At 43.1% G+C, this 127554-nt stretch overlaps 4 protein-coding genes across 11 annotated transcripts; 3 read left to right on the top strand and 1 right to left on the bottom strand.

The window, feature by feature from the left end:
• The first annotated feature begins 483 nt into the window (after positions 1-483).
• On the top strand, positions 484-25827 carry FBXO32 (F-box protein 32). 3 transcript variants are annotated; one of them, XM_050892543.1, is made up of 9 exons: positions 484-655; positions 3932-4044; positions 5756-5805; positions 6476-6568; positions 13567-13660; positions 14548-14732; positions 18413-18595; positions 19764-19907; positions 20611-25827. In XM_050892543.1, exons 1-9 carry the CDS (start codon positions 540-542, stop codon positions 20698-20700), a joined length of 1068 nt encoding a protein of 355 aa, XP_050748500.1. In that variant the 5' UTR covers positions 484-539; the 3' UTR covers positions 20701-25827. The 3 variants fall into 3 exon arrangements, with proteins under 3 accessions (XP_050748500.1, XP_050748501.1, XP_050748502.1); XM_050892544.1 differs by having other exon boundaries at positions 484-638; positions 3945-4044; XM_050892545.1 differs by lacking the exons at positions 13567-13660; positions 14548-14732.
• Positions 15122-50921, bottom strand: NTAQ1 (N-terminal glutamine amidase 1). 3 transcript variants are annotated; one of them, XM_050892548.1, is made up of 7 exons: positions 50848-50921; positions 50418-50517; positions 49795-49845; positions 47594-47742; positions 47132-47256; positions 38925-39093; positions 37339-37403 (listed from the first exon to the last, which is right to left on the bottom strand). In XM_050892548.1, exons 1-6 carry the CDS (start codon positions 50919-50921, stop codon positions 38960-38962), a joined length of 633 nt encoding a protein of 210 aa, XP_050748505.1. In that variant the 3' UTR covers positions 37339-37403; positions 38925-38959. The 3 variants fall into 3 exon arrangements, with proteins under 3 accessions (XP_050748503.1, XP_050748505.1, XP_050748504.1); XM_050892546.1 differs by lacking the exons at positions 37339-37403; positions 38925-39093 and adding an exon at positions 15122-15302; XM_050892547.1 differs by lacking the exon at positions 37339-37403 and having other exon boundaries at positions 38792-39093.
• A 774-nt stretch (positions 50922-51695) lies between these two features.
• On the top strand, positions 51696-89804 carry ATAD2 (ATPase family AAA domain containing 2). Of its 2 annotated transcripts, none has more exons than XM_050892541.1 (28): positions 51696-51839; positions 57348-57490; positions 58025-58074; positions 59442-59595; positions 61022-61118; positions 62082-62166; positions 65052-65165; positions 65641-65749; positions 66744-66860; positions 67792-67900; positions 68124-68239; positions 69555-69729; positions 70401-70489; positions 70840-70999; positions 72585-72675; positions 73106-73420; positions 74731-74857; positions 76235-76418; positions 77976-78161; positions 79475-79607; positions 79753-79949; positions 81188-81347; positions 81700-81822; positions 81908-82057; positions 83252-83659; positions 84356-84480; positions 86911-87039; positions 88533-89804. In XM_050892541.1, the coding sequence occupies exons 1-28, from the start codon at positions 51705-51707 to the stop codon at positions 88572-88574; spliced, it is 4023 nt and encodes a 1340-aa protein (XP_050748498.1). In that variant the 5' UTR covers positions 51696-51704; the 3' UTR covers positions 88575-89804. The 2 variants fall into 2 exon arrangements, with proteins under 2 accessions (XP_050748498.1, XP_050748499.1); XM_050892542.1 differs by having other exon boundaries at positions 62082-62154.
• Positions 89805-92033: 2229 nt separating this feature from the next.
• ZHX1 (zinc fingers and homeoboxes 1) lies at positions 92034-120111 on the top strand. Of its 3 annotated transcripts, XM_050915847.1 has the most exons (5): positions 92034-92199; positions 92293-92403; positions 109338-112448; positions 112546-112712; positions 118650-120111. In XM_050915847.1, exon 3 carries the CDS (start codon positions 109552-109554, stop codon positions 112174-112176), a length of 2625 nt encoding a protein of 874 aa, XP_050771804.1. In that variant the 5' UTR covers positions 92034-92199; positions 92293-92403; positions 109338-109551; the 3' UTR covers positions 112177-112448; positions 112546-112712; positions 118650-120111. The 3 variants fall into 3 exon arrangements, with proteins under 3 accessions (XP_050771804.1, XP_050771802.1, XP_050771803.1); XM_050915845.1 differs by having other exon boundaries at positions 109338-112712; XM_050915846.1 differs by having other exon boundaries at positions 109338-112712; positions 119247-120111.
• Positions 120112-127554: the final 7443 nt, after the last annotated feature.

Consider the following 127554-nt stretch of genomic DNA (forward strand, 5'->3'; position numbering starts at 1 on the left):
TTATTTGTATCAATAAATCGAATATAGGAGTTATATATGGAATTGATATATGCATAAAACATTTTTTATCTATTTGTATTCTATATTTAACTTTTTATATATACAACGCAAACATATAAAAACGTTTTTATGCATAGCATATATATTCACTACATGTGTGTATAGATATGCAAACAGCGCACGCACAGTCTCTCACTGCCGCTCACCCAAACAGCTCTCTGGCCCCGCCCCCACCAGGCCGGCCCCGCCCCCCGCCCCCCCCGCCACGCCCCGGGCCGTTCGCGGAGGGCTCCGATAAACACCGCCACGTGCGGCGGCCGGGGGCGGGCCAGCCCCGCGCTTCCGGCAACACGCCGCCCCGCCGCCGCATAAATAGCGCGGAGCGGCGCGGCGCCCGCAGCCCCGCCGCCGCGGCACCCATCGCATCGCTGTGCCGCGCTTCGCTCCAGGCCCCGGTCCCGCTGCTGCTGCTGCTGCTGCCGCCGCCGCTGCTGCTCCTGATCTCGGTCCCGATTTTGGTCCCGCTCCGTCCCGCCGCCATGCCGTTCCTGGGGCAGGACTGGCGCTCCCCCGGGCAGAGCTGGGTGAAGACGGCCGACGGCTGGACGCGCTTCCTCGACGAGAAGAGCGGCGGCTATGTCGGCGACATCAGCAGGTACCGGCGGCGGCTCCGTCCCGTTCCCGGTGTCGCTCCCGGCCCCCTCCCCCGGCGGCGCCGCCAGGGGGCGCCGCGGTGCGGTCGCGCAGTGCCGGGGGGTCCGGGGGCGGTGAGCGGCGGTGAGATGGATGGCGGCGCCTCGCCCCGTCCCTTGGCCGGGGGCGGCCTGAGCCGCAGGCGGAGGGGCCGTCGAGCTCCGTGGGCCGGTGTCGGCGGCTGGGGGGGGTGTCGCTCTGCGGGCCTGCCGGTAACTCGGGGCCTTGGCGTCGCTGAGGCGGCCGGGCCTGCTGGCGGAGGGGCTTGGCGGCTTTCCGCCGGGCCTGCTGTAAACCCAAAACGGGTCTGCCTCAGCCCCGGCGGGGTCCCGGGGCGCCTGGGCACGGAGGCGGCTGTCCCTCCCTAGGCGGCCGGCCGGTCCCTACGGCGATGGGATGGGGTGGGAAAGCGAGGAAGAGGTGAAAACAGTCGCTGCCCCACGGCCTGGGCGGTGTGCCCTCGGGGAGCATTGCTGAGCGTCTCCTGGGGGGCCCTGGAGGTGTCCCCCCCTCCTCCTGCTCTCAAAACAATGCTTCCTTGGGCTTACCGGCTCTCGGGCTGGAGAAGGATGATGTGTCTGAAGCCGCAAATCTTCCCCAGACCATGAGTAATGTACCTTACGTGCTGCTTGACTAATCTGGCAGCAAAACATCAACAAAACCCCCAAGATGGTGGAGCACTGTAGAGTTGCGTTGTGCGGGCAGGAAGCCTTTGCAGCAGTGTGGGTGTAATGGTCTCTGGCCAGATCACTCCTGTCAAAACCAAACTTTTCTTGCAGAGCTGCATCTTGTTTTCAGCTCTGTGCAGTCAGGTTTGGGTTTGCTGCAACTGGGCTGAGGGATGGGTCAGGATTGTCCGTTACAAAGGGACTTGGAGCAAACAGGGATTTGTTGTGAACCACTGCTGAGATGTTATTGTGCAAGGAGGTTTATGTAGCAGGTTTCTATCTCTTGCCCTCTTTTATGCAAGCTGTAAATAAAAATCAAGTTTAGAATCCAAAGCATCTAACTTGTAAATAGGTAGAAAAATGGCTGGCTGGTGGTAGTGTGATTGTGTTGGGAGTACTGAGTTTGGAATGGGTTTATACATCCTTTTTCCTATTAAAAAGTGAAGGAGGTGACATACTGGCCCCAGGCTGAGGTCCTTGCAGTGCCAGGTCCTGGTGCCCAACTGTTCAACCTGTCGAGATGCCTTGGAGAAGTGTGTGGAAACCTGGCAGTACATAAACAGGGGAATAATCTGCCTCCCATACTGGAATTTATTCATTGCTGTTGTTATGAAGGTTTCAGATTACAGAGTCATTCAGTAGGAAGTCAACAGTCAAGGGTGTGCTGTTGACATGTAAGATTTAAAGCAGATCTGTCTTGTGCTCTTGGGCTTGGATTCTGCCACTGCATGGGGCACATTAACCTGGCCTGTTAATTGATTTTGTGCAACCCTGATAAAATACGAACTTGAACATCTCAAAACTGCTTCTTCCTTACTGCCATACTCTGTTCTCAGGGTTTGGTCCCCCCAGCAGAAAGCAGTATGGATGGGGGAAATGTGCAGCTGAGATGTTCTGTTATCAGGTTTAGATTCTTCTGAGCCACCTGCAGCTGGTGGAAGTGTCTGGTTCCCTGAGCTGCTGTTGCTGTGAATGTTGTCCACCTGCATTGCTGCTGCTGTTCCTGCTCTGCAGTGTTGTGGTGGAGCCTGCAGGAGTGGTGCCTTCCCCGCAGCTGTGATGCCCTGTGGGGGGGGGGGGGTGTGGAGCAAGAAGGGGGAGCCGAGGCTCATGGTGTTCTGAAGCTGGGGGAGGTTTCTTCCAGCTCTGCGGCCATGTACAGGTGCCAAACTGAAACACTTGTCTGGACCCTGCTGGAGGAGGTCTGGGTCCCTCATGGGGCTGAAACTCTGACTTGGTCACTTCTGTGTATGCTGGTGGTGTGGCCACGCTGACAGACAGCAAACAGGAAACAAGGAGCCTTGTCCTGCAGGTTTCATTCCTTTGCAGGAGCCTGTGCTGAATAGCTGTTGCAGGTGTGAGTTGGCATGGTGCTTGTGTTATTTTTGTGGAGGCTAAACAGTGTGAACACGAGGTCTGTAGAGGAAGCAGCCTGGCTGTGTAAAGGTCCTCGTGGCTGTTGCAGAGGCAGCTTGCCCAGTGCTGCAAGCAGCAGCATGTTGCAGCACCTGCCAGAGCTCCAGGGGTGTCCCAGCCACAGCAGCTTGAGAGGTGCAGTGAGGTGCCTGGGGACCCTTCTTTGAGTTTAGATCTGCAGGCAGCCATCTCCCATCCCTTGCGAGCTGCTAGAGCAGCTCGGGGGCGGCTCTCTTGTTTTGTTCTCCTGGATGCATTGCTGTCTTCTCCCCAGCACCTGCGAGGCATCCCTGCAGCTCTGGGCAGCATGCTGTGTGCAGGGGGGCCTCTGCCGAGACCTCTCCTGGTGGGTGCTGCCTTCCCCTGCCACCCCCAGGGATCTGTGCCACAGCACTGTGGCTGCCCAGGGGCTTCTCGGTTTCATGTTGCAGCTTGGATCTGCTGATTTGCAGGTCTGCAGAACGTAGAGATGTTGATGTACAGCTTCTTTATAGATAGTCTTTCATTGCCCTTGAAGAAAATAAGGGGTTATAGCTCCCTTCACTAATAATATAGTTATAGCAGAGCTCCAGCAAAAGCAGAAGATGGGCAGTCTTGGACAAGAGATCCTAGCTGTTAACTTGTGTAGTCACTACTATGTGGGGTTTGGAAAACCACCAGTGAAGTCTGAAACTCAGCTGAGCTTTTCCTGTAAGTTTGAAAGAATGTTTTGTAGGGACTCTTTTGTTAATAAATATTTTCAGTGCATATATATGTCCTCAAAGATGTCTAAATATGTCCTTCTGTAGAAGTCTGACTGGCTCAGAGGAATCTACCACCTACAGCAGGAGGATATGGTGTTACTTAAAGATAGAAACAAGTTAGAGGGAGGAAAAGAATACTGCCCAGCAGTGTCCCAGCACTAACTCTGCAATCTGTATTACCTGCACCTCTCTGTTATGGGTATCTTAGCTAGCACAGAAATGAGGCACCAGAGACTCTTTAAAAATACCATTACTGGATGCAAAAACTGCATGCAGACTTCTAGAGAGCAGCCTGCAGGAGGCAACTTTGGAGCTCACAATGAAAACCTGTGTATTCTCTCTCCTTGCAGGAAACATAGTGTTCAGCAGACTGCAGAAATAAACAGAATCCTTGCTTTGTGTCATTCACAGCTTTTGTAAAAAGGACGATCACAACAAAGAGAATCTCTTCAACAGCCTGAACTATGATGTTGCTGCCAAGAAGAGAAAAAAAGACCTGCTGAATAATAAAGCCAAGATTCAATGTAAGAGGTCTATTTGGGCTTTTTTTTAAATAAAAGTTGCTGCAGGAGAATGGAAAATGCTTCATATCTATGGTTTTTGCGCAGTGCGTGAAGAGTCTTCCAGAGTGTCTTGAAGGGCTTTGCGCCCATGTTTGACCTAAGTAGAGAACTTGGATACAGCTTAATGTGAAGATTTATGCCCCTGTTAGTAATCCCTGCTCTGAGGAGTTGTGCTTGTTGTGTTCAAATTTGTCATTTGTGTTTGTCAGGAGGGTAATTTTTTCCTATGGTACATTCAAATGAACTAGTTCCAATTTTTTTCCCCCTGTAGACTTCCTTGTGCACAACAGGCTAAATTTATTCTTCCTTCCATATGTATGTTGAGCACTAATCTACATTACTGGAGGCTACAAGCCTGAATGTGAGCTTTGATCCTATCTCTGTGTGCGGAGTGCATGAAAAATGAAATAAGATTTTGACTCACTCAAAACAATGGAAAGTTTGAAATCTTTCTGTATGCACAGCGAGTAGCCGGGGTCTCAGATGGTGCACTGTGGGAGGACTCAGGGGAGCCTGCAGGGACAGCAAGGTCTGCGTTGGTCTGATTGCAAGATAGGTACTGGAGTTAGATGTGAAGGCTACAAATGTAAACATACACAGAGGAAATGAGTTACAATTCCCACACTACTATTAGCTCATTGTGCATCCCCCAGGATTTCGGAAACTGATGCCAAAAGTTGGCCCCTCAGTGCATTCGGTTCTCCGAACAAACAAATGTTACCATGACAGTTTTTGGCTGGATTCTGCTGTGACCTACTATTTAAAAGGGCCTGATGCAGGGTCTGCGTGCCTGTAACTGAGACTGGGTTTTTCCTTGGGCTCAGTACCAGGCAGGAGTACATCACTGCATCCTTAGGTGGAAAAAGACTCCAGGAGCACAGTATTTTCTTTAAGCAAAGGAGTCTAGCAGGACAGGGAGAAGACTTTTTCTTACACTAGCTGTTGAATTGCCAGTGTGTGATGGAAGTAGGGTCAAAAGCCCATGTGAGAATGGGGTGGGAGAAGGATCGAGCAGCATAACTGCTTACAGTAAGGGCTCTTCTGCAAACTGAGTTAGCATGTGGTGGGTACAGGGAAGCTATTTTGGGGAGTGGATGGGACAACTCCCATTTCTGAGGGAAGGGAGGGGCAATTAGAAATAGGAAAATTTTGGTCCCAAATAGGTTTTTTTTTAGCAAGTTAGCTGCAAGCACAAGCATGCTCCTCTGAGCCTGACCTCACTGCTAAAAGCTCTCCCCCACATGCCTGGTATCTCATGACATTTTTGCTCAACTTCAAATTTGACATTCAATCCCAAGCCTGTAACCAAGGTAATGAATAGTTAATAAAATCAATAACAACAAAACCTGGCTGTCAGCCACACTTACTGTCTGGGACCAAAGAAGAGGAGGTGCTATGGTGTATCTGTGGCTGGCAGATTAAACATTTACAGTCTTGAGCTGTGTCACTGAAACAGAAGCCCCTTCTAAAGCTCAGGGCCGCAGTCTCAAATGAAGCAGTATGGAAACAAAGCAGCTCAGCAAGTTGCTAGTTTTGGTTTCAAGTGCGGTGGTGTAAACACAAAATAACTTCATTTGCCCTAAAAGGGCAGTAAGTGTTATGAGCAGAATAGAGATCCAGCCCTCTGTGAGGTGGAAGATTAACTGAGCAAAATATGTCTTTGTCCAAACAGATTTCCACCAGGAGAAGTGGATCTATGTTCACAAGGGGAGCACAAAAGAGGTGAGTGCCTCTGTACGTTCTTTGTTCCCTTTTCTACTGTTTTTTCCAAGTGGTGGAAGATCTTGTGCTGATATAAATCAGCAGAAGCTCTTAAGAGATAAGTGGAAGATCTGGCTTGTGGTTGGAATTTCAGTAATGATTTTAAAGCCCCAATCAGGGAGCCAGGGCTTGCTGTACAAGGCTCTGTACATGTGTTTAAAATATGACTTGTTTGCTTCCCTCAGTTAAAAAAAACAGCTATTTGCAGACCAAGCCATAATACTGTTCTTGGCTTTCACCCAGTACAGTCCTAACATGGAAAATCATTGGAATTCATCACAACGGCTTGCTTGCGCTTATGGAGAGAAGCGGCCGTACGAGACCGCTGTGAACTCGCACTGTATATTGAACCCCAGGAATGTGTGGCTCATTCTCACCCGTAAATTCACGGGTCAGGAGCAGAGCTCAGGTCACTTTTGGGAAACTACCATAATCTACATTGGGCCATGTCCACTCTTGACGTCAGTAAGTGCGGCTCTGCGGGAGACAGGCCTGCCTCCTCTGGCCGTGAGCTGGTCCCATGGTTCGTACCCATTAGCTTGCTAAATTGAGTTGCCCTGGGTCACGTCTTCCTGGTGCTGTCTGGGCTCATGTCTGCCAAAACATGACCCAGACTGTTTTTTCTTCTCAGCGCCATGGTTACTGCACCTTGGGAGAAGCCTTCAACCGACTTGACTTCTCCAGTGCTATCCTGGACTCCAGGCGATTCAACTATGTCGTGAGGGTGAGTGAAAGGCCAGGGTTTATTTTGCTGTGATGGTGGTGGAGGCTCTGAACTGAGCACCATTTGGGTGATGGGAAGCACTGGCAAAGAGAGGTCCGAGCGTGCAAGTGGGGGTGTTGGGCTTTGCTGCATGACGTAATTGATGGAAGTTGTGTGGATAGATGCCCAAAACCTCTTCTTCGATAAAATGGAGAGGGAGGGAGGTGGTGGTAATGTAGAAGATGGGCTGTCCTTAGCGTAGCATTCCTGTTTTTCAGTTGTGAAATTCACTTCTGAAACCCAGAAAACTTAGCTTCTAATTCCTGAGTTCTCAGTTCAGCTTCTAAATGTGATTCCTGTAGCCCCAAAAGGAGCACGGGCTCTCTGCAGAGGCCATAGACCAGTGAGGACATCTTTGCACAGGAGGCTCCAGCTCCACGAGTGCTGTGGAGCTTTGTCTCCTTTGAAGTGATACAGGAGAGACTCTGGGGAGCTGAGTGTTTTGGGAATGAGAGGATGGGCTGAACCTCTTGGAGGCACTGATCTTAACTTCTCTGTTAAGGATCATGGTTGCTCTTAATCCTGTGTGACTGGCAGTGGTTTCAGTGGGTGGAGCATTTGGTTAGTTCTGACACCATAAGTTGGTAGGAAGGAGTCATCAGCCCCAGGTTCCCCATGCTCTGGCTTTGCATAACAGATCAGGGCTTCTCTTTTGGCTCTGGGTGGCCGAGGGGGGTGGTAGTGGTTGGGGGAGCTACTGTCCTGAGGGCTGCAGATGCTTATATGTTCATGTGCATGTGATCTGCAAATTGATCTCGAATTTCTGAATGCTTATCAAGGTTTGGAATTCAATAAGCTTAAAAAAAAAATCTGTTATTAACTTGAGGCTGTTTATAAACAGCTCCTTTTCACATCTCATCAGCAGTTGATCACTGGTGAGGCACCAGCTGTTCAGGTTTTAGGTTCTGGAGCAAGCAGCATTGGTATTGCTTTCCCTTTGCCGAGTCAAATGTCATGAAAATTGTCTAAGGAAGAAATGATCTGAGCAGGTTCACCTTGGTTTGTTCGCCTGTTGTCTAGGTGACAAGGAGCCTGTGAAAACCTCTGTCACCCTGGGAAGGGTACAGGCACTGGGGGTGATTACCCACCTGCTGTGCAGGAAGGGCACTGGCAATCACTTGGATGTCCCACTGCAGGGGTGGTGGTAGGGAGTGGGGCTGCTGGGGAAGGCAAAGTGGAATACGAGTCCATGGAAACTCAGGCTGTCCTAGCTCTGCTGGTTCTGGGACAACTTGTTTTCCTGCTTGTGCAGAGAAGGTGATCACCAGCGCTGAGGTACTCGGTGTTTTCTGATAGCGATGTATATACACACAGCCGTGTCATCTTCAGGGGGATTATTGCAGAAGGAACAGTTCATGCCAAGGCTATAACCCTTTAGTCAAATATAAAGGAGAAAATAAAATAAAACTTGTATTTGGTGCTCCAGAGATCCCTTTGGCAGACTTCCCATCTTATGACAACGAAGAAGTCCAAAGACCTCTGCTAAGCATGGCCTCAGGTCGTGCTGTGCCACGTGATGGACTTCTGCTGCTCAGCTCAGTGTGACGGGTGTCTTGCATGGGACTGCAATGATTGAGCAGAAGTCCCATTAAATTTTTCAAAGAGCAGAAGTCCCATTAAATTCTTCGAAGAGCAAACTCAAGTTTCAGTGAAGTTAGTGTGGTCTGGTAGGGAGGCTCAGGCTGACCTTCTTCCCCCTTTTTCCCATGAGGACTTCATATAAGCATCCCAAATCTGCTGTGTATCCAAAATAGCAGTGTTCCATGGAAGTCAGCATGTGTCCTTGTTTCTACAAATTACCTCTCTTCTGAGCTTTTAAGAGTAGTTTTCCCGTAGTAGTTTTAAGGATACAGCACTACTGAGAAGTATGAAGCTGTCTAATTGAGGCTGACTTGTGGTTTGGCAGATTAAAGAAGATATTAAACCTGGTACCATGGATCAAATATAAAACTGACTTCTTAAAATGAAAGGCTTGTATCGGCCAAGTCTCCGGTGGATAGTAGCTCGTTAAATGCCTTATGTGCCAGATTTACTCATGAAAAGCTCTGCCTAGATGTGGATCTTGTTTATGGTCCTTTGCAAATTGCAGGCCTCCTAGAGCACACAGATGAGCAATCTGTCACATGGAAAATGCCTTGAACATTGGCAGGCAAAACATTTTTCCCTTCTCTCCCTCTCCTTGTTCTCTCTAGTTCCACCCCTTGCTTGGGGTATCTGATTAATGTCACACTACTTAGTTCATCAAGCAAATGCTTTCCAAGGAGGGAAGTTTAGAGTTGGAGGCTAGGGGAGAACATGAAGATGTCTGTAGGGGAAGAAAGCAGAGAAACAGCTGCAGGCTTGGGATTCTGCTGGCTACACCCAAACTTGCCCTATAGAAAAATAAGCTACATCACTGCTGATAGCAAAATGGGCTTTCAAGCTGAACATCAACTTGCCTTTCTCAAAGCATTCCTTTCTGAATTTCTCTGAACTTAAGTGCTACAGTGTTTTCGGTGCTGATCTTTTGTTGTGCAGAAGTGTCTGCTTCTTGAGATACACCCAAACTAAGTTCTTGGAGTTCCTAATGGTGCACTGATAAAATGGGCACCTCTTTCAAGTGAGGTGGAGGTGTGAGCTGCAAGAAGTTTGGCAGGTACTTTTCATGGGCAAATACCATCAGCTGTAGCCAGTGAGTTCATGTAACTGAAGCAGAAGAAATTTTCCTCCAACATCAATCTTGTCTTGACAGTCTGCTGATATAGCGCTGGAAGTGCTAAGTATAGGTATTGGTGCCATGACTTGGTCCTTGCTGATCTTTTAAACTATAGCATCTGCCTACATGTTACAGGACAATGTTCCTTTTTAGAGCTAGTAAGGAAGTGTGTCATTGACCCAGAGAACCCAAACTGTTCCTGGTCTTGAAGCAGCCCTGGTTTCTCTGGTCTTAGAGATTTAATGAAAAGACTGGAAGTGTTCAGTAAGCATAAGTAATACGAGCAGAGACAAAAGTGCCTGCAGCCCAGAAGTTGTTGGTTCTCCTTTGGGAACACTGTTCAGATGACAGTGAGGTTTTGCAGGCTGCTTCCTTCAGAAAGATTTGTCATATGACGGTTGTGTAGTAACGTCTCAAGGGAAGGTGCTGTTTCTGATCATAAAAGCTTAGGTCAGGTTAAGCTGCATGGGCACAACTCTTCTGGAATAACATGATCTAGATAGCAGCCTGCTAAAGTAGTCTCTTAAATTTGTTTCTTAAGTTTTTATAGCAGTTAGCTCCAGGAGTCCTGGATTTATGCTATGCTGAAAGAATATTAGCTTGATGCTGTCTCATGGAGATCTGTCAGCACCTGCGCTGTAAATCACTATAACTCGCCTTGCTCTACCTCCCTCCCAGCCGAAAGCCAATGTGACATTTCAGCCACAGAAAGCAAAGGGCTGTGAGAGCAAGGGGAGCTGGAGGAGGAATTTTTCATTGCAGTACGTTTCTCTAAGCAGTCCAGATGCGAGGAGCCACATCCCCAACCAGGAGGAGCTTATGGATCCCCACAGGGTGCAGTCCAGCTTCCCTATAGCTGGTCTGGGGTATTCAAAGGGGGATTTACACTTTAGTAGTTTGAGACTTGTGATTTTAGTCATTACAAAGCATTTCCCTTTTTGAGGCAAGGTTACACCCTCCTGCCCGGTGCAGCAGGCCTGCTGAGGATTTTTTGGCTCTGTGCTGTAAGCCTGTAGCTGTGGGTTATTCGCGGTACGGATTGCCCGCACACCCCAGTGTTGAACTGAGGCAGTGGCAGAAGTGCCATCTGACTGTAGCAGGTCTAAGCAATGCCACACACAGTAGTCATGGGTGCAGAGCAGCGTGTTTTCCTGGCCCTGAAACAGGGGCCCTTATTCCCTGCTACATGGCGCTGCTTTGTTTGCTGTTTTTTTCCTTGTGCTTATGGGAGGAGGACCTGCTCTGCTCCCGGAGCTAAGTGGCTCATTGCACCAACTTGCTTTAGACCAGCTGCTAGCGGGTTTGAGCAGGAGCCCCATCACCCTTGTGGGGAAGTGAGCAGGTTATTACCCTGCTGTGGAAGATGCTGCCTCTTGCCAGCTTTGCAAAGGCTCTGGAACAGCCCACTGCATCTCTTGCCTTTTCTCTGTGGCTCTGGCAGACCTCTGAGAGCAAACAAAATAGGGGCGAGGTGGTAGGAAGGATTTTCTGGGGAAGCTACTAGGTCACCTTTTTCAAATTCTAAGGAGTTGAAAGTGAATTGGGATGTAATGCCCTGTTTTCCAGAGGTGTTGCAGACTTCCCAGCTCCAGTTAAAATCAGCTGGAATGGAATCACTTAGCATTTTTGAAAAGCAGGCCTTTTAAAATTGCTCTTAACCTTTCCCTGTGCACTCTCTCCTACCATCTGTCCCTCTCAGTTGAGCATGGGTTGGACTTAATGCAACCGCATCATAACACATGCTTGCAGCTCTCCAGCCTTTTTACCCTACTCAGCATTAATCTGAATTCATCAGTCTGCTTTTAGTCTGTATTATGCAAGTGGCAACATTGATTTATTTTTTATAATGCTGTAGACCCCAATTTGGCAGTCGGTTAACTGAGACCATACTCTGCTGGGTCTGTGCCAACACTGAAAGACCCTCAATGCACGGGAGCATGTGGGGCATGGATGAACCATATTGCTTACCTGTTTTGTGTATTATATGAGCACAGAAGAATAAAAAATGTCTTTTGATTTGGAGGGCTCGCCAGTCGCTTCAGCCAGTGGTCCCTGGGGAGCAGAGTAGTCCTAGAAGTATTCACAACATAGTTTTCATATGGAATTTCATCCTGTGTTTATTGCTGCAAGGGAAGGGAGGTGACACGTGATATCTGAGCTGGTTCACTGAACATAAATTGAACCTTGATAAACACAGACAAGGCAAATTTGAATCTGTTCCTTTGGCTAAATTAATTTTGTACCAATTTAGCATTCTTCAAGGAACTGAGATTTTTATCCTTGTTCCTCTTAAAGAATGGCCCCGGCGTCTAGCTCTTACTGTATTGCATTACGTGATGCTTATCACTGGGTGCGTTTTGATGTTTTCAGTAACGGGCACAACATTGCTAACACCCAGCCTGGAGGAAGCTGTCTCTGTGCCAGTTCCAGAGCCGTGCAATCTGGAGACAGCAGTTGTTATGCACAGAAGAGCTGATCTGGGTGCATGTGTGGCTAATGTACAGATGGAGTCTGGCAAATTGATCACTATAATCAAAGGCCTGAAGGCTAAATAGTTTAGTGTAAGCAGAGTATTACAGACTACTTTGGGACAGTGATTTTTTTTCTACTTCCAGTTTTTCAAAAAAGGAAGAAAAGACCTTTTATAAAACTTCTCAGACATCTTGCAAACTGCCTTGCTTTTAAGAGTATCTAGTTATTGTGGTTTCAGTTTAGCTGATACAGCAAGAAGAGCCACTGATGCCTGTGCACCAAATATTATCCAACTCTCCTGCATCTCTTGTTTCCCCCAAATGAGCCAAGAAAACAGGCAGCCTGCCCTTCACAGGAGTTAGCACAGGTCTTTTTTCATCTTGTTTTCTTTCGGTCATGCAAGGTGCAAGATATTAATAGAATGTAAACTCAAATCCATCTGATGGTGGTGTTGGCCTGGAAGTTAAACGGAAGAAGAGATCGGTCACTCTAGGCGACTTCACTGCTCCTAACTGGCAGCCACATGCCAGCCCCCCAGATGAGCAGAGCAGACGAATGACTGCAGTAATACCTCTCCCTGAGCTCCCTGCTTCATGGCAAGCTGCCAGTGACTTTTTGGATACATTCCTGTCATTCTTATAGCGGGGCAAATGGTTCAGCTCATGACTTATCAAGTCTTGTCAAAAGCCGTCTTAGTTACTTGACACAAGTAGTTGCACCTTCTCTGGACTCTCTGCGGTGCCAGCAACGGGATACCGTAGCTGCAGATGATAAAGGATTAATAAGCTAGTCATGCGGTAACGTGTTGATAGATTTGTAGCATAAAAGGTTTTTCCTTTCCTTTCTAAATTAAAACAGAAGGCTATGTACATCCAAAACAAATGGACTGACACGTGGACAGTCTGTGTATTTATATAATGCTGGGGGAAGGGAGGAAGGCTTGGAAGATCACGGGCCACATGTTCTGCAGAGCATGATCCATAGGAAACTTCCACAGCTGTTCTTGTGGTGGTAGAGAGCTGGGGAGGAGAGGGCATCTTCCCCGTGGGAAATGTTTCCTTTAGCAACTGCAGCCCGAATTCAGCATTCTGCTTGTACATGAGTCAGGAGATCAGTGATGGGAAGCAAATTCTCATTGAAAGTAAAAGCGAGATTTCCATTAGGGGAGGTTAACAAGTAAACAGGACAAACAGGGAAGGGTGGTTTGGTGTTGGGGCTGTAAGAGCTGAACAGGAGAGGAAACCTTGCCGGGGGAGGGTTTGTTTTTAATATAGTGATTAACCTTTCTGTCGTGGTGACAGCACTCTGACAAAACCAATGCAACCCAGGAGTTTGACGTAAATTGTGGAGTCTGATTCTCATTAATGCTCCATCAATAATATCCCCATCCAAACAGGCATTTGCTCGTGTTCCCTTATGACACTGCTTGTTTATGCCCCAGTGAAGGATGGTGACGTTGGCCATTTGTTGTTCCCTTGGTGTGAATAGAGGCTGTCGGTCTGAGCACTGCTCTGTGGTTTCTCTGCATCTCTGAACCATAAAATCAATTTTTTTTTCCCCCTGAAGATCATTAGAATGCCTTTTTTTTTCCTACCCCTTTCGATGTGGGTTTAATTAGTTGGCCTCTGCTCTCCTCCCCCTTTGGATTAGTTTGCTCTGTCGTTCTGTCTCCCTTTTATTTTCAAGCAGCAAACAAGTCTCTGGACTGTTTTGCTGTGTCATGTGACCACGAGTCAAGATTAGAAAGGTATCTCTGTGCTCTAAGGCTCGCAACTTCTATTTTTATCCACAGCTGTTGGAGCTGATAGCAAAGTCTCAGCTGACGTCACTGAGTGGCATTGCCCAGAAAAACTACATGAACATTTTGGAAAAAGTGGTGCAGAAAGGTAAGAAACGGAAACAGTGAGGGGGAGGAGGAGGAGTCTGATTTAATCTGGTGTACTCTGTGAACCACATCCTTGAGAATAGTCAGGCAATGCAACACTGGTGAAGAGAGGCACCACTGCTTATTTCTGTAGTGCAGTTCCACTTTCCCTCAGTGAAGGACTATGTGGGGGGGAGTGGGAAGAAATGTCTGTATTCTAGTAGGTATCTGAGAGGTGATTCCTCCTTCTCCAACTTTCCTCGCTACCACCCCTCCTGCATCCTACTGAGTCCTATTTCTGACTGCAGAAGAGATGGCTGCCCCTGCCCCCAGCCTGGTACAGCTGCAGTCTCTGCTGCTGCCTTGTCACCAGTTTGCTGTATCAAGTGCTCCCACTGCTCCAGAGGAAAGGAAGGCTCGAGGGCTGTCTTCACCGGCTGGGGGGGCTGAATTGTGGTTGAGATGTGGCACTTTCCTCCCTGATGCTTTAGCTCTGGCTGAAGCCTGGGAATTGAGAGCACCCTGTTAGTGCATGTATACATAATGAGGAAGGAGATCCTGAACTGTCTCCCTGCACATCATCTGGGGTAGATGGGGAAGAGGTGCACAGAGATAACCTCTTGCACATATCGGAGGGGAAAATTGGCTGGTTACCAGTGGCTGGAAATGGGAAGTGCTGCAGAAAGGGCAGATATCTCATCTGCTTATCCTGGGAGGATCTCTTTCCATCTGCTGTCTAACCTGCTGTGCCTGGCTAATGTTTAAGTGCTTTCCTCTAAAAAGAAAAGCACAGGCTGGCTCTCTTGGCCTGTGAGGTTATAGCAGGTAACTTGATTTGCCTGAGAAACTCACAGATTCAGAAAAGGATTTGGGCAGTTCCCATTTTTAACTTTTCCTGTTCTTCCAAAGTCCTTGAAGATCAGCAGAACATCAGGCTAATACGGGAATTGCTGCAGACCCTCTACACATCCCTCTGCACATTAGTTCAACGGGTCGGCAAGTCTGTCCTGGTTGGAAACATCAACATGTGGGTGCACAGGATGGAGAGTATTCTCCACTGGCAGCAGCAACTGAACAACATTCAGATCACCAGGGTAAGCGCAAATCCTGAAAGCTAAAAATAACGTGGCTCCTTCGTGAAACCTTCTTATGTAGCAGCAGCTCTCATTTGGGTGACTGTGTCCCACTGTGCTCCCAGTGCAAGCACAGAGTGCTGGGGAAGGACCTGGAGTTGCCAAAATAACTGGATGCATTCCTAGCATTACTTGCATCCCTTAATTCAAACTCATTGTACACAACCCAGGATCATGCTCACTGTTACTGGTCACAGACCGTGGCTTGACTCCTTAATGGCCATCAAGTGCTGTGTGAACAGAGCTGGGCAGGAAACCATCTCCCCCTCTTGAGAGTCTTCAGAGACTAGGCCTCAGTATGAAAAGTCAACTCGGTCTTTCTCAAACTGAGAAATTGCCTTCAAAACTCATTTATCAGATAGTTGAGGTTTTTAGATTTGTTTTAATCTGTAAATTAAATGCAAATTTCCAAATAGCTGCATAACTTCGTGCTTCCTGGCTGAAAATACCAATGATTCTTCCAGTAGTCTGGAGCTGCCCGTTCCAGCCGGATGAGTCCTGCTTTCACAACATCTGTTTCTTCAACAGTGTCTGTGGGGATGGGAAAGAGATGTATTAGTTGATAAATTCCTAACCTGGCTTTGCATGGCAATCAAATCTGAACTTGCTCCACTTCACAGAATCACAGAAGGGTTGAGGTTGGAGGGACCTCTGGAGGTCATCTGGTCCAACCCCCCTGCTCAAGCAGGGACAACTACAACCAGTTGCCCAGGACCATGTCTAAACTTTTTTTTTCACCTTGAATGGATACTTACTCCACAGAAATGCTAAAGCTTTCCCTCAGTGCTGATCTCTGCGTTGGTGTGCCCATTGTAGGACACTTCTGCAGTGAACTGGACTATGAAATTCCACTCGGGCAGACCAAGGCATGGCCCAAGGGAATATAAAAAGCACCTTTTTCCCTGGTGGGTCAACCAGAGAGGCATTTACAAAAGATTAAGCAAAGGGCCTGCTTTCATCATTTTACATGGCTGTGTTCTCTGGGAACACCAGGAAACAATTTCCAGTCTTTCAGAGTAACGCAGGCAACAGGACACAGGAGATGATGAACTCTGGGAGGTCCCAGGGAGTTTGAAGAGCTGCAAAAGCAGCAGTGCCTTATCTGATGGTGATCTCTGCCCCACCTCTGCTGTCCCTCCTGGTGTCCAGCTCTTGGGATGGGCTGTAGCTCCCTTTGCCTTGCAGGGGAAGCATTGGCCCAGCTGTGGGGTGGCTCTTGGGGCACAGCAGGTCTGTGAGCTGGGGAGCTGCCCTGTGCCTGGGCACTGCCAGGGTCAGCTCCACCTGGGCATCTGCTGCCCTGAGTGCACCGCAGGTCAGGACCTACCTCCTGCTGCTCAACTCAGTAGTACAATGTGGGTTTTTCCCCTCTACTTTAGGGACTTACAAAACACAGACAAGTATTTCAAAGAACTCTGCCTATCCAGACAAAAGCGCATCAAAATATTGCTTGCGAACGGAACTGCCTTTTATGCATACTTACCTGTAGGTTTACAGACACTTTTCTAAAATAAATAAAATAGATGTTGAGTTTGCCAAAAAAAAAAAAAAAATTTCACACCACTGAGGATGACTGCAGGTCGAGCTAGAACAAAACCAGCTGAGTTTAGAGGAAGGAATAAGAAGGTCAGCTCTGTGCACCCAGTTGCTTACAGTGCACTGACTGCTGCTGGTGTTTCTGGAGGGGGGCAATGTCTTGCAACAGCCAAGACCTAAACCTTTTTAAAAAAAAAGCTTGCAAAATATTGTGTGTGCTAGAGCTGCTTTAAAAAAAACTCTGTCCAGAAAGTGACAGCATACTGATCTGCTCTGATCTAATCTCTGTTCTTTCTCCAAAAAAAGTAATGTTTCAAAAGTCCTGGAAAGGAGTACTGAGGGAAAAGAAGTAGCAGATAAGTCTTTGGCCCTGACTCAGAAAACCTGTAAGGATTCGCTTGAGTCACACTGGTTTCTTCAGAAATAAGACATAAGCATGAGCTTTGGGGTTTTTTTGACCCAAGAGCCTCAGAGCTTAGTCTTGCCTGTTGTGCCCTAGCAAAGCTTATATGTAGAGAGAGTGCAGGAGAATGCAAAAGACAGGCTGGCAAGGGAGATCAACGGGAGGTGATGCAAGGCTCCAGTGCATTCTTCCTACCCCAAAATATGACCTCAGTTTGCACTGATGGGCAGGGATGCAGAGTCTGGACTTGTGGATTGTACCAAGGAAGCATCTACATGTAATCAGGCAGTGTGCTTACAGCTTAACTCTTAGCATGCAGCATTAAAGCTGTCATGGGAAGAAGTGTCTTCTGGAGACGGCAGAGACGGTTCACTCCTTCTGGAGGGGTTGTTTCAGGCCTGTCTTGCTGGTGGAGATGGCCAAAAATGATGCCTTTGTTGAAAAGCTGTGGTCCTTGCAGGTACTAGGCAATGTTGCATGGTCCGGGCAGGCTGGTCACTGGGGCACAGAAGGGAAGGTGGGAGCTGTTTGTGTACAGACATACTTGTTGTGCCTGTGGAGTTTCACATGCAATGGGGATGGAACCATATGATTAAAAGCAGCCTCATGCAGTATTCCCCTGCTGATGGCGGTCCACGTGCTTCTTGTTTGAAACTGTTAATAGCTCTGCCAATTGCGAGACGAGTGCTGTGACTCTGCGACTTAAAATAGCAGCATCTCTGTGCAGGGTAAACGATAAACTTGGCACATCTGTCTAACATTGTTTCTTCATTGGGGCACAATCCTAAAAGCTGCTGTTTGCCTTAATAAGGCTGGGGCTGGTTTTGGAGCAGCTGGAGCCCGGGTTGCGGTCCTTGCTAATTCCTTGCTTCCATGTGTGCCTTGGATTTCCCCCGAGTGCAGGACCTGCAGCTCCATCGTGGTCAATTTGTCCTGGAGCTGTGCCGCCATGCAGACTTGCAAAACAGTCCTGGACCCCATGTAGACCAGGCGAAGGTGGATGGGGGGTGAAGGTGGCTTTTGGCTCTTTAGGCTAGGATGTACTTTGTGGCTGAACAGCCTGGAAAACCATGGCTGCAGCTGATGGGAAAGGGGCAGGTCCTTCAAGTGTTCACAGAGGAAAAGTTAGCCTTGCCAGCAGTGACCTGGGAAGCCATGCAGGGAAAAATCCTGCTGTGGGTACTCATCAGCCACTGCTGTGGTTACAGCAGGATCCTGTGACGACATAAGCTAAAACACATGTCAGAAGAGCATGAGATTCCCAGCAATGTGTGTAACAGGAGGCTGAACTTGAGAAGTAATGCCAGTCTCCCTTGTGGTGGAGAGACCTGGATGGTTAATAGCTGATACCACGATGTAGCCAATGTCCTGCTGTAGTGAAAGCTGGTGGTGGTGCTTCTGGGAGCAGAGTCTCACAAGTATGGACGTGGGATGGACAAAAAGGGGAGAAGGAGGCTTGGACTGCAACTCTGCTTCTAACTACTGTAATACAAATTCATGTCCCCTTCCTTGAGGATATCTCAAACTGTTCTGGGACAGAAGGTCAAATGTCTCTATGTAAAATGTCTCTTTATTCAGAAGAGGGAACTGCTGCTTATTCTCTGTGTGAAGAGCAATGCTTAAAAAGCAGTAACTCTACTGCAAGCTAGAATTGCTTGGGTTTTCAGCTTCCTGTGAGCTCAATTTTGTCTGTCTCTTCCAGCCTGCCTTTAAAGGAACGACTTTCACAGACCTGCCGTTGTGTTTACAACTGAACATCATGCAGCGACTGAGTGATGGGAGAGACCTGGTTAGCCTTGGTCAGGTGGCTCCTGACCTGCAAGTGCTCAGCGAAGACCGGCTGCTGTGGAAGAAACTCTGCCAGTACCACTTCACGGACAGACAGGTACAAGGAGGGATGCAAGCTGCCATCAGTTGCTTGTTGTACCGCACTAGCAAGCGAACACACACGGGTAGGACACTTACTTGACTATCTCTGGGATCTAAGGGCTGTGCCACAGGCTGATAATACAGGCTGGCATGAGAATGGCTGTGAAGATGATTTATGCGGAGGGTTTTGCATGCCGCAGCAATGATTCCTGAAATAGGAGCCTGAGGAATTAGTCATACGGTGAACTTCAACCCTAATCCAGGTGGTAACAACTGCAAGTCATGCAGTTGCTCCTCACCCCACGTGTGCAGGGAAAACGTGCAGGCAAGCTCCAGCAATCACCCTGATGTCCCAGGGACTGACACCCTCGCAGAGAATCTCTGTGGATGTCGTCCAGTGAGTCGTACTCTCTTGCCCTTTAGAGCAAGAAATCCCCTCTGAGCCATTTTGTGAGTGACAGGACGGTATGTGGAAAACAGCCCTGCTGCTACCCACGTTGTACCTGTGTAAACATCTTTGGCCCTTTGCAGGGTGGTAATCATCTGGGGTCTTCTAAACTTAAAAACAAACAAAAATCCCTCTCTCTGTTTATGGGTGAATGTCTGGGGTGTTTATACCAGACCTCTGCACTTCAGGGGCCACATGCCAGATTTCTCTGCTGACTTGGCTTTATTTGCTTACTCTGTAGATCTGACTTTGGAAGTGACTCTGGGAAGTTATTTCTATTAACAAGTAAATTCAAATCTAGTCTCTGCAACTAATGAACCCTAAAAGAAAGATGAGTATCTCCCAAGCTAATGTGACAAATCACTGACTCTTAGAGTCAATGAAGAAGCAAAATACTTTAACTTCTGAAATTGTTAAATGCAACTATACTCACTGTCCTGCCAACCAGCAACAGTGGCTAAAGAGTACAAAATAGCTCCCAGGGTTTCAGGCTTTTATACAGTAATGTTCATGAAATGGGGATAGAACCTGATAATGGTATCAGGTGAGGCTGTTGCCGTCAGGAAGCTGGTTATAGCTGGATATTCAGAGCAGAAGCTTTCTTGGTGTTACAAGGGAACTGTTATGGGACTCGCAAGGATGACAGTTATGTGAGGGAGAGGAGAAGAACATGAGTTGGAAAGAACAAATCATTATTTTTTTGACCTGCTACAATTACGATTATTTTTTCTTTAAGATTCGCAAACGGCTAATCTTATCTGACAAGGGACAGCTGGATTGGAAAAAGATGTACTTCAAGCTCATAAGGTGTTACCCACGGAAGGAGCAGTATGGTGACACACTGCAGCTGTGCAGGCACTGCCACATCCTCTCCTGGAAGGTATGAGCTGCTGGTGGGACAAACCTGATTGGGGCAGGAGCCACGGGGCACCCAGTGCTTCCTCTGATCGCAGCTGGTTTAGGGTGCTGCAGTTCCTTTGCCTGCATAACCTAGTGTTTTCCTACATCTTAATCCTCCTTCAACTATTAAGACCCTTTCTCCTCTGTGCTTCAGAGATCCTATCTTTACGTTGAACAAGAGTAGTGGCCATCAAGGCCAGAGGGGAGGGAGATGGGCATACTGTAGGGCTGCCTGCAATGAATCATCTTAGCACTGCCAGCGACTCCTTCTACCCATTACGCGGAGGTGGAGGTCTTGGCAACAGGATTAGCTGGAGCAAGAGCTGATCGCTACAAAACAGCCCAGGACAAAAATCTGCTGGCCACTGTGGTGATATCCAAGGCACGTCTCTGGAGTTAAACTCCTGTAGCTGATGGTAGGCTCCAGCCTCTCTTTCCTCAAAAGAGGGGAAAAGAATGAATTGGATCTTTGCTTGTTTTATTTCCCATGACTTGCCAGTAGCCCCTAAAATATGAAGCCCAGTTCTGAGCTGTCTGCTTTGGCGAGAGTAGAAATATTATTCTGGGCTCTGCTCTATCTATTTGCAAGCGGGACGTCTGGCAGAGGGGCAGCACTCAGTTGGCTGATGCTCTGGTGCCCTTTCCGCAGTCTCTCTAAATGGAGTTGTTTTCTCCTTTCCCAGGGTACTGATCACCCTTGCACAGCCAACAACCCGGAGACTTGCTCCACCTCTCTTTCGCCGCAAGACTTTATCAACTTGTTCAGGTTCTGAACTTGGGTCACCACAGCTTACGCGATTCTTACAGGACGCTTTATGCCACTGAGCTTGGACACTCCATTTGTAAATAGTGTAAATATTCACGTTTGCTCGAAGCTCCTGAGTCAAGGAACAAGAGGATCTCGGAGATGAAAGGTGAAATTGCTCACTGATGCGCAGCACTTAAGGAATACAGACTTCCATAGGACTGGTGTATAAATGCAGCAGGTTGTACAGAGTCCCTTTTTTATGATCAGAGTACAAGATACAGGGCAAAAAACTTCATTTTTTTGTTTTTAGAAATTAAAAATGAATTTGCCCCGCAACCATTTGAGAACTCTTTTGGTTTGTTTCTAATAGAGAGCAAGCAATATGAGGCTAGGACTGTTGAGCCGTTCCTCCATCTGGTTTTATTTAGCATACGTATTTATAAATATGACGTTTTAAAAATATTTATGAAAAATATCCCTGTGACAAGTTTAATAATACTTTTGTTTTAAAAGACACATTCTGAAATACTTAGGATAGAACTCTAGCCTATTTGCGAGAGAGAATTGCAAGATACCACTTTCTACCTCTAATAGATTGAGTACCTTTCAAACAAAAATCCAGTGTACAATGTGAACTTTTGTATTTTGTACAATGATTTAAAGGGAAATGTTTGTGATAGTAAGCATCTTTTCTTGTATTAATGCTTACCTCTTTACATTAGTTTTCTTGCTCTACTCAGTGCTTGAATGCCTAGACGATAGGCATCATATAAATACCTAAGACTTTACTCCATCCTCTTTTAATTTGTTGGTTTTATGAAAGACTAAGCAAAAGGGAAAAGAGAAGCCACAAGGATGAAGATTACCTAAAAGGGAGGAAGTTCTATTATAGAGAAACAAAGGACTGGATTTAATCTCACAAGGTAAATTCGTATCAACTCCACTAGGTTAAGTGCATTGGTTGAAATCCCAAGTGAGGTTAGAATCTGGTTCTTCAAGCCCATGTTTTCCAACATATACACTGCTCTGTATTCCCACTGCTGTCAAGTGAATTCAGTCATCTTGGAGCTGGTAAAATATAGGGAGAACTAGGCCATTGAATCTAGTGAAATGATGCAGTTTTTATTCACTGGAAGACTGGCAGCATCACGTTTAATTTCAGACTACTGGAGTTTAGGGTGATGAGTGAGACAGCATGAAGAAATCGGTCAGCATTTTCCTAAAAACAGCAGTCAGGCCTGGGGTCAGCAAGGGATTTCCAACATGGCACTTGACATCTTGGGTTATTTCTCCATGCCAGTGGCAAAGACCCAGCCTAGTCCCTTCTGCTTCCAGTGCTGAGCTTCTTTATGGGATCTTCTAACACTAGCTTAGAGCTAAATTTTTAGTCCTATGGAGTAAGTGGCCAAACTAACTTCACTGTGGCCATGATCTGGCTCACCGTCTCCTCTGTTGCATACAATGCTTCACTTTTCCCTACAGTGGAGCTAGAAGAATCCAGCTCGTATATAACAATTTGAAAACCTGCAGTGGAAAGTTTTTGCTGTTTGCCCATAGATTTCCTGTATAGCACTTTCTCTGTGCACGATGTAAGCAGGATACCTCGGAAGGGTAAATATTTAGTGGGTTGTGTGTGACTATGTACAAAGAATTGCGAGGAAGAGGAGTACTCAGGACAATTCAGGAAGAACTACTTGAGTTAATTATTGTTAAATATTCTGTTCCTTTTTTTACATTTTTATAACACACTTTTCTGCAGCTGTTTATATTTTTAAAAAAAATTGACAGTATTTGCATTTTTGCAAACTAAATCACTTTGCATACTCTTGGAAGAGACGCAAAAAGGGAAAAAAGCTGCCTCTAGATGGAGCAGTGGGGAAGGGGGGAGAAAAACCAGGAAAATGCTGACAAGAACTGCTCTTCTCCTGCCTTCCAACAGCAAACCCAAGCTTTTGTTGTTCCAGAGAGCTCTGTGAGCCTGTGCCACCCTTAGCCATGGCCCAGAGCTTGGCACTCTCCAGAGATGAGGAGAAAACACGTCCAGGATAGGGAGCTTTATCTTGGTGTTGATGCCCCATCCATCAGTTTGACTGCTGGTGGAAAGCATAAGCCTGCTGATGGTATTCATGTCAACTGAAAGTGATTTAAAAGCTGTTACCTTGGAAAAATGAACTTGTGCTTGTTTGGGGGGATGTTTGTGAGTGAAGGAGGCCAGTTTCTGTTTTCATTCCCGCATTGATGGCAGCAGGTAGACGAGGCTGAAATCTGGCTCAGTGAAAGAGGACATTAAGGACAGAAACCTGCAAGTGAAGTGAGTGAAGCATTGCCACTGTATTTGGAGATTCTTACAGCTCCTTTTTCTAGCAGTGAGAGGACCCATGCCCCTTGGCATCTTCTGTTTCCAGCTCTGACTTGGGGTTGGTTTGTTTTGTAGTCTTGCCTCTGCCACCTATAGTGAGCCAACCTGTTGTGATGGGGAGGCAACAGTATTTTGGTATGAAATGCTGGGGGGTTCTGCCTAGTCTGAGTCTCTGCTTAGCAGATGACACTTATCCACTGTGAGATTGTGACACTGCGTGAATTTTAAGCTCAGGTTTTAATCTGGCCTAGTGCATTCCCTGCACAGCAAGACAGAAAATCTCAGTGTTTAGCTGTGATTTGGGAATGTCTCAGCTCTAGCCATTGCCTCTATCAGCCCTTCACTGGACTTGAGCAAAGAGTTTATTCTGTGTCCTCTGCCCAGAGAGCATGGGTCATGCTGACAACATACTTAACGTGCAACTGAGGCTCCTATTTATAAAACTTACTTCAATTAGTGGTGGTGGTGGTTTTTTTTTATTTCTTAGCACTGTGTAATCTTAAAGGGTCAAAGTGCTGAAGATGATTTGTTAATACATACGGACACTTGTGTGTTGCTCATGTGAGGTACTGGGATATTGCTGTCAGTGTCCAAAGCAGCAGAAAACCAAGCAACTACTGTACTGGAGAACAAAATGGACTAAACAAAAAGAAACAGAATAAGCCTCATTCAGTTACTGCCTCAGTCATTACCCTCACCCTCCTGCTACAGCAACTGTCGAATAAGACCTTGATCTCTTTGGGAGACTCATTGTTTCTTGAGTGGCTGGTACAGGGAGATATTGTGGTGAATTCAGTACTCTTGTATTTAAAATGAAATGCTGTTGCATCCAAATACCTTAGTCTCACCACTTATAAACAAAGCGATCGTTATTTTAGCAGTGCAAAGGCATCTGCTTGGCTGAGGATGGCAGAGTAACAAAACTGACAGTGATAACAGGGGCTTCCAGGCAGGATGGTTTAAGGCTGCTCTCGTGCAAAAAGGACTTCTTTTATTTTAAGACAATTGTGGCAAAGCTGTTATGAAGGGAAAACAGATTTTTACTTGTATTTTGGAAATAGAACATTCTTTTCAAACGACATTTCACCTTCCAGTTAGTTGATGCATTCCCATTAGACATGCATCAGTTCTTATACTAGGAAAGGAGGTTTTTTTCTGTCTTCGGGTTTTTCTCCTGCCAGCATATCCAGAGAAATCTCATTATCTTCAGAGGATGTGTTAACCAGTGCAACAGTGTAGAACGTGGTGCTGTGAAGAGGAAAAATAGATCCATGCAGGGGAGGAGGCTTAGGAAGGGAGAGATCCCAGAGATCTCTCTTTCAGCTTTCTAGAAGAGGCAGGTATTTGGAGTTCGTTTTAATGTGATAGCTACTTCAAGAGGCACAATTTCAGCTGTACATACCTTAAGCCATTTATACTAACTATGGTATGATAAAGTTTGATCATAAAATGTGTGTACCTCCTCTTATATTGTTTGGGTTTCTTTTTTTAATTGTGGGAGTTTCTAGATCCTTTTATTTTGTAAAGTGATTAGGAAAACTTGTATTGCTCTGAAGACATTGCTTTGTATGTAAACCTTTAATTGCACCCTGCCACTTTCTGTATATGGGAATATCTTTTTTATTACTTTTCTTTGCCCCCAGGTTTTGAACTGTTTGTGTTCCCATTTCTGTTTGACTTCAATTATTCTTGTGAAGCTATCACCTTCTAGAACATGTGCAGGTACTAAATCAGCTTTTCCTGCCCAGAAAATTCCTTGGCCCTTAATAGCTAAAATTTGATTTAGAGCAGGAACATTCAAATTCTGTTATGTAGCTAATAAATCAGATGTGCTGTTTCACGCTTATCTCCTGCTCGGTACAGCAAACCAGTGTTGTCCTCTGCGGTTGTTCTTACAAACCCGTTGCACAGCTTCCCCATAGATCAGCACCTTGCCAAAAAGACATAGCTTTAAACTAAAATGCCACTCTTCCTAGCTGGCCTGTTTGCAAAAACATAGACCCCGTGGAGCTGATGGCTGATGAGGTTGATAAAGACTCCCTGTTACAAGGTTTGGGACTCTGGTGTTCTGCTTGTGCTGCTTTTCTCGGCTCATTGCTTATAATGATGCTTGTTAAAGGCTCTGAAGACATGGCCAGCCATCCGCACAGCTGTCAGCGTGTGGCTGCTGGGCTGTGTGAGTGTCTCTGCCGGCACCCGATTTCTATCCCACGTCTTCCTCCACTGATTTCGTTGGTAGCAAATCGGCTTTGCAGGATCTGGCCCTAGGGAGAACAAATCCATCTTGTCCTTGACACATGCAGTCTCTAGCATATTAATACCTTGAACACCAGAGAGATTCTCCCTCCATTGACCAAGCATTGCTGCTTCTCCTCCTGGGAGGGCAACTGAGGGTGGAACTCGCATTTCTTTAGCCATCGTGTGCTGCACAGAATGCTAACAGGTCTGCTACTGAGAGAACATTTTAATTTGAAATAGCAAATACGCTCATCTTTAGGAACTAACTTACAGTAATTATAAATACCTACTTATATATGGAAGAGAGCGTGTGTTCTGTTTTGTTTTTCCTTAAAGTTGTAACTAGAGATGATATGAAGTGAAAGGCATCCCTTACATAAGACTTTTGTTTAATATTGTGTGGTTAAAATCCTTCCATTATAAATTTGCACACTTTTTTCTTCCCTTGCATGTTCAACTCTGATTTTTACAGCTGTTCTGTGCAGACAGTAATGTATTTTTGTAAAACATTTTTGACACTGAATTGCAATAAATGTTCAAACAATGTGAACCACAGAGCTGGTTGTCTCATTGCTTCCAAGTTGGTGACCTTATCAGCCTTGAGCTGCTGGTGACTGTAAGCAAAGACTCTTCTGCAGGAACGTCCAGAACTCGGGTTGTGGCAGCAGAAGAATATCCCGGATAGAGCTGTTGCTTCATCGTACCTCAAAGGAAAACGAGGTGAATGGAGCCCTCACTTCTAGCAAAAACAGCGCTCACATGGAGCTCATGCTCATGAATCTATACTCCCCCAAAGCACAGGAGTTGAGTGTTGCCCTGAAAGAGATCACCAGTGCTCACATTGGTCTGATAGCTTCAACTCCAACTTGTGGCTTACGGAAATGTTGTTTCTTCTGGACATGTTATCCAAGTGACTTTGATTTTTATCTTTTTTCAGTTACAATTGCATCTGGTTAGAGTCAGGACTGCAACAGTCTGACCCAGGCTCCTGCTCAGGGGGAATGTGAGCAGGAGCCCACTGAAGGGACTCCCAGTAAATTGGGGAAAAGCAGTTGAAAAGGCAAATGAAATGTGTCTCATGTTGGAACAGGAGAAGTTATCATGGTAAAACAGGATTACTTGCCTCATGAAAGCTATGCCAGCTAGGAAAATAAGCAAAAATGCAGATGCTTTATTTTTAATCTCATTTGCACTGTCAAGTAAGGTATGCTTGAGTAGTTTCATAAGTCTTTTTGTAGTTATGCTGTGCCTTGGGTCTATAGTTAGAGGGTTGCACCGCCAGACACAAGTCTCTGGAAACATGGGACAGTCTACAAGATCACCAGAGCCTTTTAAACAAGGGAATGAGAAAGCTGTTGTTAAGACACGTCTTACTCAAACTTTCTTGAAAATATTCAATTCTACTTATTTTAATAGACTAAATCCTTTAAGGGGAATACTTGATCTTTTTAGGAATGCGTTGGGTGGGTCAGTGAGGTCTGTCTATAATTCTTCCCATTTTCACGTTATTGCTGCCAACACCTCTACCCTTTTAAGAGCGCTCAGGGATAGATGGTGAGGCAGCCTGAAGCATGGATGAGGTCCTACCTTGATCAATGGTAACAAGTCACCCTGTATAATTCCTTGAAGTGCCCTCACTGTCTGTCTTAGAGCCTAATAAAGAAGTAGAGTTTGGGTAAAAAGCATCTTGAAAACTCCTTACACAACAAATATTATGACTCAGCTTTGCCCCAGCTTTCCCTGATCTTCAGTTCTGCTTCTCTGCTTTACAAGGGGTGTGGGGTGAACCCCGGTCAATCATGTAGGGGGTCGCTTTATTTTTGACAAAACCTGAGCTGCTCCTGTCATCAAAGTTGCAGAAACGGGAGAGCGTTGTTTTCTAAAAGGCTCTATAAATAACTCGTGTGGGTTCAAAGGCCTTCCCTAAGCTGGAAAGACACCAGTTCACCCCTCGCCATTCTTGATGCATAGTATACTGTGCTTTTTAGTAGAAAACAAACTAATGTCTTTTTAATATGTTTTCCTTGGATCATTCCGGTCCTGGTCAGAACAGGCCCTGAGTGCAGGAGGCAGCACCCACAGGTTTTGCGGCCAAGGTGGCAGGTCCAGCCCGGCCCCCCCCGGGGGTGCTGCTGCTTTCATGTGACTGCTGAAAGCGGGTGGTGGGACGGGAAAGACGCCCACTCCCAGCTTCACAAGATAAATAAACAAACAACCCTGTGGGGTTTGTGTTTATAGACAGAGAAATGCAGTCAGTGCAGGAAATGCGAGTTCCTCCTTTTCACGGCACACCGTGAATTTTGACTTATTTTAGCAGGGCTTTTGAGTGTTAAGCTTATTCTTACAGGCATATATTTTTATTTGTGAAGTACATCAAAAAATGATGCCTCTGTGGGTAATCTTTGATGGGAACGGTGTGTGTGACAAACTGTCAGCAATGGCCTGGAAGCCACCTCACTCCCTGCCTGCGCCCAGTGCCAGGCCAGGGTGGGCTGCAGTTTTGTTTTCTCCTTGCTTTTCCGCCACTTTTGTGAGGAAAAACTCGCACTTTTGTGAGGGGTTTAGCTCATGTTGCAGGCCAGAAATCTTCCTCTCCTTCCTCCCGCTCTGGTGCGGCAGTCCAGCCTGCAGGAAGAGTGTCAGAGGAGGCTACGCACCTGCGGGGCAATTGCCAGGCTTAACCTAGGGCCAACATCCAGCCTAACCATGACCCAGCTTAAGCTGATGAGAGTCCCATTGGGTCTGGTCGTGACTGAACAAGCATTTAAATGCTTTGGTAGGTTGGGACCCAATGCACTGTGGCCTTGCCTTCCCATCACAAGGTGCCTCTTAGTACCACAGCGATCACTTTTCCCCTTGGGGTTTGGGGCACCCTCCTCAGCTGGGCCTGGGGGACATTTTGTCCATGGGTCTCCCACCAGAACCTGACCACGGTTTTCAACATGGGTTATCTCTTAAATGACTTTTTCCCAGTCTTTTTATAGCTCTCCCACTGAAGTGGAATTTATTCTTTCTTTTTTGGATATAGCTGGAGGTGTAAATCCAGACAAATATAACTCCTGAAGGGGGATCAACCTGTCCGTGCCACGGCCCAGCAGCGCCTGTGTTGCTGCTGGTGTATATAAAGCAACCAGGAGCCTTTTTAAACCTCTGAAACTGAAGTAATTTTATTTGGGTTTTTTTCTTGCTTATAGACAATTAAATGGTTCTCTTTTAAAAGAGCTGGTTGCTGGTGCTAGGTAGAAACCTACAATCTTTCTCTTACCACACACTTTTATATTTAAAGCCTCTATTTTTAGCCCAATGGTGGGATTCAGGGTTAATGCTCGTTAGATCTGTGTCTAGACAGTTGTGAAAAACAGGAAATGAATTACATTATAGTAGGAAAGGAGAATTTAACCTTTCCTCTCCTCGCTAACACATGTGACTGGGGAAAATATGTTACAGCAGAGTATTTTGGAAAGTTTAAGGAAGTAGAAAAATGAGAAGGAAAAAAAAAAAGCTGGGTTTCCACAAGGCCTCGTGGGAATTATTTCACAGAAAATAATGAGCCAGACTCTGCCCTCAGCTACACCCAGGCAGTAATTTGTTTCCTCTGGTCCCTGTGGAAAAGTTGCATTTTAGTATTCCCTGCTTATGCTGAACATTCAGAAGAAAAAAGCCAAGTTAGCCAGTTTCACACACATGCACACGCACATGCAGTAGCTGCAAGAGAGAAGCCACCACACACCACCCGTCCTCTGGCACGTGGAGCCAGGCAGAGCAGGTTTGTAACACCCCTGGGTGTAACAGCACCTTACACCCCTTCTCCTCAGGCTGCCTAAGGCCTCAAGGTCTTTTTTTAATATCTACAAAGAAGTTTTTTATTCTTTATTTGAATTAGAGACTGCAAAAATGCAAAATTCCCTCACTTGGCCCTTTCAGAAAGTAGGAGCCCAAACACTTGCTGACCTCGGGCAGCAGCACAGCGATACCGCTCTGTCTGCTAACATACAGTGTAAGACCTGAGTTTTAAAAGACTGTTGCAATGAACCCAGAGCGCGAATTAAGCCTGAACTAGTGTGGACAGCTGGTCTGCTGAGAAACAGCTGGAAAGCGGAGGCCTGAGTGCTCTTTTTCCACTTATTCCCCCCGCCCCCTGCAAAATGGCTGCTGTTTGGATGCAAAACACACCACGATCAAAAGCAGTACTGCAAGCATCTTCCATACTGCTTCTGAGCTCTTTCCTCAGGTCCCTAATGTGTCCCCAATGGTGTATTTTCAAGCCTTTCCCAGCCCCTCCTAGGGCCCTGGGACAAGCCAGCAGCTGGGAGGCACAAGAGGCTGCAGAGGCACTGGGCAAGTGCCCTGCTCCGCTGCAAAACCACCGTCCTCCCACCGATGGCTGCACCTCCCTCTGCCCATGCCCGGTTCTCCCCGAGGGTGCTGCGGTCCTTCGCGCCCAAGCCCGCTCGCATCCGCCAGAGACAGCCCTTGCCCAGCTGGGCACTATTGCAAGGACCCTGTTTATTTCGTCTGCAACTCTTTGCTGGAGCCAAATGTTTACGCTTGCCGCACATGCTGTCAGCTGGCCAGAAACATTAATATCCCCATGGCAGAGCAACAAAGCCTTCCCAAGGATCCTCCGCGCCACTCAGCCCGGCCTCTGCCACTCCTGCCCTCCTGGGACCCCCGCTGGCTTCGCTGGCTGCTGGGAGCATGGAGGAAAGGGATTAGGTCCTCCTCAGGACTGTTTATTTGCTTCATTTTATCATGGTTGTTTTTAATTTTGAAGGTGCATGAATATGAAGTGTACAAATCACTGGAATAATACTGTAGCTAATTTTACAGCATCTTTAGCACCATCCAAAAAGAAAAAAAAAAAACAGCAACCAACCAGCTCCCCCCGCAATGGAGCAATCTAAATAAAGTTTTTTAAGCAATACAATATTTGCCTGTATAGTTGTCAATGTTTCCACTGCCAGTTTGTCTTCCTAAAGGAACGAAGATTTGGCACAGCTTATATCACAAAAAAATAACATCTTTAAATGTTTCCAAGGGGGTATGGGATGGGGGGGATGATGGGAGTTAAAATCACTAGGAGTGCGGTAAAATGTTGGCCTAAGAGCCTCAGAAAGGAAGGGGCCTCGATTTATCCAGACTTACTTGCCCGTGCTCATGCCAGCGAGGGAGGGAGCGGAGCAGGAGCCCTCGCAGCCCTTACACCCAGCCAGGCAGCAGCAGCTAAGGTGTGGGTCCTCCTCAGGAAGAGCCAGCTGCTAATGGGAGTGGTGAGGATATAATTTAATGCTGCTCATTGCTAATGCCAAGGTGAGCTTAGCAAGCATGGGAGCCGATACCCACCGCAAAACATGCTGCTGTGAAAGAAGCCAGCTATATACGTATGCATAGAGAGGCACACAGACACGTGCGTGCAGATGTACAGACACACAATTAATAAAAGCTGTCTTTCAGGAGCCTTGCTCTGTAGTGTAAGGAAGGTCAATAATTTTCTTGTCAGCAGCAGCTTTGCTTGAAGGAGAGGCTTTAGGACATGGCTCATCCTGTGGTGGGGAAGGAATGTTTCTGCATTAATCACGAACCTCTTTTCTTTTTTTCATGAATATATTCTGCCTGATGTAAGTATAGCCTGCTTGGCAGTCTAAAACGCAGCCAGAAATGGTGTTTGATTTACGGAGGAGGTGGAAATCCAAATACAAAAGGATACAGCTATTCCTAGGGTCCTCATTTTGGTCCCTCTCCATGAGCACATGTTACTCCTGAGGTCTCTTGGCATTGGGAACTGATGGAGGAACCCCAAAGCTCCTCTTGCTGGCCAGGATGGGTTGCTGTAGTACCCTCTCAGGTATCTCAGGAAGCCACTTTTACCTCCAGCCCATCCTCAGGTTACCAGATGAACTGCATCAGCTGGGATCTTGCATCCCACTTAATATTTAATCATACTTTGCCCTCATTTTCTTAAGTTGGCAGTGAAACCCTAGCTAGCCTGGGTGCCACAGCACATCATAGGTATTTTATTACAGAAAGCTCAAAACAAAGCTTCCACTTGCTAATCCAGCCATGCTAATGGCCATACCACTGGATCTCCATAGATCATTCTCCAAACGGCATTAAGCAGCAGCGAGTAGTTAAAACATTATTTGGGAGCAGGCTCTACTGCACTATGCAGGCAGGGCAGAGGACCTTACTGCGAGATACAACGATGCCATCTCAGATGAGACCAAGCGACAGTGAAGATGGTAATGCCTCTTTTGGACCCCACATGTGTGCTTTTGTCATGTGTCGGGCCTCAGATGTCCTCAACACTGGACAAGCTCCACGTGTGGGTTTTTGCTGTGGACTCCACCTGCTAAGCCAGGGCATTTGCTCATTGAACGAGCACAAATAATCCCCATTTCTGAGGATTTCTGTAAGCATCCTGAGTGGGGTGGTAATGTTCTGCCACCTCCACTACCTGTATTGCCCCTGCAGGGAGCCAGCAGCGGGGATACCGTGGTCCCCGGCAAGGGCTGGGGACGTGCGCCTGTGCAGCCGGGGCTGGGCTGAGCCATTCCACAGCCATGGATTTCTGCAGCGGTTCAAAGCAGTGAGGCCACAGACAGCATCGGCAGAAAGGTTTCACTCGGGCTCTGCAGCCGTCCAGGAAGGCAACTGCTTCACCCCTGCTCACGCAGCGGCTTGGAAGAGGCTGGGGCTTTGCCTCCTTGCACAGATCCAACCTCCACGCACAGCGTGAGCTTGGAGAGGCTGGCGAGCGGGGGCTGCTGGGACCATGTGTAGGTCGTCTCTGCTGGGAACAAGCCCCTCACTTGGCCTTTCAGATCTCAAAAACACCCAACCTGTTTTTTTTTATTTAATAATTATCAAATAAGCTAAATGAGAACAAGGATTAAGGACACAATCTTCCCAGTAAAACACCTCTGACAAATATGGCAGGTAGGGCACTGCAAATCCCCTCCAAGTCCCTTCTTCCCAACCTGCTGCTGGGAACAAGGCAGGGCGAGCACTGTGCCGGTGCCCCCCAGCCAGGAGAGAGGCTGGACCCCTGCAGCCGTTCCCAGCACTGGTTATTTCGCACCTCAGGACCAAGCTGGTTGGGCTCATTTACTTTGTAGCAACTCCAGATGCATTTGAAAACAACTCCTGGCCAGACACATACCTTAGCATATTAAAAGGTATTTTTAGTACCTCTGGCAGAGCAGATCAAACTCTGCTTTCAGCTGTACTAAGACAAGTCTATGGACTTTGCTGGCAGCGCTGCATATTCATACGAAGGTAGCAGCTGGTAGAAGCTACTTGACTAAATAGTCGCATTTACTTCACGCAAGACAAAAACACAAGTGCACGAAATAATACTCTGAACGTTGCCTCCTCGATTTGTGATGACTTTTTGTTTTTACACTGGTATAAATATAACTGTGACCATTTCATACAGCAAAGTGCTCTGTGATGAGTACAGTATAAATAGCCAAACTGATTACACTGGCTATAAACAAGGACTGGAAACCCTTGCTTCAGCTCAGCAGTTAGAAACGGTGGAAGCAGAGGGAGCTTTACAGCTAAATGGTTAAAAGCCGCAGCAGAACATTTTCTCGGGATGGCTCCAAGCGTGGAGCTGGTGCGCTGCCATTTCAGCAGCCAAGCTGAGACGGTGGGAAGCACGCCGCCACAATTGCATACTAAAAAGAAGGGAAGGCTGAGATAACTACCATCTTCTTACTGTGTAGGTTGTTTAAAAAAAAAACATATAATGATTCCTGCCTTATTGCAGTGTTTGGGTTCCAGATATAGCCTTGCATGGGAAGGCCGGTATGACACTGAACCAGGCCAAATGAGCATTTCCTGCTTTTAAGTAATATAATGTCAGGAATCCAGCTCGTCAGAAACACCCTGCTCATCTCCCTCTGCGCCAGCACCGGACACTGGCAATGAGCTTCAGGTGAATAATGCCACTTCACTCGGACTTTGTGAGCGACAGTTCACAGCTCAGGTCCTTTGAATGCTTATTTTTATTGCTATAAAATGAAGCTCGGTATGCCTCATGCCTAGGAAGTGGCTTAGCTCACTCAGAAACTCAGGGACTTGCCAGAGGCCTTAGATGATAACTAAGATTTGTTTTAGCTGCCCTCAGTATCCAAGGTATTTCCTACTGTAAGTATAAGGAAACATTGAGGATACTTAAGCAACCATATTTGTTTACCTTAGGTCAAACTGGAGACATTTTCCAGAACCACTACTGCAGCTGCACTTAACTTGTTGAAAGGCTGCATTTGTATGGAGTGCTTCACTTCTGACTCCAAGATCACAAACGAAAACCTTCACCGAGAGCCGAGCTCCATGGGGAAGGGTACACACAGCTGCTGAGCAAACCTGAGCAGATGTCTCCAGACACTCACTCTCTGGGTATGCTTCATTAACCTTGGCCTCAACTGGGCCAACTCCTGCACGAGGAGGAAGCCAGAAGGGAGAAGAAAATCACCAGCATTCCCTCCCTCAAATTTCTGAGTAGGTAATTACCTGAAGAGAGACAGACATCCAGACAGGTTTCACCTCGAGAGGAGCTGAGATTCTTCAAGCCTGCGAATCTGAAGTGTCGTAGGAGGGCAACCCCACCAAACCTGGAGCCATCTGCTCAGCTGGGTGATGCGTGAAGTGATGCTCTGCAGGTCCTCCCCTCCGGCAGCGTGGCTCGTGCCAGCCGCGGGGGACAGCCACCACCTGGGCCATGGATGGTGTCTTTGTAATGGTTCTGCAAGGCAGCCAGTGAGAGGTAACTGTGACTACTGCAGGGACACGGTGGGATTTTCACACCTCCTTCTTATTCCCTGGTACTTTCTCAGGTCATTCAGTCTACAACCCATATTTGCTGAAAAGGCAGGGGAAAAAACTATGAAAAACGAGAAAATTTGGACCAAAGTAATTCTAACAAAAGCAAAGCGGACACCAGAGATGGCCATTTTACAGTAGATGTTTGGAGAGCAAGAGTGCTTCAGAGCACGCACGAGGCTCTGGCTGGACGATAAGGGAGTGAGGAGAGGAGGCCACGCAGGTCAAAATGTCCCGACTGGGGCTCTCATCCTGGGATCTGATTCATAGAAATGCACCCCGGTGCCTCCTTGCCTCCTTAATAGCACAGATCAGATTGCAGCATCCCAGGTACCTAAATTTAGCCTCTGAAGTCCATAAATTGATAGCGAAGCAATTAGTCTGATATTCTAAGGTGTCACACACCCATTTCAGTAGGGATCGTGAATGCTGAACAGATCCCCAAAAATCGGTAGGTGGTTTGACGATGCTGGCATATAGCCCTTGATGTGCAGGAAGGACTTGCACTGACATTAGAGACTCAGGCAGCCAAGGGCAATATGTAACCCATTAGCCACAACCTTGCAAGATACCAATCACCTCTGCACTGCTGTCAGAATTCTTTTTTTTTGAGCTGTAACAGCTACTGGCAGGGCCGAGCGAGCGTGCAGGAGAGCGCCTCTGCCCAAGCGTCCCAACCCGCACGTCCACCAAATGCTGACTGCTCTCTCTGCTGGCCAACTGAGAAATGGTATTTTCTCAAGACAGACCTAGTAATGTGTAAGTTTGCAAAAATGCGCTGACCAAGCAAATGCGTGCCAGAAAAAACAGTATTTTTTTTCTAAAGTCCCAAACAGGACAGTAAAAGAGGTTAGTTATCAAATAAACTATGTTCTTAACTAAAAAGCAGCAGCAAAGAAGAGAAAAAGGCAGGAGAGACGTGGGTGTCCTGTCTCATGCTGCAGCTTACTGCATCAGTAGCCTGATGGAGGCAAGAGGAATTACCTATGAGATAGGATGTCCCCCCATTATAAGTATAAGACTTTCAGGGTCTTGCCCTACGATGTCTAGAAGTAAAAGTGCTGGAGAATTTCCAGTGACCAACAGAATACAGAAGCTGGGAGACCATGGGATTGTGAGTAACTGACCTGAGAGCAGGAGGGTTTCTCCTCGCTTTGTTCAATGCCTGACTCAAGGGTGACCTAGTCCAAAAAGCCACCACTTACTTAGGGGCTCTCAGCACATAAATACTGTAATAACTGGACAACAGAAAGACTTCACTGTGGGAAAGGACAAGGTAAAGAAGGCTGAAAGGGAATGGAAAGCTAAGCTGCACTAAGAAATCATTGTACTGAAGCATACATAAGCGTACAGCACACTGTACATAACCAGCACATCTTTGTTCCGGACACACCGGGACATCATCTGAACACAGGGAAGATTAAAAGTCTCAAGGGCTATCGACAGCATGGAGTATAGGTGAGCACATGCTGATCCTGCTGTGCCAGTGCACCCCAGCAAATCAGCCCTGCAGTAATGTCAAAGCTTTCATATTATTTCATATCCCGTAGTAGCATGAGCCCAGCTTCCCTGCATCAAGGAGTGAGGCTCTCCCTAGAACACCACTTTGGTTGGGTGGCTGTACCGGCCAGCTTGGAGCTGTACCTGAGGATCACCGAGTTGTGCTCTGCCGTATGGTGTACCCCATACGTATGTATGCCCGTGGTATAAAGTCGCTTGAATCTTAGGTGCTTAAACAAATACATCAGTGATCACAGAGCGGAAAATTAGTGATGTCTGGCAGTGAAGTTGCCTCCCAGCCATCAGCTTTACAGTGGCAGTTCTTTGCTTGTACTTTTGACACGTGCTGCTTCTGCAGGCACTGGGCGAAGTGGCTCTCAACAAACTTTGCTTTTCTGTCTGCAACTTACTGTGGTGCTCAGTGAGTAAACCACGCTGGTGGGGCCACCTCACACATCAATCTGAGGTGACAGCAGAAAGCTTAAACACAGCAAGTTCCACAAAACAGTCAGGATAAGGGTTAATTGGAGAGAGAAAGGAGCAAAGAGGGGAGGGAATTCACTTAGTCCCTCTGATGGGACACCAGGCTAATCACCATTAGAAAAAGGGCTGGTCTCTGCTAATTATGGTGAAGCAAGTAGCTCCTCCTTGTATTTAGGGCCCTAAATGAGCACTTGGTGTATTCCTGAATTCTGTCTTTCTGATAGCATACCTTCTGAAATGGTGATGAAATGCCACCAGGCTTGAAGAGCTACAGAGACAGCACCACAGTATCAACATCCTCAGCACTGAATCAAATCATTCTCTGGCTTTTACCTATCCCTCTGGAATGACAACTTTTTATAAGAGCTACAAAAAGATTGTTAATTATAGAAAAGCTATCATCACACACACCTAGCCTGCTACATGTAAAACTAAGCATCTGTTCAGAATGATTAGAGAGAAAAAGGATGGTCTCTTCACATTGATTTTTTTTTAAACTTGTATATTCTGAATAATGGTTGTGACTGTTCTCCTTCTTAACAGCCTCGATCCTGAAACTAGATTAAACCAGGCAAATTCTTGTGTCTAAGCCTCACTGAAGGTAGTGTCACGGATTTCAGGCACCGGAAACCAGCTGAGGATGGCAGCTCAGTATTTAAATCAAATGACACGCTCAAGTAGGGAGGGATGAGAACCTAATGTTCTGCAACAACTTAAAGGGTCTGTTGAGCAATGCACAGGAACTCTGTGTATTTGAGATTCAATCACTTACTTAAAGGATAAAAAGTGCTTAACATAACGCGTTCATCTAAAACGTGGATCTTTAAATTCTCAGTTCTGCTACTGTCTAACCTGGGCAGTGTGTGCAATGCCCTGGGCACTGGGTTAGCATCTATATAGAGCTGAGCAGGCAAATTTCTGCTGCGGTGCACATTCACAACTGCTCTTGACATCACTCAAAACCAGTAAGTAACAATGTCGTCACTCATTCAAAGCATGCCTGCCACATCAGCGTCATGCAGAAAGAGCTGCCATTTCATCCAAACACTGATAAATCTGACCTTTTACACAGGTGTATCTGGTTAAATCCAGAGCTGCCCCCTCTCGGGAGAGCTCTGAGCACCAGTTTATCAGGAATCCTGAGTTCCATCATCTCAATCTCTTCTGGTGAAGCTGGTTCAGAGAGACACAAACTACAGGTCAACTCTCACACTCCGCAGATGAGTGCCCCGACAACTGGCCTCCTATCCGTAGTCTGTGCTGGCACCCAAGGAATCCGTGTGGTAGCAGCCTATCTGCATAGCCAACCAGCTGTGCTGCATCTGGCAACAGAAAGTGTAAATTTCTACATTCAGCCAGTCTTATGACACAGAAAAAGAGAAGTCTGGATGAAGTGAATCAATCCCATGGTTGTTCAATGGTCTGTCTCTGCTGTTAATATGCTGAGTAAATTCTCTGGAACTGATGGGAGATACAGTAATAGAGTATGTATATAACAATACACCTATATAACAGTAATATACATATAAGTATCTTTGAAGTTTTTCTATTTTTCTGTACTTACAAATAAAATGATCCCTCAATACTTAAAACCGTTACTGTGCTTTTCCTCACCAAGACTGAAGTCCATCACAAATGTTTATTGTAGTCTCAATCCCAGTAGGTTTCCAAGGCCTGCCTGGATAAAGCCCTGAGCAGCCTGCTCTGACCTGATTTGAACAGGAGATTGGATCAGAGACCGCCTGACCCTTCTAACCTGAATTATTCTACCAGTCTGTGATTCTATGATATGCTAATATGTGAAGGAGAACAGGTCCAAAACCAGAGAATTAAATACCCTCTCTTAGCCTATTTCTGTAATCCCACGTTTAGGGCACTCTTCTAAGACGTGGGAGACTTTGCTCCAAACCCCCAGTCAACACGATGGCCTTCCTGGGTTCCCCTGCAAGGATGCAGCTTGATCAGGAAATTCAGCAGCAAGCGACCCTGTATGGGGGAGGCTTTTTCACTCCCTTCCCCCCAACCATATGTTCCTGCTGATTTCCTTATACCAGCAAGAGCAGCTGTCTGACCTCATGGCAAGCCAGTTCAAGGAGCTAAGAGGCAGAAAAAAAAAACTTTACTTCTTTCTGTTGGTTTAGCTTCCTACCCTGGATTACCATGGGGCCAGACAAATGCCAAGTGCAAGCCCATGGGGGCAGGTGAGAATGCACAGCCAGCGTAAGAAGGAAAAGCAACTGCATCTTCCAGCAACTGTCAGCACTAGAACAGTTTAACGGAAATGACAGGCAGTTAATTCTCCCCTCGTACAGCACAGAAACCTAGATACTTACCTGGTTTTACATAGTGCTTGGGAGTTCAAGATTGTACTACTAAATCTATGTTCCCTTTGTGGGTCTGGCCTTTAGGTTTCTGCTAAATAAGCCTAATTGGTAAAGTTAGTGACTAAACTGAGATGCACGGTCTGTTTATGTAAGTGATAGAAATCATAACATAAAGAAAATATACTGTATCTCACTTCTAAAATGTGACAACATTTAACAATTTGAGCTACAGTGTTCAGTATTTTATGCATACATTTTTCCAAAAGCTTTTCTTACAGCATGTAAATGCTCTTTTCAATTTGGGCACAGCAGACGGAATAGTAATATGCTTACAGTGGGATGTCTGCATTTGATTTGACATATTAAAAACCAAGTGCATTCTTACATAATCAAAATAAAAGTTTTTATTCAGTTCATGATATTTCTGGTTGGGTATTCTATTTGCCCAAATACTTATTCCATGTACAGAAATGTAAACCATAAATACAATGTAACAGCAGCAAAACAAAATACACCCACTCAAAACAGAAGCTGGGAGAACTTCTTTGTTCGCTTCACTGTCCTTCCAAGGAATAGCTGTAATCAGTCTGTCTGCCAAATCGATGCACAAAGTCTGGAAGGGGGAACACTGAGCCCCATCCCACTTTGGGATTCATACTGATGAAGTCATCCAAGTTCATCTTGGAGTCTAAAATAGGACCAGAAAAGGGAAATATTTAAGTTCCTGATGCAGCTTCTATAGCACAGGTATACATCTATCAAGAAAATGCCTGAAAAACACGCTTTGATAGTTCAGTTCAAAATAACGAAGAGTTCATAGCACACTTGCTGAGCAGCAGTCCAGCAAGATTCTGCAAATTGTATGGTGCTACGAAAACATCTATTTCCACTCTCTGAAATGTTGCTTTTGCCCCTGATCCCTCTCTCTGCCCATAGTAATAATCACGTTACCGGATCAGTAAGCATCCTTAGTCATTAGAAACCAGTATACATAGGAAATAGTAAGATTTTTCCCTGCAACAACAGCCTAGAAGGGTCGAGTAGCGTCAGAGAACTGGAGCGCGAGTAACAACCAACACAGGGCACTGCAATGCAACAGGTGCTTGTAGTCTTCCTGCATTCACACCAATCTGATTACTCAAAAGCAGGGGAGATATTATTCCCTCATTAAGTTCTGAACCAAAGTCAACTGAGTCAGCTTTTGCACTGACTACAGAGGAACTGGATCAGAGCAGCAGTCAGAACTGGAAGTTGCTCAGTGTCTCTCAGAAGCGATTAGCCCCTTGGCAAATCTACAGTTTGTTACTCCCCAGACTACAGTATTTGCTCTGTATTTGCTTTCCCTCCAGCCCTGAACTTCGTCCTTGCTGTACACTGGCCCACTGCAAGGCCAGAATATGCAGACCGGAGGAAATGTCTGATGTAATCCAGCCTGTAGCCTAGAGGGATGCTCAGGCAAAGAAGGGCACAAACCTAGGCTGGGGGCAAACACTTTTTTTTTTAATCCTGAACCACTGAATGAAGTCAGAGGGGGGAAAAGGTTAACTGCCATAGTTTCAAGAGAAAAGTAAGCATGACTGCTCTTTGCCAGGAGTTTGACCTGCTCTGACCCCTGCAGGAGAGGTAGAAACCATTCTGTCCCATTCGTGGATCCCAGAGAGCTCTGTGCAAAGTGCTGGTATGCAGTTTTGGGTTTAGGTGCCTTATACATCCTTTTTCTGGAGCTGGCCTGGTACAAGCTTTGCTGACTCAGAACCATGCTGATCAGAGGTTTCCGATTCCTCAGCCTATTCAGCTCAGACTATAAACATCCGTGGGCTTGTTGTTTTATGTTCTCACTGACGATCTGCACAAATAATCTTTTTAAATGCCCATTAAAAGAAAACTGGAAGAGAATGAGTTTAAAGAACAGAGTGGGAGAGCCATTGGATTTACTGTTATAGCTTTCCTGCTATATTTAAGTATTTATTTTAACATGGATGATTCATGTGCGCATTTAAGGATTAAGACCCAAACAAGAGTAGGCTCTAATGAATGGATCAGAAAATCCATAGGATGGAATTTGCTTCAGCTGCAAAAAGCTTGTGTAATTAGGCTTACCATTATGGACAGCGTAAGCGAGGAAGGGAAGACAATGTTCGGGAATCCCAGACCCAGGAGTCCCAGCCATAATCCAGCCCCCGAAGCCCTCTATTTGCACCACATCTACACTATGGCAGAGCTTTGTGATTTGCCTACTCCCAGCTCTCACCACTTCCGAGGTCTGGCCCCCAACTCTTTTCTTGTTAACCAGTTCGGGCTCTGCACATTGAAAATCCTTACGTTCAGCCAAGCATCTTCCTACTGCTGAAGTGAGTCTGGCAGAACAGGGCCAACTTCTGCCTGACTATGTGGGGATTTAAAATGGCACAAGCCCAGCAATTTGCTGTTGTAGCTCAAGAACAATTAGTAGCGGATAACAGCTCTTGCTTGCTGGTAGACTTGTAAGCCTGTTTTCCAATTCTCAACTTGTCTCTTTTCCTCCCAGATGCTTTTGTTTTAAAATTAATGTGATTCTTCATATAGCTTAAGATTTGAAAGATAAATAATCCCCTGCTTTATGTGCACTGAGCATAGTAGAATAATAATTTCATAAAACTGTTCCGTGAATGGTAAAGAAGCCCAAAGGGGATTGTTCCCGTACAGTTACAAACACAGCTGCTGTTGTTAGCAACTTGGAAGTTGCTGTCACAATGTCTGTAGGAAGTGCAATATTCTCTTAAATTCAGGAGGATTGTGACAGAGCATAACGCAGTCCATCAGAGAAGTTTAATGAAATGAAAAATGTTTTTAACAGAGCAAACAAGAACATTCCTGTGAAGGGCAGATGGTCTAAGAACCGGTCAGTAGATGGCACTGAAGCAGTATGAGAGCTACCCAGAGGAAAAAACATAGTGAGACCTCTCCCGTTTTATTCAATTCAGGAGATAACAGTCTCTCTATGCCACTCTTCTTACTCATGTGCTGTATCTGAATGCCATGCATGTTATGTTAGACCTTGCAGCTTTAGGAAACAACTCTGCAAAAATGCACGAGAACACCACAAAGTCCTTTTCCTGAAGCAGATGAAGAGTAACAAACAGCAGAATTTACAAAAGAGACATCTGGATGCTACAGTTGACAAACCAAGAGGATTCTCCACAAAAGCAAGGAGGAGCATAACATTTATACAAGGTCAAGAACAGCAGAATTAAAAAAAAAAAATAGATAATTTAAAAAAAAAAATTAAGATTTACATTACACTTGCAGTCCTCCTCAGGTGCTGTGACTATTATACTAGCTTGTATTTGTGCATGCTCAGAGCTAGTCTTCCTCTTTGACCAAGCCCACTTTTTTATGCACACACACAATCCCAGCTGGCACATTCTGGGATTCTTGCATAATTTTATTTTTTTAATCAAGTCTGCCACTTTTGCCCCAAGCAGGGATGAAATAAAAGGCCAAGCACTTTCAGATGGCATTGTTAGCCATGATACTTGTGGCTTCTGCCAATAGTAGTTAGAAAGCAATGTTTCAGCCAAGCCTCAGCTTGGCTCACAGACCTTGGACTAACTCTGCATAATGACAGCTGCCGAAGGGCTGCTGGAGGTGAGCAAGTCTGAAACAAAGCCTCCAAGATCAGCCCTGCTGCTGCCTAACCTTGGAGGCAGTCTAAAATACTTAGAAAGTTGGGCTCTTCAGAGACTTGCATAGGTGTTTACAGTTCTCTTCAGATGCTCCTCCTTTGCCTGAGCAGGGAGAGAAGTGTTTTTGTGGGCAGAGTTGGAAAGACTGTTACCACACTCAGCTGGAGGGTACTGTCCCCACAGCTGAGACATAACTGACTGTGCAAACCATCCTGGTCCATCTCAGTGTAAAACAAAGCTGGTGACCTTAAATTCTCTCTCACAGAAAGCTGTGTAATTTCAATAAGCCACTCACAGAATTTAAATACTTCTGTCCTTAGATGTACTTTTATTGGCTCTATCCTGACTTGATTCTTTACTTCCACAAACGCTCATGAAGTGAGGACCTAACTTGACAGACTGGAGTTTTATTCTCAAACGAGAGGAGCAGAAGGTTCCCATGAAGTGCATATGAGCTACTTATATCCATATCAGTGCTTCTTTTTTGCTTTCACTAGGATCCTACCACCACCTCACAGAGGAGATACAGAAAGAAACTGCAGACATCTGCCTGGCCTCTGTCTAGTATCTCGCCTGTTACATAGATGTGTCATACACAGTGCCTCCAGAATTTCTCAGCTGTCCTACTTACGCTCTTCAAAACAAAAAACCAAACAAGTAAAACCTCATCATTTATGACTACCAGGGATTTTAATAATAATAAAAAGAACAAAAAGCCTTTACAAATCAGTCCTGCCAGGGTGCTACCAAACACCTAGGGAGAACTGAAATTCAAACCAATGCTTTTCAGTGTTAGAGCGGATGCTAACAGTTGTATATAAGCCATAAGACCATCTGTTCTGAGTAATTTTGAAATGCACTGTGCAAGCTGTATTTTACACAGGCTTGCAGTAAGGAGGGCTGATCTCATCAGGACTCATAAACCAAGCAGAATCAGACCTCATTAATTTGTGGAGAGAAGACTTAAAAGAAAACCCCAGCCTGGGCTCACCAGCCCTAGAATGATGAATCTGTGTCCCAAATTGTATCTTCTTAATTTTTGGTATTTGAACAAAATACCAGACTCGCCCGTTTTCTTTCAACAGGAGGCCACTGGCAACCAGGTGGGACCAGGGGAATCTGCTGCAGCTCAGGTATGCTTATTCCAGCAGAGCTGCTTTGAGGATAGGGCTGGGTGAGAAAGCACTGTGCACCCAGTTAGGTTAGCCAGCTTCTCCTGGCATGCCGGGCAGCAGAGCAGAACAGAGGCCAGAGCAATGCCAATAAGAAACATAGAGGCCTAGCTCTGGGAAACGGCTAGAGCAGAGCCAGTTGCAAAAGGCTAATGCTTAGCATGTGAGTTCTGATGAGATATTGAGGAGTTCGAGGTTTTTTTGTTTAGTTGGTTGGTTTGGGATTGTTGGGTTTTTTTAAAAATAATGCTAAACTTCTTAAAAAAAAATCACCTAGTTCCAGATTCCATTTAAGCATGGACTGGAATTTATGACTCAAGATAAGCTTATTTTAGAAGGTTTATTTTGCAACCTCATGAGCAGCACAAATACAGTTTGTGTAATTCACAGAATTACTCCTTTTGAGTTAGTAGTAGGAAAAAAAAATGCTTAATTGGTTACTCATAGAGATTCCTCGATTCAATTCCAAAACGAATTTCATGGTCATTAAACATTTCCTGGTATACTTCATAAAAAAGGATCACTCATCCCAGTATCCTGTCCTAGCTCCACGTTGGGTAATTACATTATCCTACCAATGGTCCTATTTAGCTTACATCTGACTTAGATACTACGGAATTTCCTTTTCCAAAGTGCTATATTCAGGCTTACCAGCTGCTCTGCTCTGGAAGAGGCAATATTTTAGTACCAAGAGCAAACATTCTTGTCTTTAAGTTTACTGAAAGCTTTAAAACCAAGTGGGATAAGAAGAGCGATGTATATAAATGTAACTAATATGCTTTAACACATAGCAAATTGTATCAACACAATAGTACCCGAGTGCTGATTATCAAGAGTTCAGGGGCGTATTTTTAACAGCACAATGCTCATACGTTAAAAAAAAAAAAAGACATACATTTTTATTGTATTTTTTCAGTCTTCAAACATTTGTTTGACATCAAAGACGACATATAGCAAACAGAAGTAATATAAAAACCTTGTATGTTTTTGTAATCATCTTCTCAAGAGCTTACTTTTTTTTGCTACTTTAAATGACAGCAAAATAATAATAATAGTAATAATAATGCTCTGATCTAAATGTGCCTCAAGTAAATTGATACTAAAACAATATGTGGTCAATTCTGTCAGCCATTAAATTGCAGTCACCTCTAACATGAAATATGTAAGCAATTTAATCTTACGCAAACACAAATTAACACGGAAAGCAGAGTACTCTATCTAAGTGAAACGGCAGGGAGAAAACAGTTATCTGCAATGGAATTTGGCATGGATGTGAACATTAATACCCTAGGCTCTTTTATGATAACAAAAGGTCTGCCACCCAGCTTTCCATCAAGTTTAAAATAAGGCGCTTTTATGCTTGATAAAACTGTGCTGAGACATTACTTTACCAGTCTCTAAAGGAAGAGAATTACCAGTTCCACTGGTTGACAGCAATGCTTTCTAAACCTGTACGTTGGCCTGCAGGACACGTGCTCATCTATGGAACTGCATCACCAAAGCATAGGACTTAGATTCAGCTAAAAGTTAAAGCACACGCTTGTTCCACAACAGTTAAAGCCAGACTCCTCACTGACTTACAGCACTGTGCACATTGAAGCACGCATCACTACAAGATCTCTCAAGTGAATACAGGGAAGACAAAAAATAAAGCTGGAGAAACTGGTACTGAATGAAAGACAACTTCAACTAGACGTCCTAGATCTGATACAATCTATTCCTGTTCTGACCCAGACCTTGAAGCTACCTAGTGAATGACCTTCTACCTTCAGTGGGTGCAGGGTAACTAGTTTCTTTCAGCCGACTGACCAGGAGACCAGACCACATCAGCACAGAGCTGGAATACTGTGTCCAGTTTGGAGCTCCTCAGTACAAAAAAAACCCCAAAACATTGACATACTGGAGTGCACCCAGAAGAGGAACATCAAGTTGTTTGGGGTGGGAGAGCATGATATTCAAGGAGAGGCCGAGAGAACTGGGCCTGTTCAGTCTTAAACAGAGAAGATGAAGGGGAGACCTTACTGCTGTCTACATCTACCTGATCAGAGGACACAAAGAAGAAGGAGCCTGAGCCTTCTTGGAGGAGCCTGGCGACAGGACAAGAAGCAAAAAAAGCAAGCTGGAACATGGGAAATTCTGATTACATACTAGGAAATTTTGTGTTGTTCCCCCCCCCCATAACAGTGGTCAAATATTGGAACAGATTGCGCAGAAAGGTGGTGGAATCTCCATCCCTGGAGGTGTTCAAGACTAGGCTGGACAGAGCCCTAAGGAAGCCCTGTTTTGAGCACGTGTTGGACTGGATGACCTACGGATGTTTCTTTCAGCACGGCAAGATACAGAGCAAAGAAATAAAGCATAAGAGGAATGAAGATCTATGTATCTTTCACTGTCTACCAACACCACACAGACAATCTGGAAGTTGGTAGAGACCATGCGGCTGCTGCTGCTCATCAGTGAGGTAAAGACAAGCAAGACAGATAAGGTGAGAGCTACAGGGTTTGCAGCTATGGAGTCATTCACTACAGCTGGAGGTACATGTACACATCTGCAACTGTTTGAGTCATTCTGTAACTTACTATCCACAAGTAATGTCTTCTACTCTTTTGATTTGAGCAGAACTTTTTCACCTTCCTGGTCTGGCCTGATCTATATTCCTCACACTTTCATTAGCTCTCAACTATCACAACAATAAGGTTTCCACAGGCAAAAAGTCCTCAGCACCTAGGAGGCTCCAGCTAACACTGAACTGTGAATTGCAGTTCAGGCGTTCTCCACTCACTACGCTACCTTTGTATAAAACTTTACTGGAGATAGGGACCAAGGCATAGAATTTAAGGTGCTTCATAACCTGGATTGTCTAGGAAACACCTAAAGCTTCACAATGAAGGCTACATCTGTGCTCCTGCCCACATTCGTAATTCATTTGTACTCTAGTGTGAAACACCAAGCTTCCTTAGAAGCCAAAGCAAAGATTGAGAATTAACTTCCCAGCAACTTAAAACCACAATAAACTTGGACCTAAACACAAAACATGTTTCTTTGACCCTGCCTTCTCTAACATACATAGCAATACTGCATTATTAAAAAAGCAACAAAACCAAACATGCAGAGCAATAACATGAAAACTCTTTCAACGCAAAACTTCAACACACTTTTCTCCATCTGGGAAGAAAATGAGAGAACAAACAAACACATGGCAAATGTTAGCCAGCTTGCCAAGCACGTGATTAGAATAAGCTGAAATGCCGTGTGATAAGAATGGTTTAAGCAGCTCTACAGAATAGAAGAGATGGCAAGTCTTTACTTCTCTGCTTGGCCCGGAGGCTATTATCTAGACAATCACTTAAAGAGGCTTAAGGCTTGGGGAAAAATTTGCTGACTTGCCAGTTTGCCTTAAAGTGTCCTCGGGTCCATTCACCTGGTAGAGAAACCTCAAACATCTTGTGCAGGCAAACCCAGCACGCTGAGCAGAGCCTGAAAACCTCCTCCTGTCAAAATAACCTGCTCTGGCAGGATGGGACCTGCCAGCTAAAGTGTGGTATAATCAGTGTGTTAAAAATTTACTAAGCAAATTATTTGGCCTCTTTGCTTCAGTTCCGTGCTGTAACGAGAGAACAGTATTACTTACCTCTCGTTCTCTGCTCAGTTTATGAAGATCAGTAATTAATGTTTGATAATAGTAAATGCCAGGAGGCATGCTAGACTTTACATGTTCAGAAGAGGAAGTGCCAAATGCTTCATAGCCCTATTTTTCTTCCGTATGAAATAATAAGCTAGCTGGATGTGCTTCTGGACACATGTTATGGAAGCATATTTATTTCTTGTGTGCATCTTGGACTATGTCATTCTACACTGTAAGCAGCAAAAAGGAGCTCTGGCAGCTTACCTGCCGTTTCAATGCAAGGGTATGAAGGAGGAGGTTTCTGCCATCTCCCATTTGCATCTTTCATATGAGATCTGTCTGAAGCAAACGTCTTCAAGTACAAATCTGCTCGAATCATTCTGATTTTCCTAAATAATAATGCAAAATTGTATCAAAAGATGCATGTATACAATACTGCATTAGTCACTTAGAACAAGAGCCCCTTCCTCCCATCAAGGAACATTAATTTCATTAAATACATAAATCAGCAATATCGTGCCAAGCAGTTAACTAGTTAACAAGAAACTACAGTAGGAAAGAAAAGGGATTTTTATGACTAAGGTTAAAGAGCCTTAGAAAAATAACGCAGTGCATTTATTTTACTGGAGTATAGCAAAAAACTTCTGTCACTATGCATCCACAAAGAGAACTTCAACTTTGATTTCATTAAATAACACTCATGGTCTTTATCTTTTATGTCATCACCTGTGAAATTCTGGACGAAGGCTGTCATCCAACCTAAAGGCCTCCAGACTGTACACATCAAAAGGACATGGAAACGGCAACACTGTGTCAAGATCATAAATGAAGTTCTGGTCCCCGCTGGAAACATGAAGTAGAATAACATGGTAGTCCTGGGAAGAAGGGTAATTGCCATTAGTTAAACAGCTGTTAACGAGAAACTGGCAAAGGGAGTGAAAAAAAAAAAATGCTTCCTAAAAGCACAAGCTACAGATCCTTTCTTTAAATCCTGCCTTCTGCCCTTCAAGTACTAAGCCTGTAACATTTCTGGCACCAGTAGAGATATTTCCTAACGCCTGTCTCGCCCATCGTGCCTTTCAAGAAACCTTGGTATTCTCCCTATTCCTTTGCAGCCTCCTTTAATTTACGCCTGCACAGCTAAACTGAAGAAACGCTACTCCTAAGAAAATAGCAAATCTCTTTCGTATCCCACACCAAAACGCAAAGTTGAGTGGGATAAGCATTTTTAGCTTACACCCAGTCCTAAATAAAAGCTCACGACAATACATGATGATAGCTTAACATTAAAATTATCTAGTGATCTCTTCTAATAAGAGATGTTGTACCTGTTGCAGTAATATGGCCTGTGCATTTGAGTCTCAAGTGTTTAGCTGCCAGAAGCAGCTGAAAAAGCAGCATGCAACCGAAAAAGCAGCAAACGGCTCAGATCAAGAGGACCGTAAGAGTCAGACAAATTCCTGTAGTTGCTCTTGAAGCTGGGAAAACACGCCTATGGGTACTATATCACACTTTTTCAAGGTAACTATTTTGTCTTGACACTTGGGTTCCGAGGTGCAGTTTTATGCCTTAACTTGTAAGAAACATAGGTGTGGTGGAGGTTTGGAGAAATTGGAGTTACTTATGTTAGGTGTCAGGTACGTATACTGCTGTTTTCCAGAATTAAATTGAAGGTAGCTGTTAACAGCTTACTAAAGCTTACATTAAATCCACTCACAAAAAAAGTTTGAAGCACTGTCTTTTGACACTTTCAATATTAAGCAAAACCACAAAGGGACTGGAATGAAAAAGATCTTGAGCAAGCTATTTTGCCAGACCAGTATACACATACAACTGTATGCAACAATTTTCAGAAGAATCCGTTACAGAGTATAAGAAAAATTAACTACAAGCTTTACATATCCTGCGATCCACTGAAACATCAAACGAAAACCACCTTTCAATCCATGAATTTTTATGAGAAATCCACATTCTGTGGTGGCCTTTCCTGACTCTCCTATTCCTTTTTAGATCAGCTTCATAACACTTGGATCTATTTTTAAACTAAACCTTTTTTGTACTACAAATATACCGATATTCTGGGAGAGAATGAATGATTCAGAAATCACAGAACTTCAGAAGTTTGCAGATTATTTTGCCGAATTTCAGAAACAGAAATTGCCACAAGAAATAGAGTTTTTTCCATGCCAGATAACTGAAAGAATTCTGTAATGATACATATTTGAAAGGAATTCTGTAGTGGCAATTACTGAATTACATTCATTGATGAAATGACACTCCAAAGCCGCCATTTATGGGTCAGTTTAACTGCTGACACCTGAATACACATAATGCTTATATCTTTCTATCCTCTGTCAGGCCTACATGGATATTTTCATCCATCTACTTCTTACAAGTACAGACTCTACTTAAAATTCTACAAAGCTGGTAGCCTCAACAACACCCAGATAATAATTTTCACAAATCTGTTATGTACTCTTACCAACGTTAAGGTCTGTCACCTGTAGATTTTACTGGCTGTCTCGCTGTTAATTTACTATGAATGGTAAAAAGGAGCACCAGATTTAGGCTTTTTATAAATCTGTTGTAAAAGAATAATAAATATTAATATAAAACTATAGAATGGCTGAGGTTGGAAGGGACCTCCGGAGGTCATCTGGACCAACCCCCTGCTCAAGCAGGGACACCTAGAACCAGCTGACGGGGACCATGTCCAGACGGCTTCTAAATATCTCCAAGGATGGAGACTCCACAACCTCTCTGCACAAGCTGCTCCAGTGCTCCGTCACCCTCACAGTAAAAAAGTGTTTCTTTATCTTCAGATGGAACAGTTGGTTACAGGGAAGATGGCTGACACCACCCATGTCTGATCCTGCAGCTATCAACTACAGAAGCACGCACTTGACATTACTGAGAGAACGCCTTACCCAGACAACAGGCTCATCTGCATGTCCCGATTTCTGCTTCCAGAGTGGAATCTGAAAGTTGTAAGTGAATAAATCTGAAGTGAATAAAACCTTTCAGACTAATACAGATTAATTTCAGGTTAACTGGTTAGTTCTTTGCTGACCTATCCACTTCATCAGCTTGTATCTGTGCTGCAGTCAGAAAATTTTCTCTAGTTTCTATCTTTCAGGAGCATGAAGTTGGAGATACTATTCTGGACCACATAATAGAATCATTCTCCTAAGCTGACAGATTACAGGGAAGAATTACCCCCACAGCTCATCGGGACATCGCGCCTCTTCCCGTGGTCCCGAATGCATCAGATAACTAAAAGCTCTCACGTGGTGTGGTTTGCACGCCTCTGAGCCAAAGTGAGCTACAAGAGGGTTTTGGCCCACGTCTCACTTACAGGTTGGGCTGCGGCCTAAAGGCCTGGGCCCACATCTCACCTCTGTTGGGCTGTGGTGAAAATGCCTGGGCCCGCGTGGCACCTATGTCAGGCTGAGGTCTAAAGGCCTGGGACCGCGTCTCACCTACACCGGGCTGCAGTCTGAAGGCCTGAATCTCTCCATAGCTGCATTCAGATCACACCTCATTGACTCACCATCCTCCTATCATTGGATATGAAAACAGCATAAAATTCTTCTAAAGGGTATTGATCCCGACTCCTGATGTAGTCACAAAGTTTCCAAACATTTTCTTCACTGTAAAACACAAGAATTGATTATTTTTTTTCCCCCCACACTTCATTTCTAGTGAACAGAAGCGAGCCGAGAGGCGATGCCTGCGGGTAAGTCGCCCAGTGTGAACTCCATTGGCGGCCAGAGGCTCCCCAGCTCACACACCTCTTTCAGATAAGCCTCCGAGCCGGGGCACAGACTGACACAGCGCACGATTATCGCCTACGACCCTCGCTGCCCTACCGCCTCCCGGGGGGGGGGGGGGACGGGACGACGGGACGGGGCAGCGCCTCGCAAGGCGGGGGGGGCACCCGCCTGCCCCGCGCACCGGCTCCGGCCCCCGGCGGCCCTTACCAGTAGCAGCTGGTGTAGGCGCAGGCGGGGCGGGGCGGCACGGCCGCCTCGTAGGCGGCCGCCGGCCGCGCCATGGCCGGCCGCGGCGGGGGGGGGGGGGGGGGAATGAGGGCGGCGCAGGAAGTGCTGAGCACGGCGGGAGCCACCGGCTACGCCTTCCCCGAGGAAACGCGACCGCGCGGTGGGGCCGCCATCCCGGCTGGCCTCCGGCGCTTGCCCGGACACCGCCGGAGTAGCGGCCAGGGGTGCGGGAAGCGCGGCCCCTCGCACCCGGGGATCCCTCAGACGGGGTGCGGAGGGACGAGGAACCGCGCCGCCGCCGCCGCGCGGGAGAGCGGCGCCTTTAAGCGGCAGCAGCGGCCCCGGCAAGCCCGGCGGCCCCGCCCCCCTGCCGGCGGAAAGCGGCGGAGGGGCGGGCACAGCGCGCGCCGCCGAGCCAATCCCGCGTCGGCAAAACTACCTGCTCCAACTTTTACGCGCCAAAAATATCGAAAGGCCGCAGGGCGCCGCGTGTCCCTCCGCCGCCCGGGCCGGGACTAGCTGCCGGAGGGAAAAGCGGCCGCGGGGAGAGTGGGGCGGAGCGCGCGTCGCCGGCCTCTGCGAGGGCGGGCAACGGGGCGGCGGCGCCGTCGCGGAGGCCCTCGGGGCAGGCGGAAGGAAGGCAGGAAGGAGGCGAGGCGGAGGGATCCGGGAGAGGGCGGCGACGAAGCGGCGCGCGGGCTGTGGCGGCAGAATCGGGCGCGGGGCCGGCGCGCCCTCCCCGCCGCTCCGCCATGGTGGTCCTGCGGAGCAGCGCCGCCCGCCCGCCCGACCCGGCGGCCCGCGACAGCCGCCGCCGCCGCCCCCCCTTCGACCTCATGGACTCCAGCTCCGAGTTCATCTCCTTGGAGCCCCCCTCGCTCAGCAGCCGCCGCATCTGGACGCGCTCCGGGGCCGCCTCGGCCGCTGCCAGGGCCTCGGGATCCAGGGGGACCAGGAGAGCCGACGAAGCCGTGAGTACCGGGCGGGGGAAGCCCCGGCTCCGCGGGGAGACGGGCCTCGGCCCGGCGGGGCAGGCGCTGGACTGTGGGCCCGGGGAGGCGCCCGGTGGCTGCGCGGCGGGGGAGCCGGTGCCGGTGCCGGTGCCGGCCGGGAGCCTTCGGGAGCTGTTGGGAGGAGCTGGGAAAGCCGAGTCCCCGCGTAAAAGCACCGGAGATCGGTGTCACGTGGAGGAAAAAATAGGGAAAAAACCGAGTACTCAGGGTAAGCGCCTACAGCTGGGGTCGGTTGCGTTGCCGCTTGTGAAGTAGTAGTGGGGGTCGCCCTCCGCAGCCGGCTGGGTCGTGTCCCCCCCAGCCCCGCCACCCGTTTCTGGTCACCCTGCAGCTAAAGGGGGGCTCGGCACAACCTCTGGTCCGAGGGACCAGTGACAGCGTGCTGAGAGACAGTCCCTGGGTCGCCTGCAGCCCTGTGAAGATAAACTTTCCGCATCGCGTTGTGGTTTGGTGTGTTATCTGTATTTCCCCTTCCCCGTTTATTTTAAATTCGTTACCTAAAAAGTTATCTTAAAAAGATCGTAGAGACCACTTTGCTTTAATTGTGGTAATGCTTGTAGAGAGAGCGTTCGCTGTTTTGATGACAAAAATGCATCAAAACCAGCGCTCAACACAAAATGTATGTGACCTATAACTGCATTCTAACTGGCCTGAAGTGCCTGTGAAATACTCCTTAGTCAAGCGTATATAGGTACTACTTTGAATGCTTTAAAAACAAAGCTCTGTTTAGAGATCAGGACTAATTTGTACTTAATTAAAGCATTTATGTGTGTAACCTAAAATGGTGAAAATTTTACTTAAGCTTTTGATAGTTTTAATCTACCCTAGTAGCAAAGAGACAACTTACATGATTATAAAGGATGTTAAGTAATCCGTGCTATCTGCATCTTAGTGTCGCTGCTTTAATAACTGAACCATTTCACTTTGAGAAGTTCATTGTTTTTAATGTAGCCTTCAAAAGCTAAAACTCGGCTCTGCTCTTTCCAAGTCAGGCTCTTCTCTGCAGGGTGTCCTGCATTGCCATGACAAATAAAGGCAGAGCAGATCCAACTCAGAAGTGGTCTGCTCTTCAGGGGAGCCCTGCCTTGGAGTGATGCTTGTAGTGGACTCCGTTTCCTTCCAGCAGAACTCTTTCAGGATTTTCAGTTGTATGGATTAATATTTCTTTTTCATTATTTTCAAGACTACTGAACTAAGAAGGAAGAAATCCTTGGGGTGTGGGTTGGTTTTTTTTTTTTTTTTTCTCTTTGCAAACAGTCATGGAATCTGCTTAAAGATCACTGCTTTGCCTTTGCAGTCTACACTAGAAATGGTTGTCGGAGGCTACAGGGAATTCAGCTGCCTGTTGCACCCGAGGGAAGGCTATGCAAAGTTAGGCAGGTAAAGCAGCTGGCACGTGTTTTCAGTGTGGAGAACAGGAATGAGGAAGCTAAATGTAAGCTTTTCACTGAAACCAAAGCAGAATCATCATTATGAAACTGGTTGTAAGGTTCTTTTTTGTTTTGGTTTCTTTATTTCTTTTCTTTTTATTTTCTTTTTCCAGACCTTTCCCATGCTTTGAGGCATGGAGTCATTCTTACCTCATTTGTAGGATGGCCGGGCTCTGCTGGAGTGTTTTAACTGCAGAGACAATGCAGAAGTGCCCTAGATGACAGAGATGATGAAGCTGGTGCTAGCTGACATGTTCAGGTCCTAATGCCTCTTCCCTAACTTGTTGATGTGCAAGGACTTGCTGGTGGCAGCTTTTGCAGTTTTTCTGGTATCAGCAAGTGGTTTGTCTCTAGTTATTCAGCTTGTTTCATCCATAGAGAGTAAGGAGCATACAGCAGAAAGGCTGAGGTAAACCAGCATCTGATGGGTTTATCCTCTTCCAAGTTTCCAGTCCCAAGGAGTTCCATGGCAGATCCAAAGTGGCTACTGTCCCTTTGGAAGCTGTGTATCTGCAGGTCTGTAACCCTGGTGTAATTTCCCAAGCTGACAAGATTGTTGTCCTGTGACCTGTATTTGAGGGCACTGTGCTCCCGAGCTCCCTTTTTGTCTGGGCAAAGTGGAAACTGGCACTTTTCCAGGCTGAGCCTTCATGACTCGTCTGTGGAGAGACCTCAGCATCAGAGCTCGCAGCCTTGGTGCCTAAGCACATTTATCTGTTCTGGTAGTACTTCAACATAGAGTTACTTCCTCAGAGATAACAGATAGCTAAACACAGTTTTTGTGAAAAGACTTTTTAGAAACAATTGCTAATCACTTCCTATAGCATGAGAAAAGTAACAAAATATGAAATGCTTTCAAAATTTGAAATACTTCACAGAATTCTTTCATCCACTTGCCTTCACTTTCCAGTTTAGCCATTTGCTTCTACTGAATTTCACTTCTTGAGTGTGTTTTTTCAGCCTGATAGAGTTGATAAGAGTTAGTTAACTCTTGCTCTCCTGGCAGCTTGCTGGAGTTAACCTAATGGTTCTTGGTGTCTGCCATCTCACCGAACTGGGATGCCTTCCTACGAATGGAGGATGGTCAGAGTTAACAATATACATTGTTACTGCTTTGCCTGTGTCCTAATTTGAGCCAAGGTTAAGGTAAAAAGACAGTACAGAGGATAACAAATATCACAAGTATTGTATTGTGAACATTGCATTAAAAAAAGCAAACAAGTGCGTAAGTATACATAGAAAGATTTCCGAGGTCACTATACTGTTTTTTTCCAACATCTATGCTGACATTCTCTAAGTGTTTGTTCTTCTTTCAGTCTGGGATTTGTGAAGCGTATTATTGCAGTCATCTTTTAACTGATATGGCAAACCTTTAAGATTTCTCCCAAGGAATATTTAATTCTAGATCAATGAAGTAGAAATATCCAAAGCAGCAGTTGTAACTCCTGTGTTTTGGAGTTTAAGCAAGCTAAATCTTCCAGAGTTGCTCCCAACTTTGGAGTCTAATTTCACAAGTGATCATATATTTGGAAATAAAGCCTCTTACTTAAACAGTTGTCCTTATTTGAAAGTGCTGTATGTTTGGAGTAGCTGAATCTGGTAGCTCTATGAATAGTACAAATGGCCTGATCCTTCTTCCCTTTCTGGCTGATCAGGATGAAAACCCGTTAATGGGAAAATACACACACACACACAGAGATGCATATAGGTAGTATGGATCTCTGTATTACTTGATGTTGGGCACCCAGCCTGTCTGTAGCTGCCCCCAGATGCCCGGGTCTCCCCAGGGGCTGGCAGCCGGCTGTGTAAGCCCCAGAGGTGCGCAGCCCCGCTCCAGTTGCTGGTATTTAGACCCCATATGTGCATGCACACACATGTACTATGTATATCCCTCAGTAACTGTCCTTAGACACTCAGTCAAACCAGTAACTGGCCCTGGATGGTCTGGTCTCCCAGTTACCTCATGCACAGACACAGACGGGTCCCTGGCCCAGACCTGTGGCCTCTCCAGTAGCTGCCCCCCAGCCCAGCGCTTGCCTCAGACCCCCTGGTCTCTCCCGTATCTGTCCCAGACTCGTGGCCTTTCCAGTACCTGGTTCCCAAAACTTAAGCTACTTGCCAGCTACGCTGGCTTGGTGTCTGTTGGTGATGGCGCAGGCTGTGAGGAGGAGCAGCCCCTTCTCCCGTCGCTGGCACTCGGACCTCTCTGCCCTGGGACGCAGACAGAAACGCCATTAAATAAATAAGCCAGGACAGACTGTGATGATTGACATCCCACAGTGAGCCCTCTTGTAGGCAGGGACCCTCACTCCATCTGTTAGGTGACCCCCGGGGCCTCTCCCACCCACGCCCCTGGGGGGTCCCTCACCCTAGAGCCAGGCCTTGGGCTGACTGATGGCTTCGCGAGGAGTGGGGCCAGGCTGCTCCCCCAGCGCTGTGTTATCGGGGTGCCTCTGCCCACTGGTGCTTCCCCGCTGCCTTTTGTTTATGCAGATTAGCCTTTAATCATGTAACTTAACGTTATAGGTAGTTCCCAGGCACGCCTATGGATTTTGTAGTATGCTATATAAGCCATAGTCACACCAGCGGTAGGGATACTATGAGTACGTTTGCAGGTGAGAGAGAACATTATTTCTTGGTCTAAGTTTTTTTTTTTTCTAGTTGTCTCAGTGACGAATGCTGAAAGTATTGGTTTAAGTCTTTATATACTCCTGTGTGTGAGCGTGCACAAAAACCTGCCTTCTTCAAATAAACCTAGGGCTCTGTCAAATTAAAAATAAGTTGAAAGGCTTTCTGTTACAATTTCTTTCTTAAACCTTTGAGAGGAAAAATGTTAAAGGTGACTCTGACAGACCAGACTGCCTCTCATTAAGCTTTAGGTCTTCTTACATCCATCTACACTGGATCTGAGAAACAGAAAATGTCTTTAGGGGTTTAATCTCAGATGCCCCAATTCAAAAGGCAGCAATGGGAAGCATCTGGTGAGGCCTCGCTCTGCTAGCCCAGAGAACAGCAGGAAGGGAGGTGCTCTTTAAAACGAGCGGCGAAGGAAAGGTGATTGAAGTCTTCCTTGTCAAAAGGCCTGTCTTATTACGAGAAGTTGTCAGGTGAACATTGGGGATGGCTTGTTCAAGGTTATCTGAAGAGAAGACCATCACACAGTTACAGGATTGCCCAGCTCTGTGGCTCAGGGCCTCCGTGGGTGGCTGCAGCTCTCACTGCGTGGCCCTGCAAGGGCCTTGCACGTGCATCATTGCCCTCCTGTAGCGACCTTCTTCATGCTTCTGTCATCATCTCCATCAACTACTAATGGAAGTACCTCTTGGTAAAGTTAGTGTCAAGAAGTAGAAGGATCTGGTCTGTTTTCTGTCCTTTTCAGTGTGAGATTTAGTTTGGCGTACTCTTAATGAAACTTTGGGTTGTAAACTGAACAAGCCCCTTCTCATGGTCATCACAGCTTTCCTCACATAGTAACAGTGAATAGTATTCATCCTCCTTGCAGAAATACCAATGTGAACAAGATCAACAGCCATAAAAAATGTATCTTCAGTTCCCTTTGGTTTCCCGTGGATAAATGCCATCCTCCTGAAGGAAATCTTTTAATGTCCCTCTGAATGCAGTTATAAATGGAACAGAGATAGGAGAAAAACTCTCCTAACTAGATTTAATCCCAGGACATGCAAGCTCAAGCTTGACTGCTCCCCTGAACCAATTTTGAAATAAAAGGTTTTGGTTTTTTTCATGAAACACTAAGTTTATATGAAAGGCTTTTCCGCAATAATTTTTTCAAAGGATATTAAGCTCAAGTTGTCCAGAAGAAAAGTATGGCAGAGGGGAGCTTTAGCTTTGAAAGCTGTTTTTTTTCCTGAGAGCTACTTCTTGGTGCAGAAGTGGTTCAAGGCTTACCTGCCGTTAGTTGCACCGCTGTTGAGTCAGGAGAGTTACAGAATAAACTTGCCTAAGTGAGGCAGAATTTCCTTCTTAGCTCAACATACATGGTTCAGATAAATATGTCCTTATTTCCTTCTTTTCCTAGGAATTTTCCTCTGGCAAAATTGAATGTTTTAATGGACACTGTTTAAGATCAATGAGAAAAAACATGCCACCCTGTTCAGACTCTAGCTTTGACAAAAGCATGGAAATATTAAGTGAAAATGTCAATCGAAGACACTTTACGAGGTATTGTATTTCTAGGTGTTCAATCTCTGTTCAATTTATACAATGAAAAGAAAAAGTGAAAGCATGCATCATGAGTCACATGATAAATCTACAGCTAAAAATCTGCAGGAGAATACGATTATGTTAATGTCAGTGCCAGTATCTTAGAACTAGAATCACTCTTCTTAGTAAAAGTCTTCTGCTTGTATAAAAAACATGGATCTTTTCCCAACTCCTTTGAGATCTCTCCTCCACTTTGGTTACTGAGATATTATTTGCCCTATTGGACTTCAAGATTAGCAAGTTAGGAAATGTCTGTCCTTAAAGAACTGTGTGCATATGGTATGCAGCAGACTTGGGATCTGAATTCTCCATGTGGTCCACAGGCTTTTCTTTGCATGACGTGGAGCACCAGATTATAAACTTGGTGAAGTTCCCCAGTCTTGAGGGGGAACTATACAATGCAATACGTTATGATATGATATAATGCTTCTATACAATAATTCTAATACAGTAATTCTTTTCTCCTTTCCTCTGTCCTCTTTCTTAATGTAGGCAGTTGGCAAAGCCGAAATCAGACAAAAAAAAGGAAGAATATAAAGAAGGTACGTAGTGGTAATTCCTTAGGATTCCTTTTTAGCCTGGTTTCTGAGAAGGATTGCATTTAGTCACTCTGTCTATTTAACTTGGCCCCAAAAACTGCTGAACTCATCAGCCAAAATCAGCTGAAGTTGTGAGAATAGCATCTCAAAGATAGTGAATTTCCTAGGAGTTTTATGAAAAGAGGTAGGTGCAAATAGGAGGATATGCTATTAATTCCTTTCAGGCTTGGGGAGAACGCAGTGTGAATTCCAGCCTGCTCTTAGGCACTAGGGAATCTGTTCCTTAGCTTGAGTTTCTTTGTGACATGGATTTTCTGGGGTCTGCAGGACACAAATTAATTGAAAATCATTTTTGCAAATAGGAGGGAATATTGCAGTATTATAATATACGTGAGTTAAAAAGTAATTCAGTCATGAGACATACAAACCCACTGGCATGGGGAAGGTGTCACTGAAGTTCAGCGATTTACCTTGGAACCGAATTGCCGTGCTGAGTACACAAGCAGGCTTGGTGCTGTCAGGCTGCTTGCTGGCAGCTGGGAAAATCTGTTAGCTCCAGGCAGCGTCCTGCCAGCCGGGGGCTGAAAGCAGAAAGGGGCCTGAAATGCACTTTGTATGTAGTAATTCAAGTTCTAATTGTGCAATGTAATTGTTATTTACTGAGCTCAAACTTAGTTTTATAGTTGGTGATGATGAGATCAAAGCATAGCTGTATTTATACTAACATGGTGATGTATCTACTACTTTCTCACTGACCTCTTTTAACTGTTTTAATGATAGTGCAAGTAACGAACCAGTGGCAAAGGATGCTGTGTGGTAAATACTGGGCAGATCTTTTTTTAAAACAAGCGTTTGAGTTCTTTCATGTTTGGGAGTTTATCTTGAGGTATTTCTTACCTTTTAGAGCTTTTGTGTCATGATACAGAAAATTAAAGTGATGCATGCTTAAACAGCGTACTAAAACCATGCATCTTAAGAAGAGACTTCCCACATAAAAAAATTAAAAAAAACCCTGTTAGATACAATTTTACATGAATGGAGTAAAAACACCTCAGAGAGGTATTTGTTGTTTTCACTTTTCCAGAAAGAAGTAACTAGAATAAACTTGCCTCCTGCATGGAACAAAAGTTGCATGTTTGTTTTCATCAGATTGGCTTTCCAGTCTATTAAAAAGTTGCTATACAAGTCATGCTTTTAAGTAGGTAGTTTAAACAATTTGAATGCTGTGGTCATGACAATAACTTCTAATTCAATATTTAAAGAAAAAATCAATCCACTGCAGATTTTTTTACATTTACTAGAGCAACAGTGAAGTAAAGGGAATAATGTACTTTCTGTCTCAAAATATTTTATATATTAATGCATTTTAGTCACCAGAACGCTGAAGACCAGAGCTGATGCAAAAGCTGAAGAACAAGTCCATGAAGAAAATGGGGATTTGGAGGTCCGCCGAAGCTGCAGACTTCGACAAAGTCGTTACACCACTACAAATCAATCTGTTTTGTTTGACAAACTTATAACAAAGTAAGTGGGGTTTTTTTCATCATCTTGCAAAGCTACTAAAATGAGCCTTATTAGCAAGCCTTTGTGCTATGGCATAATATTGGCTAGGGACTTTCTCCTTCTTTTGACAACAGAAAAAGGTATTGTTATTCCTGGCAGCAAGAGCTAAGTGTATTCAGTGGTTAGGCTGAGACTTCCCTACGTGCCTCTACGTATACGATACGTCCTTGTGATAACTGCTGGGCTGCAGGTGCCCTCCATAGTAAGAGTCCCACCAGGGTCGCACGGCTTGGAACTTGCAGGATGTTGTTAGCAACCTCTGCTAACATTCCTTTGCCGTTGATCAGGTAGGGTCTCCTCCTCTTCCTCTGCCTGTGCCGGTATGTCCTGTAATTATTGTTAATATATTGATTTATGTGAGATGTGGGCCTTTGTACTTTGCAGCCAAGCTGTTTAGCCTGAGTTTTTTGGAAATAGGTGCTTGTGGCTGTTTAAGACTTCCAGGTCTGAGAGTGTGTGCGGGAGGATATATTTGGAAGGTGCTTCATGTGTAAAGAATTTGGGCACAGCCAGTGTTTAAATTGGCCACTACTGTCTTCATTTTGGGATTGCCAGTTGCGGAGAGATCTTCATACTAGAGCATCTTTTATGTATGGGCTGGGTGGGTTTATGTGTTGTCTTGTCAACCAAAATGAACGCATTAATTGTGACTTTTGGTAGATTTAACTTGCCCTCTAAATCAATTTTCTTAGCATCAGAAGCACCTTCATTTTTAATTAACTTTTCTTCTGTGCTTATGGATATTTTTATAATGCTCAGTTGAGTTAAGATACGGAGGAAAGTTGGTTACAGCCAAGGTGAAGTAGTCCTAGTGTTTCTGCCTGTCTGTCCCTGGCTTAATTCTCTTTGTGAAGCCCAAATTGACATTGTTTTCTGAAATGTTTGCGAAGTGTAACAGCAGTGGGATGTTTTTTCCAGCATATATAGTCATGGAAAATCAACACGAAACTTAAATTACAGTTAAGAGAAGAATAAGCAACCTGTTGTCTGAGGAAGGCTGTGAACTAAAAATTACTTAATGCTATCATGCAGAGCAACTTAAGTGCTATTAAAAACTGCCATAATTTCTTTCTGTTATCTTACTATGATCTTCAGAATTTTTTTTTCCTACAAAAACAAATTTTTTTTACTGTGTTCAGTGAGAGGGCAAAATAAACCTGAAAATAGTGTATGTTTGCAAATCCTCAAACGCTTGTTCTTAAATCTCTCTATAAAAAAGTAAACGTTTGACCTAATTTTTAAGTAGTGTTTAAAAACTTGGCTAAGTGTCAATGACTCTTGCTTTATGCATACTGTATTAAAATGTCATACTGATTATGTGTACTGTTTTAAATGGTTTTTTTGTATTTGCCTGTCTTTGCTCTTACATGTCAACTTTTTATCTTAGTACTGCAGAAGCAGTCTTGCAAAAAATGGATGACATGGAGAAGATGCGTAGACGGCGAATGATGGAAGACCTTGGGGTGTTCCACGATGCAGAAGAAGTAGATACTAACTTATTTTACTATTTTTGTATAAGTAGTGTATTTCACAGAGGGAAATTATTTAGTTGTAATTTTAATTTAGCTGAAATAACTTCTTCCAAAGAATAGTGTACTCTAAAATAACATTTGTTTTTGCTCTCTAATTATAATTTAACATCTTACTGTTATGGTCATGCTACGGATATGCTCTAAGGGTGGAGGAAATATCTTCAGAAGACGTGAAATAGCAGTGATATGCTGAAATACATGCTTTGTGAATTGCCTTATGATTTTTGAATGGACACTGTTTACAAACAGTTTCAGGGCTTGGATTTTCACTTCAAATCTTATGAAAAACTGAATTCATTGATGTCTGCTTTATCTATGTTTGTTCTTGTGCCAGCCTTGCCTGTGAGTTTAAGTAGTCCTCTGTCCCTAGAGGAACTTATGTTAAAATTATATACAGCAATCATATTTCCTCTTAGTTTTACTCTATTAAATTAAGTTCTTCTACTGTCCTTTTGAATGACAGGCACTTCATTTTTTAAACATCTTCATAGCATGCTTTCATAGTTTTTTGTTTAGATCTGAATTTTTTTTTTTTTTAGTGAAACCAGTATTGTCCATAGTACTTTGTATATCATCTCTCAAATACCCGTATGAATTTTTTTTTGTCTGCTAGGAATTGCTTTTTCCTGGGTTCTGCCACACTCTTGGATTATTAACCTGTCATTAATTGATACACTCAGTTTTGTATCTGGATAAGTATTTAACTATCACAGGTACTAAACCCTATTTTAGAGCAGAAATTCCTGTTACTAATCCTGGGTGCCAGAATGATGTTCCTATTCTCTCCTCCTGTACCTTAATTTAATCTTTTGTGTATATGGAGTGCCTTGATAATGTTACTATATAGGCACCAAATATGCCCATGTCAGGTTTTCTGTATATTTGTGACTGATCTTTGTTGTTTCTTTTAATTAGGAAAATCTTGATATGTACTCCCGAGGAAAGAAAGAAATCCAAAGAGGTGACAAAGAAATAGCTGATAATCAAGGTGGCATTGTAGGTTAGTTCTGTTTTAAATTTTCTTTACTATGCTCTAGCCAAAAGCCTTGTCTTAAACAACTGAGACGAGCTGAACTACTGGTTATTTTTCATCTATTAGAAAAATCTATATTGCTATTGACATTACAAGCCATAGTCACGGACTCTAGGGCTGTACTGTAGTAAGCTGAGAACAGGTATTCAGAGAAAAAAAAAAAATCGGTGCCTTTCCAAAGTGCTTACAAGATAAAAGGCAACAGATGGCTGTGGAAAGGTGGGAATACAAAGAAATGGATTGTATTACTCATAATGAGAAACAGTGATCTCGCTACAGCAGGAGCATGACAGTTTTCACGGTTTTGAGCAGCACAGCGAGAATTTTCAGGAAGTAAGGTAGGCTGCCAGATGTGTATGGAAAGCGCCTCCTGAACATGAAGATCAGCAGGGGAGAAGATAGTGTTGTTCATTTTTGTGTTTAGCAGGTCGTCAGTGGAAGCTGCTGTCCAGGCCTCTAATTAGGAGCTGTCATCCCAGTCCTCAGTGGGAAATAACATGAGGAATAAGGTTAAATCATAAAAGGCCATATTAACTTTATGTTTGACATGACGGGGAAAAAGGTTTTAAGGAGAATGATAGTTGTGATTAAGGCAGTCAGTCCAACGATCCTTGTAGGAGCTTTCTGGATGGAACAGGATGGGATGAGACTGTACTTAAGGACAGAAAAGGATGTGATGGTAGCTGAGCTGATCAGTGTTAGACTTTGTGATAGACCTCCTCTGCACACCCACAATGAGCTCAGAGAGACAGTGGCAGGAGGCGGAGCCCAAGTAATAGCCTGCCGGGCTACTCCCAGGGCCATCAGCCCATCAAAGTCCTATCTGCACAAGCCTGGAGGAGCACAATAGCAGGCAGGGACCCAAATCAAGGACCCAAATCAAGGAGGAACAGCCACCTTGTCTGGGCCCCTCCCAGGGCTGTCCCAGCAGAGCCATCAGCCCCAGTGTCCAGGCGTGAAACCCATCTGGATGAGTCATCGCGAGCAGCTCTCCAGATCACCTTGTGGACTAAGGGGTTACTGCCTAGGGGTGGGACATGTTGTGGGATGCAGGGGAAAAGCAGTTCGCACAGGACTTATGGGATCTTTAGGGCAGGAACCAAAGGCGGGACAAGGGAGGGGTTTAGGTGATTTTGGGAGGAACAAGAGTGGGAAAATACAGGGGCAAGGGGATAAAAAGGGCTGGTCACATGTAAATAGTTTGCTGGTCAGTATGCTTGACTGACTATGCCCTGCGCCTGATCGCCTGTCTGACCATCAGAATTTGACTAAGAGATGATTTATGCAGTACCCAGTGAGGGCAGTATCTTGTACATGTTACACAGACTGTGTAAGACTTGACCACTGGCAACAGAGACTTACAAAAAGGTTCAAGCTAGATGTCCAGGTGTTAATGAGCACTGGGGTGATCTTGTTCCTAATCATGAACAGGCCAGAGAACAGTCTGTGGCCTGTTATTAGTTCAGACCTAGCCTGTGGCTCCCAGGTATGCACCTTGGTGATCAGACCTCCTTGCAGAGCAGTAAGAGAACACAGGAGGAGTCCAGCAAGAGGCTGACCTAAAGAAACCAAGGTAGGGCAAGGCATTAACAAAAAGAAACACGATCAAGTGTGCCAAGGGCTGGTAAGGGAGAAGGACAGCTGACTCATTATTTGGAGATCTAGTTAAGAGAATATCAGCTCAAGGCTTTAATAAGAGCAGCTTTTAATACAAGGCATGGGCAATCTAGAGGGAGGAACTATATGGCTTGGTTCAAGTGTGTGGATCTCAGAGTGTTGGGCAGGAGAGACTTGTAGAAAGTAATTATAAATAGTATGTTGAATGGGAAATAAGAGTATGGGGCAAATCATTTGTGATCAAAGTGAAAACTCTGGAATTAAATTAGAAAAAACCTAAAACATACTTTTATAATGAAAAGCATGCCAGGAAGGAGTGGGGAAAGTGTGTCGGTGTAAAGAAGATGAGTGGAGCAAGGGGAAGGGCTAGAGGAGCAGAAAAGCAGAGAAATTCATGCCTTTGTGACAGGAGTGTTGGAGTACCGAGGACTGGGGATGGTAGTGATGCCAAAATAATTTTTCAGTTTTCCATGTGCTGTCTCTTTATCTTGTGTAACTTATCTTGCATTCAGAAAGCAGTGCAACCTTTTGGGTGGAAGAAAAAAAGGTAGTGCTTTCCAAGGAATAAAATTCACTTAATTTTAGTGAGCAGGTAGGTGAACATTCCTCACCTGGTGTCCAGCTATTAATGTGAGAGGGTATTGTTAAGAACCTGCTAGATAATTATACTTTGGTTTTTGCATTTTTACCATCTTCCATGAAAAAACTTCAAGTTACTTTACAGAAGCTAGTGGCATAAACTGTATGCATTTGACATTATTTTCTGATTGGGGAAGTTCAAACCTGTGACTTGCCCATTATTGCTCATGTAATCAGTGGCAGAGCTAGGACTTGGAGCTAGATCACCATGCTTAGTCTTACCACTATAGAGTATTAAGAACATTTCCTTGAAACACTTTCTCAAAATAACAAGAAATTACTTTCTGAAATAGTGATTTTCATAGGAGCTGCATCTTAGCTAAGCAAGATGACAGAATTGTTGTTACTAAGACTGATGAGAAGTCACCCAGCAATTTCAGGAAGGACAGAACAATATCTATATGTATGCTCCTCTGTGTTTTATAATTTCTGGAATGTGTCTTGCATAAATTGGTCTTAAGGTTTTGCAGGTTTTCAGATCTATTGTCATTAACATGAACGTAATAGTAAAACCTATAGGCATCTGTGTAGTGCATTTTGAATTTAATATAATTTGCAACAGTACTTAAACCGTTTAATGTTATGTCAACGTACAGTAGTTTCATCAGAAGAAAGTGAAGAGAAAGAAGATGATGATGGTGAAGACACTCGAAAGCGTTATGACTTTCGACAGAGGAAAACTGTTGAGCGCTATCAGGCTCCATTGGAAAGTAGGTTATATGCACAGTTTCTCTTAAGAGCTAATTTCTTGCATATAAGTGAGATTTTTTTTTGAATGAAAATATATACACACACTGAACTTCTGTTTAAATTTCTTACCTTCATTCTGCAAGTAAATTTTATTAAATGCATGTATCCTGCACACATTATATTTCTTTGCCATTTGGCATACTTATTGTTTTTTTCCAGTAAAAAAATGACCTATGTATCCTTGAAAGAATAGTAATTAAACAGACTTGATAATCTTACTCTTGTGGTTTTCAGTTCACCTTAAAAAGCAGGTGTGTGTTTTTTCACTTCTGCTGTGCACTGATTTAACACCACCCCCACCCCTGCCCCAAATCACTCAAAACTTCCCCTGAAAGTAGAGGTGGGTGAAACATATCACGTTTTCTGCCTCTTTCACTATCCTGCTTTCTCTTAAACTTTTTTGTAACATTATTCTAAATTCTTTGCTTTCAACAGAACCAAGACAACGTAAGATATATTTTTCGGGCCGGTCTTCACCTGTCAGGCAGAGATACTCATTTAGAAGTGCTCAGTCACAAGGCTCTTGCTGCAAAAGAACTAACAGGTTGGTGTATGGTTTGTGATAGTTCTTATTTATCAATAGTGCTGTCAGTCACATTACTGAATAATGCTTTCAAGGGTTTTTGGATTGGTAATTACAGATTAATAGTATGGTTATTGCTGTGGTAGTCTGAGGGTATAAAGAAAAATATTGAGGGGGGAGACTATACATTTTATTAGCCATTAGATTTTTTAAAATGCAGTATTTGTGGTCACTGATAAGGTGATTATGGAGGCTGTGGCTGAGACTGTGTAACTGAAATTCTTTTGTTCTGGAATTGAAGCCAGAATCTCCCTCTGAAAATCTTAGACTATTTAATCTTGAAGGATACAAATTATTTTCTTAAAACTGAAGATAATTTAGTTAGAGGGACAGCCTGTATGGAAGTTTTAATGGATTTTTTTTTTTTTTTTTTTTTTTTAAATCACTCAAATACTGATTCTGGTTTCTCTTTGGAATTAGTTAATGTTTTTGTATGAAACTATCCTTAAACAAGAAAACGCTAAATGAAATTATAAATTGCAATAGTAATGACAAAGGGGTTTTGGATCCTGTAAGCAGTTAGAGCATGGAGAATGCCGTCTCTTGCTAGATATGAGCACTTTGTTTAGCATCCTTGAAAGCGGACAGTTATGGAGGGAAGGGTTTTTGAAGCCAAATTTTTAAATAAGTTGAAAAGGTTTATGTTTCACAGAGTGGATACAGAATGCTAAGTGAAACTCGATTCGTGTGTGTGTGAGAGAGAGAGAGATTGGACAAAATGAGTAATTTGTTTATGAAATTTATTTGCAAAATATTTAAACATTTTACCCTCCTAAGAAAAATTAAACTTTTCTGTCACAAGGAAAATCATGTAATGTACTTTGAAATCAGATTCATAAGGAGTACAATGATCTGGAAACAATAAATCTCAAAGTAAATTCTGAGATAGAATTCACTTATATTTTGATATTACTTAGTGTGTAATTTTTTTACTTGTTTGTTTAAATGTTTGCAGACGGAGACACGCAGTCCACAACAGTGATTCCACATCCTCTTCCTCATCGTCCTCATCTGATGATGAAGAGCATTTCGAGAGGCGTAGGAAGCACAGCCGTAACAGAGATTTAAGAAGGTTAATGAAATTGGAGAATAGGGGAGGGAGGAGTCTACCTGGGAGGAGTTTGCATCTGCCTAATCCTGAAGCGTTATCCTCTTCATCTTGTACACTTTCGAAATTGTGGCAATATTTAATCATACCTGTTGGTACTGACAACTGTAACTGGACACTCTAAAATTGGATTTTTAGAATTGATTTTTAGTAAGCAATTTGATTTCTAGGCGGGAATGGGGGGAGGAACACTTTTATGTAATTTTTAATGTAAAATTCTGCTGCTCCTGAGCTTTACAATAGTTTATTCAGAAAGAAAACCATCATAACAGAAAATGTTATAAATAGAGGAAATGACGGCGGTTTTGTTACTTAACAAATACTCTAGAAAAAAATATTTTAATAACAATCTAACAAATAAGTTTTCAGCCCGATGTCTTTCAGACATGTGTGTCTTCTGGCATGCATATCCCAAAGTCCTCGGGAAGGACCAGCAGTGGTGGGCTGCCTTTATAATGTTAATCCACACTGAAATAAGTATCCCCTTGGGCTGTAACTTTTTGAGTGTAGAAGCAAAAAATCTTTGAAAGATGTCAGTGTGTTTTGGGAGGTTCTTCCATCACACAAATCAAGGTCAGTTCACGGTCTCCACATATGGAATAACTTGTTCTAAGCTTGCATTCATATATGTGCTGTGTTGACTTGCATGGATATTCATAAGTGCTAAGAGTTGTTAAAATAATTTACTCAGTTTAATGTCTGGAGTGACCATTTTCCTTTATTTACTCATGGACATTAAATGTAAAACAATTTGAACGAATATTTAACTATTTAGGAAGTTTATGCTCCTTTATAAGGTCTTCTGCATTCGCTTGCCATCGTTATAAAAGCAAAAATCCTCTAGCTGCATCTTAAGTTAGAAAGCACCTTTCTCTTTCTCCTTAATTCAAATTAGGTGTCTTCCACTAAACTTTCGGAAAGATGAGTTAAAGGGAATTCACAAGGATCGAATGAAAATTGGAGCAAGTCTGGCTGATGTTGATCCAATGCAAATAGATTGTTCAGTAAGTATTTTTAGTTCATTGTGTCAGTGAGATGTTTCCAGTGTTTATAAAAGCTTTCAATAACGTGCTGTCTACAACTACCTTGGTTTACAGTTTTCTCTCAAGCAATTTGAAAATTGCCCAGAGCATTTCCTTTGTGCTGACATATAATTTCTGATGGAACCTTATGGAGGTTGCAGCTTTCTTTAACATATAAAATGTGTTCTGTTGAATTTATCTTTAGGTACGATTTGATGGTGTGGGTGGTCTTTCTGACCACATTTCAGCTTTAAAAGAGATGGTCGTTTTTCCATTGCTTTACCCAGAAGTCTTTGAGAGATTCAAAATTCAACCTCCAAGGTAACAGACATTGTTTAAAACTATAAATTCTAATTCACCTATTTTCAGGAGAATATTCAACTGAGGTATCAATATGTTTCCATTTAAATTTTTTTTTTTCCTTCAAAATTTTCAGCAGTATTGATAGGGTTTTTTAGCAGTAGTAAAAAGTAATTTCTTAAAAATGGATAGAATCCAGAATATATGTAGGTTCAAAGATTTACTGTGTGGTGAGAATATACTTTAAAACTGTCTTGCCTTTAAAGGGTAGGGTTGGGGTGTTTTTGTTTTGAGTTCTATATACAAGTCAACTTGATTAGTTTATAAGCAGGAAGGAATTATCTACTGGCAGTCAACTGTAATTTGTTGCTGGGAAGTCCAGTTGTCTCTCCTACCGCCTCTTCCCCCCCGCCCGCCCCCCCCCCAAGTGCTCAAGTATCAATTTTACAATTGATAGGACTTGCAACTAGAACCTTGCAGTGTTTGTTGTGCTTGGGCTAAAATAAGAATCTGTCTACTTCTTACACAGCTAAATTAGTTCTGTGCTATGAAATGAAATTATTAGAGATTTAATTGTTAGCTTTATATATTTTTGGTCAGCAAAACTCAATCATGGTGTATTGAAATATGACTTTAAATTCTTTGCTTTCAGTAACTTTAAAAGTATTACAAATAATGAAAATAAAATCTTTCAGTGTTTTGCTTCTTTATTCATTGAAATTCTTTTTGAAACAGCAGTGTATTTGCTTTCCTAGTTGAAGGCTATATTTATCTGGAAATGCAGAATACCCTCCCAGCTTTAGACTTCTTCCTCATTTATCATCAGCAATGGATGGTCTGGGAGACCAAATCCAGTAACTTAAAGCTTTTTAAGGGAGAATGAAATGCTTTACTATCAAATCTTGCCTTTTGTGAAAACAAGAATGAATATGCAGTGTATCATTGAAAAATGAACTGGTGATTCATAAGTTAGCCCAGGCTCAGATTCTGTGCTGAAGTTTGTTCTTGTTTGGCTCCACTGTGCTGTAAGCACCCCTTTTAGTTTGTCAGCAGTTTTGGAAGTATCCTTCTGGGACACTACAATCTTTTGTCAAGGTTTTGTACGTCTGCATTATCCTCTTCATTCATTTCGTTTGCTGCCTTGTTGAATCGTGTAGGAACACAAAACGTTCATCTGTTTTGACTCTTCTCACACTTCAGCTGTTACCGCTGTCTTATAGATGAAGTATTTTATTTAGAAGAGAAGAGTTATGTGTTTTAGGGATGGGGTTGTAATAGGTACTTTTCCATGTTTTTTTCTTATGTGACTCTTTTGTTGTTTTTTTTTTAATTGCAGAGGCTGTCTATTCTATGGTCCACCAGGGACTGGAAAGACACTGGTTGCTCGTGCACTTGCTAATGAATGTAGCCAAGGTGACAGGAGAATAGCCTTTTTTATGAGAAAAGGTGCCGACTGCCTGAGTAAATGGGTGGGGGAATCTGAACGACAGCTTCGTTTATTATTTGATCAGGTGAGGTTGAAATGTACCATGTGTTCTGTCTGAGTTCTAACTGTAATTTTCTGTGGTCAGTATTTTTAAGAACTCACTCCTTTTTGTGTTTTGTCAGTTCCTTCCACTGAAATGGGATTGTCTGTTTCCTTTTTCAGTGGGTTTTTTAGGGGCTTGAAATCTTGAGATGTATTGGGAAAGATTAATAACACAAATGAGAGAACCTCGCAAAGATAACTCCCACCTCAAAAAAAACCCAAAACAAAACAAAAAAAAAACCCCAAAAAACCCAAAATAGCCACAAAAAAGGTTTCAAGAGGCAAGAGATGGTGGCTTTAGATCAGAGGGAAACAGATGCAGGCTGAAAGCATCGTCATTTAAATTCATAATGGAAGCTTGCTTCCAGAACCTGTAATTGAGTTAAGTCCCGGCTCTGTTCTTGGTGGTTGCCAAATAGCTGTAAAAATTACTGGTATGATTTGTTTCCTTTCACCCAGTCTCACTGGGTTGACATAGGCTGCTGTCTTCTGTTACTCGTGCCACTTCCTCCATTAGCTCTATTAGTAGAGATCCCTGATGCTAATCTGAAAAATCTAGTTCCAATGACTTTCCAACCATAACGCTTTTCATGCATTTTCTCCTTAAAATAGTGCTGTTTTACTTATGTCAATATTCCTGTGTTTTCATTCTAGGCCTACCAAATGCGACCTTCAATTATTTTCTTTGATGAGATAGATGGTCTTGCTCCTGTGCGGTCCAGTAAACAAGACCAAATTCATAGGTAGTACATTTTTTGTACCTACATAGAAGCTGCTTGATCTTTGTGAAAAGAAGTCCACAACCTATTTAACTTTATGGGACACATTCATTTATCATGAAAACTAGTAATTCAATGCTACTAAATTTCAGATGATTTTTAAACAATAATTGAAAACAATTCACTAAGCTTGATATCAGCACAAGGCTTGTGTCACCTTAAGACATATTTTTTTATGTCTTAAAATGAGTCTTTCACTAATCAGCAGCTCATCAATTAAAAGCTTGTCCTTTTTGAGTGATCATTGGAGAAGGTCATGTAGAACGTAACAAAATTTACTAAACTACTGAATGAAAATTATATTTTTCTGTTAGCTCTATTGTATCAACACTTCTGGCACTTATGGATGGCTTAGACGGCAGAGGAGAGATTGTGGTAATCGGAGCCACCAACAGACTGGATTCCATAGATCCTGCTTTACGAAGACCCGGACGCTTTGATCGAGAGTTCCTCTTCAGCTTGCCAAATAAAGAGGTCAGAACTTAAACTCAGCCTTAATGCTAACGTGGCAAAGTCCACCTTTATAACAAAACGACGTAACAATGCAGTATCATGGAGCAGTTAAAGTCAAAACCAGTATTGTACAACTTGGACAAAAGAGGGATATCTGGAGAGACTGTGTTGTACTGTGGAGGGCAGATCTGGTACTGAATATATATGATTAAGATGATTTCAACAAGTAGTTAGTTCTATAATTAGTTTTGGTTTCACTGTGACCAGCCAAGAAAATGGAATGCTGCTAGTCACTGAAATGTTTAAGAAAGAATGAGTGTATGAATTAGCTATAAATTACTGCTATCTCATCTTGAAAACGAAAGACATGGTGTGCACACAAGAATTTCTTTTTGCTAACAAAAACTTTTATCAAGGCTGGTGCTGGAGTGAATTAAAATTTTCATTCCCAAAGCGGTTCATGTTTGCTTACTTATTTAATCCATTTAGGCACTTCTACCCTGAAGTGCTCTTGCTCTCAGTTCTTGGTTTATGAATGGATAGTGGATGTACCTGTGTTGGATTGTTCCCAGGCTGGGTATCCTGGTAGATACCTCTAAGTGTTTTGAGATCTGACGTTCTTACCGGTACTTACTAACAGGGAGTTGGACAAAGATGTGAAGTACGCTGCACAGGTGCAGGGCTTGGGAAGCTTCTAGTTCAATGGCAATAGCTAAGCAATGAAAGAATAGGTATATAGCAGCCAAAAAATACTGGAGGGGGAAGATACTGTGCAAAACTGGAACCCTGTTTTTGTGGCTTTTCTCTGGCTATCGCTGATAGTTCTTTTTCTTTTATTAGCACTTTTTGGAAAAAGGATAAAATGCTTATTGGATTGAAAGCTAGTAAAAGTGCACTAAACGGTGTATTTAACACAAACATTTGTCTCCAGTTTTTATCTGCTTTCAGGAACAGGAGAGGAGGTGCCATGAAACAGATATAATACATTATTCCCTACTGTGGAAGAATTCTAGAAATCTGCTATAATTAATCTGTGTACCAGGAAATACTTAAGTGAAAGTCTTGCTAAGATCAGAAATGAAGATAGGCATCGTTTAACATTTTCTGGATCAGTGAGAGTAGTTTGATTCATAATTATTGTTCTTCTTTGTAGTAATTGTAGCAATTTGAAACGTAGCGCTAGGGCTGTTAATCTTGAATGAACTGGCAGAAAAGCAAATTTGATGAACTAATGACAATGTCATAATGAAATTTTGCTAAATTTAAGAGAATTTTCTTTGATGAAAAATCTCGGTTTGCAGATAGTTTTTTTTTTTTTTACTCCAATTTTTTCCTCAGGATCATTAGGTCTCATACTTGTGGAAACTTAATTTTTATGGAAGCTATAAATGCCTTTTATTTCACTGCAGGCTCCCAGAAAGAGTTTAATGTAACAAATTGAGAATTATTAAATTTCCTGCTTGAAAAGGCAGAGAGCATATTAACTGAACTTTAAAATACTGACTAGTTTAGCAGATAAGAAAAGTATTTGTATTAATGTGAGGGTTTTGGGGTTTTTTTAAGAGAAAACTTAGTACAAACTAAAATGCAAGCATTTTGTTTCCAGGCTAGAAGAGAGATTTTCAAGATTCACACACGAGACTGGACTCCTAAGCCATTGGACACGTTTCTTGAAGAGCTAGCTGAAAAATGTGTTGGTAAGTTTGAAAACAAAGTGAGTTACTGCATGTGACTGGGTCCTAAGGAATCTGAGCTTGTACCAGGCAGTACCCAAGCTCTTGTGCCTTGCTGCAGAGCGAGGCAGTGAGGCAGCTGGCACACCTTGGGAGCAAACAAAGTTAGATGCTGCTTTTCTTTTAATTTTCTTTTTGTCTCAGAACATTGAATGGGTTTTGGGCATCTTCCTCGGGAGCAGTTTTGATTAGGAGGCTGCTTCATATGCGCAGGATATCAGACTGCAAGCCACGTAACAAAACTTCTCTGCAGTGCAGCAACTCTTTAAATTCTCTCTTGACGTGTTAATTTTTGGCTGCGTACAAAGTCTTTCAGTGTTGCACTTTGGAAACCTTGGCCTTGACTTCTGTGTTGCCTGAGACTGACATAACATTTGATTCTTTTGTTTACTAGGATACTGTGGTGCTGATATTAAATCCTTATGTGCTGAAGCTGCCCTCTGTGCTTTGCGCCGCCGCTATCCTCAGATATACAAAAGTAGCGAGAAACTGCAGTTAGATATCGCTTCTATTAAAATAACAGCAAAGGATTTTGTCATGGCTATGCAGAAGACTGTTCCAGCTTCACAGAGGGCTGTGGCTTCACCTGGGCGAGCGCTATCACCTATTTCAAAACCACTGCTTGAAAACACACTAGCAAGAATTTTACAAGCCTTGCAGAGAGTATTTCCCCATGCAGAGCTTGCACTAAAGAAGGACCAACAGCAAGGTATAACAATAACATCCACTTCTTTAAAATTCTGCCAAAGCAAAAACTTCTGATTTGTGCAATCAACATACACAAACCTCTCAGCCATAATGACAGTAGAATTTTATAAATATGCATGTGCACACCTTTATTTCAGGAATGTCGTGCGTTCTGGATTCTAAACTGAAGTGCTGGATGGGAGCTGTGAATGACTCACAATACACAGTAGAGAACTATGTGTTCTCTACTGGAGCACCCTGTTTCTGACAGTAGCTAACATCATATTTATCATTTGTAGAGATGGATCTAAGGTTTAATGTATGAGGCACCTCTTTCAAAATAAATGTTTAAATGGGGGGAGAAAGGCATTTTTACATGAATGTTTCTAATTCCTGTCTGAAGAATGTCAGGACCACAATACAAGTATAAGTGGTTTAAACTAAATACTGTTTTAGCTATCATGATTTTTAACCATAGTCTCTTAATTTAAATGTTGTGGATCACACTGTACACTTGCACGTGAGATCAGAATGTTTTAGTAGTGTATACTTTGGGGCTTGGCTTGCATAGGATATGTGAGCTCATGCTCCTGACTGCATCAGCCCTGATCAGGTTTAGTCTGTCAGTTGGTGAGAGCAAATAAATTGATAAACTCACTCCACTCCTGATTAATGGGGATCTGTCATTAGTTATTATGCTAGTCCCTTGAGAATATCCTACCAGTATTGCTCCCAGTAGAGCTGGGAGATATATTTGCATTGGTAAAATAGACGCAGAAATCCACCAACAAAATAAAAGCAGAGAGGCTAGGGGATACATAATTGCTTCCCCCCTCTGTTGTCCGTCCTCCATTATCTCCTCCTTCGGTGAACTTTGAGGAGCCTTATTTAGAAGATGTATTGGTCTGTATATTCTGACTCACTAGTCCTAGACAAATGGAAGTCTGTGGCCATCACATTCACTTAATTCCCTCACTTCCAGTGGGGGAACCTGCTCCAGAAAGAAGTGGCCTTGTTGGGTTTTTCAGGTGTCTAGGAACTACAGAAGTTGTTCCTAATCATCTTTATTCTAAAGAGAAAAACGTCCAAGTTTTCACCAATGGAGAGATATACCTTATGCAAATCATGGGACTTAGGACAGCTTTGTAGAGACTTGTGCAATCTCCTTAGGTCTGTGGTAGGATGAACTCTTCAGAAAATAGCATTCAGCATGTGCCCTCAAATGAAGAAATACAATATAAGGGGTTTCCAGCACTGACTTAGAAGCTGTATTAATGGGAGAGTGAGATATGGACTATTCAGGAAAGTTAACAAACCTCTCTTGTCTTTCAGACAGTTTAAGTCATATTTTAAGGAATGATGCAATTGACAGTGATGAGGAGTCACCATCAATCTTCGAAGATAAGCCAACGCATAAAATGGCTGATAGCCAAAAGGAAAAATTCCTCAATTTTAGCAGGTAAATGTTTGTCCCTTTTATGTTTACATTTTTAAGACGGCTGGGTCTGTAAACAGTTTTGGCGTGAGGGGTGGTAAATGAAGGAGTAAAGTGTGTGTGTGGGGTGATCAATATTTGCAAAAAGTATTGAGCTGAGTACTAATGTTCTAATGGAGTACACTGCCATAACCCATCAAACTGAATGGCCCAGCCCTCTTTTCCTAAGTCAAAGTGGTCCACAGACTATTAGAACGTGTCAATTTAATTCATGGTATTCCTTGAAAGACTCAAGACTGAAGAAATGTGCTGTCTGTGCTTTTAGCTAAAGAAACCCTATGGATTTGTGTAGCCATCTTATGCCCTTCTACCTTCTGAGATTGTTAAACCAGTAGTGAATTATGTAGCAGAAACAAAATTGAGAAATGGTGTGTTAAAACACTGTGAGAAAAACTTAAACCATGTCTGCATTTTGTACCTTGTTTAAGTTAAGTTTGTTAATCTTTTGACATGTTAATGTAGAAGTCGTATAAGCCAACAGTTGAAAAAATAGATTGTCGTCATCACTGTTGTGTCAGTTATTTTTCTCAATTTCTATTGCTGTGCTGTCTGGAAAATCTGCTGACCTGCTGAACTTGGTTAGGTCTCTAGGATCTTTGACTTCACCCAGTAAAAGTACAATAGTATTGTGGTGGAAAAAACAAATGCTCTTCACGAATGTGTTTCACGCTAGTAAAGCGTGGAAAATTAATACACAATTCAAAGTGAAACAATTAGAATGACTGAGTAAACTAAATATAAATCTTATGCGTATTCAGTGTACTGCTGTAATTTAACCAATCCAATTGTGTACTTCCTCAGATAACAGCTAATGTGTTTCAGTGCCCATGTTAATTTTTTGTCTAGATATGTTGTTCTGCTCCTTCCTTCCTACCATCTATAGTAACTATGGACAAATTTCAGCTAAACTTGACAGATGTAGAGATCTCACAGTTACTTAAACTCAAGACCTACTGAAAATTGGTGTGTATGGGCGGTGAAGAGATCCAGATTGGTGTGTGCTGAGAGAGTTGTTATTCTCCCCCACACCAGGTTACTGACCAGTTGTTGTGTGTGTATTTAGCTGGACAATCCCCCTGCGGGATTTAAGAACTGTTACTTAACCCAGCCAAACAAATAGCAGACATGCTGGGGATTGGCAGGATGTCTTAGGGGAGGTATGGTACAAGTTTGTAAGAAAATGGCCTTTGATAGTCTTCCTGATCACAGACCAGTTTATGATTTGCTGGAATATGGACAGTATTTGCAAAAAAAAAAAAAGTGTATAGGAAAAAAAACTTTAACAACTGTGTGCCTATTCGTCACTTCATTTTTACACTTGTTTTCTTCTTATTGTTCTAGAAACGCTTATTACCAGCCAACGTCTTGCAGGCCACGGTTCTTACTAGTTGGAGAGCCAGGATATGGGCAAGCTTCTCATTTGGCACCTGCAGTAATACATGCCCTGGAAAAGTTTCCAGTTTATACACTAGACCTATCGGTTTTGTTTGTTAGCATCACATCACCGGAAGAAACATGTGCACAGGTATCTTTTTTCTCTTTAATCTCATAGGATTCATGAACTGTATGTAAACTAGTAAAGTAAGCAAGATTCATTGTTAATGGAGGTGGCCTGGTTTGAATGTGCTGTTATGTTTACTTCCATCTGAAAATCCACTTTTCTTCCAGATCGAATGATACCGAATAAGGATGTTGTACATGCCCATATGTTCCATTCCACATTAAACAGTGAGGATGTTGGTAGCAGCTCAGGAAGCTGGGAATTGCTGTTAATAAACCCCTCTTTATGGCAAGAAGTCTTGCTGGTCTTGGTGGGATCCAGAAAGTTGTTTTCATTGCTTCTTAAGACTCTGTGCTCCCAGTAGGTGGCTCTGCATCAGCCTTACCACGTGTCATGCACTTTTTGTAGCCTTCTTTTTTATTATATTTGTAAGGCAGTCAAGGTTTTGGGGAAAAGAAGCGTTTCTTTTTTTACATACGCAGCTTGTACTGCTGGAGTATATGCAGTAAAAGCATTAAAATTCATGGAACGCTTAAATTTGTACACTGATGTGTTTTTCTTAACTAGGAAAATTAAATATAAGCAGATTTAGTGCTGTTTTCCTTCGTACTTTTAGGCAGGAAATCCATTTCGTTGTTTGGCATCCCTGTATTAAAATATTTTGACCTTTAGTAGCAGCATTTGAGAGCTGTACAAGCAAGGACAGACACATTACATGACTGGATACTCATTTGTCACATAAGAGGAACAATTCCTTTTTTGTTACGTGAGGGTTGCATCTGCGGTCATACAACTACCATGTCTAGTCACTGCCTGGATATACCACCTGCGCTTCCCATCTTGTCACAGGAACTCCCTGAATATTGATAATCTGAAAGGGTGCATGGAGAAATTTTTCATGTGAAAGGACTGTTGCCACTTCCCTCATGCGGCAGATGCATGTCCTCCCCTGTGATTGAGGTACCATCTGTAGGCACTGGCTTGTGGTCTTGCAAAGCATGTAATCTGGTCTGATGGATCCTTTGGTGATGAGAGGCTGTGAGTGATTTAGCTATTCGGCAGGCTAAAGACCGGTCACCTCTTATAAAATGTACTTGAAATTATGAACTGTAACCAGGCTTCTTTTACAGTGTCAGCCCTCATCTTTTCACACAGGTCTTTGTTTGTTCATACTGTGCTCCAGACTGTCTTGGATATGTGCCTGCTCTGAATTGAAAACGGTGTAGTCGCAGTCGTGTAGCGATTTACCCAGACTAATACGTCTTGCTGAAGGGTTAGTCTTGATTTTTCAGGCACACCACCACACCGGCTGAGTTGTGAGGCTCTTTAGGAGTTATCTTACACCTAAGTAGTTTTGAAATCAGGCAGAGATTCAGGTCTGTTTCTGTCTGCGTAGCAATGTCAACATTTGAGTCAAAGTGAAAATTTTACCTTATTGTTAAGGAGTTGTTCTTTTGTTGTTTGTTTTGATGTTTTGGCTTCATGTACTCCTATTCCGTAAGAACGTTTGACTGATACATAGTTATTTATTAGCCTATTCTGCATGGTTTAGTTTTCTTATCCAAGCTTTTATTTTACCAGTTGATGCGAGAAGCTCAAAGAACAGCACCAAGTATAATTTATATCCCACATATCCATTTGTGGTGGGAGGCTGTTGGAGCTACATTGAAAGCTACTTTTACAACACTACTGCAGAACATTCCAACATTTGCTCCAGTTTTGCTGCTTGCAACATCTGATGTGTGTCATGCAGATCTCCCGAAAGAGGTATTTCTGTCGATAGTTTTCTTACTTTTTTATTCGATTTCTTGTTAGTTTATAAATCCTTTAAGCATTGGAGTACTGTGCACTCTTAAGCAAATTCATACTGTTACTACTCAGGCACCCTAACCAGGTCTCTTAAAATTTGGTTAGACAAAACAATGCTGAAAGCAATTGTCTGAAGTGTTTTCTGAGTAAAGACGTTGACTTTGACCGAACTTTTTCTCCCTTCTCACACACTCATGCTTATTAGACATATGTATAAATTTACTGCAGACAATAATTCCAGTGACTTCAAGACGGTGAGGTATATACTTAGTCAAGAATATACGGTGCTTGAAATGTAAATGGGAAAAAGATATTTTTACGGAAAACATTTTTACAGAAAAGTGAAAGGTATTTTTGCTGAAAAAGTACAGTGGTCACACTGTTAATGATGGAATGTAATTTCAAATTTAAATTCTTTAATAAAAATTTCAATTTCTTTCTTCATGTAGGTGAAAGCTTTACAAATCAGAAAGCTAAGTTCCAACTTCTGTTTTAGTAACTTGGAGATAAATTTTTAGTTGTATTCCGTAACAAAATTCAGTAAGAGTACATGCTTAGCTTTCTAGACATTTGAGAGTGTGCACTAAAGGAAGGTGTTCAAAATGTGAATATGCTGCTCTGATTATTTTGTCTCAATTACTGGGGGGGGGGGGGGGGGGGGGGGGGGCGCTTACCTAGATGTGTTTATCATCAAATACTTTGAAAGGGCTTAACTTTCTACAGAAGTTTTTTATACTGTTAATAAATTCCTTCTAAAATAAGTATTGAAATTCCTTTCATACCTTTTGGTAGTAGAGATTGAAAAATGGAGTAAAACTTGGAAGTATGCAACTTCTGACACCTCATTTCAATTAATTAAAGAAAAAAGCAACAACAAAACAACAAACCACCTTACCAAAAAGCCTATACTTGTCTGCTGAACTCTGTCTGTTCTCTCTATAGCTGCCATAAAGATTCAAACTAAAGGACAGCAAAGCAGATAAATACAAAATAAGCAGTCTTGGAGGTGGTAAATGTCACCACTTTATCAGCGTGTCATACAGTCCCTTCGCAGAGCTTTAACTCTAGAGGTGTTCCTTAGAGAAGATAATTTTAATTTGCCATGCTAACCTATGAAAATCTAGCCTTTTAAGGCCAAAAAGATAACTTTTCACAGTTTGTCTTATCCAGATGATTATTCAGTTTAATTTAGAAAGGTACTCATCTTTTTTGAATAGAATATGAATTTGTGTGGCCTTATATCTGAAATGTCTCTTCTCCTCATGCTTTAGATAAAAGAATTGTTTATTAATGATTATGAAGAAGTTTTCAAAATCCAGTTGCCTAATAAGGAAGAAAGAAGAACGTTTTTTGAGGACTTAGTTGTAAATCAAGCTGCTAAACCTCCTGCATCAAAAAACGCAGGTGAGGATATTCTACATGTAAAACTTTGCTAACTGTAAGTTAATAGCTATACAGTATTTCTTTGGTGGTAATTTTCTATCAATAATTTGTCATATGCTTGTACTTGAGTACCATAAATTGATTAAAAGTTTCTGATTAATTTAAGCTTGGCGGCCATTGGAAATACTGCCTGTAGCACCGCCGCCTAAGCCTCGACAGCTGACGGAGGAAGAAATAAGACAGCTGGAGGAGCAGGAGGAGGATACGTTGCGTGAACTTAGGATTTTCTTAAGGGATGTGACTCATAGACTTGCTGTTGACAGACGTTTCAGAGCATTTACAAAGCCTGTTGACCCAGAGGAGGTAAATTAGTGTTGATCTGTAATACCATTTTATCTGTGTATTCATAATTTCTCTGTGTGTGTATTTCTCAGTGTTTGTGTGCTCTTTATAGGAGGGTTTATTTTTTGTTTTAGGACCGTACTATTCTGATTTTTCAAGAAGCAGGAAGTGAATTTTGCTTTTACTTTTGCTGACTCCTTGAGGCTCTCATATGTCTGTTATTTGAGTATTCACTGAAAGCCTTGGGTTCCTTCTAAAACGTCTTTAGAAGTTTAGAATATTTCAGTTGGAAGGGAGCTACAACGATCATCTAGTCCAACTGCCAGTTAGACCAAATGCCAACACAGTTTGCTCATGTAAAGGCTTTGATATGTAGGCATGTTACAGCACTAATTATAAACAGTATCTATAGGACTGTTCTAATAAAGCCTAAAGCTCTTTAATTGACTGTCAATAGTTTCTATGAGAACAGGAGTAGCAGCAGCGGTTTTCAAAATAAATTTTAAGATTCTATTCTCTGTTTCATCTGGGACTCCTCAGTGTAAGATCAACCGTAAGGGCTGTGTGGTTTCTTCTTCCTCCCATACACTTCTTATGTCTCTTTTTCTCATTTAATGTATTGAATAAGTCTAAGCCAGGGGCATATACTTCAAAGTCAGCTGTAGTTTTAATACAGCTTTGCATTTCAGCAAAGTCCTGTTCCCCTAAGTGTCCACTGACTTGTCTTTCCCTTTACGTCTAGTTTGTGAGATGTGAATAATCTAAACAAACGTAGATGTCCTCATCTAAACTAGTCATTAGGCTCCTTTTATGGTCTGAGTAAAGAAATCGGCACCTCTGGGTCCAGTTATCTCATTCTAAAGTAGATGCCTAGCACAGATGCTTCAAAGGTGCAATTCCTGCAGCCTTTTTCTTGCTGCCAACAACGAAGAGAATCTCGGGTGACTTTACCGAGAAAGGTTTCTTTGCTGTGATTTTCTGAAGCAAAGCGAAATGAATCCCACTCTGGGTGTCTGTTCCCTTCTCTGGCCCACGCATGCTTCTGACCCCCCTGCTTCTTTTTTTCCCTCTTCTGGTCTGTCTCTTCAAAGCCAGTTGAAATAGCTCTTCTATTTTCATGAAACTAACTGGTTAATTTCTGCATCGTTTGGATGTGTCATAAATAATTGGGGGTTTTAAGAAGTCCTTTATTTGACTTTATTAAAATAATTAATTTTGATACTGTGTTAAATTTCTGAGCACGTATATTTCATTTGTAGGTACCCGATTATGACGCAGTTATTAAACAGCCCATGGACCTTTCAGCAGTTCTCTCTAAGATTGACTTGCACCAGTACCTAACTGCAGGAGATTTTCTAAAAGACATCGATCTAATCTGTAGCAATGCTTTAGAGTACAACCCAGATAAAGATCCTGGAGGTGAGGATGCATTTTTATCCCTAATTTGGAAGAATTTAAAATGTATAAATTTGATAAATGTCTGTGACAATAGCCTTGGGATTAGATCATTTTAAACATCCACAGAGAGCATTTCTTGCCAGGTTGTAAATGTTGTAGCATTAAACTACTTGGGCATGAAATTGTGATGGACGTGTTGATCACTAACTAGTGCTTTTGCTTTAATAATTGACATTTATGTTGTTATGCTGAAAATATTCACTGAGATAACCTTTCAGAACCTACCTATGAAGAGCAAAATCTTTCTAAGTAATCAAAATAAAGGATTTCATTGGCTGGTAGAAAATACTCAGTTCTGACTGTGAAATTTCAGATCGTCTCATTAGGCACAGAGCTTGTACTTTGAGAGATACTGCGTACGCCATAGTGAGGGAAGAAATGGATGAAGATTTTGAACAACGCTGCGAAGAAATTCAAGAATCTCGTAAGAAAAGAGGTATGTGTTTTCACGCTAAGGATTTTAAGACTTGTCAATGAACAATGCAAGACACAATTCTTTGCTCTCTGTTCTTTATTGCAAGGTTGTAGCTCTTCAAAGTATGCTCCATCTTACTACTGTGTAATGCCAAAGCAGAACTCTGTTCCTGGGTGTAAGAAAACAGACCCGAAGTGTAATGAAAAAACGAAGATGCCAGCAGCGCCTGTAGATTCCAGTACGCCCCGCTCTAACGGCAAGTTGCATTTTATTCAGACTTTCTTGGAGAAGGTGCTAAAGTCACTGATACCTTCTCTGTTCTTGTGACATAACAGGTTTCTGCGATGCCTGGTTCTTCATGCCAGAGGCATTGCATCTTTTAATTTGCTTCAAAATGTGAGATAAATCCAGAGGTCATTCATTCAATATAGTTATGAAGTTCCAGTACAGTGGTTGGTGTACATCGTAAGACACTGGCCTTGATGGCCCAACTGACATTTAATGGCTTCTAAATTGCTACCTCTTGAAGTCAGAAATGTTGTACATGGCAGTTTCTGAATACTCAACTAGTTTTTAGTTACATGAAACTGTATTTTTCCCTTCCCTGCCTTCATATGCTAAAATCTATGCCACCTCTTACTGTGATTTCCAATTGAAAGGGGAAAGGGGAAAAAAATAGGGGAGCAATAATAATACATATGTAAAGGAAAGATCATTATTTCCTCGCTTGTCCTGTGAAAAGGACATGAAAGAACAAAGGGACTTGGGTCTCTTTCAGTTAAAACACATGACATGGTGTGAAGTTTCCTGGTCTCACTGGCATGACTGGGAATTTTGCCATTGACTTCACCCATATGCTTTGTGCAGTATTCCATGAATACAAAGAACGGTGGGTTTTTCTGGAAGGCAAAAATACAGAGTTTGTTTTAACCAAGGTTAACTGAATCAGAAAGCATATGAAGTGTAAGTCTTTACAGACAATTTTTTCTCCAGCAAATATTGCCTTACAATTGTCTCTTTAACTCTGCCCAACGTGTGTTTAGCTTTTGAAGTTTACAGCTTTATAACAGATTTGAAGAAGTGCTTGTCTCCAAACGCTTTTCTGTTGTTCATCTATCTTAGTTCATGTAATAAGACAGTACGCAACTTCACCTAATAACCTTGCTTTGCAGTAATACTTCCTATCTAAAGTAAGAATTTTCTGCTCATAAAATCTTGAAGCTGATGGTTTTGTGAATGAAATTCTGCAGCTGGCTTTTTAAAATCTAATAGCAAATTGACCTCATCAACTTGCAACTCTTTCTCTAGACATACGTAGGGAGACTGACAATGGTACTTGAGCTCTTTTGATCATTTTCCTTGTAAGTCAAGTAAGATGAGGATGCTGGATTTTGAAGGGAAAACTGTTTTGGTAATGTTTTGGATTACTTTTTCTGATATCTCTTTGTAGATGTGTCAAAAAGAAAACGCAGAAAGAACAAAGGGTCTTCAAGTATCGCAACAAAGAGGAGGAATTTTCAGTTCAATAAAGAGAATAAAGTTCCGGAAGACCAAAATGAAGTAGAGAGTGATGAAGAGTCTCCAGAAAAACATGTTTCTAACACGGACCGCACTGAAGTTGAGTCCACACAGGATTCTTCTATGGAAGAAAATGAAAACGTACTTCAAGAACGACAGAAAAATGGGAATGAAAATAAATCTGGGACAGAAAATGAAAGAGAGAGAGTTCTCCTTGTGGCGAAATCTGCTTCTGAAAAGAAGAGTGTCATGCTTCCTGAACATTCAGACCTAAGAAAGGACTTGAGTGAAATGCCAGATTGCCAAATAGCAGAAAGTTCTGAAGACGGAGATTCAAATGGTAAGTGAAAGGTCAAACAGGTCATGTAGTTCCTTTTTCTCCCTAAGGAGGATTACACTATTAGGTTTTAGCATTCTTTAATTCCATTCTGTTATTTCTGTTGTACCTCTCTAAAATCAGCACAGAGTGTTTCTTGTATAATGATGCTGCCCCCCTAGTTATGCTAGCCAAACTCATGTTTTTCTGCAGCTGCTGGTTTTTTGATTCTGAAGTTTGTTTTTTCAAATGGTACCTAATTGAAAAACAATCATTGACTTTCTTTTATTGTATGAGTATCTTCCCAGTAATGAGCAGCATAAGTTAAAAAGCTGTACTTCAAGCAGTGTGGACCCAGAGTCACATGTGGACTAGAAGACTTATGTCCTAATGTTTGCAATGTAAGATGTGTTTCCTAATCTAAATTACTTTGGAGTTTTACCGTGCAGTGCTGTAATGGCAATGCGACTATATTTTTTTTTCCTGTTTTTACCCTGCCTTTTTCGCTAGTGCTTTCTTTGTGTCCAAGTTTCTAATTTTTATGGAGCAGTGACTTTTGCCAGAAAGAAAGTAAAAGTCAAGCATTTCTCAGTGAAAAAATGGTAACAGTTCTGTCTCTGTCATTGCAGAGAGAGACTGTATTCCAGCTACAGGATACTTCACTGATACTGTATTCCAGATAAACAGAAATCCTGACTTAAGAAATTTGTGTCATTCCAGATTCTTGGGTACACCGTATGACTCGTGCGAGACGCTCTCGGGTAGAAGAGCAACAGGTGATATGTGTCGAGAAAGCAATGGAAATTCTCACACAGCCAGTGATTGTGGATTACTATGAGCTCAAAGTAAGTCTAATTTCAATTTTGTTAATACTGAAGTAGGACATTTTCTTGCTACATGTACGGTTGTAAATTAAGTCAGTTGTTAACCAATGCCAACTAAAACAATTTTTGGGAAGGATATATAGCTTGTGAAATAATTCAACCTGTAATGGACTACAACTGTTGTGTTTCCATACCTGGTGTAGACTACTGTTCTTGCTTTTGGTGAACTAAATTTTAGGAGACTGGGTTCTCTTCCTAATTGTTAATTTAAAAGGGCTTGTTGAATTTTAAAATAGCCCACTGACAGCCTGCTAGTACTGTTGGTTATTAATATCGTAATGGTTTTTTATTATAGATTTGGGGGTTTTGTTTTGTTCTGGTTTTTGCATGTTTTCCTTTATTAGGAACCTGAAAAGGACGTTTATTTCTAGCAGTGATGACTTTAAACCTGAAGTTAGCAGGTTGACATAAAGCTCATCATGCATAAATACTAATACGTACTTTTCTGAAGTTCTTTCAAAATCCAATGTTAGAATTTTGCATTCATACAGTTACAGTGTCTTAAGGGTTTTACAGTCCCTCGTAGGAGAGAAGTTGCTGTTCTAGGCTACAGTTGCAGAAAGGGTTAAAAATGGGCCTAGCTGCAGGAGGTAAAAGAGGTTCCTTTGCATGAATTGGAGAGGGTAGAACAAGGACCTGATCTTCAGGGGATATTGCAGTGAGAAAAATTAGGAAAATTGCTAGGTTGGAGTCCTGGAAGTTGGCCAAAGCAGAGGAGGGCTGCTGTTTACCTGCCATGATAAGAAAGGGAGTATTACATGGATGTTTCCCCTGTGTGGGGAGAATGTGACCAGACAGGAATCCCTTTTGGTGAAGGAGCTTGTCAATAGAATTTCTGTCACGTTTTTAAGCTGTGACCTAATTTGTAAGGTGAAACTAAGTTTTTAAAGCTGGCTTCCTAAGGAAGCAGATTTCAGGGGGTTTTGTTGTTCATGTCTGCCTGTGTATGTAGAGAAGCCACAGAGGTTTTTCGTAGAGAAGCCACAGAAGTTTTTCATAGAGTCGGGGTGCTAATAGCATATGCTCTGAAGTTATTGCCCACTGGAGAAATGGTACAGTAGAGCCCTTATATAAGTTTCAGCTTATATATGTTTCAGCTATGAGGAGAGCTACAGTCATGAAACGCGTCTTTTAGAAAACTTATTTCATTAACATGGGTGCCATTGGAACTAGCTGCTTGTACCAGAGAGCCTCTCTGGAACTCACTTGCAGTGAATAAGCTAGGTGAACATCCAAAATGTAGCTGCTTGGTTTTGTTTTGGGTTGGTTTTTTTTTTTTTCTTTCATTTATTTGCTTGGTAATAGGCCTAGAACTTCATGAACATATAGAAGAGCATGCAGTCATCTATGTGGCAGCAATTAGAAATAGTTTCACACAGGATGTTGACCATACACCTCTGTCACATCCTACCTTTTCTGTCTGCAGCAGCTGAAACCATGCTGCGTGGTTTTTGTGTGTCTTATCTGCATATTGTATAGAATGAAGTTGAGGGGAATACTCAAATTGTGCTAGCTGATCTGAGGGAGGCAGAGTTTGATGACAGGCAGTTGTGAGGCAGTAATATTTTCATTTGGTATGGCTGCTCTCTTAAGCTACATCTTCACAGCCTCACACAACACACAGATACTGAACAGCTGCAGCAATGGAAGAAGGTGCTGCCACTAGCTTGTTACTGTTGCTTTCCCAGAGGTTATCACATTCACATCTTTGGTAACAGAAATGACTGTGTGAGAGACTGGCAATCTGCTACAGGCAGAGTCACTCTGCTAGTTCATCCACTCTTCAGTTTAAAGGTGGGAGCTAACTGATCTAACTTTGCTTCCTGATCTGCTTCAGACATTTGAGCAGTGTGTTCTGCCAGCAGAGTTGTAGGCACAGTACACGTTCAGCTAATGGGTAAAGGTGAGCACCTAAGGATGCTTCCATTTCCAGCTGGCACAGTTGTATCTAGAAGATCTGTAGCCTGGCTTCCAAAGATCCATTTTACGGTGCCCTGCATTGCAGCAGCAGTTTCTCTAATGAAATGCAACAGTGGCTTTGCTGTGGCAGCTACTCTACGACAAAGTGGATTGTGTCATTCCCTGCTGTTCTGGAAGCAGTTGATTCGCAATTATGATCGTTGTTGTGATAGATTGATTAGTAATAAAACATTGTCTGAAATTTAAGCCTTCCTTTTCTCTGAAGTATAAAAAATCAACTCATTTTCTCCAGGTAAATCTTGTGAGATATTTAATCTGTTCTCTGAAGTGTCACTCATTTTATTTAATGATGTAAGAAAGTAGGATGTCACTTGTGTTGTATTGTTATTGTTTAGCTTCTGAAAACGTAAAGAGCCTATGCAAAGGATCTTGCAGTATTCTAAACTTGTAGTTTCCATTTTTTTTCTTCAGCAACTGTTGCATTTTGTCACTGTGATAACTAAGAACTTCAATATATTTCACTTGGAAAAACTATATGCTGTTCTTAGTCAGTGCATTTACCAACATCGAGAAGATTACGACAAAACTGAATTAGTAAAGGTAAATTTTTTTGTCTTATAGCGCTTTCTATCACTGTTATGCATGTGTGTGTTATGCATGTGTATATGTGCACTCTGGACATCACACTTACTTAGCATTACTCTTTACTGCTTAGTTGTCTGTGTTACAAGACTTTTTCATTTCAGTCTGGAAGACATTTATCCATATTGCAAAACCATTGTTGTACTTGGCATAATTGTTGGCAGTTTCAGCAGGAAAAGGCTTGAACTTGAAGACAATGCGTCCACCCACACAGCCCTCTCAAAGCAGTTAACCTCAGTCTGTCAATAGTCTTTCTCCAGAACCTTTTTAGGGGTGGGGGGCTATGAAAGGAGGTTGCTTTTCTCAGCCTGTCACTTCCTCTTTCTCCCTTTACAGGCAGTCAGACATGGTAATACTTCATATAGTAGTCATTCCATTCTTGAAAAGAAATTAAGTATGAAACAACAAGAGTTTGGGACTTTTCTCTAGTCTCACCATAATCTCTTTTTAACTAGCACGGCTCGAGCATCTTTAATTTGACATAAGGGGAGATTTCTGCCTATGCTGGTTTAATGCTAATGAGTCAATTTCTCTGCTCTCTTCCTGTAAGAGAGGATTTCGGAGTTCTCAGAACTCAGCAGAAATCTTCCAGAGGCACCCATGGTCCCAGTCAGGCATTCCCAGTATTGAGTTGATTTAGATAGGTTGGATATTCAGTCTTCAGATTCAAGATCCTTGAATCCAGTTGTCTTTGAGATGCTTGTGCCTGAGAACAGATAAAATTCTTTATGCCTCTCAGTCTGCCTTAAAAAAGAGGAAGCCTCTTCTCGTCAGCCCTGGTCATCTTGATCTCTTCTTCCACATCTGATAAAGAGTTAGAACGGACGTTCCGTTCTCATTGTGCAACAGTGAGGATTATTTGGATTCGGGGAGACCATTCCTGAAAAATGCGCCCTTCTCTCATCCAGTATAATGACATGTTTTAGCATGAGAAGGGATTTATTTATCTCAGGGCTTGTGAGCTTCTGTGACTTAACTTTTAATGCTTAAATTAAAAGGGACTTGATTTCTTTGTCTTCTATGTTTAGCTTTAACAAAAAAGTATCTCCTATTCAGAGTGACTGTGCAAGTCAGTCAGGAGCAAGCTCTACTGTATGAAGAGATAGACTTTATTCAGAGTGCAGAAAATAACATTTCCAGCTTTTAGTTGTGGCTTTTCAGGAACTGTCTCCTCTTTCTAACTGTTGAAACCACTGTTGATACAGATCCATAGTCTCTTGATACAGATCCATACAGTCTCTCTAGCCTCCTCTCTATTTTGGATGCATAAGGATGCGTTTGAAGCTAGTGGGTATAGAAAGACATGACGATGGTGGTACCACATGTATTTGCTAAATATTACTAACAATTGTATGTATGTACAGATTCTTCATTCTTTTTATGAAGAAATAAACAGGGTTCTTAAGCTTTTATTTGTGCTGACTGCTAGTTTGTCTTTTTTTTTGTATTAGGAAATGAAGAAAGAAATTGCAGCCTTCAGTTATGCTCAGTGATACTTGATTCCAGCATACTTGACTTCTACTCTGTAATGTTTTCTTTTTATTGCATGCTGTTATCTGTGCATAATTCAATAAAGATTACTTCTACATATATATTTATACATATATTAAACAAATATATCTTAAAATTTATTAAGAAAGCTCAAATAAAGTCCTTTAACTGCTTTTATTTGATATTTTTGTCCTCTCTCTCTATATTTTTGTGACATACTGCTTTGATTGCCTTTGGAACGCTGTAGATCTGAACATCTCCCAGATAATTTCAGTACCTCTCTAAAAAGAAAACGATCGAACACTTGATAAATTTTTATCATTGTTTTCCAGCTTGTGGGAATACATTTTTCTGAAGTAGTCTGTGGTGCTGTATAGTCCCTTGCATATTACATAAAGGTTTTAAACCAAATCTCATTTTGGTATATGAAAAGTAAATCCTTTAGAAACCTCTTAATGCAGTTCAGAGGTAATTTTTTTTTAATTACCTGATAGCACCTCAAGTGGTTTTCATAGAATTAACAACCTAAAGAAAGTATGTGGGAGAAACACTCTTTCCACAAACATAAGAACTTTTGCTATGGCATATTTTTGCCTGTCACAAAAACCTAACTTGAAACAAAGCAAGATTTACAACTGTAACTTTCTAAGGTAAAGTTTAGTCTTGCTTGTAGTAATGACAATCTTCTTGATACTACAGAATAGCATTTTAATATAAATTGTTATTTCCAGGTCAGGTGGCTTGTAGTTGAATTAAATTGTAAATAGTTTTCTAGTTATGTAGAGAGAATTGTATCTGTTTATTACATAAAAGTGAATATATTGTTGGTGATAAATATATTTAAGTAAAATCAAAGCAATACCCTGTTTTGAAGATGTATGCCTCTTCAAACCAGCAGAGAAAATTTCTCTCAGTTAATTTGACAGTTATTTGTTTAAAAACTGATAAGATAGGCAAAGTTTAGTTTTATGAGAATAAAATTTTATATCAGTTGCGATAAAATAACATGGCATGATACACTGCTGTTGTGTTACGTCACCTCATGTGCACAACGTCTGGTGATGCTGAATGCCTAACTGTGCAATCCTTCTGTTTGTGTTTGGTTTCTTATGTATGTTTTAGGGTTTTTTGTTTCTTTCTAGTGTGTTTGTCCAAACATTTGTGTACTATGCAGAAGAAAAAATTCTATCTGTATTGTTTGGATGGGTATTAATAAAAAATGAATCACCTTTTTGGGGAGTTTTGTCTGCTCTATTTTAATCACAGATAACCTTACACTTAAAAACCAGCATGAATCTTAAGACTTTAAAATAAGAACTGTATGTGAGCAGCTTACCCCACTCTTGGTTTATTGGTTATACAGCGAAGGCAAGCACAGGAGGAAGAAAAATTACATTGAAAATTTACATTTTAATGTATTACATTGGAAATGTAATAAAGGAATTAACGTAATTTTTCCTTAACTTGATCTCCACCTTGGCTGCTGTCACTGATTTTTGGTGTGGGGGTGGTTTGCTGACCACGTTCCCCAAGATGACTGACTGAAAAACTGAACAGGAGTGACAGGGTGGAAATGAGGAACCAGAAACATTCCTGGGATCAAAACTTTTGCTCTTCAAACCTTTGATCAAACTCCTTCCTGTCACCAGTCTCGACAGGATACTGTACCTATAGAGATTTTTTTTTTAAATGGTGTTTATAATTGTGTAACTCTTGATCTTCCATGACCGACTGTTAACGGTTAACGCTTAACGGTTCCCACAAGCCACATCTTTATTTTTCTTTCTCAGGGAAACAGTAACATTTTAGTTTCTGAACCAAAATGGCAAACAGTTGATGAAAGAAATAGTATGTAGAAACGCAACATTTTTGAGAAATATGCAGCGGGAGTTAAAACCAAATATTGACTAAAATATCTAGGTATGTACTAAAGGAAGCGGTCCCCTTTCTCCAAGTTCTGTAACTAAACAAAAAAAGGGGGGGGGGGGGGGGGAGTGTGGGTGTGGGGTTTTTTTCTTCAGAGCAGTTACTTCTGTGCTCACTCGCCCCTGGTTTGGGGCTCTGGACCCTGCGGCAACGTCCTCCCTCAGCCGCAGCTCAGGGCGCCTGAGGGAAACGCGGGGCTGGCGTCGGAGAAAAAGCCTTCGCGGGGCTAGAGACGACGCTGTCCTTAAAACCCGTCTGGGTGCATGGCAGGAGGGTCTAGCGCGGACCCGAAGTTTGTCGGCGGAGAGGCGGGCTGTGAGGGCGCCGCTGCCACCCGAGAACTCCCGGCCTGTCGCCTCCATTCCTCCCTGCCGCCGCTGCGCGCCGGCACCTCGCCTGGCCGAAGGGCGAGGAGACGCCGGTGGCCCCCGGGCTGCGGCGTTACGGCGGCGGGCCAGCCCGCCGCGGCCGGCCGCTGCCTCGGCGGGGCCGGGCCGCCCTCCGGCTGGTGTCCGCCGCCTGACGGGCGGGGCGGCGGCGGAGCGACTCCGCCCCCGCTCCCTGCCAGGGAGGCTGAGGCACCGGCCGCCGCTGCCCGGCCTCCCCGCGCACCCGCCCCGGGGCAGCGAGGCGCCGGGAGGATGCGAGTGGGCGCTGCGGGCGGCGGCGAGGCGAGGGCCCGGGCGGCCGGCGGCGTTGGGAGTTCCCGGCTCACCCGCCGCCCCCCCGCCCCAAAAGAAGTGCAGTAGTTTGTGAAACGCAAGATGGCGGCGCGGCCGTGAGCGAAGGCGGCAGGCGGGCAGGCAGGCGGGCGGCGCGGGCGCGGGCTGAGGGGGCGAGGCGGAGCGGCGCCGTCAGGTAGGGGCTCGCGTCTCCCGCCGCCTCTGGCGCGGGCGGAGAGGGGGCTCTCGGCGCCGGGAGGCGGGAGGGCGATTCCCCCCCCCCCCCCGGGGAGGCGTGCCCCCCGCACGCCCCCGCTTCCCCCCGGGGGCCAGGTGCTCTGCCGGCGGGGACGGGGCAGCGCCAGCGCGCCCGCCGCTCCGCGCCTCCCCGGGGCAAGGGCGGCTCCTGGCCGGCGGGGGCGGGCGGGCCGAGCCGGGCCCGGCGAGGGTGGCCGCCCCGCTGCCGCCCGCGGGGTGGGCGCGGTGGCCCGGCCGCGCCCCGCCCGCCTCCCTATTGTCTGGCGGCGGCGGGCGAGCGGCCGGCGCTGCCCCCGCGGCCGAGGAGCATCGCCTGCCGGGGGCGGCGGGCTCCAGGCTGCCTTGGGGAGCCAGGGCGGGGGGAGAGCCGGGGCGTAACTTCGAAGCGGACTGCTGCGTGCCCCCCCCGGCCCGGCCCGGCCCGGCCCGCAGCGGGGGGTTAAACCCCTTCGAGTCCGAGGACGATCTCCTCTCCCCGTTCTTCCCTCCTCCGCCCTGTGCCAGCTGTGAAGCCGGGAGCTTGTGCGTGGCTTTGCTCGCCACAGGGCGGAGGAAGATTCGCCTGACTCGTCAGTCGGAAAGGAGAGTCAAGAAGTTCAATCCTGGTGCGCCCGGAGGAGCTGGCGAGTTCCCGCCCGGTGTCACCGGGCTGCGCGCACCCGCGCTGGCGGACGGACTGACAGACTGACGGCAGCCATCGAGCCATGAAGTTCTGGTTCCAGAGTTGTCTCGCATCCCGTGGCGTTGCGGAGCGGGGGCGAGCGTGGAGGAACAGTACGGTGTATGTGCAGGCAAAGTTGGGGAAGATGTCTGGTTTACTCTTCTGGGGGTGTCTGGGTTTTGGGGTGCGTTCTGACGCTCGGCTCTTCCCTAGATCAGGATGTGCAGCACTGGAGATCAACACCGACTTCAATAAACCATGTAATGGAGGCAGTTCTGGATCTCTGAAAGGGCTCAGAGTATCTGCAGTAGTGAATATTATCTGGTAGGTACTTGTGCTTTATTTCTGAGCTGCTTGGACTTTCTGGTAGGTTAAATAGTTAATGGAGGGATGGAGAAGTTTACTTTGCACAAAGTGTCATGTAAAATAGCGAAGGCTGAGATGTCTCTTGGTCTGCAAGCTGGAATAGGTGCCACTTTATTTTTAAAATAGAGGTGTACAGAGAGCATATTGGGCATGTCAAAGTGCATATAAACATTGTATAAATAAAAAGTGGATTTTGTTATGAAACTTGTTACGTGAAAACAAATATTCCATTAAATGTAGGAATGAGCGAGGAATTTTAAAAGCTGTGCTGTTGGTTTTGACCAGCAGTCTGGTTTTTGTTTGTTTTTGCTTAGAAGGATTTCACACAAAAAAAGAAAGCTTGTGAGTACTTACAGAAACCCTATTTAAAACAACCTGCGTGATGCAAACTAGAGGACTGCCCTGAATTACGACCTCTCTGAGCGAGCATGCATCATTTAGAAAACCCTTTTGTTACTGTCTTTAGACATTGCCAGCAAGGCAGTCTAGTTCGCTTGTGTTGTTAAATGAATTCCCCTGAGCCGATTAGAAGTAGATGCCATTTTTTGTAACTGAAATGATTTGCTTTTAACTTCAGGCTAGTGGTTCTTGTATCTTTGCTAGACTGAAAAGCCCTCTGCTATCACATTTGGGTAATGTGTGTGTATACTATGATTGTCCCCAAACTTGTCTTTGTAAATCATAGTAGTTTGAGGTAGAGCTTTTCTTTGTGAGGCATACTTTCCTGCTCTCTTAATGTTTCTTATGAGTCTCTTCTGGATTATTTCCTCTCTTGCAACACGCTTGATGACCTGTGCGTGCTTTAGCTGGAGCCAGTGTCCTGGTGTCTGGCCTTAATTGCTGTCATTTATCACTGCTGGTTATTATTGGAATAGACAATATTTATCACTGTGTACCAATATATCATTGGAGACTGTTCGAGCTGTGTGTTGAACAGTTCTGCCTTTTGTAGATTTCTTGGTAGTGAAGAATTTCTATCAAATAATGGACTTTGTAGTATTGTTAGGATTCCTTTTGTTCCTAATGTACTGAAAAGACTGTTTCTTGTGTCTTTTGCTTCACTGAGCAGTCTGTAGCATTTCACTTAAGCTTACTGCTATCCCTGAGCTTTCCCCCTGTTTTTTTCCCCCATTTGTTTATATGTAGTCTGAGGGAAAGGATTAAATTTTGGTTAACTTTTTCATCTAGTTCTGATTAACATTGGTGACCCTTTTGTTCGGATGTGACTTTAGAAGAGTCTTATTTAAAAAATAGTCATATTATCTTTGAAGTCAGATTCTTTCCTCAGGGCTGAGTTCAGGATTTTTTCCAGCTTTATGAAGCTGGGACTTTTAAAGCACCAAGTACCTATAAACTGGGTTTTATTCTGTTTGCATATAATAAATCTAACCAAGGCACAATCACTTGTAGCTAAGCTACGGTTAATCTTTATTTTGGTGATCAGTTTCTCTTTACCTGTCAAGCCAAGGTCTAGTCAAGAATTCCATGGTGTCAAATGCAGTATTTTTGTGTTTTCTAATTTTTAGAAATCCTGAGCCTGTTGCAAAATTTACAGAATGATCTTTTCAGTGTCTGCTTATTAAATTAAAGTATGATAACAGTTTTGGGGTCATGGCATGGGGGAAGGTTCTGAACATTTTTAGCTGAGTGCATGGACATGCTGTTCTCTTCTGTGTATTAATGGTCAATATTCCCTCTCCTTGCGCTTTAGATGTGGGGTCATTGATCCATAAATGTCCAAGATGGTTCGCCTCCGAGTTGTCAGTGACTTGTAAACAAGTGATGCAATTTTCAATATAGTACCATTTCCCCTTTTTCTTTTGTTTACTGGCTGTTGCCTAAATAGGCAGCAGTGTTGATCTTAGCGTTCTACTCATGTATCTCCCCACTACCTGTCAGTAGCATCACCTTTGTTGAATATATACCTATAAGAATACGATTTTCTGTTGTTATTATTTAAGTTTCTAATACTGTCAAATTAGACATTAAAGCAGCTTCTTCAGGCTGTCAAAGGGATGTGATGACTTATGTTTTCAGCGTTATTGGTATTATTATTATTAATTCCAATTTATTGTCTTTATTCCAATTCATCTTCTTTTCTTTTTTCTCTCTTTTTTTTCATTTTCTGTGGCTAGTTCAGGACCTTCCCAAATATTCAAACCACTTTGCTGCATAAAGGGTTGTTTCTTTTTCTGTGGAGGTGGAAGCCACCAAAAATGATACATTTCCTTACCCTGTACCAGCCAGATGGCATTTCATAATTCTACGCCTTGCATCACTTTAACTGATGGTTCCTTTCCAGTTCGGCTGTCTTTCTGTCAAGGAACTGGAAGGAACTTCAGAAGGTCCACTTAAGTCTTTTTCATATCTTTCAGAGTTCAGTGAACTGTAACATATTTAATAGAACAGTGTCTCCACTACCAGTGGATCCTTTCTAACCAGCTTCGGAGATCAGCCCAAATTAAGCAAAAGTCTGCTGTTGTCACTTGTGGGAAGATGTGTACCACTCTTTTATCCTTAAGAGCTTTGAGATCATAGTAAATGTTAAAGTTCAATAGAATTCAATGAAAAAGATTATGATCTAAAGGGGCAAGAACTCAGAATGTAGAGTACATTTATTATACCATTAAAATTATAAAAAGAGCAGTATCATGCTAAAGCACAGAAGCTAGGAAAATCGCTGACAACTAAAAGAGGAATGGATGTGGCTTGATGGGAGAACCTTTAGGAAAAATGGTAAAGAACTTCGAATATGCCACTTTTTGCACTCCTTAAATGACGTCAAAGATAGCAAAGAACTTAATGTTGCAAACATCCTGTAGCTGTGTGACCTCTGCTTGTGCCTAACAGGTCTAAAGGAGCTCAATATATTCAACTTCCAAAGAACAGGCTTCAAATTGTGTTTGGAGCCATTTGAAAAAGTGAGTTCGGTATTTTAGGTTCACTCCGTGCAACTTTGCCTTCCCCAGTGGCATTTTGTAACCTGCTGCTCACCTTCCTTATCTACTGGTCTCACTAGGAGTTGAAGAAATTTAACATGCTGCCAGGGGACCCAGTCGTTGCTCAAGCAAGCCTTGAAGGCTGGCAGTTTTGTTTAAACAGTGGGCAGACAGAACTGTGTAATGAGGCATGCCTAACACCAGCCCTCGCTGTTTGGCAAAGCCAGCATCGTTCTGTGAGCGCCAGATTCACCCCACCAGACAGAAGGACAGAAATGAGCTTTTGAACTTTCTGATGGTTATGGTAAAAGTTCCACATGTTCAGCACTCTGAATCTTCAAAGCATCTTATGAACCGCATCTGTTGGATGGGAAATAGCCATTAGCTTGCAATGAATACTGTGAATTAGGCAATCATTTTATATAGATTTTAAGGCTTGAATCCTTGTTTATAGGTTAGGAGTGTGATTATTTTAACATTGTCTTACCTTACAAAGGTGCTAAGAGCTTCATAGATGGAAATGTATGTTTGTGTAGTCTGAGGCAATCTTGGTAGAGGTCTCTAAGCTTGTCTTTCCTAAAAATTGAGGTATATTAGCCTAAATAAAACATGGTGCTAACGTGATTGCCTTCCTCTGTGTGTTACAATGGAAAGACATGCTTCGTATGTCAAAATGCTGTTGATTTTAAAACTCTCCTCCTGGCTCTGTGCATGGGTGTAAGGTTCTGTTTTGGTAATTAGGTCAAAATGAGATCTAGGAATGTTGTATGTCCTAAAAAGAGTAAAGGGGATACAATGGGGAAGGAGGCAGGAAAAAACAATTATTACTACCTGGGCTGTAGAAGACTGGTAGTTAAACCTTAGTTATAGCTGTGTGCTTCTTCAAAAAGTCCAGATTCCTAGTTAATCTTTAGAATACTTTCAAAGTAGAAAAATACTGCCTTTTTATACATAGGTCAGCTGCCTTCAGCAACATCAGTTGGAGCTGAGGGCTCTCTGCAAATCAGAGCTGTATCAGGAGTAGTGAGGTAGTTGGCAGCGGTTGCCAAGTGAGCTAGATGGAGCAAGCATAAAGACTTGGGGTTTCTGTTTCTCAGTAGGGTTCTCAGCAAGAGAACACATTTGTAGCTTCAGTGGAATTTTTGGAGCGTTCAGCACTGCACAATGTCCAGCCTTGTTTGCAATGTTGAGTACTTATGGCTCTCTGTCCTCCAAACTTCTCAGTGGGGATCTGGTCTGACAAAAGGTTCATCGTACCTGGAGCGTCACGTGAGTTCAAGTTTTTTGTGCATAGATCAGTTTGAGGATTTGGTGCCTGTACAGGATCCCTGCTGGCGTTGTAGGTATCTGTTAAAATATGATGCAGACCCACATAATGTTACTTCTTGTATCTTATGAGTGTTCTTCACATTTGACTTCTTAATACGTTTTACTTAGATTTGTTGGAGGAGTTTGTGGGCGAGTAGAGAACTAATTTTTTTATTTCATTAAAAGAAATAAGATGGAAGGAGACTGGGGTTTTTTTTGGTGAAATGATTGCAACTTTGGGTGTTTTATCTTAGAGTCTACAAACATTCATTTTAAATCTGATTCTTGACAAGTAGCAGTTTTTTCTTTTTTTTAAATTCTCTAGTTCTTGGGTTCCTGCAGGGGAAAAATAAGGCCTTGTTAATATCAACTGTTTGTTTCTTTTGAGGAAAGGAGGGAAGAGGTGAGGAAAAAAAAGTAATATTGAAGTAAAGTAAGTTTACTCTTCCCACACATAGTAAAGAAAGAGTCACACGCGCACATCCTTAGAAATACGTATATTAATCATTGTATGTAATGTTCAGAGAGGGAGAAGTTTTACGTTACCAAATACACTGAAATTTTACTTCAGAATCCTTGGCTTTTAAAGCTTTCCAGTATATTAATATTTGTGTGGATTATGACGGTGCAAACGCTGTACTCTGTGGTCACACATGCTTACTGACGAAGAGCGAGCAATACTTTTACTGCAGTTTAGGCCAGATGCATATGGGCCCGAGCTAGTTCTAAGGGCAGAATTTGCAGATATATGCTCATTTATATAAGTGAATATCCTATTTCTGGATGTAATCCTCATGAAGTTACTATCTGTGAATTACTGAACAGGAGCCCTCTTCCTTACCAGGCAACGTTTAAGTCCGGATGCTGCAGAGAGCTGACTCGAGAGAGAGAGACGGGCTGAGGGTGCAAGCTTGCTGGAGGGTTGGGACTGAAGATTGCTTTGCACCAGAGCAGCTTCTCTGCACTACCTTGTGTGGAAAGATTCAGTCATTTCCACCCAAAGGAATGAAATAAAGAGCTCAGTCAGCCATTTCATCTTGAGATACCCCGCCCTCCAAAACAAATATTAAAAAGAAAATGTAGGTTTTGGCCCATGCATATCCCAGTAATTTCCACTGATTAAGTTGATGCTTGTAATTGGGATCTAGACAGGCCATGTTTTGCAACATATAAGTATCTTTTTATTTCAGTAGAGGAAGTTACAAGATTTATATAGTCCCTTTGATATTTTATTTAACCCAATAACTGCTTGGGAAGGAAAGAGTCTGTTTAGTTTACCATTGTCCTAGATTCAGTTTTAATATCTGGTGTTTAAATGAAGGGGGGTTGATCTTTATTCTTAATGATTCATGCTGCCTCAAAGCACAGTGGTTTCTAGTTGTGTGCTGCCTTTCCCACTGGGGGATGCAAACAAAAGAACAATAATTTCAGACTCCTCCTTCAGTTTCCAAGAGAACCTTAGCTGCTCAGGGATAGCTTTGAATTTTAAAAGCATTTTTCTTCCAAATTATGTATTGATTGCACACAAAATAGCAGTGCTGTAATATGCAATTTAAAACAAATGCATGATGGTGCTCATTTGCTTTTAATGCTGCTTTTTCCAGCAGAAAAACAAAAAGTGGATTCTGTTCCCATAAACCAGTCTTGCAAAATCCTTACAAACATTTATTAGTCTAGACACAAAATATTCTCACCCGGCCTCAGCTTGACGATGGCAAAAAAAAAAAATAGCAAGCTAATATTGTACTTGGCTGTCAAAAAAGGGAAAGAAAAAAAAAGCTTGCCCCAGGCTAGTGAACCAGTAACATTTTGCTGGGGTTGCCTACAACAACAGATGCATCTTATTCCTGTGGGGTTTCCGGGCCTGCCTATTCTCTTATGCTAAACTTGGACGCTCTCATAAACATTCTCTTCGAGTACCACACCCCAGTCCTATCCTGGGCTCTTCTAATTTGGTTGATTTAATAATGAGACTAAACATGTTCGGCTTGCCTCTCCTTACCAATATTTGTATTCCCCCGTCTCCCCCCAGGTATCATTTAACTAACGCATTAATTCAAAAACAATCCTAATATATGGGAACTGGAATAACTGATAAAAATCAAAATGGTTTAAAATAGGTGATTTAATCACAGTTTAAATCTGCATGTAGGGAACCTTGATTTAAATTATTTCTTCTAATCTTGATTTGCATTTGTGCTTTTGATAACTTTCATAAATGGCGAATAATTCTCAGTGTTTGATATCGTGGTGGTTTGCAAAATTTTATTTTGTAAAGGGATAAATTATATCGGTGAGTGTTTATTTTATCAGTCCTTTATCTCAACATACACTCACTCAGAGTATTAATTTTTACTTTTTGTCATTTTCTTAGAAAATAGTGAATTACGCATATCTTGTTTTTCAGATAATGATTAGTTCCTGTTACTCCTAATTTATGTCAAACTGCATTTGGGCGGAAATTAAAATTTAATTAAAAATTCCCCTAAACAGCATAACATGTCTGTATTTGTAAACTACTGTAAATATGTAGAATATCTAAGAATACATTTATTCAAGCATGGCTGTTGTGTTGGTTTTTTTTTTAAACCTACAGATTTATCAGACAAAATACGATACATTTTATACTTACTAGATTAAATTTATTGTTTCTGTGATGATGTATCCATGTCTGTTAAGATTTTAGCCCTGGGAGAGCTCATGCTCAAACCTGAATTGGAGATCTTACACAGAAAACAACCTGTCGTGCTTTTTCAGCTTTGAGGCAGGACACTTCTGTCATTCAGAAAATAATTCGTATCTTCACTCAGTGCAGATGTCTACAAAGTGAATGTCTGTTTCTAAGGTTAGTCATTGACTGCCACTAATTCAGTGTTTTCACTGAGAATTTCAAACTTAGTTAACTAAGACAACTTGCTTCTAAAAAAAAAAAAATTATATGAACTAAAACTGTCCGGTTTAATACTGATTTTTTTACTCAGTGCTTTTATCCCATTAATTAAAAACTTACCTGTTTACAGTTAGAACAGTACTTCAGGCAGTCATCGGTGCTCTTAATGAGGATGACTGGTTTAATGTTGGTAAATTAGATAGGTGTTACTCATATGAGGGAATGTGTTCAGTGTGTTCTTGAAACATTAATGTAAATTAACAAAGTGTTTCTAACTAAAACTGATTTTGATTTTCCTACTCTAAATAATAGGAGGTTTAAACATAATACTGATTCTTCTCTTCCTTCCCCCCAACTCTGATGCTATCCTGTTTCGTGCTGTGTCATTTTGCTTAGGTTTTTCTGTTGCTTCTTAAATGTGTTTTTTATCAACACATACAGTATTTTTAAATAAAATTCTACTGCCCATTCTCAATTAAATCGGTGAGAGTATGATTTTGACCCTAGGGTGTTTATGCAGCTTTAAACTACCTATATATTTTAAAACAGAACTAATCCGATTTTTTGATGGTATTTAATGCAAAAAAAGAAGAAAGCAGCTCCACAGCTATGCATTTTAAGCACAGCGTTTTAGTTAACTACATACTTTCCACTTAAATCCTGTTGTGCTAATTTTCCACCATTATACTAGTACGTGAGAGACAAAAAGTGAAACCGGGTAGTCTGTTTTCAGTAATGTTCTCTCTTACTTCCCTGCCAGGACTGAACATCGGAGGTTTGTGTTTCTCCTGCAAGAGTTGCTCACATGACAGGCAGCTCCAGCAGAACAGGGCAAAAGGTGCAGCCTCCGGCTTGCCTCGGCCAGTGGCTCCTGAACTGGGGCTTGTCCTCTTGAGCAGGGCTCTGAGCAGTTAGGAGAGGGGTCACGTGTCTGGTGGAAAGTAAGTCACAGAGGTGAGCTTCACAGTCAAAGTTTGGAGCATCAGCCTGGATAACAGTGGAGCAGGGAACCAGTCTGGTGAAAGACTTGATGATTCTTGCTGGGTTACTTTGCTGCTGCATCAAAGGCCTTCATTTAGGTGAGCCAGGGGCAGTGTGGGACAGCATCAGGCTACTGCTGGGCTCCTAGTCCAGCAGCCCTTGTGAAGTAGAACATGTTAAACATGGTAACTGCAAACGTCCTGCTCCCTGTACCATGGGCTGAGATACTTGCTTTGGTCTGCTGACTCTTTAAGAACGTTCATTACTCCGTGGTAACTTGAGTACGCAGTCATCTCTCTGACTTCTGTGGGTGACCGTACTTTGAGATTCAGCTTTTTATTCCGCATGTTATACTTGGAAGGCTCTATAGACCCTGTCTTTTACCTTTTTTGTCACTGGGCTGATTGGCAGTAAACAATGTTTATCTACTCTGTGAATGCATGATGGCGGGGGGGGAGAGGGGGGATCAGTCTTTGTCACACACAGAATAAGACATTATCTCCCACAGAAATCAGCGGGAGCATCTAAGGAGTACAGTACAGTACTCAGCAGGGGGGTGGAGTCAGGTCACTGTTGCAAATAAAAATTCTTTGCTTTTCGCAAAGGTTAACTTGGTACACAGTGGTATTTTACTAGATGGTTGAGACCTGCAGAGAGTGTTTATGCAGGCAGCTTGGGCTACCCTTCTTCCTTTTAGTTATAAGCTGAAACATCCCAAAATCCTAGGAAGAAAAATTAGAGTAGAAGGGACTTCTGGAGATCATCTAGTCCAGCCTCCTGCTCAAAGCAAAGTTAACTGTGAAGATATAGATAGGGTTGTTTGGGGTCTCACCAAGTTTTGAAAACTTCCAAGGATGGAAATTCCTTAAAAGGTCCCAGCAGATCTCCGCAACCTCTCCAGACAACTGGTTGCAGTCCCTTGCCAGCGCTGAGATGCTGTTACTCTACCATCACCATGTCCCAAAACTGGTGTTCATCTGTAGCAGACCAAGATTATGTTGGTGTTGCAGTGAGAGGCAGGTAAATCTGAGCTAGCTTGACAGTCTCATGCTGGTCCTGGCAGTAATTTAGTGCTGCACTGGGAATACTTGCACTTAATGGCACTTAATCCAAGTACCCTGAATATGGAGAGGGAAACTTAAGTGTTGTATTTGTGTTTGAAAGTGCTGCTGCGTGACCAGCGTCGGTTGGATCAGGTCAGAGGATAACATCCTGAAGAACTTCTGTAAGATCAGCTGTGCTTACAAGCACAGATGCAAAATTTTTCTGCATCTCTCCAGTATGGAGGAGTCTGTCAGTAGGGACTAGGTGAATTCTTGCTTTTGTCTGTCCTTAACTTACGTGATTCAGCTTACAATTGTAAAGCTGTTATACGACACTGGAAGCATTCTGGAGCCACATGAAAAAAAACTTCTAAAATGTCAGCTCCAAAGTCACATCTTTTACTTTCTAAGTGGAGAAGCAAATCATGTGGGAAAGAAAATAAAGGACTTCATACGCGCACTGCGCTCCTTGACCTTCTCACAAAGTGGTAGCAGACCTAAGAGGCTGGAGGAGGCTTTAAGAAGGGCATGGGGTGGGAAACAGGCGGGTCTAGGGCATGCAGAAGAGATTCTGGGGAAGAACGTGTGAGCAAAAGCCCATGGTGGCCTAAGTAGTAGAGGAGGCTCTAAAGAGTAGTTGCAGCCTTGATAACGTGCCTTAAAGTCTTCACCTTGACACGCGCTAACCTAGGTCCATGCAATAGAACTGTATTTTTTTTTGCTTTTCAAGTGACACTCCAAGTCCTTGCTCTTTTCCCTCATTCATAAAACACTGGCTCATACAAACACTGGGTTTATACATTTATTTCAAGTATTTTGGGATCCTTTACAAGTTACTTAAATTATGGGTCTGTATCCTGGTGTTTGCAAGTCTGTGTGTACATATGGAGCATGTAGCAGTGCGTATTAGTGTCACCTGGTGAGTCTATTCTAAGTCCTCGTTTTCAGTTTCTTATGATCGTTGAAATGAGAATTTCTCACACATTGTTTCTGTTTGGAGGCTGCTTTTGTTCTCTGTTCATTGACTTTTGGGGGAACATTCAGCTGGTTCAAGAGCACAATGAACAGAGTGAGGAGGGAAGCAAGGAGAGGAAGAGAGGCAATCTCAATGTAAAAGCCGTATTATCTTTCTTTTTCTGAACAGCTCTGTGCCTCAGGGATTTGACATAGGAACTTGAAATTTGGCAAGGATCTAGCCCTGAGGTCTGAGAAATGCATTCCACTGTTTAAAAAAAAAAAAAAAAAAAAATTGGCAGAACTATGAGTCATAATGTATCACTACCTTTTTGTAACCAAGGTAGAATTTGCAGGATGTTTTGTTACCTGCTCTTGATCATGCTTTTATGCCTGTCATGCACACTTGCAGGCTGCTTTAAACCACCTGTATTAAATGGATTCTCCTCCTCCGTCTATCTAGGTTATTGTATTGGCATGCATCAACACAGTCCTTAAGCTGCTGCTGTTTCTCATGCTCCTGCAAATGCCACTGGCCTAGCAGGAGGTATAACAGCGTTGGGAGCTGGTAAGCCCTGAGACCTAGTCCCACTTATTTAAGGGTAGAGTGCTCCCAATACTGTTAATTGCTGTTGAGAAGGTATCATTTTGCTACGGTGACAGGCAAATATTAATGAAAGCAGATAGCAGCCGACTTGAAATCTGGTTTCCAATGTGACAAGGGCACGTACGGTTAGTTGCAATCAGTGGAGGAGGGGGAGAGGAGAGGGAGACAATCTGTGCTGAGCTGTGTCACCTTTAAAAGCGCGGGGGTTCCTGTATAGCACGAGGGATGATTAGAGAATGAGTCGGGCTATCTAGCAAAGAAGACCATCTGTAGGACTGCTGCTTTGGTCTCTGAAGAAGCTGAAAGGTGTCTGGGGACACAAACTCCGGGAAGTGAAAGGAAGGTCTTGTACTTCCAGCACTAGACTAGGGCCTGGGAAAACGAAGGTCTCTAGAAATTTTTTGTCTGGGAAAAAAAAATGCAGAATCAAGTCGAAAGGAACATTTTGTGAAATCATGTCTGTGCCAGATTGTTTAATTTTAAAGAAAGAAATCCCAGGAGAATAAAACCTTTTGTTTTGATGTTTTAAGGAGAAACTTTTTGATAAACAATTTTTAAAATGAATAATTTTTTTAAAAGCCAATATGAAACATTTTGGGAGTGGAATTAAATGTTTATTCAACCCAAAACACATTTTAGAATCTTTTCGTGTCAATAATTTATTTCTTCCTCCTTTCCTTTTTCTATGTAACAGCACAGCAAGCAAAACAAAACAGAGCTGTTAACTATGCAAAAAAAGTATCCCTAACTCTGCTGCCATTTTATTGGATATGATAAACATTTACATAAGTCTGATACTCACTTTCAAGAATAATCATGCAGAGATGTCTGATGTTAAAAGTACTGAGTGCTCACAATTTGAACTCCACACTTTAGAGGTCAAAAAAAAAAAGACCTGCCTATGTGAGGTTTAACTGCCAAGGTGACTGGATCACATAGAAAATACATGCTTATGTGACTGAGGAGCAGAGACACACACCATATATGTTAAAGGTACTTCTTCGTCAGTGTACCCGTGATTGTTGAGTACTTGTCAGGTTTGATCCGTAGCTTCTGTGTGACCAGACATAAAAACTGGTTGTGGCTTTGTGTGTCAAAAGCAGTGGCACAAGTTACTGTGCTCACTGTAGAGGTACCTGGGGGATATTTTGTAATAGAGAAGGATAATCTAGGTCATTTAGTGGTCACTTCTGGCCTGAAATTCTGAAGTTTACTTTGATGGAACCTGCTCGTTACCCATTAAAACCAGTGGGGATAGGAGGTAACTGAGAAAGTCTAGTCGCATGTCCTGTGGCAGGCTCCTTTCAGCCTCCGCTGGGCTTTGTGTTGGCTTCCCGGTGCTCCAGCATGGGTTGAGCTTTGGCATACCCTGAAGCTGCGTGTGGGCAGGCAGTACAGAAGCTTTTGGAACGTGCCTCCCTCATTACAAATTGTAATGCAGCAAGGACCCTAAGCATGCCCTTATCTTTGTAGCACACGTGAAGTCCTGCTGAAATGAGTTTGACAAGTTTTGCTCCCGTGTTGAATTAGAACCAGACCTCATTTTAAAACAGGAATCAAATGTGAATATTGCAGGGTTTAGATAGAGATTTGCCTTTATTTTGGAGTCATAAGAAGTAATGCCCTCTGAACTTTGCAGATAATGAACAACTGGAGAAAATGGCACTATAAAACAAAGTCCTTCACCCTTCTCGCTGAGAGGCAGCACAGATCAGAGCAGATTAGCCTACACTGAGCTCTGTGCAGAATAGTTTTTTGAAATGGATACATCTACTCTGAAAAAATGGTGACAGTTAGAAGGAGGCTAAACAAAGGATCAACAATTGCATATTGTCATGGATTAATCAGACACTATAAGGAGAAGACAAAACGTTTTCTGAGTTGAGAGAGATCGTAGGCAATTTGTAATCTAGGTGATTCGAAAAGTTAGAAGCAGTTTCTATTGTTTCATCTGCTCCTGAGCCACCCTGTTTGTGCATATTCTTAAAATCACATTATGTGGGTTTGGATTTTTTGTCAGCATGCTTTTCCTGCACACTGGATGGAAGTGTCATACAGCAAGCAGGGAGAAAAACCTGAACACACAGTGAACACTTTCTGTGATCTCATTTATTTTCTTGCTGCATCAGCTACTCCTGTTTGGGGGAGGGAAGGAAGAGATGGGTAAAAAATTTGTGCTAGAAACAGATTATTTTACATGTGTCTTCTGCTGTCAATCCTTTGTCTTTTCCTTCTCAAACTATAATCAAAGGGGCAGAAGGTTTCTGCCTGCATTTAGAAAATATTTATATAAATCTTTATCCAAATCTGCTATAGAGACAACTTTAAATGTTGAATTCCACTCTGGAGAATAAATCTGTCTTAATATAATTATTAATGAATTGGGATTATTAACTGTTTATGGTCTGTTTCTGAAGAGCAGTGTCCTGAGCAATTGCCTATTCAAAGATAAAATATAAGATCCTGGACCTTCAAAAAAGCATGTCTGCACTTACTTTTTTATGTTCCTGGAAAAATGTCTGTTTCATGGGCTGGTTTTGCTAGGAATGTCAATTGTATGAAAATCTGAGATAGAATTACGGAAGGGGATTGCAGTGATGAATGTCTTGAGAGATTAAGAGTGCAACTAAGTGAAAGTTTTTATTCAGATTCTTTCCTTGAAAAATGCTGCTTTTGACATAAAGCAAACACCTGGAATTTTTCATTACAAACCAATTTGCACAATATAATGTTGATATTAACAGTGAGGGATAAAAATACAGTCCAGATAAAAACAGAAAATCTTAACCAGTATTAAGTCATGTTTTTGGCCCTAAAGTATGTAAGTGACAAGCCAAAGCAATCTCTGAACCATTAGTGATGATCTTCAGGAATTCATGGAGGACGGGGGGAGGTCTCAGAGGACTTGACAGGCAAACATAGTACCTAGTCTTAAATGAGGGAGAGGCATGAGCAGAGGAAGAGAACACGTAGGGAATCACAGATTGCTTAACGGGATCTTCATTCCCAGGACGATACAGGAAGAATTTATTAAAAGTCAGTCTGTAAGAACCTAGAGAATTGTAACAAGGTTCTTAAAAAGGTGTATGTGTCAAAACCAGACTATGTCAAGCCAATCTCATTTCATTTTTTGCTGGAGTAATTGGCCTACTGGAACGGGATGCTGCAAACCTTACTGAAGTCAAGATACACGGCAAGGTCCCACATGGCATTCTTGTAAGCAGTACAGGAGAGGTGTTTTAGAGGAACTGAAGTACAAGGGTGACGCATAATTGGTTTGATAAACTACTCGAGTGTGAGTTTTCATAATCCCCTGGTAAACTGAGAGAACGTGTCAGGCAGGATGCTACAGATCAAATAATCCCATTAGCACGAATGAGAAGGGAATGGAGGTTTCTGTAAAGTCTGTGGAGGAAAAAAGGCTGGGGAGGGTTGCAAGCATCTTGCTTTGTTGAGATTTTAGTGAATGCTGCCGTAGCTCTTCATAGCCCTGAATTAAACAGGGTTTTGAAATCACAACATCCTTTTAAAAAAAAAAAATCTTACATAGCGTAGTCAGAAGAGCAAAGATGCAGCTTTCTTTTTCTGAGACCTGCTTGCATCAAAGAAACATGTTGCTCTGTTGGTAAACAGAGGAGGGATAGGATAATCTGCCTGTGCACCATGAGCGAAACTGAACCACAGCAGAGATGTGATGCAGAGATTTAGCTAAAAGGCTGCAAGTGATGCAATTGCACGTGGACCTTTAGGCTTACAGGCACTGTGAATGCTATTGGGTAAGTGAGGGGACTGGAGAAGAACACTTACTGATTTGTTGGACAGGTTTCCCGTTTTATTTGTTATCTCCAGCCTTATCTCGAGCATGCTTCAACACTGCATGTTAGGTCAAATGTTGCTTTCACTTGTGCTCTGTGCCATCCCAGAACAGGACCTTCAGCAAGCACTTACGCTCACTCAGGCTGCCCTGCATATAGATCCTATGTGCTGTGCTAGGGATGAGGCACTGCAGAGTACCGCAGTCACTTTTCAAACTGCACCTTCAGTCAGCAGAACTAGCTGTTAAGTAGCTTTTGAAAATGGGCATTTCTGGCATTTTTGAAATTTTACTTAAGATCGCAGAAAGATTAGGTAATACCACCCAGCTCTTCCCCAAGAGCATTGCTCAACATTGAGTCTTGGCAGTTGTCTTTCTTTTGTCAAGAGCTCTCTAGCCCCACAGAGAAGCAGTACGGTTAATAATGCTCTACCTCTTGTCCCTCAGGACACCGAGACAAATGGATCCATTTAGCTTTGCTTCATGGTTCTCTCACTGCAAAGATAAATGAGATGGCCTGCAATACATACTTTGTATATACATTAAAATAAATATCTTTTACACTTCTGTGCAGTTTGACAGACTGCTAGCATTAACTTGTGGAAGAAGGGTATCTTTCAACTTCAGTACTATTAAATAATTGTCATCCCAGAATGATGATTACCCACGATTTATTGAGCATTGTCAGTGTCCTTAATGCTGTGTAACCGTATCCTTGGCATAAAAAGCCTATCATGTCAGGCTGTGCACTTCGGATGTAAGCCCAGAAGTAGTGCAGAGAGTGACTGTTAAAAACATTTGGGGAGGATTTTTATGAAAAAGTGAGGTGAAGCACCTCTGTTTCAAACAGAGCTTATGGAGCAGCACTGGGTGGCAGCTATGGATGAACACTTTTGTCTTTTGCCTAAAGAAAAAACGTGAAGCTAAGAATTATTTATCTTCCTTCCTGTCCACAACCTCTGCACTCCCATAATCAAAAAGAAAGAATCATTTTATCCTACAGTGAAAAATAGTATTTCTTTTCCCCTTCCCATTTCTTGTAACTGCCTTTCTTCCTTTTACACTGTTCTTTTTCCTTTAAGACTTTGTCATGAACAAAGCTGGCCTTCTGTTTTTAACCTGTTACATGCTGTTCCCTTTCTATGCCTTCTGAAACAGCTACTGAGTATTCCCCTTGAACTTCAGCATGCCCCCACTTTGGGAAGTAGATGTTGTTCCACTGTCTAAAAATTCATGTATCTATGGGATTTCTGGTATGAGAAATCAGTGTCTGATTTTTATTTCAAGAAGAAAACTATGACAGAGTTTATAACCCTCTGCAGAAGATTGTGCATCATTTCCAACAGACTAGTTGTGGTCCCTTGTGGGATAAAATTCACTCCAGTCTATGCTGTTTAAGATTATATTTATTCTCTGAATTTCTGTAGGCCTCAAATTTATTTGGTGGTACTTTAGTTTTTCTTAGAAATGGACAAGGAATTCTAAACAGAAAATACATAATTTTGTTTGGCTTCTGCTTGCTATGTCAGTCTTTAATGCTTTTTCTCTCTGGTACAGTTCACACAATCAATCATGTCCCTTTTAATGCATAGAGGCATGAAAGCAGATTTTAGTTAATTGCCATGTGCTAGCAATCAACTTTTATTGGTTTGGGATTAGTCTTCAATTGGAGAATGACATTTGGGGAGCTAGGAAGAAAGGATAGTCATCTTTTGTCTGTCAAAGTGCCTTAAAAAGGCATTGTTTTGCCTGTTTTCAGACTTGGGAGAAAGGCCCTGCACATGCTCATGCTCGCATATATAATGCAATAGAAAAACACTCTAAGCCTGCCTTTTCTGGGACCCTTCACAACCTCTGACATGAAAGACATGACAGAGTCAGTAGTGGAGATGTCATACTGGGGTTGAGTTTGTGATAGGAAGGACTTGAGCTCACAGGCCAGCTGAGAGAAGTTGTCATAGCTTAGGCAAAGCAGTCCAAAGGCAAGGCTGCAGAAATTATGTAGGACAACTGACCTCAGCATTGTGCCAAGAAAAAGGCTTCTGAAGAAAGGGAAACAGTCAGAAAGTTGCCTGTTTTACACCATCCTGTGTTTTATGCCTTTCAGTGCATTGACACAAACTAAAACAAATTTCAGCCTGTAATAAGTGGATGAGATTTTGCCTTTCTTAACTTAGCTTCAAATAACTCTTTTTAGAATGGGTTTGCTGGTTTTTGGAATGCGTGTGCTTGTTTCAGGGGATGAACAGTGGCAGATTGAACCCCAAAGGACTGAATTCCCTTAAGCCAAAATATGTAGCAGAATAGAAGTTACTCTTTAAATTGAACTAATTCCACTGTCTCTTCTTTGCTACAGGTGGTGGATGTGGACTTTAAAACAGTGTGTCTCAACATTTCATCCTCAACTATCTATTTTTAATCTGATTGCACTACAAAAGAAAAGCTGCTAATGGGATAGATGTTGAGACTTTACGAGAACTGACTTGAAGTACCGAAAGCCATTATTATTAATCAAGAGCTTGAAGCTAAGTCTGTATCTGACCAGTCAGTATCATTTTCACATAACAGGCATGGCAAGTAAACGAAAATCAACAACACCGTGCATGGTCTTAGCCAACGAGCAGGATCCGGATCTAGAAATGGTGTCAGACTTGGAGGAAGGACCACCTATACTTGCGCCAGCAGATAACCCTACAGCAGAGAGCGTAACAAGTGATGAGGATGTTCATGAGTATGTGGATTCAGACAATCAGAAAAATACAAATAAAGTAGAAGGTGGTTACGAGTGTAAATACTGTACTTTTCAAACTCCAGATCTCAATATGTTTACTTTTCATGTGGATTCTGAACATCCCAACGTAGTATTAAATTCATCCTACGTTTGTGTAGAATGCAATTTTCTTACCAAAAGATACGATGCTCTCTCAGAACATAATTTGAAGTACCACCCTGGAGAGGAGAATTTTAAATTGACCATGGTGAAACGTAATAATCAGACAATCTTTGAACAAACAGTAAACGATCTCACTTTTGATGGGAGTTTTGTTAGAGAAGAAAACACTGAACAGGCTGACTCTTCTGAGGTCCCCTCATCAGGGATCTCAATTAGCAAAACTCCTATTATGAAGATGATGAAAAACAAAACCGAGGCTAAACGTATCGCTGTTTTCCACAATGTAGTTGATGACATTCCTGGTGAAGAAAAGGGAACTGAAAATGAGCCGAACTCTGAAGAAGTAGTAGAAAACCCACCACCGTCAGTTTCTGAGTCAAAAGTGAGCCATTCAGTTGTTTGCAGTGCAGCAGATGTGGCCAGTGCGGTAGTGACTCCAGCACCAGTGCTTCAGCCTGGGGTGGCACAGGTTATAACAGCTGTTACAGCTCCACAGAACTCAAACCTGATTCCAAAAGTCCTAATACCTGTAAATAGCATTCCAGCCTATAATACTGCTTTGGATAACAATCCTCTTTTGCTTAACACCTACAACAAATTCCCATATCCAACCATGTCGGAAATCACTGTTCTTTCCACTCAAGCTAAGTACACAGAGGAACAGATTAAAATATGGTTTTCTGCGCAGCGTCTGAAGCACGGTGTGAGCTGGACGCCGGAGGAAGTGGAGGAAGCAAGGAGGAAACAATTTAATGGCACAGTGCATACTGTGCCACAGACAATTACTGTTATTCCAGCACACATTTCCGCTGCTAGCAATGGTTTACCTTCAATTTTACAGACATGCCAAATAGTTGGTCAGCCAGGACTTGTTCTCACTCAAGTTGCAGGTGCAAATACGTTGCCAGTAACAGCCCCAATAGCTTTGACTGTAGCGGGAGTCCCAAACCAAACACAGTTACAGAAGAGTCAGATTCACACTGCTCAGCCTATTGCAGAAACCAAACAAGTAGCTGCCGTTCCAGCCCCTCAGCCTATCAAAAATGAATCCGCACTGATAAATCCTGACTCCTTCGGCATCCGAGCAAAAAAAACTAAGGAACAGCTGGCAGAATTGAAAGTCAGCTACCTTAAAAATCAGTTTCCTCAAGATTCAGAAATTGTTAGACTTATGAAAATAACAGGCCTGACTAAAGGAGAGATCAAAAAGTGGTTCAGCGATACACGCTACAATCAGAGAAACTCAAAGAATAATCATGGGATTCATCTCAACAGTGATTCATGTGCCACCATTGTTATTGATTCAAGTGATGAAATGAATGAGTCCCCAACGGGAGTCACTCCGCAGAGCAAGTCATCATGGAGCACTTTTCCTGATTTTACCCCACAGAAATTCAAAGAGAAGACTGCTGAACAGCTGCAAGTCCTCCAAGCAAGTTTTCTTAATAACCCTGTCCTTACTGACGAAGAGATGAATAGGTTAAGAGCCCAAACCAAACTGACCAGGAGAGAGATTGATGCCTGGTTTACAGAAAGAAGGAAATCAAATGTCTTGAAGGAAGAGGGAGCTGACTTGAATGAGAGCAATGCTGGCAGCTCAAAAGAAGAGGCTGGAGAAACATCTGTGGGAGATGGAGTGGCAGGAGCAAAATCAGGGTGTTCCACTTCAAGCAAAACAGGCAAAAAATCACCAGAGCAGTTGCACATGCTTAAAAGTTCCTTTGTCCGTACTCAGTGGCCATCTCCACAAGAATACAACAAGCTGGCGGAAGAAACTGGGCTCCCAAGATCAGAAATTGTGAGCTGGTTTGGAGATACTCGCTATGCCTGGAAAAATGGTGGATTGAAATGGTATTATTATTACCAGAGCGCCAATGCAAACAGTCTGAATGGCCAAGGCTTTGCAAGAAAGAGAGGGAGAGGAAGACCAAAAGGGAGGGGGAGAGGGAGGCCTCGGGGGAGGCCTCGGGGAAGCAAGAGGTTAAATTGCTGGGACAGAGGTATGTCTGTCATAAAATTCAAAACTGGAACAGCAATCCTGAAGGACTACTATATGAAGCACAAATTCCTTAATGAGCAAGACCTCGATGAACTGGTAGCCAAATCTCACATGGGATATGAGCAGGTCAGAGAGTGGTTTGCAGAAAGGCAAAGAAGATTAGAACTTGGAATAGAGCTGTTTGATGAGAATGAGGAGGAAGACGAAATGCTGGAAGATCAGGAAGATGAGGAAGAAACAGATGATAGTGATACTTGGGAACCCCCCCGACACGTTAAGCGTAAACTTTCAAAATCCGATTGACATGCAGTTTGGGATTTGGGGGCCAGAAACCTATGAATTAGGTTTGATGTTATGGTGAAGAGCCAAATGATTTTTCATGGCCTTCAGTTTAGCAAGCACCTGCTTAGCATCTTCCTTCCACCTAAAAGAACATGGGCAAGATGCTACCTGTGCAGGCAACAAGTATTTGCTTCCTTGCTACAAGAGATGGACATCCTCAGGCCTAGCCTAGGACATGGGGTTACAAATCGGATCCAGTTCAGCTCCTCCTCTTCCACGTTACTGATGGGAAGGTTCATGTTCATCATTCACGTGACTGCTTCTCAATACTTAATTGCCTTATGTTGTTTAATTCCAAAAAAACACTGACGCATTTTTTCGTTGATGTAGGAGAACATTGCCTGCTCATGAAGGAGGAAAATACAAAAACCTAAGATGTCTTTTTGCAAACATCGCTTCACCTGAAAGGTTTCAAGGCCTGGGTTTATTTCTTAAGGAAAGAGTTCAAAACAAAAGAGAAGGGGAAAAGTGTGACAAAGGAATCAATGAACCTAGGGGTGAGGATTGCTTGGTTTAAGAAAATGAGGTGATATTGGCACCTTTTGTGTATCTTCAGAGTGTTTTGGGTTTACAGAACTTGTGCTGAAATGTTCCTTGTTGATAATTATGAGCTAACTGAATGAGTCTAATGCTAGAAGATGCTTTTCGTTACATTTAATCAGTGTATCCTACATCAATTTAATTTAAATGCCTGACAGACTTGATGCAGTTGATAGTAACATTCGTTTTTAGCTTGTGCATTCTTTCCTTTGTTGGAAATGGTAAGAAAAGTATGTATATTTCTAGCTAAAAAGAATAATTTCTTGAAATCTTACACTGAATTTTAAGGTAAACGTGAGGTGGAAACTGCCTAAAAGTTGTTCAGAGTTGCTTAGGGTTTTGTAAGAATACACAGATACAGAGACGAAAAGCGTCTTCGGGTGCTAGTAAGAAAGATTTTCAAGTAAGTTGTGGCAATGATGATGTTTAATTGTCAAAAAAAAGTTACATGGCTTTTAGACGGTTAGGAATGATGAACACGCTAGTGTTTAATTGTTCTTCAGCGATAGCCCAGTTGAATGATTTGTGCACAAGTTTAACCTAAATTCATCCTAACAGATTGAGCTCACCACTATGCTGATTGTTCTTAGGGCTGCTGGGTGAACACACTTACTTTTAGAGGTGGTTTGATCTACCTGAACTGAACTCCAGAATTAGTTTAATGTGATACAAAACATCTGCATCTTGAATAAGTGTCTTTAAAACAGAAAAAAAAAAAAGGCAAGCCATTTAGTCTCAAGACATTCAACTCTACTGAGTTTGAATTAGCAACTTAAAAACAATGGGCCAAATTCACAGAAGTTAGTTTAGGCAGATGTCTGGCATCCTGGAGAACTGGTACTCTAAGGAAGAGTAGTTTGTGTTCTTGCTACTGTCAGTCTGTATTTTTTAGGGATAAGTTACTTTATATTTAGATGTCAAAAGATGGTGATGAATTGGTGCTGCTGTCGCCAGCATTGTCTGCTTTTACGTTGGCACTAATGGAAAGGATGCTAGCAATCTCCTTTTGCACATCTGTCAGCATCTTCTCTGTAGGCTTCTGCATCTGATGACCAATGAGAGACAGATTAGTGTAGAGAAAATGTGTCCTAATGTTTCCACATTTTCAAGAATCTAATCTGGAATTACTCTTTCTTCCTCACTGTGATAACTGTCAAAAGACCAAGAAAGTCCTTTTAGTCATCATTTTCTGAAGCAGAGGAGTCCATGTTAGATCTGTTTTTCATACCTGATTGTGGGTGAAACCCAGGTCAAAGCAAGAAAGGGAGTAACGTCTGACAAAAAAAGTATTGTTAACTCACCTTCTTCTCTGGACACCTGTAGCTGCCTTTCTGCTCCCAGATTGAACAGGCTGCCTGAGTTGCAGGAGGATGTTCTGTGTGAAAGCCATTTACCAGGGTGAGCTTTTCTGACTATTTGCAATTGCTGGAAAGAAAAAGGCAGTGACTTTTGGTGTGTGACACGAATTTGATGATGAAACTATTTCCTGGCTTCCAAGACTCAAATCGGTGAGGCACAAAGTGGCCGGCGGTGCTAGAGAGGACTAGCCAAGAATCCCTCGGTTTAACTTTGGAGTGGGGGAGAAGCAAAACTGTGTTGTCAACGTATTTCATTGGAGTGCTTATGACTCTGGATGTGAGGTGGTGTAAGAGAGATTAGGATCTGGCCTTCTCAGCATTGACTGCTACATGTGGTTGGGAGGTATTCTTGTTTGGCTTGGTAATGGTATGGATGAGGCTGTTGTAGATGCCAGCAGATACAAGAAAGACTCGTGTTAGCTTCAAGCTCCACTGGGAATACAGGGTCAAAAATCAGTGCTTGCTGAGTGGGAAAGGACAAAGCTAGTAGGGAAAGAGATACTATTTTTAAGTTTCCAAAAATATTAACGCAAATCCTTAAAATCCTTGGGAATATGCCTCTAGCAAGCAAAATCTGGAGTTGCCTTAATCCTTAAAGTTGACCCAGAATTAATTTTCTTTCAAAAAAACCAACCAAAACCACACCCCATCCAAGGAACCTGTCCAAATAAACATCTCCATTTTTTGTTAGCAGAGACTGCATTTAGGTTAGTATTAAATCTGACCTTCTTTAAAAGATGGGAAAAAATAAAGATCCAAGTTAATAATATGATTAAACTGGGAAGTTTTCCATTTTGGCAGTATTCTGTTAAATAACACTCAGCTACAATGGTAGGCCTTAGCACATCTGGTCTGAAAAACACAGGAAGAGGAAATACATTGTTTATCTGACTAAATATAGTTGGATTGGACATCTTCTTTCAGTAAAATGGTCAGAGATGGTGGCTGATGTATACTGGGCCAGATTTTCAGTTGTTGTAAATATTACAGTTCCATGTATTCCACTGGTTATATTAGTATTTACAGCCCACTGAGGAACATCCTCTCTTTGCAGAATATAAAATTTAAATTAAACCATGTGCTGTGGGTCGGCTAATGAGAGATGCAGAGTACCCACATTTCCTTTGGGCCACATGCGCATTTTAAGCCTTTCAGTTGTGTCAAGGATGAGAAAAATCTGGATGGGTTCAGCCTGAAGACAGCAGTTGTATGCATTCATTATTGCTCATAATCTGTCTGTTACTTCTGTTTGAACAAACAGAGTTCTTTAATTACCAGTTTATTTCATGTTTACAGCATGTGTATATTTGCACTGCATACTGGGAGAGAGGGAAACTCCTTCCGGAGGCCTCCCGCATCAGGACTGACAGGAGAAGCATTGGAAAGAGCTGTCAGCATGCTGGTCTGTTTTATCTGTGAATTGTGGTCGTGGCTGGTGGGAACTCAAAGCTACTGGTAACGCTGGTTTAGCCCAGATTCATCTCAGCCAACCTTAGCTGCTGTGCTCCTTACCTAGGTGCCCAAGGCACACTATATAGTCACCTGAGAGAAACAGAAATCGCCTGGTGGGTGGAGAGGATACAGCGCCTTCTCATTCTGCCATTTACATGCGGGAAACTTCCTGAACTTAAGCACATCAGCAAGTGTCTTAATTTATGATGAATCTGAGCATCGCTGTGCTCAGCAGCAGTGCACCCCTGCAGCCTGGCTCCCTCTTGTAGCTTACGCACACCTGCAGGGTGTTTTGGAAGCCACTTCGACTGAGCTACATTGATAGTGGGGAGGGAAGGGGCAAGAAAGGGAGAGTCACTGGGGTGAGTGTCCATGTGGGGTTTTGTTGATTTCCCTGTTCAGTGAAGAACTGTGTGTAGATGAGCCTGTGGTATGTTTTCTGTATTTCTGTGGAGCTTCACCTCTTAGATTTGAGGTAGTTATAAGCCAGGCTTCAGTGATTGTCATTGACACCGAGATGAAGAAGCTCTTTGATCTTGCTCAAATCTTACCTCTAGGTATCTGGTTTGTTCTCAGTCTTCATTGGGAGCACTGTTTCAGAATTCAGCTGTGAGCACCCGTTCCTTTAGAGCTAAGGTAGAGCTTTCCTCTTTCCATCTGCTGTTTCTGCCAGGAGTACCTGATCTGATGATGCTAGTTACTGCTGTGTCTGGAATTCAGCTAAAGAGAGAATAAAGATAATCCTGTGCCAGAATGGAGAGGGAGAAGGGCTAAAAGAACACAAGCAGTGTCACAACCGGGTGAGGCATGCACCGTCACTGTATCGTGCTGCTGCTTGGCATGTTTTGCTCGTGCTTCTGAGTACAATGGAAGAGCACGGTTCCATCTTAAACAGTGCTGTCTTCCCAGTATCAACCTCTCAATGACCCCAAGGTTAGCGTTTGTTGTAAAAAGGAAGTCAGACCTGTTCCTCCCTGGAGGTTTGAATGAACTAACAGAGTGCTGGCTTGTAAGAAGTGGAGAGAAAATGCAGAAGCTTGAAGGCTCTTGACTTTTGCTTGCCCTTGCAGAATTCACTTACCTAAAAGTTCATAAGCAAAACAAGTTTTACCCTTGCTGTTCTGGCAGAACAAGTAAAGTATTGCAATCACTCATTTTTAGCACATAGAAATCTCTGCTTTGTTTTGAAAGCAAAGGAGAGGAAAGATATCTAGTACCTCATGATCAGAATTTAGTGGATTATCTCTGATATGCTATAGTAAATGAGGCCATTCCCTTTTTTAACCTTGTCCAGTACCATTTTAAAAACTTTTTTCATGATGTTGTATGCAATATGGTGTCTGGCTGTAACTTTGATTATTGGGAAGGAAACTCTTGCAATGTCCGCACATGACATGAAATAATTTTTCTAATGCATGATTTGCTGACTTTGGGCAAAAGCCTACTTTCTTCCTGCTCGTCAAGGAACTCTTGAGGCAGGCAAATGCACTCCCTTCCTCTACAGAGCAGAAAAAGCATTTCTGGAGCCCATACAAAGTGATCCATGGGCTTATGCAGTCCCCATAGGCCAGAAAGCCCAAAGATGCAGACACTCTCTTCCTCCTCCGTTTTCCTCTGAAATGAGAGCACAGCAGTAACTCTGACAACTAGTCTCTGGCTGCTGAGTAACCAAGCTGTAGTTTAAGGTGGGGAGCATTTTCCCTTTTGCACTTAACAGAGCACTGTGTATTCAGGCTGGGTATCAGTATTTGCTTCTGTAAATATGACAGTATCGATCTGCATCCTCCACCTGAGTCCCGTATCTGTCTATATTCATATCTCCCAAGGAGAGAAGATAATCTTTAAGCTTCTGTAATATTAAATATCCCTGCCCTAACCTGAATGCACAAAAATAGAGTGCGCAATGAAATATAGCTACTTTCTTTGATTTAATTTATTTTTTCTTGGAAAATAATTTTGCCTATATTCAGTAGTAACGAAAAGATAGTATCAATGATCAGAGAGCAGTAAAACTGTTGAGAGTTGTTCATAATGCCTGGGATGATCAAGTAAATTAGAGATGGGAAGGGCTAGTAGAGGGCTCAGTTCCCTGCACTGAACAGTGCTGGGTTACACCTGTATGCTCCATCAAGCTTGTGATATCCTAGGATAAGTAGATTTACCAAGTAGCATGACACAAACTTACTGGGTCAAGTTACTTGAGGTTTGGTGATGTATTAAAATTCTGTAGGGAAAGATTTTAAAATGCACGTTGTAACAGAAAGTGAAAAATCCCCTTGATAGCTACTTATACACACTCAATAGCTCAAATTTCTGTATCGTTTTCCCACTTTTAAAAAGGGAGATTTTGAAGCACAGGTGGTTTACAGCCAGTATTTTCAAGTTTAATGGTCTGAGCTTTTGGGGGTTTTTCTCCTTCTGCGATGAAGAGCATCTGCACTTTTTCCGTGGATAGTCATTGCAAAAACGACTTACGCAACATTGTAGAGTGGTAACTGAGGATCCTGTAGCACTTTTCATGAATTAAGGTGAGATTTGTCTGATTGCATGTTGATGTCTGCATTTGAGCAAGACACCGTAGCTAGTCAGTACACCTAACGAATGCAAGCCTGCTCACCCTGCATGCCTGGAGTTGGGCAGATGAACTGTACCCTAAACTGCATGGACTGTGACACGTGGCTTGCAGGCAGACACTGACACTACAGATGTCAGAAGTTAGGCGAGATGGGTCGTCGCCTGGGAGCGTGCTGGCTGGATGGCAGCACTGATCTTTGTGTTGTGGTTAGCAATGGTACTTACCTCTGCTTCCGACTTGATGCTTGTTGGGAAGTGTGAGGCCTTTTTTTGTTGTTTTTTTCTTTTTTTGCCTTTTTTTTCTAGAGCAGGTAGCACTACAGTGGTGGATAAAGTAACTGATCCTTGGTTATAATGCTGTGGCATAAAAATGATTTGGGGTTTCTCAAGTGTTTTAGAGATAAGGTTACTATATGAACATTGGACCGTGCATAACTTAAAATGTGTTAAGACATATAATATTTGTGTCCCAGTTGATGAAAGTATTTCCTTATGCTTATTCAATACTAGATGCCTATCATGAAACTTTCCCTAAAGAATCTGCTAGAATGACGGAAGATTCAAGTCTTCATCTGGGATACGAAATGATCAACCACAAGAGCTCCATTATGATTTCGAAATGTTCCCCTGTCTCCAGTTCCAGCTTACAAAAGTGTTTCCAATTTTGCATAGTTGGCTATCTGCATGTATGCTTACAGTCTGTACAGAAATGCACTAAAATGAGTTGCCCTACCTGGGAAGGCTTTATATTGTATAGAAGATGTGGCACTAGGTACTGCTCTTCATGTGCACAGGAGAGTTAACAGGTGTCGATCTCGTTTACAGAAATGATGGCGCTTTGCAATTTTCTATAATATATTGCAATATATTTAAATGTCCTGTTTGACATGTGAAATGAAATTAAGTTAATGCATTGTTATGTATTTGAAGTATGAGGAAGACGATTCACTAACAACCAGCAAGGTTTTTAGAAGGTGTCCAGTACGTAGCCGTCTGTGTGATCTGTCTGGTGTATGTGATGTTAAAGGAAGCAACAATACTGTCACTGTTTAGAATGAAGAGTTTCTTTTGAATGATGCAATAGCTTACAGTGTCTTTCCTTTGTAGCTGCCCAATGTGGTGAAGGGGAAGCAATTCTTGAAAAAGTTCAAGATAACTGGTTAACTGTGAATGGGCCTAATCTTTCGTGAAACCAAGAAAATTTTTGGACACACACAGGACTTGAATACTCAAAAGGATTGGAACTTAGTGTTGTGCCAAAGTTAAACTACTGCAGTTGGCAGAAGTTCTGCACTGTAAATAGAAGACTGATTAAAAGACAGCTTGTTAAAAAAAAAAATCAAATTTTAATACAGTACATTTTTATTCTGATACATGATGGAAACATTCTGTTTTAGACCTTTTTTGAAGAGGCTTCAGTGACCACTAGATTTTGTCCTCTTATATTTTGTTTGGCCTAATACTATATGTTCTAGTAAGATGGGCTTTATTGCCTGTGTTCTTTGATATGTGATTAAGCTTATAGCTTTGAGTGACCAAACATTTTACAGAGTAAAAGTTCTTAGAAACAGTATAACATAACTGATATTTCTGTGTCTTATTTATCAGGCTCTGCACAAACTTGGAAAGTTGTGCTGGACTTGTGCAACTCATATATGGGAACGCAGCATACTTCTGGATATTACAAACCTAAGCCTTTGTGGCAGTACTGATCTTGTCTTTGGATTTATTTTTGTTATTTTTTTGAGGCAAAGAGACGAATGGATGCTGCTGTAAAATATTTGTAATATTGCCATTATTGCTTTCCGTAGCAATTATTGCTTTTGCTTCAACAGATAAAGAAAATAAATCAGAGATAGAAAAATCCTAAAAGACGCTGGTAGAAGAAAGGATCATGTGGGAACTTCTGAAAATAAACTTTGTACCAAAAATTTGAAAACAGAAATAATGGAATAAATGTCTCCTTACTGAGTGCGTGTGGTTTTAAGAGGTGATGTGGAAACCAGGAACCATGTCTGTATGAAAATGTCACAAACCAGATCTTCTCAAATGTCTTTTTTCCTGTTACACAAAACTGAATTTCACTGATTCCTCAGATGCAGTGAATTTGGAGAACTGGCTTGGCTGAACAGCCAGTGTGAGGTCAGCTTCACGTGCGAGTCAGTACAGCTGCTTGTTGCTGAACTGTTCTGCTGTGTCAGCAGGCCAGGGACGTTCATGTGATTTTTCTCATTAAGGCAGATGCTCTTTATTATCGCGTTTAAAATATTTGGGGTGTGAAGAGTAGGGGCGAGTAGGAACCACCTCCCCGCTGAAGTCCCTGTCAGTTGGACATCATGCTTTGTGGCTGCTTTTAACATGTTCCTTTTCCTCAGAGAAGAAGGGTCTGAGATGAGCACTTTCTGGTGAGCTCTGCATCTCTCTGGTGAGCCTGACTTGCCGTCACTCACAGAAGCTCCCCGCCGGAGGCAGTGCCGCCGTCTTGCATTGGCATGACTCATCACACCCGTCTACTTCAACTGTTGCGCTGCAACTGGAGGGGCTCGAGACCCGGTCTTCCGTGCAGGACCCGGCATCATGCCTACAGACCTATCCCCACCAGAGAAAAAGATGTTTAAGGTGATAGAATCATTCCTGTGCTGTAGCTTATGTCAGTCCTGAAAAATTACATCCCTAGCTGAAGTACTGACCTATGCACAGGCCTGGAGATGAGCGCTAGTAGTCAGTACAGCTTGGTGTTTGGCCAAATAGTTTTACTCGGTTCAGTGAAAAAAAGGGGGAAAAAAAAAAAAAGAAAGAATGCTTATTCAAGAATCAGTCAGCTAATGAGGGAGTTATGAAAAGCCCTGGATTATGCTTGCAGTCACCTTTTTTTAAACAGTTACCTTTTTTGTTTACAGTGTTAACAGTGATTCCAAAATGCTGCAATTCAGTTGGTATTTTCACAAGAGACCAGCTGGCCTTGTGGGTTGTTTCCCCTCTCCCAGCCTCCTCTTCCCAGCCCCTTCCATCTTCCATTTGTTTTCACAACAAGACTGTCAACTACTATTTTTAAGAATTTAAAATACCAAGCCACTTTGTACACTGTCTTATTTTTCTTTTTGTGCCAGAAAGTGCCCAGTAGAATGATGTTAAATTGCTCCCTGTGGGCTTGGTGTTGCTTTGAAACACTGCTGGTGGTGGTCTTCAGTCTGTCGGATGGTGGTTTCTAACATTTTTTGTTGTTAAATGACTTGTTGCACTTCAAATACTGTAAAATGAAACCTTTGAATATATTTATATGTTTCTACTGCTATAATGTTGAACTATTAGCGTTGTGACTAATTCCTCTCCCATGTGTGTTTCTTTACAGGCTCAGTGCTGAGCTGATGTTCATTACCTTAAAATATTTATTTGGTAGAAGAAAGAAAAGACGGAAAAGGGAATGAAAGTGTGTGTCGCACCTAGTTGATTTGTGTCTTTGGGTGAAAATAAAGGTCAGTGTTGGCAGTAATTCTCCTCTTAGTGATTTTCAGTTTTCCTAAATGAAAGCCAAATAGGAAAAAACGTAATTGCAGCGAAGCCTGTCTTAAGGGACTAACATGGAAGAGGGCCCACAAAATAGCCTCTAATAATGACGTGTTCTGAACCGAAGGAGATGGTACAAATAATATTGCAATTGTAACTGTTCTCAATCCTGCAGTTTCTTTCCAGCAGCTGGCCAGAGCCTCCACGTGCAGTCCAGCTGCAAGGATTTCTGTGCGAGCATTGCACCCAGCACCCACAAAGTGCAGAAACAGAGGCCCACGGAAGCCCTGTGATGGAAGTGGCTCATCATTTTTCTTAGTGACACCACAAAGTTAAAAACTGCATCGCTGATGTATGTTTTATGGTGGTCTTTGCTCTAAATTCATTTCACTTGCAATGATTTGGGAAGGGAGCAATTGTGGGCAAAGTCCATTCTTGATTTCTGCATTTTGTTTGCATTTGTTCATTGAGCAGTGCTTTCCCTCTGCTTCACCTCACGCTTTCTGCGGGCACTGATACTTGTACAAGGCAAATAGGAAGCCATAGAAGCTAAATTTAATAGCAGTTTCCACTGGTCCTTTCCAGCAGTGCAAAAGCTGCATGGGAAACGAGGCCCTGGAGAATCAACAGTTTGGCTGTTTCCCTTGTGGAGGCAGCCTCCCCTGCCAGCCTCCGTATGGAAAAGGAGAGTGGGACTGGAAAAGGCCACGAGTTGTGAGGGTCACTCAAGGGCAGTCCCAAAGTCCTGGGTATATTTCATCAACGTAGCGTATTTTTTTCTAATTCTTTAGATTTGTTTCTCTTTGTTCCTGCAAGACAGCAATATTGTAGGAAGTCAGCTCAGTTTAATGGATGTTATTACAATAGAGGTCTATAGCAGCCAAGGCTGCTTAAATGGTGTCCTAGAGGAGTTGCTACCAGTGTTACTTTGTCCTGCCCAGTCCGGAAAACCGCAGTAGTAAAGTTTTAACCTAGAGAGGTAACGAATCCACTGTGGTCTCCACAGCCTGGTTTCATCATGAGTAGCAATGAAGCAACAAGCGTAACTGTGGCCAGGGGAAGTTAATGAGTTTTCAGAAAAACTGATAAAACTGAAAAAAGGGCATAGAAGGAGGCATACAAGCTTCACCACGCCCAACAGAGAATCCGTTGGGTTTTTTTCCAGGTAGAGCCGTAGATTGGAGATACCACCCTTTGCCATGACTTCTGCATCCAGCTTGTATCCACAGACCATCAAGGTACAGCCTCGGTGCTTGTACTACACGGCTGAGTGAAGCAGTTCAGACACGTGATTTGCATCGATACTGGAAATGTGCAGGCTTGCACAGGAAGATCACTGCTTTAGGATTCCCCCTGGCACCTGATCACTTTCTGTCTTTCCAGAAAGCTTTTTTCCTCTTCTCTTTTCAACAGCATTCTGGTCAAACCCAAGGGCATGCTCATTCTGTTCATCATTTATCTTACTAGACAGAAAATAGTTGCAAAACCCATTAATAGCTGAACACATCTGTGCATAGTGCACCCTTTTGGCAATAACGACTTTATTGGGTTTTGTGAGGCCTGAGGGGGAAGGATTATGGCCTAGTTAATATGGCTTGCCAGGGGTTTGAAAGGTTGCGCCGTTTTAAGGTAGAGCAGGCAAATGAACCATCTTTTGGGGGATGTGTCCTCTCCTGTCTGTCCTAAGGACCCCTAAAAAGCTTTTGGCTTCTGTTAACAACAAACAATTCTTACTCTTTGATTTCCATGATGCACAACCCCTCACCTCCCCACTCATTTTTGTTGTGTCTTACTAGAACTGTGGGGTTGCTTGATAATTTACAAAGAAACCAGATTCCATGGTTTTACTCTTCTGGAGAGATGAGAAAGCAAAAGGAGATTCCCTGCCCGCTGGACTCAGTGGCTGGCTGGACCAGTGGTGCTGCTCTGGCTGCCTCCACCTCCCCAGTCACCTCTTCCTGCCTGGTTTCTTGCCCGATGCCGCCCTTCTGCTCAGCCGCTGGTCTCTGTGCTCTCATGTTAATACTGCCCTGGTTTCAGTGTACTCTCCTCCCTCCGCAGTGCGTGAGGGTGCTGGAGCACTTTTCCTCTTTAGGAGTAAGGAGTCATTTTAGTTCCCACATTTGCCTTTGCTCAGTCCTGGTTTTACCTTCCTCAGGGACAGATCTGGATTTAGCAAATGTAGCTTCCTGTTGGTCACGTTCGGCTGAATTGGTTTCTCAGCTAGCTTGAGATGGATGGAGGTTCATCCCGATTCTACCAGCACTTCTTTAAAGATGTACTGAGTTTGAGACAAGTATTCTTTTTCTGAAATTTGGGTCAGTAGCCTCCGGGAGCTTTGGCTCGGGGGTCAGTCTTTTGCCGCCCCCAGTGTGACCACTTACTGTTCAAGGAGGATTGCTCTTGAGCTCTGCAGTTGCATCTCAGACCATCGTACTAAGATATGCTAGAGCTCATCTGAGCTCATCAGAGCTTTAACTGCAGTTTTGTTTGCAGTTTGTAGTAGTGATAACCTCTGTATGCCGTAGCCATGAAATGTTATTTGTATTACCCTCCCGTGTTAGTCATGGACAATATCCCCTTATGTGTGACACCATGCAAAGAGGATGAAAGATGGTCTCTGCTGTAAAGAACTTGCAATCTAAATAAAAGGCAAGAGACAAGGACACAGCCAGAGAATGTCAGCAAATAAAGAGCTGCTCCTGTTCTCTTTTCATGAACATGTTTAGGGAAGAGCCTATGTTATGACTGTCAAAAAAGAAAACTTACCTTCCCTCAAGGTATGAATATTTCACAATGTCTGGAAGAATTCACTTAACGATTCAGAGCCACCCATCCTTTGAGGAATGCTGCCTGTGGGCCTTACTGCCCTCTTCACTGCAGGCAGCTCTTTTGCTTTGAGGAGGGAACTAGTCTCTCTTTTGCTTTCTTCCAAGGGCAGCTCCTTTCCAGCATATTTTAATAAAGCCATAAACCATGTGAGAGCTGCATTACTCCTTAGCTGATGTGTGTGGGTAGTGCCTACCAAGATGTGGCCCTAGTTGCCGACCAAGGTTTCTTGTTTTTACTGTGTGTGCTTGATGGTCTCTGAAACCTTTGTGGTGTGCATTCTCCTGGCGTAAGAGTGGCCGGGCGGTGGCAAGGACCCATGGAGGCTATCACAATACAAATAATAACATCAGTAATTAAAGCAGCACTGGGGGAGAATTCTTCTGAATTATTTTTGCCTCAGAGTAGACTGGGAAGCAGGGAGAAGAAGGGCTGTTGGGATCTAGACGAGCTCTGACTGCCACGCTGTATTTTCTTTTCCTGGCCAAAAGGCTCAGGCAATAGGGCAGTGTGACAAATTCCTGCCTATCAGTTAAATTGTCTTCACCGCCCAGGCTTTCTCTGGGCTCACCCTGACTGGAAGATGAAGCATGCTAGCCTGCCTCCCGTTCACCGAGGTTGAAGCTGGGTCGCAGCACCTCACCGCCAGCATAACGAGGCATGCTCATGTGAACAGCTACAATAGCTTTGCTGATGCACAGGAACTTGCTCAGTGACCACAACTTACTGGAGTCCATTTGTTTTATTGGTCCGATGTTCATGTGCCGAGCCGGTGGTTTAGGCTGGTGGTGGAGTAAGACCTTGGCTGCCTTTAGGAAGAGATTCATCTACAGCTTTTTATCCCTGAAGCTGCCTACACAGAGCAGCTGCAACAGCGCACGCTCTTGTAGGGCTTGTGTATCTCTGAAGCCCCCTCAAAGCTGCCTCTTCCAGAGACGCTTTCTCCTGCATGAAGCCAAAGCTAACAGCACCACGGCAAATCATGCCATGCAAACTCAGGCAAACAGCTTTACTTAAGTACAGTGGGAATTTGTATTCTGGCAGCTACACTGATGACTCGGGTCTTAGGGGAGAAATTGAGCAAAGCTCCGGTGCTGACAAGGCACAGGAATTTCCTAAAGTTGCATTTTTTTATTTCTGTAACTAATACACGAGGAGCCTTTCAAATGTCTGAGGGGAGGCGGAGGAAGGGGAGAGCCAGGCAAGGGAGGAAGGAAGAAGAGAGGCAACATTATGTCCATGACTTACAACTGAAACCACGCAGTCAGCTGCTAGGCCCCCTGTGTGGCGCTCAGGAATTGCTGCTCTCCTATCACTGATTTACCAGACAAAGGCATTCTCTGCATTGCAACACAGAGCCTTTGCAGACCATGTTGGTATCCTCAGAGGCAATGATGGCTGAAACCCCCAGGCCTGGAGGGCTCCACAATCCAAGCTGGCAGCCAAATGGCTGCTCTGGGATTTGCCCCTGGGAGTGCCTTGCTCTTTGTGTTTTACTTTGAGCTGGGGCTGCATTTCACTTTGATTACTCATGTTTCTTTTTTGGTTTTTCTTCTTTTTGATTTGTTCTTAATCGTCTTGCTGGATTTTCGTGCTTTGCTCATGAGAGTGGTGTGTTGCAGCATGACCGGCAGTCCTGGAGGAGTGGGAAAGGAACACGTGTGTCCAGCCTATGTGAGAAGTGCAGACGCTGTAACTGTTTACACACTGATGCTAACCTCCTCAGGCTGACTCCTGTGCGCTCTGCCTGTCCTGCAGCAGCTCATCACACTCACTGGTCTGCGGGCAGGAGGAAGCCAGATGGTTTTGGTGTGCACATACAAGCTGTGCTCACCTACCTTGACACTTGTAACAAAAAGACTGAAGCATGTTGAGCAAACTCCTCATTCTCTCCAGACTTACTTGCTAAGCGGTTTCCTACGTTCAGGAGGGCTTGTTTGCCAAACAGCAAGTTTAAAAAGCAAAAGAAACCTCAATCCTCTTTTATTTTTCTGATCAAATCTACCTGCCAAAGTTGAGTTTCTATCCAGGGATTTATGCCAGCTGATGCTACATCCAGTCATAGCTATGCTGGTATGGAAGGATATTTTGAGCATGCGTCCACTTAGAAAGAACAAAAAAACCCCAAACCCAGAACTGATATTTGACAGGTCTACTAGAAGGAAACCTTTAAAATTATCCATACGAGCAGTGCTTTGGCTTCAAAAGCTGTTCTGGTACAGACAGGTTCATCAGTCCATTTTACAGGTTAAGCAAGTACAAGGATGACTTTTCAGCTCACCTTCTCCGAACCTGCATGGTGATTAGATGGGACAAAATGGACCTTCCTGGATGGACGGACTGGCAAGGTGGAGAGAGGAAACAGCATTACAGTACACTTAAAACACAGCACACTCTGTGCACGGTAGTATCATGAGGCAAGGCAGACAGCTAGGGTAGCTACAACTTCACCTAGGTGCTGTTAAGGAGCAATGGTGTACCTGAGAATCTTTACGTCTTGAAGAAGCTCTAGGATCAGTCTTCACTTCGTCATGTCCCCTTTTCTCATAGCTGTGTAGGGGGCTTTGGGAAATACTGTCTCAGAAAGCCTGAGATTTCACAAGTTTCCCCTTCTGCTTTGGGGCAGAACTGAAACCAAATGGAAAAGTTACCAAAATACACTCCCACCCACCCCTGCACAGGCACCGGGCCAAGATACTAACAGAACAACTCTACAATTATGCAATTAATTTATCAAAGCACGGGACACTTTGGTTCAGCTATTCATTACAAGATCTTACAACATTCCCATTACAGTGACTTGTGACCAAACTCCTCGCCAGCGCCGGGGACGTGTGACGGTTCTGCTGCCGGTCGGGGAGCACAAGCCGCACCCGTTTACCGCCCACCTCCTAAAACCAACGGGCAAACGCCAGAAACGAGGAGTCACAAGCTGCCCGGAGGCAGGGCCCTCCTCTGCTCTCGCTTCGGTCGCCGGGCTCGCCCCTGGCAAGGTCGGCGGCACCCGGACTGCCACCGCCCCCGTTTCCAGTCAGTGCCCCGGCCTAGCGGCGCTCCCCGCCTGGCGGGGGGCGGTTTG

The sequence above is a fragment of the Gymnogyps californianus genome, chromosome 2 (genome assembly GCF_018139145.2).
Source record: "Gymnogyps californianus isolate 813 chromosome 2, ASM1813914v2, whole genome shotgun sequence".
Taxonomy (NCBI): domain Eukaryota; kingdom Metazoa; phylum Chordata; class Aves; order Accipitriformes; family Cathartidae; genus Gymnogyps; species Gymnogyps californianus.

Coding starts and splice junctions, on each gene's coding strand:
- FBXO32 (XM_050892543.1), top strand. CDS start 540: ATGCCGTTCCTGGGGCAGGACTGGCGCTCCCCCGGGCAGAGCTGGGTG. Junction 5,806..6,475: donor ACAAGGGGAGCACAAAAGAG/GTGAGTGCCTCT, acceptor TTTTCTTCTCAG/CGCCATGGTTACTGCACCTT. Junction 19,908..20,610: donor GCCACATCCTCTCCTGGAAG/GTATGAGCTGCT, acceptor CTCCTTTCCCAG/GGTACTGATCACCCTTGCAC.
- NTAQ1 (XM_050892546.1), bottom strand. CDS start 50,921: ATGGCGCGGCCGGCGGCCGCCTACGAGGCGGCCGTGCCGCCCCGCCCC. Junction 47,743..49,794: donor CAGATGAGCCTGTTGTCTGG/GTAAGGCGTTCT, acceptor CCTTCTTCCCAG/GACTACCATGTTATTCTACT. Junction 47,257..47,593: donor CTTCGTCCAGAATTTCACAG/GTGATGACATAA, acceptor ATTATTATTTAG/GAAAATCAGAATGATTCGAG.
- ATAD2 (XM_050892541.1), top strand. CDS start 51,705: ATGGACTCCAGCTCCGAGTTCATCTCCTTGGAGCCCCCCTCGCTCAGC. Junction 58,075..59,441: donor AAAGGAAGAATATAAAGAAG/GTACGTAGTGGT, acceptor AATGCATTTTAG/TCACCAGAACGCTGAAGACC. Junction 82,058..83,251: donor CAGTACGCCCCGCTCTAACG/GCAAGTTGCATT, acceptor ATCTCTTTGTAG/ATGTGTCAAAAAGAAAACGC.
- ZHX1 (XM_050915845.1), top strand. CDS start 109,552: ATGGCAAGTAAACGAAAATCAACAACACCGTGCATGGTCTTAGCCAAC.